The sequence below is a fragment of the Oryzias latipes genome, chromosome 3 (assembly GCF_053564925.1).
Source record: "Oryzias latipes strain Hd-rR chromosome 3, Olatipes_Hd-rR_3.1".
In the NCBI taxonomy this organism is placed as follows: domain Eukaryota; kingdom Metazoa; phylum Chordata; class Actinopteri; order Beloniformes; family Adrianichthyidae; genus Oryzias; species Oryzias latipes.
Window position 1 is genome coordinate 11,710,181 of NC_136239.1, and position 144,179 is coordinate 11,854,359.

The following is a 144,179-nucleotide window of genomic DNA, read 5'->3' on the forward strand; positions in this document are numbered from 1 at the left end:
GATTGGTTAAGATTGGTCATTGCCTATTGTTTCAAAGTAAAGGCCTAATTTGATGAAGGCATGTAAAGTGACGTAACAACCCAACGTACCTTTAACCCTTGTGCTATCCTAGGCACTTTAACGTTGGGAGTTGGGTCATCTAGACCCAATAGACAGTGCGCTGGACCTTTTTTCTTCAATGATTTGTGAACCTCACTGGTGTCCATGGGTTACATGAAATCTTTCCACCTTTATCCACCCTTTCCACCTTTATCCACCTTTGTCATGGTAGGGAGAACACGTCAACGTAAGGGTGGAATCATCTAAGATAGCACAAGGGTTAAAGGGGGCAGGTATTCCTTATTGAAATTGCGCCAAAACATCAATGGGAATATTGACTTCAAATCATAAAACTTCGATACAGACCCATCATAAAAAGTTTGTTTCATATGTGTTCACAGTATAATGTCTTTTAACCCCCAAACATTTATCATCATTCACTTTCTCCATTGTAGAGCCAGAAATTAATAGAAAGATTAGTAAACACATGAAATAAATAAAATACTAGCTACAGCTGAATACGTATCATGCAGTTTCCCTTTTCAATATGTTTACCAAAAGGTTATTCTTCTAGGAGCTTCAGTCAGATACAGAGGAACGTACCAATGGCATTATTCTTATTATTTGTTTAATTGCACCAGATGTTTTACAGCATCTCCTGTTCAGATCTGGCATGTGTGACTGTATAAAGTCTGGGATAAGCAGATTCCTGCAGGCTCCACTGATGTTGTTTAGTCTTTGAACGAAAATGGCAAAATATCCCAAATTAAGGAACAAATTCTACAAAATGTTAAAACGGGATAAAATGACTTAGACCAAGAATGCTTCTACATCAACACAAATCTGATGCAAACACTAAAACCCTGCAAACTATTTGTCATAATAACATATGCATATTACTGAAGAGTTTAATTAAAAGAAAAGAGACGTTCTTTTCGCAACATTAATTTCTCTACTGCACTTAATGTGGAATTAACAGAGACAGACGAAGAAATAGAAAAAACTGTGTGCGCCTTAAAAAGTTGCATTTTTGTCAGCACTGTAGTGCAATTCCCTTTAATGTTGGGCATTTACCCAAAAACTCTTCATCCTGAGAGACGCCTGCTGTCATCTGAGCGGCACTGAAACCAAACGATTCAGGGAAAACACTGTCAGATGAGGTGAATAAAACAGATAACCTCTTCGTTGTGACACTCGTTGGAGCAGGGGTCAGTTCCACAGAAAATGAACACTTGGTTCTCAAAGTAAGTGAGTGTGTTGTGCCTCTGTCACAACTGCTCTTAAGGGAGGATACCGGCTGTCTGCAGATGAAAAATAGGCAAGCCTGTGCAGGGACACACAAGTGGTCTGCACAAAATTCTGAGATCGTAGAGAAAAAAATTCATGCACACTTTTTCTACAGGCATGCTGCGGGCGACAGGTCGTAGCGAACACTAATGCTACGTTCACACCATTCAAGAACGTGTGTTTTAGCAAGTTTCTTGTGAATTTTGATCCAGGTTTTTTCTTTCACAGCTCTATTGTGATATATGAAAGACCTGGTGTCAAAGAAACGAACCGCAATTTTTATTTATTCTCCTCAATGATCAATTGTCAAACAGTTGGCACTTTTGTATCGGCTGCTCGGTGGCGCAGTGGTGGTTAACGCTGGCCTCGCAGCAATAAGGTCCCCGGTTCAAGTCCCGGCTGGGGGGCCTGAAACAGAACACCGATGGGGGACCTTTCAGTGTGGGGTTTGCATGTCCTCCCCATGCATTCTGGGGTTTTCTCCTGAGACTCCGGCTTCCTCCCCCCGTCCAAAAACATGCTTCATAGGTGAATTAGTCACTCTAAATTGTCCCTACGAGTGAATGTGAGTGTGCATGGGTGTGTGATTTGCGGCCCTCGAACAGACTGGCGATCTGTTCAGGATGTCCTCTGCCTTCGCCCATGAGTGACCGGGATAGGCTATGGCAGCCCTGTGACCCAGAGAGGGACAAAACAGCTTATAAGATGAATGAATGAATGGCAAGTCTGTGAGTGAAAAGGGACACCGTCCATACGTCACTACCAAATCTGAGTTCCTGATTGGTCAAAGGTCAGCCTGGTGTAATCATCAAGGTGCATTCAGTGGCTGCGGTTTTTGTACGTAGAGCCCAAAAATGAGCTTTAAAATCTGACTAGCTACGCGTAAACGTTAGCGTTTTGAATGAAGAGAGACGCACCTATACGCACATCTCAATGAAAGTGGACGCTTGATGTGTTGCAGAGGGCGGTGTGAACGTGGCTTTATACAGCGCATAAGGGTAAGTGAGGGTGAAGTAGATGAGATGAATGTGTCATTCAGATTTTTCATTTTTTCAACACCCCCAAATCTTAAGCACAGCACAAGAAGCCCGTTAGTGCTGTTCAAGTGATAAGCAGGCACTGCTTGTGCGCCAGGACTTCACTAATGATTAGGGTGCGACACAAGAGCGGCACACGACAGCATCACCTGCAGATCATAAGTGCGTGAAACTTATAATATCCCTTAAAATACTTCATGGTATATTTACTACACGCACAGCAATGGACCGTTCCATTTTTATGACGTCCCTTTCGTGTGTCCCAAAAAGAGAACGTCAAGACACAACTACTGTCCCTTTAAGATTCAGCCACTCCCGTCTACAACCCTCCACAGGCCCGGACAACCCATAAACCTGAAACCCTGCAGGGTCCACCCCCATATAAGTTCAAATGACTACTGTATTTGTAGCAGGACAGATCTTCAGAGTAATGTTCAGATGGAAAAGTTTGGGAACAATGAAGCAAACTGTGACAACGGATGACATGTTCGCAAAGATTTGCAGCCTCCTGTCAGGTGCTCAAAAGTTTAAGAAGGCTTGTTTGTGTTATTCCAAGCTAAAGACGACCATTTGTGGCTCAGAGTCAGGTCACCTGTGTTGACCTGTGTGCATGCTATTAGAGCCAACAATGTGCATCGGAGCATCAGTGATAAACCAGAAAGCACGGAAGATGGTAACCTGGTCCAATGAATCACACGGTCTTTTACATTACATGCATGGATGAGTGTGTATCTTATTTAGGGACACGAGGAAGCTCTGAATGAGTGGTCTCCAACCATGTCCTCAAGAGCTCAACATCCTGGACCTTAAATGCCCTTTCATGGAATCAGTATTCTCTGATGACTGTGAACTCTTTCAGGAGGTTGATGCTCCCTGGCACAAAGGAGAAGAAATTTGTTTTGACAGCAAAATGGCAGCAATATTTTTCATTAAATATTTATGTAAATTAGGTCTGTTGAAAAGGTCTTCCTACCCTTCTGCACAAAGACTCTCTTCATTCCAATATATCTACAGAGTATCTCTAAAATGTTGAATGGCCAGCAAGTCCTACTGAAAACTTCTCCCACAAATGCATGTTCCTCACAAATATGGAATTTAAGAAGCCTTATCACAGCAGATAATATACCAATCTGTGATGGAGTAATTGGGCCACGATTAAAATAAAACATATACATGCATTTACAAGAATAAAGTTGTAAAATTATGTTAAAAAAGTTGTTTATGAGAAAAATCCAAAATAAGTGGTAATATTAGGAGAAAATAGTCGTAGTTTTTTGAGAATAAACTTGATATAGAATTATGAGTAAAAGAGTCAATATTTCATGACATGAGTTATAATTTCATAAGTTATAAATTGAGAAGTAATGAGAAAAAAGTCTTAGATTTATAAAGCAATACTCTGTTCACTAAGAAAATCTAAACAACAACAAAAAAAGTGTTAGTTCCGTGTGTCAGAACCAGATTTTTGCATTGAAGGATTTCGTCGACATGCAGCCTAATGTGGATGAAGGCTAACACAACCAACTAGGACGTATTTTCAAAATCTTACAAAACTACTACATACATTTTGGACAGATAAATATTGGTCATACGTCAATATACATGAAAAACAGTGAGAAAAGTTGTGGTCTTCACGTGAAATTTTCAGAGATGGATCCCGAATGAACCACGTTAAAAAAACAGAAGAAGTACAAAAAATCCACACGAAGAGCACGTAAATCAATGGAGGACATGAACTGTCAGTGATTATTGCACTGTTTATAAGCCGTATACGTGATATAAAAGTCACACATCAGTGGTAGATCCGTGAAAAGTCCATTAACAAAATTGCATGGGCATCTCGCAAAAATCACATGCAATTGCATGGTGTGATTGTGTATAAACTACGTAAAATACCTGCGAACTGCACGATTCTCAACTGACCAAAAATTTTGAACAGGTCAAAACTCAATTCATGTAAAGAACCGTCAGCCTAAACCCTGGACGGACATCTGCACACATCGACAAATGACAAACGCAAGAAACACCTGTGAATGACGTATATCACACATGTATCAAAAAATACTTTTAAACAACAACTTTTTTCTCGTAAAATTACGCCTTTTTATCTAACAGTTTGTTCTTTTTTTTAACTTTTTTTTTTATGGTGGCCTTAATACTTTGTCGTACCAAACACAGTGTAAAGGGGGCTTTACTAATCATTTCTGGCTTTATTCTATTTAAAGATCTCATGCGGTTTATAACTGAAACATATTCTGTCAAAAACACCTGGCAACATGCTATTTTGGCAATGAAACAGGCCCTGCCTTTTTGCCTGGCAATCAAGATGCTAAAATCAAAATGAAGATACACTGTCAGAAAAAAGGGTACGGTTGGGGTACGTTTGTGAACACTTAGGGTACAAATGGTGAATATGTACCCTAAGTGAGTCATAATTACACCTTAGGGTACTCATATGTACCATTTAAGGATAAAAAAGGTACAAATATGTTTCCAACCATCAGAGGGCCCACATTTGGACCCTTTATTCCACAAACAAAGGTACAATCACTTGTGTGACAAAAGTAATAATTCAAAGTGTATGAAACGTCACCCAAAATCATTTAATATGTTGTTGGTTATTTATTTAAATAACCAAATATATTTAAGAGACCACACATCTTTTATGACTAGTTCTGAACAGTACACAAGCAAATTATATTTTATTGATTGTGCAGAGCATCAAGATAATACCTTTGAAACATGTATTAATGTGAGCCTGTTTTTTTAACTAATATATAAGTAAAAATATACTTATATTTAATTTAGAGCAAAAGCACAATGTAGACAAAATTATTTGATGTTTTTAACCTTATATGGTGTACTTTAACTTGGCCTAAGTTCAATTTAAATTTCTAGTCTTTGAGCTGTTAATTTAAGTTATTTTTTTTTTCTAATCATGCATTCTCATAAAAAAGTAAATTTCTCTGTTACTACGTTACATTAAGTGTACATATTAGTACCTTTTAGCTTTTGTACCTACACAGGAAAAATGAGAGAGTACTTTTTTCGGAGTTACCATCAGTAATTTTTGTTTAAGTAGGTGTAAAAACGTAGAGGAAATATGTTGGAGTAAACCAGCGAGACCACGCCCACTCTACTTTCTTAAGTTTCGTTTCTTCCGCCATTTTGTCATCCCGCAGCGGCCGGAGGAAGATAGAGGCTGTGACTGAGGTAAGTCTGCTAATTGCTCAAAAATAAGTTGGAAACTTGTTTTAAGCGGGATCGGTTATTTTATCTGTAAGGACTAACTTTTTTGTAGAGGAATGCTGCTGTTCCGCCGTGTATGTGCCTGTGAGGAGATTGAAAACTACGAGCAGGAGTTTGCTAACGGTTAGCCTCAGCCGTTTGAAGTTCAGCTAAATGCAGCCATTAAATAAATTAAGCTGTTGTTTTTATTGGTGTTGTGCCGCGTTCCGTTAAATACATTGAAATATATACATTTTTTCACTAGATAATTCTGTCGCCGTTTTACCGATGTACGCTGGCGTTGATGCACCGGTTGTTGTTGCCGCCTACCCCCCTCCCCTTTTTTTTCTTTCTGTCTTTCTTAGTAAGGAAGCCAGCTACTTTTGAAACGACCAGCTCCATAATTCCTTCTGATATTTATCAGGTCCGTCGAATTCAATGCGTTAATCATTTTCATCTGTAATTTGTAGGAGTCCAATAGCGTTTTATTTTTTTTACACCCCAGTATGGCGGTCCTTCCCATTTATACGTCAGCCTGCCTTAGCTGCTGTGCGCGCGCAGCCACCAATTCTCGAATGCAAGACAGTGACAGACTGTTTAGGTTGTCATGATCGCTCATTGTTGGTCAAGCAAAGTTTACACTGTGTTGTTGATTTTGAACATTCTCCTGCAGAGATTATTCTTTTTAAATGGAGGTCCGTGATTCCAGATACTCGTCACGATTTCCCATACCAAAAACTCATCTATAAACCAGGAAAAAATAAAAAAATTTAAATGAACTTCCAAGAAATAAATCTGTAGGCCCTTAGAAGCCAGTGCATTGTCGCCAGTGTTTTTTTTTTTTAGCAGTTCTGCAAATTCTGCAACATTGCTGTGGCAGCTAGTGTGAACTGTATATTTGCCATTACTATTTTAAAATGTATTAATTCATTTGGAACAGGGCTTAGATCTGAATAAATACTGTGTTGGTACCTTTTGGTGTTGTAATGTTTTTTCTTTTTTGTAATATATTATTTTTTTTTCCCACCAGGAAAAATGCAAGCTGTGCGTGAACATGTCGAACGCCAAAAAAAAATGTTTTGAAGTTCAGCTGACCTTCAAATCCTTTTGGGAATGCGGTGAGTGGAAACATCACAATTTCCAGCATTTTTCTTTACAGGAATCAGTCAACTTTGTGGATAAACTGTCAGCTGTGATGCAAACAGATTTTTTTTAATTGCTTTTTAATTTAAAGATAATTTCTGTGCTGTATTCTAAACATAATTTTGCTGTGTTCACAGCTGTCCAAAAGTTTAACATCCCAACCTTGGACTTGAAAGTGTTTTATGACTCAAAGACAGAAGTTGATGAGCAGGTTTTTGATCTCCTGTTGAAAAACCCAAACCTTGGTGTGTTGGAAATTTGTCTGGCCGAAGATACAAATCCAGAAGGTGAAGTTCTTCTTTTAAATTGTAATTTATCTATTTTGTTTTGAATGGTTTTGGGTAAATTCCCCTTTGATGCCTGAATTTATTTCCAAGGGAAATAATCTGAGTTTTTCCTTTTAAAGTACATGCTAAATTAAGAACATTTTTGAGTTGAAGAGTTTTGATTGTATATTTGCATCAATAGGAGTCTGAGGGTTAATGATTTATTTGACAGGATAGTGTGGGGAACAAAACACGGGCAAATAAGTGAGTTTTTTATCCTATTGCTGTCTTAGACAAGATAATAAATCTGCTAAACTGTTAAGTCGGTCAGTATTTAAAAATCTTTGTTTTTACTTTTTTTGTTTTTGCTATCATACTAATTTAAATATTACAGTAACTGAAAGCTTTAATACTTTGACAGATCAGCCGAGTTGTCCTGCAAAGAGCTGCAATACCAGTTGAAGTGGAGATACTGAAGTGGACTCAGATGACACAATAATATTACAACACAGTCCTACAACAAGACGAAGAGTTGAAGACACCTCTCTGGCCAAAGTAAGTAAATAATCTATTCACAAAGTCATTTCAAGCATTCAAAGTCAGGCTGTCTTTCCAATTCAGTTTAGTTGTCAAACAGTGCAGTAAGGCAGATCATCCAAACTAGTTTAAAGTTTTCTAGGGAAACAGCAGATTGCACCGAGTAAGTCACAACACATTGAATACATTCTGGAATACTGTCCTCATCATACAAACATATAATTCTTCTGTATTTCCTTCAACAAAGCTCTGCATAATTAACAAGATATTGACTATACGGGCGATAGTGGCTCAAGTGGTTGAGCGGGTCGTCCAATGACCGAAGGGTTGGCGGTTCGATCCCCGCTCCCACCAGCCAAAAAATGTCGTTGTGTCCTTGGGCAAGACATTTCACCCTCCTTGCCTCCAGTGTGGCTCCACTGGTGTGTGAATGTGCATGAATGATCCTGGTGATGGTCAGAGGGGCTGTAGGCCCGAACTGGCAGCCACGCCTCTGTCAGTCTGCCCCAGGGCAGCTGTGGTACATCAGTAGTTACCATCACCAAGTATGAATGAGGAGTGAATGAATAATGGACACAATGTAAGAACTTTGAGTGACTTGAAAAGCGCAGATAAATCCAATCCATTATTATTATTATTATTATTATTATTATTATTATTATTATACAAAGACAGGCATTGATTATGCAGTTTTTGAGGGGGAAAAATGTTTACTGGGACATGGTTTCTGCAGTTCAATTGGAATACACCTTCAAGTTCTTGACAGGACTGTTTTGCAGAGTTAACCGGCCTTAATTTCCCATCATGCCATTGTTTACGCTCCCGTTACCTTACAGTTCCTCACAACCCCCAAGCAACAGAATTGGCGTGCAATATTGGAGCTATCCAGCCTTATAGATGTGAGCCAGATGCCAATTCAGACGACAAGAATGAAGACAAGCGGAACAGGGAGCTTGTGGCCTGCCAAATGTAGCTTGTACGTAACAACTAAAAGCTTTCTCAAATTACCGTAAATTCCGGACTACAAAGCGCACCCGATTACAAGCCGCACCCACCCATATTCACGTGTTTGACTGCTTTTATACATACACAAGCCGCGTCAGAGTACAAGCCGCGCATGTGATAGCCGATATTGTCATCCTGACAGATCACGCCCAGCATCCCAGAGTGAGTGCAATACATTAGCACATTGTGGGTGGTGCCAATTTTGCCTCTGGGTCACGTATTTAAGTGTATCGACATCTGACAAACAGCATGGAGCTGTATTCTGTTCACAAGTCCCTCAGTTATGGTGTTTTTATTTCATTTTTTTTTTTTACTTATTGACAATCTAGGTATCTAACATAAAATTACAAACAGTAACCATATAATCAACATTACATCCCTCAGTTATAATGAGGAAATTTACATCCGCGATTCCACATTTCCCATGAGTCTTAGGGGCTAAAGGCGGGGCCAACGCCCGGCTCGCCATTTTGTTGTACGTGTTTAAGAATTAGCAGCAGTGCATGGAGGGGTGAACGGGAAAAGCTCTCCTTCCGCTTGTGTCGCAGCAGCGTTATGGGAGTAACAGGACTGGTTAGAAAACACAACGGTAAAATAAAGCAGCGGCGACTGAAAAGCGCGCGCCTCAGTGCAGCGCGTGCGTCAGAATTCGGAAGCCTCTGCACTCCGCGGACGCCTCTGCGCTCCGCTCCCGCCCCGCGCGCTCCTTGTCTCCCCTTCCTATCTACTCCGACACCTCTGGCCAGGGCAGCTTCAAGGAGGAGCACTTCGTCCCCATTGCGCCGGTGGATGGAGCAAATCGTTTCTGTGCAAAGCAATCGGACTTAATACTGTACGTTTTGTGTATGAGGGGCGGATGCGTTGTTACGTGTGGGAGCCATCAGACTGCCATCGGCCCCGCAGCTCAATCAGCAGGAGAAGATGTCTCCAGCTCACACGGAGGCTGAGTTTTTCAAAGCAAAATTCCGCTTTTACGGTTTCCTTAGAAACCGTAAATGGAGTGTAAATTCACTCCATGCGCTGTTCTCTCCGTCACGCAGCAAACCGGCTTTTCCAAACCCGTTGGTGACGGTGGACTTTTTTACGCTGCTTTTAACGATTGCTTTTAACTTGAAAGCTTCAACATAATGTAGCGGCGATCACGTGCACGTTGGGTCTAATGGCCCCAAAGGATTCTGGGATGCGGCCGGGCATGCGTGTTTCGTTTTGTTGAACCATGACTGAAGTGTCTAAGACCTGAAGTCAACTCCATGCTGTTTGTGTTGAATAAAAATGCCTCGTGCTTGGTGTTAGATAGAGAATTCAAACTATTCACTGAGTTCGAAAATACGTACATGGCGGCCGCCAATTAAATCCATAAATTAGCCGCGTCACTGAAAAAGCCGCAGGGCTGTAAGCGCAGGAAAAAAGTAGCGGCTTGTAGTCCGGAAATTACGGTACATCTTTTCATCTGCTCCGGATTCATCCCAATTTGAGAAAATAAATATTCAGAAACACAATGCTACATTTTAAAAAATAACTTTCATTGGAGTGGGTCCCCCATTTTTAACATGTCGCAGTATAAGTTTAAAAGAACACGTTTAAAACTGCACATCTTGAGTATTCACTCAAATTGGGATGAATCAGGAACAGACAAAATAAATGCAGTTTGAGGAAGGTCTCTATTGTGACGCACCACATGAAATGAGGTGGGTCAGAGTCCCTCTGCTCTGCTCTATTCTGATGCGTCCACTTGCAGACAAACAGATCCATTAACATCTTCATCATACTTGTCTGAGCTTGATCTAAACTATGGCCAGAAAGCTTCAATATTGCTCACCATTTTGGTTTCACCACTGTTAGTTTTAGGTTGGAAGGACTGTAAGCTAGAGGGAGAGGGCGTGAACAAAGGGATGATCGGACATCAGCAGAGGGTTACTACTGTGTCAATAGCCCCGCCTACAACTCGGAAGTTAATTTCTGATCAACTCCAAACCACTCTGCACAAACTGTCTTTAAACATCATCTCAAAGTGCTTTAACCCCAGTATCAGTGCTTGCAGTTGTATTTTTTATTATTAATATGGACTTTTAAATTTGATCCAATAGGTGGTTGCTGTCATTGGTGAGGATGCATCATCCGTTGACGGTCATGTGAATGTCCTGCATATCCAGTACAGCAAGGTGCGAGAGGATATACTAAAGAAGTACCCTTTCTTGAAGACAACCTCAGGGGTCAGTGACATTTTAAATCAGTTCTCAGCTTAAAATACATTTTGAATGTTAATATAAGCTGAGACATCTGCTAAAATGACCATTAACAGCTTTAACTTAATTGTAAAAACATTGTAATTTTCTAAACCCATATATAAATATATAGTCATTCAAGCTAAGTAATATTTATACAATGAGATCACTAAAGGGAAATGGCAATGAAAGAGGCAACAAAGAATATTAGAATGTTTTATGTCTTTTGTTTGTTTTAGTTAAAGTGAATGATTAATTTTCTAATTTTTTTTCAATTTTCAGTTGTTTGATGAAGTTGACCGAATGCATCCATCACCTGTCAGTTTAAGCCAGCGCTTCAAGGACGGCGTTTACCAGTATTGTGCCAAAGGTGCTTGAGCTTGTTCAAAGAAAAGCTCCATTAGCTAAAGTCTCCAAAGAAGCAAGGGAAGAGATGCTTGCAGAGGATCTACTAGGTATTGACATAAACGTAATCCTTGGTAATCTTTAGTGTGTTTTATAGTTCTTCTTTTTAGAATTCGTATCAATATTATCTTATCACATTTATGCATTTTATTTAAATTATTCATTTAAACTTGGTTATAAGTTTACTTTTTTATTATCTATTTTTAGAAAATGTAGAATGCAGTAGAAAGATGTACTTAAAATGAGGTCTAGTGCTTCTTTTGTTAATGTCACAAGTTTTATTTCATGGTTTAAAAATGGTAACTGAAGTGCTATGTGCTGTTTACAATTGATCAAATGTTAAGGTTATAGTTGCAATGAATGCAATGTGAACTGAAGGAAAAATATAGATTTTTCATTATTGTAAAATTGCTAATAATTGTAAATATATGCATCCTGTTGTGATACTGTACATACTGTGAAAAGTTGTATTGTCAGCATTGTAATTGTTTTGAATGTTTAATAAATGTGATAAACAGTATACTGGTCTTTTAATGTGCTGTATCTGGTACAAATTTGCCATCAAAGGGTACAAAAGGCTTGTCACTGGGGCAGTACCCTTAAAAGAACAAATTTGTACCTTTTTTAAAGGTACATTATGGTACCATAGCACTATAAGGTACAATTTAGTCCACAGAGGTACATATTTGCCTTTGAAAGGTACATACTGAAAGGGTACAGATATGCACCTATATGAAAGGGTACAACATTTGTACCCTTGAGGGTACTGCCCCAGTGACAAGCCATTGTACCTCTAAAGGTACAAATTTTGCACATTTTTTCTGACAGTGTAACTTTTTTACACATCGTGGTGTGTTGAGATGAATACGTTTCTGTAAAGTGACAGACCTTGTTTGAAGGATCTCAGAGGACTGTATATGGTTTTAATTCTTGTGCTATCTTAGATGACCCCACCCTTACTTTGACGTGTTATTCATACCATTACAAAGGTGGATAAAGGTGGAAAGATTTCATGTAATCCATGGACACCAGTGAAGATCACAAATCATTGAAAAAAAATGTTCAGAGCACTGTATAGTGGGTCTAGATGACCCAGCTCCCAATGGTAAAATGCCTAGGATAGCACAAGAGTTAAACGTCATGCCAGTGAAATACTGGAGGCTGCTGGGCTCTTTAAATGTGGCTGAACGTTTTTCCTTTTCTCCAGATGAGGACCTGACACATCACATAAAATGTGTTGTGACCTTTTTCAATATTAATCAGATTACAAGACATTACAAGAGAAAACAATGGGATATACTGATAGCTTTCATAAAACTACTACAGGTCTTATCTGGGATGAAACAACACAGAGAATGTGAACAACGAAGACCTGTTTTCTCCAAGGCTGAATCAATTACCTGATTACTGTACTCCCATAACAAACGCATAATTAATGAGAAACTTTAAACCTTCATGAATAACAAATTATTTGCTTGATTAATTGCTTTTTTGGAAGAGGTGTAGATGTGAAACGATTAGTATACCAGGATGTTAATCTGCTTTAAGCACTTTTTTAAGACCTGCTCAGATGAAAGTGGTCTTTTAAATTTGTTGTGGCATTTTTTCTGAATATGAGCATATATCCAAAAAAAAAGAAGGAAACGTTTGAAGAAGAGCATGTTTGTGATGTAGAAAATACACTACTGGTTATTTTAGGTTGGAATTATGAGGGATTCTTGGATAACATGTAAACAGAGAGCTCTCAGTAATGGGGAGGGGCAGGGTTACTCCACACCAATGGTCTCACCCACAACTCAGAGGTGAACTCCTGCCTCTCTGCAGAAACTATGTCACAGAAAATGTTTGTTATTGTTGGCTAAAAACGGCACAATCATAATTAAAAGACCACTGCGAACACTTGGAAAATAAATCTAAAGATAATCGGAGTAGAGCTTTAAGAGTCTTCAGATCTTGATTCTGTTTCAGTTTCCTTTAGTTTTCATGTAAATGGTCATTTTTCAAATGACTTACACTTCAAACAACCAACAAATATGACTCTTCTCCTATTTTGGGGACAACATAACCTCACACAAACCGCACTATAAATATCTACAATCTGTTTTTGAGCATAAACACAAAGCTACTCTTCACTTTGCTAAATAATTTACCGCGATCTGGTTTTGAACCACACAGGAATCGTGATCAAAGCATCTTGCGGTTTGGGATCTTACTTATTTATTCATATAGCTTCTGTTACAATTGCCATGGAATATTCCATCAGATTCCTAATAAGAAAGCTAATCATCAATTAGAGTCATTTTGTATTGTGATTGAAGCAGTGCATGTTGAAGTGAAACTATCAGGCCCAATTTCTGCGTTTCAGCTAATCTTTTGATGTGGAGACAGTGGAGGCCAACACACACAGTTCACTTCATTTTCATCCACATCAAACCGCTAACCTGACACCCCCTGCCCTCTATAAAACGGTCTACTTTCATGTTTATTTAACAATTTATTCCCCCTTTACCTAGCTATCTCCCTGGGGATTTGCATTTACTTTGGGTATGTCCACACAGCAGTCATTTGAATTTTTAGCTGATCAAAACAACATTAAGACTGATTTATATTCATCATTGTTCCCTCTGACTGTGCCTTTGTCTCACCTCATAAAAACCTCATGGCCCAAGCGACCAGGAGCCGCTCTGTCACATGACAGACTTGTGCCTCATTGTGTCACTTAATGAGACAGGCTGTTCTTCTTGGCTCAAATGAAACAAGACTATCCTCTTTCCATCTTCAAGTCATTAAATCCCAATTTCTAGGCAACCTGACTGCCGCACTGTCGGCTCCAGTGGATGAGGCATAAGACTCCAAGCAACTTTCTACCACAGTGCCAATTAAACAAATGCTTCAATGGGCACTCATAGGTAATATTCTGATGTTCCAACGGTTGGTTTTGTAGGTTTTCTGAGAATCCCTAGGAGGTGGAGGACCTACAAGACCCAAATGTGTTAAGTGTGAATTTATTTGCAGATGCTGCTGCGGAAATGATCCGCTTTGGATGGCTGGGTGGAGAATAACGCCTGTAGGTGGCAACCATACTTCATCAACAACGGAATCCCACAACATGCACGGAAAACACGCGCGCAGCCAAATCAGATCCGGCCTTTATGCGTTAATGCTATTGATCCCTGATAATGAATGAGCGCTGGGTGATTTAAACGGCTTGATGGACGCGCAGGCAAAGTGGTCAAAGTTAAAGTGGTCTCCGGGCGATCCTGGAACACTCTCACGCCCACACATGCGCGGATCCACTTAAGCACACACACGCGCGCTTGTGAGTCACACGCGCATGGCGGCGGGTGGTGGTGGTGGAGGTGGGGGGTTGCGCCTGGAGATCTGAGCGCGCTCGCTATTCCAGTCATGGACTGCAGCGAGCGGGGGGACCATTAGGAGCCGGTGGCAAGAACCCGCTTTGCGTGCAACACACGGATGCTGATGCTGCTGCCGCGCCACGCGGTCCAGACCACGCGCGCCGACAGGCGGAAGGATCGCTTATGCAATCAGAACCCTAAATTGCTTTGGCGGGGAAAACGGCGCTCGTGGAACCTTCCTGTAGGACTTGACAGGGGGAAGCTGTGAGCCACATGTCCTGTGACTGTCAGGGCAAGCCGTGGGTTCTAGACAGACGTGCGTAACGGTTGAGGCGGGATGGATGTGGTTAATTTGATCTAAAAAAACGGAAGAGAGGGCTTTTTCTTTTATTTTCTTTGGAAAGGATTTCTGCATCCCTTCCTGCACTTTTTTTTAACCAAAACTACTAGATTTCTTTATTTTTTATTTATTTTTTACTAAATCAAGAACATGTGCGATATTTCCTGTATCTATTTCTAAACAAAAGTGGATTTAAGAAGCCTTATGTCTAAAATGATCATCTTTGGACTTAATCTCCTTTTTGATGGAGTGAAACGGCCTAAACGGACTTAATTCAAAAAGGGCGAGAAAAAAACTGCAGGATTTCCTCCTCCTCCTCAGTCCAGAGGAATACCATCAAGTCCAGGAGGCTAACCACTCGTCTTGTGTTTTTTTTCTCCTTTTTTTTTCTTTTGCTTCTGTGGGAATGGTGGCCGCGGCGCAGATTCACGCAACTCTTCCAGAGTGTTTGGCGTTTTTTCGCAGGCAAGCATCTTGACTTGTGATCGAGAGAGACGCGGACTGCAGCAGCCTCCAGCCTCCTTTCACATGGAGATTTGTGTCTCGCACATACTGCAAATCTTGGAAACGTGGACGGGGGGGCCCTGCTGCATTTCCCTACGCTGTTCTCCTCGAATTTATTCATTTGGGAAACAAACGTGAGTATTCCATGAAACTGTGCGCCGTTAGGGCATTCATTTTTTTTTAAATCTGTATCCGCGCGCGTAGACGCATCCAACCCCCGTTATTTAAGCCGTGATTTACGCGCGGATGAAAGACTTACATGTAAAGAAGGAGACTTTTTTTCTACCTCCGCATCTAATCTCTGTAGGTAGGTTATGAGATCTGTCGCATTCTCTTTCGGGGGTGCGCGTTTCTGAAGGTGTGTGTGATATAAATAAAGATGGATAAAGATAGGAACAGAGAGGGGGGGTCGAGGGAATGTGGGACTAACTGGTGGAAAGAGGGGGTGGGGGGTGGGGTGAATGTACGTTTGAACGTTTGGTGTGGAGTGTGTGGTAGCCCCTGTTGCCAGTAGGACATTATGATAAAAAAAAGGCCTACGTCATATGGTAATTCAAATTCAGTTCAGGTATTCTCAGCATACACGTTTGCCGCAAAAGGGCGCCGGATTGGTCAGGTGGGCTGGATGGTCCACGTGAAGGGCGCCTTGAGTTTGGATGTGGGGAGGCAAAAGCTTCACTTCCAGTTTATGTGCTGCAGAACTACTCCTTTTAGCCACATTTGCCCTCTTTTAGTGATCAGTCGGAATCGAACCCACAGTCAAGGCAGTGTGGGTCAGAGATGTCCTGCATTCTCCTATTAAACCACAAAAATAAGTCCGGTTCTAAAACCTGGGGGCTTGTTGCACTGCCAGCCTTGAGAATGTAAGTGGGAGCTGTCCATCAGTGTGTGGTGCTGAAAATTGCGTTTGCTTAAACATGGACAGAGGCTGCATTTAGAGCACTGACATCACAACTGCAATTGTCACCAAAAAAATAAATAAAAAGGAAAAAGCATTCCTCTTAAAACTGAATGACCCGTCCTCAAATGTACCCTACTATAGTCGCATCTGGCGTTTTACAGCCAGCCTGTCGCACCAGGGACACACTGAGTGTAAAGTGTTGCTTACAACAATCTTTGCATGCATGTTTGAGCACTGCCTTATCCAATTTGCACAAATGCCTATGAAGCCTTTTTGATTGGCTTGGACCTGGACATATAGAAATTAAAATCTTTGGCTTGCTTAAAAAAAAAGTCAAATACGTGAAAGTTTTTATATCAAAAAGGGCTGCATTGGTTCAACAACATGAATTCTGCATAGCCAAATGCAGCCCCTCAGCGATTGCTATCCAGTTTTTGCCCTGATGCTGTAAGACGTAACAAGCTATTTCTTTCTGCATTTAATCAGAAATCTGCTGATGCGTCGTTATTTCAGTAATATCCCTGTAAGTGCTAAAATTAGAGCCTTGCACATGTAAGTGTCTCAATAGGGCAATAGGCCACCTGAGCTGTCAGACTGAGCTCCCAGATAAAAAAAAAAAAAAGTAGATCTGCGGCATCTCTGCTCTGGAACAAGTGTAGTGTTCTGCTCGGATGAGAATTTGTGGTCATGGAGGTTGGTAAACCTGACATAGGTGCTTAAAAACAACTGCAGGGCTTGGCTTGTGAGTTGGGATTTATAAACTTGTTAAACTTCTGGGTCATAGGGAGAGAACCATCAAGGCATAAGAAATGTCCACACTCTGACGTGCATTATAGATTTTGGTATTTACCTGCCTGCTCAGAAAAAAAAAAAAAAAAAAAAAAAGTAAACCATACCGGGTCTGTTCTCTGCAACAGCCCTGACAGAAGTCTTCACTGTGGGAAATAAGCACTTGGGTGAATGGATTTCTCTTCATGCGTGACATACACGTAGTCAACCACTGGTACACAACAGGGTGAGCGGTGACTCATCTAACTATGTGAGCCTTTTTTCTCCTCACTGAAGAGCAGCTTTTGTTCTTGTGCAACCTGTTCTGTAAAAGAGGTAATTTATGTTCAAAGCGATAATATTCCTCTATAAATTTCTCATGACAAGCTGCCTTCTAACTGCTCTCTACCGTAAGGGTGATTCATTTTGCTTCGTCTCCTTCTTGCTTTTGGAACAAACAACCCAGACTGGTTTTGTGTTCTGCTTCTTTGATTGTAATTTGTAATTTTCTGTGTATTTGCCAAATGGGTGTTATATCACTGTCTCTAATTGTTTTTACTTTTCAACTAACGTGATCTCTCCAGCTCCAGCTGACAGGGCACAGTCATCCTGACAAACTACCATATTTTCCACGCTATATTGCCAGATTATAAGGCACTCCATCAATGGATGATCTATTTTCAAACTTATGTCATAGGTAAGGTGCACCGAACGATAAAGTGTATCAAGTGAGACAAAGGAGTCAGAGATAAGTCTATCAGTCAGACTTCATTTAATTCTAGAAGTTGTTTGTGACATGCTGCACGTTAGCCTGATAGCCCTAAAACAACGTTTTCTGAGACCACGCTAACTCCCAAACTTGTCAGTAACATGTTAAAGAAAAAACACAGTCGACACCGCTACACGATAGTCACATTTGCGTATTCATAATACTTAATTCCAAATCTTGCTTGTAACATGTAAAAAAAAAAAAAAAACCTAACTGATACCGGTAAAACAAATGTTACAGTGACTACGCTAACCCCCAACCTAGTTAGTAAGACATAAAAAAAAACATTCTGACACCATTAAACGTTAAGCGTGTCTCTAGACATTGGATTTTGGGGTAGGTCTACACCTACCGGCAGTTTTTTAGGGTAAGCCATTTTTGCAGAGTGTGTGCATCTCCCAAAATCTCATCTACATCATAAAGAACTACCAGAATCAGCCATTTTAACTGGCTCTATTTGTAAGTCAAGCAAACATCAAACAATTCAGCAAAATGCCCTTTACTAGTGAGCTATCTTATGAAACACTAGCTTTTTTCTTTTTTTTTCTTTGAGCCATAGGAGCCAAAATAATTGGCAACTGGGTCTTCCCGGGATTTTTACACACAACACTAAGCATGGTGTGATGCTAATCACTGAGCAATTTTAGGAGCTATTCACACACGTGTGATGCTTCCTTAATTTAGTTGCTAAATTATGAGTCATCCAAACTCAAATTTGTAATTATTTTTGTTCCCACCACCCTCAGGTTACTGGCCACTTAGAATGTGCACAAGAGTTCAGTGATGCTGCAGCCAAATCCCATTTGGGAGTGACATTTTTGAACAAAAGTACTTTTGTGTAGGACTTGTAAGGCATCTGGCTGTGATAATTCCGTTAAAGGCCAAAGATTTGTTTTGTCTAAGAAATGAGTCCATTAACAGACAAAGAATGGCTGATGGGGGATAGGCACACAGAACAGCTGGAGCTTTTGTGTTTGAAGTTCTCGTCATGGTTGTAAGACTTTGCTGCTGTACAAAGAACGTATGTGAGGAATTTTGTCCTGCGGTGGATTGCTCATTTGCCTCCTGAAGCAGCGTGGGTTAGGCTTCCATCCCTGTCTGACTGTAAACAGCAGAATGGACAGAGGAGCAGCGAGCTATTATTCTTTTCAAGCGTTATGAACAATAAAGGTTTTGGACTACACTGTTGTCACCTCACAGGAATCACGCTTGACCTTTCTGTGTGTGTTTACTCTGTTTACAGATTTTCAAAGGCATTCACTTTTGTTTAATAGATGTGAGTAGGAATTTGCTTGAATTTTACAGGAATAGAAATCTCTCAAGTGATTTTTTTCTTATCGAGTTTTTAAACTCCGGAAAATATTCGGTACAAGCCCTCCTCTTATTTTGCAAATAACTCCCCTGTCATCCATCAAGTCTATGATAGCGGTTTTGCTTGAATCATAACCGGGTCTTTCCATGCTGAACTGTGCAGACTCAGAGGGTAGAATATATATATGTATATATATATATATATATTTTTGGAAAGATGCTGGTTTCAGCGTGTCAACAGCAAAACTGCTGATTCATTTTCAAATTACTATCCTCTGCATTGCACTTATGTTTTTGGTGACTGATGGAGGCTGTCAAGAGTATTTGAAGAATATGTTTTACTAAACATGGGTGCTGCTTTGTTGTTTCATCAATTTAAATGGTGGCACTGTTGCTCTCCATACTTCTCTGCGATATGAGGATTTGTGATGAGAGCTGGGCTAATCTATGTCTAACACTCAGTCTTGGATAAGCTTTTAAAAGAAGACAGATCATCCATTCCTGCATACTCAGTATTTACTTATATAAAAGGAAAGATTGAAAAATACATTAGGATGTCCATTAATTCCAATATAGTACATTCTAATATTGTACAATTCTTATTTAGTACATTCTAATATTGTACATTTGAAATTTTTTAATTAAAACAATATAATATTAGCTCCTTGAATATAACAGAAACAAAAGCATAATAACCTTCCTAAAAATCTTTACATTTTATTGAACAGTATTTAAAGGGCTGATATGCATTTTTTAAGCCTTTTATAGTAACCTATATACACATTTTGGTATTACCCTTTGGGTAAGGGTTAGCCATATAGGAGCTGTCTTGTTCAATACTGAATTTCATATTTCATATTAAAATCGTTGCCAGTGATCTTTTAATCATGATTATGCAGTTTTTAGCCAAAATACAAAGCCTGTCATTTTCAATAACATAGTTTCTGCACAGCGGCAGAAAATTATTAGAAATTCACATTTGAGTGTTTTTTTTTGTTCGAAATTTACAAGGATTCAAATAAAGATATTGTCATAAATGCATTTTAAAGCTTAATTTTCTGTGTATATGTACTCCGCCATCAGAAAAATGCCATGAGAACATTTTATGAACAAATAGAACATTAATAAAAGAAAACCTTTGCAGGGATGTTCTTTGGATAGATAAACCAAAATACATCAAATTCTTCTTGTCACTTTGTGGTAGAGACCAACAGCATGTAACTATAACAGCTGGTATGAGGTGAGTGAAGATTGCTTAATTTGCAGCCACACGATCTGGGCACTGTACTGTTGCAGAGTTAATTGTAAATTCATGGCATTTCATTGTTTTCTTGGTTCAAATATGCAGCCATCTGTCTGACAGCAAAAGCTTAAAGTGAACTGGGTCATACAACAGGGCAATGATTGCAAGCACAGCAAAGAAAACCAGCAAGAACCAATAGAAACTTTGGAAATGCAGGAAATAATTTTGTTTAGGAAAGTGGGTTAAAGCTATCTAACAACTCTAAAAGACTGTTGACTTCTTATCAAATACAGTGGTTTTCAATTCCTCAACGTTACGGATTAACATTTGAAGACCCTCTGTGGTTAAAATAGTGTTTTTGGTATTTTGAAACATGTTCTTGTGCATTTTACTGATGATGGAGGACGTATAGAAAGAAAGTTAAGCTTGAAATTGCATTTCTGATTATGTCTTTATTCAAACCTTTTAAATCAGGAGCAAAAAAAATAAATAAATAAAAATCTGAAAAAAATTTCTTTTGTGATGTAGAAAATACGTCTTGATTTTATTTCGTCTGAACTAACATCTGACTCAAAACTGTACAGTTGGATAGCTCCAATATTCATTCATTCATTTTCTGTACCGCTTTGTCCCTTTCGGGGTCACGGGGCTGCCGGAGCCTATCCTGGCTACTTGGGCGTAGGCAGGGGATACCCTGGACAGGTCGCCAGTCTGTCGCAGGGTAGAACATCCACAATCACACACCCATGCACTCTCACACTCACACCTAGGGACAATTTAGAGTTGCCAATTAACCTATGAAGCATGTTTTTGGACAGTGGGAGGAAGCCGGAGATCCCGGAGAAAACCCACGCATACACGGGGAGAACATGCAAACTCCACACAGAAAGGTCCCCCATTGATGTATTTTTCATGTCCCCCAGCCGGGACTTGAACCAGGGGCCTTCTTGCTGTGAGGCAAGAGCGCTAACCACTGCGCCACCGTGCAGCCCTAGCTCCAATATTGTTTGCCATTTTTGTTGCATCGGTAATGTCAGGTTGGGGGTAGGCAGCGGGGGAACACATAAACAGAGAGCTCTCAGCAACAGGGTGGGGGAGGTGTGGTGGTGTTGCACCAAGGAAAAGATCCCACCCACAACTCAGAGCCGAATTTCTATCAATCTCCTGCCGCTCTGCAGAAACTATGTCCTAGAAAACGACACAGGTTTTTAGATTTTGGGCTAAAAATCCTATTTGGCATAAGAATAATTAAAATGATCAAAATTGAAAGACTACTTTTAAGGGACTTTAAAGCCTTGTTTATACTGAGCAGTACGGTATGGTTTAGTTGGTCTAAGCAATTCAGACAAGCGTTTCCACTCAAACTGCAGAGTATAGACCGATTGTGTGGCTTTGCATTATAGTAGTGCGATTACAGCAAAAGCAAAGCAACAACAGCAACAACAATGGACGTCATCCAGCAGCTTTTTTTTCCTTTAGGAAAAAAACTTCTATTTACTTTGTAGACTGTGGGCATCGAAGAGGAATACGCTGGTGCTGGTTTGGCGCTTTTTTCTTTTTTAATGACCTTCCACCAATTAACGGGTTTCATCATGTGATGACAATAGCTCCGCCCTAACTTGTCCGTTGAACTTTTCCTACAACCAACAGAAGCCCAAAAATGGTTCAGTTCAATCAGGGTTAATGGGACCATTTTATAATGGAAACACTCATAATACCGGACTGGGCCGGACTGCTCAATGGAAACGAGGCTTAAGATATGGGATCTACTTTCATCAAACTTTTGCATCGATATGACCCCTATTAGGTCTTAGTCTAAATGTGAAAACATCAGCATCTTTACATAAAGTGAGCTTTTCTATTGACATGGGAGTGCACTAATAGTATGTGTTGTTGTGCGATTACCAAGTGAGCAGGATGAATCCCTAGATTAGAAGGTGTTCCAAACAGCTCCCTTTTGATAGATAACTCTCCGTATCTCCCTGGTACTACCTCTAGAAAACACGTGTTTGTGTCAAGTCAAGAGACAAGCTGATCTTAGTTGGACCGCTCGGGTGTGAAGGAGTCCAATGGATGCCAGGCTGGAAACTGACTTAATATTCACTGTAGCAGCTTAAGTGATGCTTTTGTGCACCAGAAAGGTGGATTATTCAGCAAATCCTGCTCTGTGTCTTTTACAATTTTGCATTTCTAAATCAACAAATATCAGAGTAGTGATGTGTGAAGGCACGGCAGGGACGTACATGCCTGCTCATTACAATTAAGTGTGACTCATGAGGAGTGACAGTGTTGATGGCTGCAAAAAATCATAACTTATGGCATAAATGTCATAATCGTTTTGACTGCGACTGTTGCTGCCTTACTTCACCATCTGTGTTATGTACCATGTGTCTGCAATCGCCTGCAGCAAGAGCCAGCAATCAGCTCCAGTGACCAGCTTTGATAGAAAGAGTGTGTTCTGTCCATGTGCACCATGTTTCTGCCTCTTCAGCAACACGCCGCTTTCTCCAAATGCTATAATGGCCTTTTATAGATTTCTCTACAGATTCCAAACAACCTGCACATTTACAGTTAGCAATAATGCCCAATTCACTTTTTTTTTTCTTCCTTTTTTCCATGATTATACATCCAGTATGGCAACGTTGTGATGTGAAGCAAAGTTGAGTTCCGCCTCCTCTTCTGAAGAAAGCATAATCACAGTAAACAATGTCCTGAGGGCAATTACTTCCTTTTTTCTTTGCAATAATCTCACTGCTTTTTGAACCAAGTTTAAAAGTTTTCTCCAAGTAAGGAAAAACACAAAACACAGCAGGGGCAAACAGGGAGACGGTACAGTGAAGGCTGTTTATTTTGGCTCTTGTTCCTTGGAATGTGTAGAAATCTTTCGATCAGATCCAAAATCATTAGATGTAGGCTCCTAATAATAAATTCCACAATCAAAGAAATGTCTCATTGAATACCATGTTTGACCTGAAGATGCATACCAAGAAGCTTGGTGCATCTTCAGGTCAAAACATTTTGTCAGGAGCCTTTTATTCATGGATTCACTTCTTTTAAATGCAGTTTGTTATTGGTTCAACTATACTTATAACAACTGCACTTGAACATTTTATAGTCCAATTCCCACTGATTAACCATTAAAATGAATTTTAGAAAAACTCTGAATTGTTGCGTAAGCCCACAGCTCTGCATGCATTCATATCACACAGCTGACCGTGGATGCAGAAACATTTCATGGAGTTTTTTGTGTTTATTTCATTGACTCTATTTTAGGGGTGTAAGACTTAGTCGGCTTAATCGATTAATTTATTTTCTGACATTCCAACTAGATTGATTTTTCTGAATCAGTTGGTAATCAAATCGACCAATACCATTATAAAATCGATTATAATTAATTAGGGGTGTGACGATAACCACATCACCGCAATTGTTTTTTTTTGAAAGATTTTTTTTATGTTGAAAGTTCTGCATATGGTGCGTGATAGGAACTATAATAAACACATTAAACACATTCATCTTTGCTGATAATTTACTTTTTCTGCCTGTGTTGAGACTTCAAGGGTTTCTGGAGAAAACCTTTTATTACTGTTCTCCTTCACTTCCTGCACTGCGCCTCTCACCTCTTGCGCTGCGCGCGGCTCTCACTTGAGCCGCGCAAACTTGTGCGGTTTCAGAAGCACACACATCCTCATTGGTTCTACGACAGAAATTTCCGTCTCGTGAGGAAATTAGACAAATTTACTGCGTTCTAATTATTAATTTCCATTATTAATTTCCATTACAAATTGCGTGCGTTCTTGAGTACGCGACTTGGCCGCCCGCCGAAAAAATATTGTGTTGAACGCGCACTGTTAGATTTCGATGAATATCACTACATGTTTTGTTTAGGAACTATTTTGTGCAGCGCAACGTCACGTGTCTGTATAAACAAAGGCGGAGCCTCCTGCTCCGCGTTCTTCATGGGTGTCAGGCTTCATGGCTTCCGGAAAAGTGACAAAGTGTCTGCAGTCTGTTTATTACTGGGCAATAATATATAATATTCTGAGACTCTGTACCAGAGAGCACAGGTAAAGCCTGTTTTAATTTTGAGTCAAAAAATGCAGCTTCATTTTGAAAATGAAAAAGCATTTCTGGTTTTGACTTTTATTTTGAATTATGCAACAGAAATGCTTCCATACTGGCGTCCGAATCATGAAAAAAATGGCGACATAATTAATTTAACTTCTTTGGAACTTGACGTAAGCCATTTTCTATGAATGATGTCACACTCACTCAGTCCAGTTTTCTTACACGGTCAATGATTTATTTCTGAATACAGACCCCTTCATTACAAACAGTCACAGTTGTTTTGAGTTTTTTCGAACTGTGCATTGGTTGACTATTTGGCAGTGTTGGAGTTTTCATTAATCATTTGCTTAGCATGAAAATACTCACCTGCTGGCGCCCTCAATGCAGCAACAGCACCAGCTACATTAGCTGTTTGTTTGTCTTTGTTTCTCAGCAAGATAATGCTTCTACCCTCACTCTATGCCTTTGCAGAAGCTTTTCAATCAAACAAGTAATTGCAGTTTGAGTTTTATGGCAATTAAATTTTGTATAATATCAGAAATATAGGCAACTTCCAGCCACGTCGGAATAATATAGAGCCTGTGTTTTCCATTCCAGTGGAAGGGCAACAGAGGCAAAGAGGGCAAATGGGCTGTTGTCCAGGCAACAACAGCCAGTGCCTATGCATGTCCTTGCAGTTGACTGATTGATATAAGGATGTCATATGAAATCATAGTTTTTATGAGTAAGACAAATAAGAGGTCCACTCTACACCTCAGGATCACTAACAAGAAGACAATCCAAGTCATGGGCTGCATCACTGGTACTGTCAAAACGGTTGATGGGTGATAAGCTATGTGCCACTGCAGGAGATATGAGAATATTTCAATTGTCAGCTGCAGCTTTTTTGGCAACACAGACTCAAAGAAACAGAGAGAACCTTGTAGGAACAAGATGAGCTCATTAAATTGTTTTACCCAGGAAATACCGGTACCACCACCCATCTGTTTTCTTAGAATAAGAATGTGTAATGGCATTTTAGTGTATTGGCTGGTTTGTTTAAAACAAAAAATACTTAAAAAGGAAGCGGGTAGAGGGAATATCCCACTCTGACATGCCTTCAGGCGGAATCTCTGAACAGTGTGACCTGCAAACATTCCCATTAATAAAGGTCTCATTTTAGAAATAGACTTGAGCCTCAGTCATGTGCACCCGTATTGCGTTTCGGGGGTGCACGGACCAAATAGAGGGCGGCCGAATCTTAGAGGGAGTGCAGGTGTGTCTTGCAGTTCCCTTTAGGCTTGTTGGACCGCCTTAAGGGACGTCATAAAAATGGAACGTACCATTGTTTTGCATGTGGTAAATGTATTGTAAAGTAGTTGTTGGGATAATGTAAGCTGAATGCACTCACAGTACACACCAAAAGTCTGGACACACCTTCCCATTCAATAGAATGGGAAGATGTGTCCAAACTTTTGGTCAGTACTGTATGTAGTATGGACGATGCTGTCGTACAGTGCCCTTGCACTATACTATTGTCCAGGGGTCCCTGGCCAATCTGCCATTGAAGCTCCTTATTGGCTAATCTGATCCAGGTAATCAGCAGCAGATAAGGCAGAGTTTCTGGAAAACCAGCAGGAAGCAGACCCTCAAGGCCTGGATGTGGGCACCCCTGTGTCTAGTCGATAGTAAGGCGCACATACTGGCTGTTACTGAACGTGAACAAATGCTGCACGCATGGAGTGTGCAGGTGAAACAGCATGTAAGTCTCCATAGGATGCCCACAAGATGTCCACACAAATTACACTCTTACTGTCTAGTTTCTTAATTTCTAACAACCAGGCGCAAGGAGTACAAGGGGCACACATTTGTCACTTGAACAGCACTTACAGGTCCCTCACGCAGTATGGAGAATTCGGGGAGGTTGGGAAAAAAAAAACGAAAAATCCGTACCACGAGCCTGCGTCTCACCTACTTCTACTTTACAGCATGCTTGTAAAATAAAATGTGCATGAACATTCTTACTCTACGGGCTCATCGGGTGGTTTACCACCTTAAAATTCATAAACAAACTGATCAGAAAGAAGCAATCTAACATATTTTGCAAACATCTCAACACCTTTAGACACCTCATTTAGTGCTCGATATCTAGTAGTCCTGTGCTACAAAATCTCTAAAGCCTACACAGTATGAATTAGCTATACTTGATAGAGGAGGCAGGTGACGCCTAAAAGATTTGTAATAGATGTTTTTTGCAAAAAAAAACCTAATAAATATTGCAAAATTTCCCATGTGATATAGATCTATGTATTACAGAAAATAAAAATATAAGAAATAGTTTGCATAAAATGTTTACTTTCTAAGTCTTATGCAGCTCCTGTGATCAATGGGAGATATAAAGTGAACACTGTACATGTATTTTCTGAATTTGACTTCATCTCAAAGATCAAGTTGGATGAGAAGCAAAATCCTGTAATAGATTAACAACTTAGTTCTATTTAATATTCTCACAATAAACAGCAGTATAAAGGATTTATAAATGGTTTGTGTGAATGTGAGAATCTCTCTGGGTTAGTGCTAAAAAAAAGGGTCTTTCAGCAAAGGACTGCAGCTTCAATTTTAAACAGCCGAGCTCTAGACAGACTTGAAAGGAAGAGAAGTGAAGAGATTGTCTATGAATGCATTTTTTCACAGCTCTCCTCCGTCCATCTGTATGGCCAGTATGTTCACAGTCAAGTTTCAGGAATGTAAGAATATGTGTGGAGAGTCAACACTAAAAAAGAACTTCCTGTGGTCAGTTTTGCAAACCTTAAACAAAGGCTGGGTTCAAAAAATTGTTTAATCGATAATGAGTTGATCGTCATTTTGAAAATATATATTAATTGATCAAATTCATGAAAAAGCAAAGTATTGAAGTAATTCTTTTATCTTTTCAGATGAAAACGAAAACTGCTATTTGTTGTTTTTAAATGTAGGAATTCATAATGCCCTGCAACAGACTGGTGACATGCACAGGATGGACGCTTAACAAGATAGACTCCAAAAACCTTTGGAGATTTGGAGTATTGATGGATGGATATGCATTAGACGCCTCTGCATTGTCCATTAATTTATAATAATGGACACCTCATCGGACATTATCCCATTATTAATGTCAAAGGTCACTCGTAGGATTCATCATCATTTTCTATACTGTTTTATCCCTTTCGGGGTCACGGGGCTGCTGGAGCCTATCCCGGCCACGAAGGCAGGGGGGACACCATGAACAAGTCGCCAGTTTGTCGCAGGGTAGAATGTCCTCAATCACACACCCATTCACTGCCGCACTAACACCTATGGTCAATTTAGAGTTGCCAATTAACCTATGAAGCATGTTTTTGGGTGGTGGGAGAAAGCCGGAGACCCTGGAGAGAACCCACGCATGCATGGGGAGAACATGCAAACTCCACACAGAAAGGTCCCCCATTGATGTTGTTTCTCATGTCCCCCAGCTGGGACTTGAACCGGGGGCCTTCTTGCTGTGAGGCAAGAGCGCTAACCACTGCACCACCGTGCAGCCCCCATAGGATTCTGAAAGGCAAAAACCCTGTAGTGGGAGGGTCATGTCAACTGGATACTCATTCCTGCCTATGTGCAGATTTAGACATCAGTACAATAGAAACAAAAAAAACACTCTTTCACCACTGTATAAAGTAGAAGATGAAGCAGTATGCTTTGACATTTGGCAACATTTATGTTTATTTTTATGTTTATAATCTGACTTCCCAACATAGGAACCAACAGGACTTTACTTCCTTCGGAAATTTGCCTCCAGTGGTCATTTGAAGAATGGCAATATGTGATTCTAAAGTCCCATGTTAAATGAAGAAAACACTGTACTATTAATTGAATCCTTATGAGTGTGTTCAAAAATGTCTATTTTCTAGTAAATGAGTGAAATAGTTGTTGAAATATTTTTGTTTTGGCCAAATTGGAGAGCCTTGTGACTTACATCAAGTACACTGACGCCATATGGCTGCAAAAGTGCTGCTTCAGTAGTGTTTTATCACTCTGCCTCTTTTTATGTAAAACTAAATTCTTTACTACCTTGCCTTCCCTCGCAGCCCACAGGCTAAGACTCTGAGACATTTTCTGGGCGATGTGCAGCTGTAATGTGCCTTCGATTCTCCCCTGAACATTTTGTGGTTTCGCTCAGAGTGATAATTAGACTGAGACTGACTGAAGGCAAGGAGGAGAGAATCAAATCCACATAAAACAGTTGCATATGGCAACAACGCCTGAAAACACAACTACAAAGCAGAGCCCAACTAACTCCGACAAAGCCATGTGAGTCCTCTGTCATTTGATGCATGAAGCTCCAGCCCAGCATAGGTAAAATGAAGTCCTTGGAAGAGCTTTGCCTCATGATGGGGGCAAATCTCATTGTATGCTTATCAGTGCCAAATTTATTCCGCCTTACTGAGATATTCCCCTTGAGAATTAGGGATAATAACCAAAGTGATGACTGTCATGATGAGTTTCTATCGCTCACATGTTTGATACCCCCTTCTCTATCTCTTCCCTCCCTCTCAAACTTCCTAGGGTTTATCTAAATCCTTGCTCATTAATATGCATTTTATCTACTTCTAGGGCTCGTCTTTTGAAACATTTGTTGGAGAATTTCCTGCTCAAGCTATTGTGCTAAAACTCTCTTAGAATGGAAAGAAATTCATAGTACAACGAGGGGATTTACTATCGAGCATCTACTTGCTTTGACCTGATACTGTCAAATATGTGGTCAAAGCAAGGATTGACAAGACAGTTACTGTATTTTCGACACTATAATGTACCGGATTATAAGGTATGCCGCCAATAAATGGACAGTTTTTGTATTTATGTCATACATATGTGAGACGCATCGAACTATCACTAGGCACAGTAAGGGACACAAAAGAGCCAGATTAGTTCATCAGTCAGACTGCATTCACCGTAACTCTACAACTTGTTTGTAACTCGCTATACGTTAGTAGCATTCATAATAGCTGTAACGTCTAACCTTGTTTGCAACATGTAAAAAAAAAAATGATATAGCTAAAACATTGTGACTATGCTAACTCCCAAACTTTTTAATAACGTAAAGAAAAACAGTCTGACACCGCTATACGTTAGCAAATTCACAAGACATGTAAAAAAAATAGACTGATATAGCTGAAACGAATGTTAATGTGACCATGGCTGTGTCCAAATTCCCACCCTAACTACTAAAAAACTATATAGTGCAGCACTATGTAGTGCCCTGAATTTTAAAAGTAATTCAGACACCATGCTAACTACTTTTTACTACTACTACTGATGATGACATTGATCTCACAATGTTAAAATCCAATTAATATGAGCATTTTGCGACGATTGTTTATAAGTCGACTGTCTTCTTAAGATAAAAACGATGATGGTTTAGTAAAAAAAAGACATTTAAATACATTTCTTGGCAAAAATTCTTCTGACGCAATGCATTGTGGTCTATATTTGCAGACCTAGTGAGCATCGATGCACACTGGTTTTTCGCAGAGACCTCTGGGAAATTTCCAAAAATGGCGAACGATATATAGTGCGCTATGTAGTGAGTAGTGAAGGAATTCGGACACAACCGAATAACTTCTAGCCTTGGTAGTAACACGTGAAAAAAAGCCACAATCCAACAGCGCTACACGTTAGCCACAATAGCGTATTCATAATATTTCCCAATCTTTGTATTTCCCAAATTTGTTTGCAACACAAACAGACTGATACTGCTAAAGGAAACCCCTACTGTGACTATAATAAATTCCAACCTTGTTGCCAACACGTAAAAAATACAACAACACATAGTCAAACACTGCTACACGTTAGCCGCAGTAGCATATTTTCAATTACATCCAACCTTGTTTTTAACTTGTTGAAAAAAGAAAAAAAAACAGACTGACATTTTAACTGAGCACCATGTTCCTCTCAAAATCACCACACCAGAAAACACAACCAGAAATTGTCCATAGGCCATATAAGGCACACTGCTGTTTTTTGAAAAAACAACTAAGGCTTTTAAGTGCAAAAGACACAGTAAATCAAAAGCTTTTTTATGCTCCCTTGTGGAAGATCTTTTAGGAAAGTTAAGGCAGTTTTTTAGGTTACCTCTTCATCAATTCCCTTCACTTGTACTGTCTTCTGGGAGCAAGCTAAGCAAAGTGATCATCCATTTTCCCTTAGTTAACACCAGTATTTTTGGGAAAAATCACAGTTAAATTGACATGAATCTCATCCTTTTGCTTTGAGGAAGGGAAATAACACATTTATTTTATATCTTCAATCTTAGGTGCAGTTACATGCATTTCCTGAAGCATTTGGTGGCATTTATGTAAAACAATGTAGGATAAAGAACATTTGCAACAGCAGGTATCATCTGCTCATTTCCTGCATTTTGTAATTAGGGCAGGAGAGACATATGCCCCACTTTCTTCTTTATTTTTTATTTTTTGTTGTTGTTTCTTTTGCAGCAGGTGCACGCAATAGTTTACTGTTAAAAGGTTGAGATTTATGTATAAATGAAGATAGGTCATAGAATTATTACCTTAAAAAAAACAATTAATAGATTTTGTAAAGTAAGTTTAAAGGTGATGAAAGAAGCAAAGATTTTTTGTTTTGAGTAGCGCTTGTTGGAGCACTAATGACAAAAATGCTTTCAGAACAATTCAGAATGAGGTAAATTGAATTGCTCCTCTACGTTTATTTTTTTTTTACGATGGCCTTGAAGTGCAAATTAAGAAAAGATTTTAGAAATCAAAACAAAATTCAAGCAAGAAAAAAAATAATTATAATAATTTCAAAAAAAGAAACAAAATAATAAGGAAACGTTTCAGAAAATAAAAGTAGTTTCCAGAAATAAAAATTAAATTTGAAGAATGTAAAGGTAGACATCAATAGACATCACTGAATGATGACGTTTGTTCACCTTTTCAAGCAAAAGTGAATCCTCTGACAGATGGTGACTCTTAATCTTTCTTCAGCTTCTGGCCATAGCCACTATGAAAGTTTGGGGATTGTTCATACAACTTCTTACCATAGTTTGGACAAACATCCTTCTGCTTTCCCTGTCCTTCATAATTCAAACGTTATCATTTAATCACTGACGTCTCATAATTTACATCTTTTCATGCACATGCTCACTGGTATTTTTATTCCCTGTAGATTCCGACTGCATCTGTTGCTATTGTCCTAACTCCCAGTCAGGACAGTCAGTTGCTAAGAACAAAGCTCTTTAGAGACCAAACTGACTAATGAGACACTCTGCTGTTTTTAGCTATTTTATTTTTTGATTTCAATCGTTGCTGAATATTCAGTTCTACCATGTTGAACTATGAATGTGAGACCTAATACACGCCACTGAGCTACTCTATTTAGCCATAAAATCCTTGACTCTTTGACTGTGGTAGTGAAGAAGTTAACGTGTAATGAGTAAAAACTACAAGCATGCAGTAATGCAGTTTTATGGGTTTTTTCTGTAAATCTGTAAATAGTTAGGATATTAAGGCTGGGTATCACCAATTATTTCCAGAATCGATTTGACTCTTACAAGCCACTGGATTCGATTCAATTGAATTGTGAATTTACATGGTTTAGACACATTTAGACATATTTTTATAGAAATACATTAATAATCTAAAGCAAAAAACATGTCATTAGAAGATTTTTTGATAAGACTGGCAATTATTGAGAAATTGCCTTGATCACAAGGATTGTAGTTCAGTTTCTGGCCTTAATAGTAGATCTGTCAATGATCCTGCAGTAAAATGATGCTGTTCTAATACTGTCTTTACTGGTGTATTGAAAGCAAAGCCAGATTTATCCTAATAATAGAGATTATGTTTATAATCTTTGATTGGGAAGGAACAACAAACAACATCCACATATTTATTTAATGAAAGTGATTATCAGGTGCAGAAATTGAGTTCTGTAAAAGGTGGGGCTGAGGCCAGCTTTGCTCGCTCATCTTAGCAGCACCTGCTGGGTTGGCTTTTAATGATAATAGGGCAAAGTTGTCATAATCTCATCCAAGGTGTTGAGGCTGCTTGACCTGTCTGTTCAGGTTTTGCTGGAGTTGCAGGTCACGTTTTTTTTTAACAGTGCATTAATATGCTGCATGCAGAGGATTGCCAAATCTGTATCATAACATTAATTAACACATAAAAAAGGTTAATTCATATAAGTGACTATATATAGATACTGGACTGAGTGACCTCTTCCCCCTAAAGTTCCAAACAGGAAGTACCTGATGGCTCCAAAAAGCCAAAATCCCAAAGACTTTTATAGAGAAATTAGTAATTCTATTTGTCAGAATAACCATTCTTGATCTAATACCCTTTTTTTAACATGTTATAGCTAATTAATTTTAATTAATTTTTTTTTCATTATACAAATCTGACCAATCAGATGCCTCGATCAGAGTATGTTCGGCCTGCTGTCCCCCACAATGAATGTTCGAAACATTCAAAACGTTTAAAATGTTTGTCAAATTCTTCCTCAGTGGTACGAGTGTGGACTTTCAACAAGCTCACTCCTGATGGTGAGAGTGGCTCAGACCAATCACAGTTTACTGACACCTGGCTGCAACATTTGAACAGCAAAAAATGGTGACTGACTGGTTTTATTTGAATGAAGCCAAATAAAATGCAAGTAACCCATTTTCTATGGGGGATATATATATATATCCTTATATATATATATATATATATATATATATATATATATATAAATGCATGGAACTACTAGGCGCATTTAGCAAAGGCAGAGATTATTCAGTCAGTCAGACTTTAATAACTACATTCACAGTCATTCTAGAACATGTTTCTAACATGATGGATAATTAGTCACATTAGAAATTTTAACTAAAACATGAATCCGTCTTTCAGGTGCTCCAGGTTATAAGGCGCACTGATGTTTTTGACATAACTTAAGGATCTTAAGTGCCCCTTATAGTGCAGAAAAATACGTAAACTGTTGCTGAAATAAAAACATGTATGGATCTTTAATAAAATGACCCAAAAAAAATTACTCCATTATCATTCACTACACAACAGTTTAACAATAAAACAGCATCTCTTCTTAGCTGATAGCTTATCAGTGTCCCCCAGTCGTGCTTTGTCATTCTTGGGTGGTGATAATATGTTGATTATGTATCGTGAGTCATTTACTATAGCATGTAGCAGATCGGCTATGGGGCATATGGCCCTGCTGGAGGAGTGCCATGCGGCTTAAGGCAGGGTAAATGGATGGGCAGAGATGCTGGTGCATTCCCTCTTCACAGCTCTACATCATGTTTTGCCATTGTTTTTTCACCGGGACCTTGTGGTTTAGTAAATAAACTGAAATCACAAATTTGGTCTGATAAGGTTCAGGGTCGTCACACGGCAAGTGCCAATTGTCTTCTCATCAACATCAGACACACAAACGGTTCAGAGGGAAAAAAGGAGTGTGTTTGGGATCCACTAAAATATCCTTGGCAACCAACGGCTGTACTCACATGTTCTTCAACAGGCAGCACGTCCCAGCACCAACACTGCGCTCAGGCTATGATCGCCTGTGATTGGCTAAATGCACAAGAGGAAAAGCTGCCGCAGAGCTACAGAGCTGACGACAAACTGTGTGTCGATTATTAATTATGGGGAGAGCCTGTGGTTCCATCCATTTCATATTCATGAGCCAAATGGCACACGTTGTAATATTGATGCACAAATTAGACGTTCAAAACACCAGAGTGACTGAGGCTGTATGCAAACTGCATTAGACCTCACTTTCACTTTAAACTCCACCGCCTCCTTCCCGGCCCACTGGACGGATTTGAATTTTGCTTTTTGCCTTTGCTTAATCCCAGCGCTGGGGCCCCTGCTAGAACGAGCAGCTGATGCTGTACATAACCTAAAGATTTTTATTTTTCTGCTAAAAAATGCAAGGCTGTTAGTGTTACAACAATTTCCATCATCTACTTGCTGCAATGTGAAAAAAGCTGTTTTTTTTTTCAATCCCCTGCAAAGATATATTCCGTGTACTACCGGAGAGGTTAAGAGCGGACTGGTTTGTAAGAGATCGGCTTTGTTCTGCCTCTCTGATCAGCTGGCTTGCTAGCAGTCGAGGGGGAGCGAGAGAAGTGTGTCCAATCAAGCTGAGTCCTGTTTTAAAAGGCCTGCAGTCCTTGGGTAGAGGCTGCATTTATGACCCAAAATCGAGGAGACGAGCTTGGCTCTGTTCCAAGCCCTCAAGCCTGTATATTCTGTTTGAGCATATCGAGAAGAATGCGGCACAGCAAGGAGGCCCCATGAGACACCTGTACATGTGTAAATGAGTGTGGGTCTGTGTGTGTGTGTGTGTGTGTGTGTGTGTGTGTGTGGGTGTGTGTGTGTGTGTGTGTGTGTGTAAACAGTGTGCAGGTGGAGAAAAAAACATACAAAAAAAAGCAGTTAAAAGTCACTTTTATTTTCCTGGGGAAAATGAACAGTAGGGGAATGTAGCAAATACAGATTTGCATAAGGAAATTAGTTCATCAAATGAAATTATATTAAAAAAAACAGTCTTACTGCAACACTTAAGCCATCTTAGAAGCGTTAGCTGTGTTAGCATATTTATGTCTCGTTTGCGACACAAAAAAACGAAGCCTGACACCGCTAAAACAAATGTTACTGTAACCAGGCTAACTTCCAACCTTGAAAGTAACATGTAAAAAAAGCAGTCTGACACATTAGCCGCTTAAATGTGTATTTACAGTAACACTCCTTGTTTGTAACTAGACAGATTTTTTTTTATCAAGATTATCGTATTTTCTGCACGATAAGGGATACCGGATTATAAGGCACACCATCAATGAATGGTCTATTTTCAAACGTATGTCATATATATAACACATCAAACTATAAGGCTCTTTAGAGAGACAAAAGAGTTAGGGCTAAATCCCTCAGTCAGTTAAACCTCATCAATTATAGAACTTGTTTGAAACATGCTACACGTTAGCCACATTAGAATCATTCGTCGCATAGAGTATTAACAGTACCTGTAACTCCCATCCTGGTTTTTATTTAAGTCTACAGTCCACATTCATGCACATTATTTTGCATTCTATATTTAATTCTACAATACACATTCTTTTCTTATTTCATCTTTACATAGTTTCACTTATGTATATTATGTATATTTTACAGAAATATATTATGTACATTTCCTGTACTGTTTTCCTTAATTATTGCACTGTCCATGGGTTACATTTCACTACTGGTTGTATTTGCTAAATATAACTTTGTATGTGACAAATAAAAGAATCTTGAATCTCTTGAATCTTGAATCTTGAACATGTAAAAAAACAGACTAATAATCCCACTAAAACAAACATTACTTTGACCTTGTTAGTAACGCATTAAAGAACACAGTCTGACACCGCTACACGTTAGCCGCATTAGTGTATTTATAATACCTTTAACTCCCGATCTTATTCAATATGTACAACCAGACTGACACTACTAAAACAAATATGACTGTGACTTTGCTAACCTCCAACCTCGTTAGTGACACATTAAAAAAAACAGTACGACAATGCTAAATGTTAGCTGCATTAGCATATTCACAATAACACCCAACACTGTTTAACACTAAAAACCTGACATTTTCACAGAGCACCTGAAGTGCGCCTTATCGTGTGGACAATATGGTAATCAATAAATGAAAAGCTAACCGATTTAAATTGGTTTCATGGAAATCGGCAGTACTTTCAGTGATTGCAGGACTCTGTTATTGTATTGGTGTGGATTTATAGTACATTTAAGCCATTAGGTTATCAGAATGCTTCACACAACAGTGGTTTCTATCTGCTCAAATGATGATTCCCATACAGAGGTCACAGTTGCTCCCGGGTGTCCTTGTGTCTCTGAAAACCTTCCAAGCAGACTTTTTATGTGAAATTTAATTTAATTCAAAGACACGGCACAGATTACTGATCAAATATTGGACCATGCTGATAGGCATATTCCTTCAAAAAAACTGTTTATACTAAAAATATGCATAGCTGAATAATTTGCTTCCTTTTCAAACAAGCGTAGAGCTTGTGGAGATCAAAACAGTGCAATCCTACAACAGCACAGGCTGAATGCAGACTCAAAGTCAGTTAGTTTGAGGGTTTTTTGTGTGTTGTTGGGCTAAAACGGTTTGTTTTCCTTCAAGTGGATAGATGCCAGTGTGGCTTACTGTTTTGCCTGCCTTGTGGTGATCAATAGGCATTAACTTGAAACAAATGTTTTGTCAAGTAGGTTGTTCAGAGAATGACTGACAGGTCTCTGCCTCATTTAGACATTAAAGCTAACCCTTGCTTCATCTTAACGTCATGTTCATTGGGTGGCAGCCACAGCACTTACCCATCACTCAAATGGCTGAAGCCTTAAAAAATACTTAACTTGTAGCTTCAAAAATAATCTAAAGCGCTTTTTTTTTTTTTTTGCAAAAGCAAAAGAAATCCTTTTCAGCACAGCTGCTACAAATGAGAGGTTCTATGAGTTTTTGGGTTGTCCGGGCCCACGGAGTGCCGTTGACCGGAATGGCTGCATCTTACAGGGTGTGTCATTTAGTTCCCTTCAGGCTCATACACCACCTAAAAAGGCATCATAATGATGGCATGTACCACTCTTTTGCGTGTGGCAAATATATCATGAAGTACTTGTAAAGATAACAAAAATTGCACGCACCTATGAAGTACGGGTGATGCTGTCACACTCTAGTCCAGTCAATGTCCCTGGACAAGCATTCAACTTACCTGGTCAAAATCTGCTTTTATCATTTAAGAAGCTTCACTAAACTGAGAGGAATGATTTTTAAAACTGACATGGAGATTGTCATCCATGCTTGTATTCCATCTTGTTTAGATTATTGCAATTCTCTTTTACTTGTTTTAATCACTCTACAGTAAATCGCCTACAGTCGGTTCAGAATGCCGCTGCAAGGCTTTTAACAGGAACCACCAAAAGAGCCCATATTTCACCTGTTCTGTCATTCTTACACTGGCCCCCTGTTAATTTTAGAATTGATTATAAAATTTTAGTTTTGACTTTTCAAATTTTTAATGGACAGGCTCCTGATTACATTTCTCCACTGTTGGTTCCCCTAACCGCCCCTTCGTTCCTCGAATCGGAACCAACTTAAGGTCCCCAAAACCCGTGAGAAAACTTGGGGGGGACAATGCTTTTCAGGCAGTAGCCCCGAGACTCTGGAATGCCCCTCCCCTCTCTCTCAGTGGGGGGCCAATTCAATTGAATCTTTTAAGAAACAGTTGCAGACTTAAAAAAAGAAGCTTTTAACTAAATTGTGTTTTTACTCTGTTTTATTTATTTGTCTATTTGTATTGTATTGTTCTTGTTTCACTCTGTGAAGCACTTTGTGACGCTGTCTGTAAAAGTTGCTATGCAAATAAAACTTACTCACTGAATTCCTTACTAGTCATTGGTAAGGTGCCAGTACTGCCTCCTATTGCACGCACAGGGTGTGCAGGTGATGTGTAGGCGTGTGTAGGATGCCCGTAGGGTACCAACCAAAACTACACTCTGATTGTCTAAGTTTACTCATTTCTAGCAGAATCCAAAATTGAATGTTGGTTTTCATGTATTGAAATAATATAATGTTGGAAACTCAAGTTGTCAAGTGTTGAGTGGATTCACTCAACATGCCTTGCAAAGGTCTTCTAATCCTTTAAGTGGTCTCTCAGTCTGGGTCAGTCAGCTACACAATGATGAAAGCTAACTTGACAGATGTCCAGAAGACAGTCACTGACAGCTAATTGATCACAAAGTGCTGTATTCCAACAACTTAAAGTCCCACTCCAATCATCTTGTGATCTTTTGTAAAGGCGTTCCCAGTGGTCGTTTAATTATGATTATGCCATTTTAGCCAAAGTAAAAAAAAAAAAAATAGATCTGTTGGATCCATATGTCTGTAAGTGGATGTGTCTGAGTGGAGTGCAGCTTGTGGCCTGCCGATTGCAGCTATAAGGTTTTTCCAATGCCATTGTTTTGTTTGCTCCTGATTCCCACCGATTTAAATAAAGAAAAACTCAGATTTGCAATTTTGAGCTTGCTTTCTTTAAATATGTCCTCCATCATCAGAAAAAATGCCATATAATAAAAACACCCAAAAAGATTTATTGGAGTGGATCTTTAACAGAAAATTGGAATAGAAAGAAAATGTGTGCTAGGAAGAGATGCACCAGCAACAAGGATAACTGCAGTCAGGAGAATATTCAAGAATTTAGAGGAGCATTACAGGGACACAGAATGAGGCTGGAGGAGTCAGTGCATCAAGAGCCCCACACACAGATGTATACTAGACATGAACTTCAAATGTCACATCCCTTGAGTCAAGCCACTCCTTAACCAGAGACAACAACAAAAAAAGAAATTGATTGTTGTGTAATGGTTCAAAGTCCTCTTAAATCAAAGTAAATTTAAAGTTTAGAGGATTACGAAGTGCCACAGGCTGATCACCTCCATGCCACAGGGCATAAAGTTTTCAGTGGTTTCACATTTGTGCTTAAAGCATTTTTTAATGGTCTGATGTGTTTTTCTGACTTTCCGAAAGCCCCAATTTTAAGTTTTTTATTTCTTAAGCCTTGTCATGACAAGAAACAAAAGATGAATTTATTTCTATTCATGGTTCAAGATTTTATTTTAAAAAAAAGAGTTGATCACGTGATTTTCTGTGATTAATCTCAATTACAGCAACATTTTCAAATGTATTTGATTGCGAAAGTAAAAATTGAAAAATAGTTCACAGCAAAAAAAAGAACACAATGTCTGAGCAGCAGGATTGTAACAGTCATCAATCATTTCTGTTATTAGAGACAACAAATATTTATTTTATGTTAGAGAAAATCACAAACAACCTGAGCTAAGCGATTTGAGTCCCTGATAGAGATAAAGGTAAAACTAATTTCAAAAATAACATTAAAAATAAAATAAAATAAAACCAGAGCTAAGATTGTCTTTACATGAAAGATTTTTTTAGTAATTTGTTTTATTAAATTGAAAGTTTAAATTATTAAATTGATGTTTGATAAGTGTAAGAATATGAGTCTACATATTAGAAATAAAAGTGAAGCATCTGCTACCACACTGGAATTTACCATTTGATTTTAAAGCCATCTTTATTAACAGCAAAAAGAAAGTATAGACTCCTATCGTGATGAAAACATTGGAATCATTCTACTATAAAAACAACATTAGAGCTGACATAGGTTGACTCGATAAAAAATAAATATGTATTCCATTTGTCTCTTGTGTGATGAATTGAATGACAAAAAAAGTATGTCAAAACATTTTTTAATAAAAACGTAAATTATTGAGATATACCTAACCAGCTGTGAAGCAAAACAAGATTAGTAAAGCTAAAAAACTAAACAGGAAGTAACTTTCAGGCAACCAAAAATACAGAACTAGCAAATCAATCAGCATGGTTTTATATTCATATCAAAATCTGACAAACACCAAGTAACCGAAAAAAAAAAAAGAGTAGGCAAAAACCAAGAAGACCACAGCTGTTATATCTGCACTTTAACAGAGCGCCATCCCCCAAATAAGTACTGTATTGTAGGACAGTTTTTCTAATTCCTGATCAAATATTAAAAAGGACAACATTTTAATGTTTAAATTGGACTGTCTCCTGGAATTATCTTGACACAGTCAGTTCATTTCTCTGGAGAAATGTCATCACTCCGTTGTGTTCTTTGAGCTAAAAAAAGTAATCTACCAGCGGTAAGACAATGCAGAACACTGAACACAAACCTCCTGAAACACATTAGCCAGGCAACAATCAAAGAGTTACTTATTAATACCCAAGAAAGTATTAATGGTAGGTTTTCAAAGAAGAACCTTTGAAGAGCTTCACCTCATGGAGAGAACCCTGAATGCAGAATAATGGAAACACCTAGGCTGTCATCAAAAACCTTAAATTGGTCCAGAGTTCTGTGTTTAGTCTTTAACAGCCAAAAGCTTGACAACAAAAAAATTCCCCAGGATTCTGAGCTGAAGAAAATATGGCTCTAAAGTTTGCAAACCAAATGATGTAGAAACAACTTCAGAAACTGAACACAGCTCTGTTGTCACCAATGTCATCCATAAACTCCAGTCCTAGCCACGTTATATTGGTCGGGTTGAATTTTTTACACTCCGATCTTTCAGCACAAACTGCAGAATAAATGCCTTTGTGCAGCTGGTTCTGCTACTCTTAATAACAAAGCTGTTGATATTTTTCACTCCCATTACTGCATTGTATATGATGCAAATGCAGCTCAGCTCCGGCAGAATTGATTTCCTTTTGTGTCTCTATTGCAGTTTCCATCTGTCTTTGCAAAGGCTCGTAATAAGTCCCAAACCAATTTGCACCGGTCTTTTATCCTGACTTTCAAGCTGTGCACATGCGTGATAAGGGAAACATGTAGACTGGTTTTGCTTTTTCTTTCATTGGATTTTAGGATAGAATGGAACACCTAGTTTAGAATGTCAAAGTTATTAAACTATATGGTGACGAGGCAGCTCCCTTTAGAGAAACGGCATTGTGAGATGGAGTGATTCAGTGATTTGGATTCTGGCACAAAGACATGATCTGCAAAAGTGAGAATAAAGAGGGGAATATAAAATGTGTAATAGGAAGGATAGTTTGATTATTAAAGTTCTCATTGCAAAGCATTCTCTGCTTTCAAGAATGAATTTATGTTTAATTGTCATTTACACTCACCAGCCAGTTTATTAAGGACACCTTGCTAGAACCAGGTTGGACCCCCTGTTGCTTTCAGAACTGCCTTAATCCTTGGTGGTGTAGATTCAACAAGGTACTGGAAACATTCCTCAGAGAGTTTGATTCATATTGACATGATAGCATCACACAGTTGCTGCAGATTTTTTGAATGCACATCTATGATGCCAATCTTCTGTTCCACCAGATCCCAAAGGTGTTCTATTGGGTGGAGATCTGGTCACCATGGAGGCCATTTGAGTCCAGTGAACTTATTGTCATGTTCAAGAAACCAGTCTGAGATGATTCCAGCTCTATGGCAGGGTGCCTTATCCGGCTGGAAGTAGTCATCAGAAGATGATACACTGTGGTCAGAAAGGGATGGACATGGTCAGCAACAATACTCAGGTAGACTGTGGATTTGGAACCATGCTCAATTAGTACTAAGGGGCCTAAGTTTGGTAAGAAAATATCGCCCATACCATGACACCACCACCAGCCTAAACTGTTGATACAAGGCAGGATGTATCCACACTTTCGTGTTGTTGATGCCAAATTCTGGCCCTACCATCCGAATGTCTCAGCAGAAATGGTGGCTCATTAGACCAGACAATGTTTTTCTACTCTTTCACTGTCCAGTTGCGAGCCTGTGTGAATTGTGGCCTCAGTTTCTTGCTCTTAGCTGACAGGAGTGACACCCGGTGAGGTCTCCTCTCTTGCTGTAGCCCATCTGCCTCAAGATTGGCGGTGTTGTGTGATCAGAGATGCTCTTCTGCAGACCTCGGCTGTAACCAGTGGTTCTTTGAGTTCCTGTTGTCTTTCTATCAGCTAGAACCTGTCCGGTCATTCTCCTCTGACCTCTGGCATCAACCAGGGATTTTTGCCCATAGAACTGCTGCTCACTGGATAGATGGTTGTGGGTGAAAATCCCAGTAGATGAGCAGTTTCTGAAATACTCAGACCAGCCAGTGTGACACCAACAACCATGCCACGTTCAAAGTCACTTTAATCACCCTTCTTTCCAATTCTGATGATCAGTTTGAACTGCAGCAGATTATCTTGACCATGTCTACATGCCTCTATGCATTCCGGCCATGTTATTGGCTGGTTAGAGATTTGCATTAACTAACAGTTGGACAGCTGTGCCTAATAAAGTGACCAGTAAGTGTAGGTTTAGGGGAATCCCACCTGCTAAGCAAAAGGGAGTTGCCCCAAGACACCTCACCTCTGTCTACCAATATTCTATTCACTTTTGTTTAAATAAAAAAAATCACTGACTTACAGTTTGGAAAAATTGCTTCTTCTGGCAGTGACATGAACATTTGGCATTGCTAAAACACAGTAGATAGAAGGCAGCCATTCCAAACAGCAGCATGTTAGGTTGTCTCGGTCTTTTAGAGGAATGCTTGTGGGATGCAATCTGTATTCAAGGGATGAACCGGTTTAAAAGAGAAGAGCAACAGTGACTTCAGCCAACATCTTTGGCTCTCCCAGTCACCAAAGCGTTTTGTGGCCTTTTTTGTCACAAGCGAGACATGAGGCAGGACAGGCTAATTGAAGAAACAATTAACATACGAGGGAACACCGCACGTGAACTGCTATAAAACAACATAATGATGTGCTGCTGGCACTAAATGCTTAATAATTTGTCCTTCCACAGCTCTGGAGTAATTTGTGCCATCAGCAGCACTAATACAGGTGCATCACGTTAAGACATTCACACTCTCCTATGACATGTTACATTTCCATTTGTTCCTTATTACAGCCACTAAACTGTGGCTATTTATTTACATTTTATGAAAATAGAGAATTGTGTAAGTCTCCATTGTGAGCAAGACTTAAAAAAGATGAATGAATTACATTGATTATAGCAACAAGTGAGATATCATATATATATATTTTTTTTTTCTTCCCTATTTTCCTATATTCCTACAGTATATGATGGGGGCAGTAAATACATAAAGAAATGTTTTGTTTTCAAAGTTGTACTATTTCTAAAAATCACGTATGAGCCAAGCTAAAATACAAAGAATTGTTGGTCACTTTGGAGCACAGAAGCTGCCAATGCCTTAGTCAGACGCACTTTTAGGGTGCTAAGGATTTATGGGTCTTGTGGGCCTGTGGAGGTTTTCAACAGGTGTAGCCGCATCTTAAAGGGAAGTGTGTCTTGAAGTTCCCTCGAGGCTTATGCGGCCACCTTTAGGGGCGTCATGAAAATGGAATGTACCATTGTCGTGCATGTGGTAAATGTATTTGTAAGGATAATGTAGGTTACACACACTTATGTCATAGTCGTGATGTTGACATACGGCGCCCTAACGCCACACTTTACTCAGCATGGATGTAGAAAAAAATATGCGTTACCATTATCACACTACAGTCTCACAAATCAGTCTATGATCTTAAAATCTTGTGTAAAAATTTTGTGTCAGACCCTTGCATGCCCCGAACAGGTTTGTCCACTTTTCACCCTGTTCCATCCATAACGGGCAGTTGTGACTAAGGCATAACTGAGTGAACTTCCATTTTAAAAGAATAAGACCATTTTTTGATAATGTCATTTCCCCCTCAACATTAAAACTGTATCCAGCATGATACTGGACAACATTTTAATCAATAAGATAAATTGAAACTTTTAATTCTTACCGTTATGCCATGTTCGTTAATGTAAGTAGGATTATCTGTGATTTAAATTGGGTTTGATATGTTAATTTTCTTACACCCCTCTTATAGCATGGTACAGTTGTGCAGTATTGCTAAAGGAAAAACTACGGCAATTTTTTGCCCAAAACGTTTGTAGCTGCATCCTCTTTTAGATGAAAAAATAAGCCAGAATCTGTACTTTGGAAGAATATAGCTATAAAATCAGTGTTGCAGTCCATAAAGTTTATGCTCAGAACCCTAATGCATCTTATGTCCTTGGGACATGTTGCATAGAAAAACGGACAGGTGAGTGGGTACAAGTCTACAAATGTGCCCTATAGTAATATGCTCTATTTTTGTGCAGTGGGTACTTGGAACATAGTTTTTTATGTTGGTTTTTAGCAACTTTGGAGGAAAATCTTTTATGTACAATGTTGTTTTTTTTCTTTTAGTAAGCTGAGAATGACATAAATAAACTCCAATGATTTTTTTCTACAGTAACTTTTCTGAAGCTTATTGGAAATGAATAGGCACTAAAAGGCTCCGGCCGTTAGAAGGGTAAAAGCATCCCATCACAGACTGCTCTTTAGTGTTATTTCTTTCTTGACCTTCTCTGTTATCATGCCATCAGATACTAGATGAAAATGTGTGACGGTCCACGATCTTCACTCCAAAGCAATTTCTAAAGAGCAGACTTGACCATTTTGGGCAGGTGCACACAAACACAGCTCACCCTCCAGAACCGGCTAATAGGTGTTGTTTTTGGATTTTTTCAGAGGGATGTGACACATGTCTTTGCTTTTAGTGGTCAAATATTGTGCTTCATGATATAAATGTTTAAACCGCTCCCATTCCCACAGTGCTGATGTGGATGCTAAATTGTTTTTGAAACACTTAGTTTCTTGAAATGTATTATAGCCTCCCCTTCCCCAACCCCATCCAATTTCATTTCGCCGGCAGCTTTGGTGAAGATCATTACTGCAAAAATGGAGCAGTCTGTTGAGCTCTTCTATGTTCTGCTTCATTCTCTAGTGCTTTTTATCATTTAAACCAAACATGGCTCCCCCTATTTTTAGGCTTTTTCTGTGACAGCCTAATGGTACTATAAGCTTTTTGTTATGCTACCAACAAATATAGAACAAATATGTTCAAATTGTGTCATAATTTGTTTGCTTTTTTTTCCGTCTTATCCCTTGTGCTATCCTAGGCACCTTAACATTGGGAGTTGGGTCATCTAGACCCACTAGACAGTGCACTGAACCTTTTTTCTTCAATGATTTGTCATCTTCACTGGTGTCCATGGATTACATGAAATCCTCTTCACCTTTATCCACCTTTGTCATGGTAGGGAGAACACATCAATGTAAGGGTGGTGTCATAGGATAGCACAAGGGTTATACCACAAAGCTACAATGCCTTTGCTAACTTAAAGGGGACAACCCTTTATTTGCTGATCTCTTTGATTTTTTCTAAAAGACATTTGAAGCTAGATTCACATTGCCCTTGGCAACACGCTTTCAAATGACCACTTTTATTGAACAAGCACAGTCATTTCAATGCACAAGCGTATACGTCTGTTTCAGCCTTCTTCAATCAAAACGTTTGCGTTCATGCGTCGCCACGCCACCATTTAGGGGCTCTACAAACGAGGCACGCGGCTGTTGACCAAACTTTGACAGATCGTGAAGTTGATTTTTTTGTGACGTTTTAGTGACTTATTCATGGTGGTGACAACCATTTGGAAATTGATCATGAAGGAGAAATTAATAAATACGGGTTGTGCCCAACCGGAAGTATATGACACTAAGTCTTTCATATATCAGAATAGAGCTGTAAAAAAAAAAAAAAAAAAACTTGAGTAAGATTTGGACCAATTTGACATTTCGCACCGGGCCTGTACCAACTGTAAGTGGCGCTAATAAACAGTAGCAAAAGAAAATGAAGCTACTGCTTACTGGTGCAGTGTGAACACTGTGGGCTAGCTAGACGTGGTTTCAAGAATCTGTGTTACTGTGTTAAAAAATGCGTTTAGCACCTTCGCTGCGGCAGAGGCGCGTTACAAGTCCCTTTTTGAGCAAGTGACCTTACTATTACGTTGCTGATGTTAGTAAATATGCAGCCCTGCTTTTTCAGGATCCTTTGTGTTTGTAGCCCCAAGCTTACTGCTAGCGTATGTCTTTTTGACCCGTGTAATTTACTCTTTTGCCATGTAGACCTTGTTATGAGCTGGTTATAAGACAAACTACTCAACTGCGGGAACTGACACATGAAAATAAATGTCAAATGAAGTTATAAGACATTTGCATCTGATTTGCAACAGAAAGCAATTGAGTGCACACACCTGCTGCACATGCAATTCCTTTTGCAGCTGGTGCATTGTTGTGTTCAGCAACACATCGGCCTGTGTCCTTACATCTTGGAAAGTCACTGCTGTTGCTTCGACACCGTCGCTCTGTTAATTTGAGAAAAGCTGGGACCTAATTTTCTGATCTGAATAGCAGCTAGTTGTTATGCAAACCAAAAAAAGAAAAAAGGTAGTAGAGGTTACCATGACTTGGATGTGTTTTATTATATATTCCTCATATTCTTTTGAATATTTAATATTCAGCCATGTTTATACTAGCACTACATTATTTTTGTTCCTTTTGGGTTTAGCATTTTACCCAGATTTCTCATCTTTTTCTGTGAAAACTGTACTTTGGTTTAAACCAAGATTTATTAGCTTACAGTACTGAGAGGCTCAACCTTAGGTTCACCTCATAAAAATAAGAATGATGACTCCTTTGACAGAAACAGAGCAGATCAATACAATTTTGCCAACTACAGAGATAGAATTAGGACAGAGCCTTAGAGTTATTGTGAACACAGTTTTTTTAAGTGTTACAGAGTTGGGAGTTACAGGTGTTGTGAATACGCTAACTGTGAGGTAGCCCATGCTAACCTCTGCATGTCTGTTAGACAAAGAAAGTAAGTTAAAAAAATTGGAATTTCGGTCTTTTAGCCCTTGTGCTATCCTATGACCCCGCCCTTACATTGATATGTTATCCCTACCATGACAAAGGTGGATAAAGGTGAAGAGGATTTCATGTAATCCATGGACACCAGTGAAGATGACAAATCATTGAAGAAAAAATGTTTAGCGCACTGTATGGTGGGGTCTAGATGACCCAACTCCCAATGGTATAGTGCCTAGGGTAGCACAAGAGTTAATGAAAAGTTGGATCAAAGTTGTACAGATTTCTTTGGTACATCATCATGACAGACCCACAGATAGAAAATGCAACCGCAAAATCTATGTCTTGAGTGGTCAGTCGCCCTGTCCCCATACTCCTGCCAGCAAGAAAATTTATAGCTTTGTTTTTTCAGTGGAAAAGTACTGATTAGGGTTCTTGTTTTAGTATATTAATAATAATTAGGCAGAGAGTTTTTCACCACTAACTAAGTTATTTGCTTGTTGCCTCCACATGTGTGCAGTAGGCCTGCACAATATACCGCAAATTTATCGTTATCGCAATATCCAGCTCTGCAATATGCATATCGCAAAAGACGGCGAATATCGCAATAAATCGCAAACCCAAAATGTGTTAAAACAATCTTCTAGCAGCTTGAAGCATTTAACGAATCAAATAAATCCCTTTATGCTTTGACCAATCAGATGGACGCCTTCCCATTGTTGACCAATCAGATGGAGGCCTATTATGTTAACCCTGGTCCTGAAGAGCCTCAACCCTACCTGTTTTCCAGCTCTCCTTAACCAGCTTGCTGTTGATTGGCTGACTCAAGTGATTTCACATCCTGATTGACTGAACACACCTGATTTTGGTTATCATTATCGAGCAGTCTAGGGAGAATTGGAAAACAGACAGGGTTGAGGCTCTTGAGGACCAGGGTTAGCCACCCTGACGTTTGTCCCCCATGTCGATGAGGGTCATTTGGAGTATAAGTTTTAAACTGTTGCAATGAAATGGGAATGATGTTTTTGTTTATTTTTCTATTTGTTTATTTACCGCAAATTTATCGTTATCGCAATATTGATCACTAATATCGCATATCGCAAGTTTTCCTCATATCGTGCAGCCCTAGTGTGCAGAAAGCTGTCCGGCAACTTTGCGGTTGGACCAGCCATTTTAGAGTCCTGATGTTAAAGTGGAGAAATTGTCTGACCAAGTATATCCCAAACCTTAATCAAATTGAATTTAATGTTATATATATATATATATAAACTCAAACTCAAACTTTATTTATTTATATAGCGCCTTTCATTTTGGTTAAAAACACAAAGCGCTTAACATAAAAAATGATAAAACAGTCATAAAAAATGAAAGTTGTTCAAAACAGAAAACAGAGGACAATCCCACAAAGAATGTACCCCTCCCTAGCCACCCCCCACCCCCATCCCCACCCACCCAGTTACCCCAGTAGAACAGTGAACAGAAACAAATAACTGCAGTTGAAGAAGGTCTGGCTTGGTACTGCTGTGAGGAAACGATATCATGGGGATCCATTCATTCCAAGGCCCAGCCGGACCACAGGGGCCACTACCGCAGCGCCCGCCCAACACAGGGCAGCCCAGGGCCCCATCCATGGCTATTAGACCACAGAGTGGTCCCCACCCCAAGCTGGTGGTGCCCAAGAACGATGGATCCCCCAGAGGAAACACTGGAGTAAAAAACATCAGAATAAAAAATAAAAATGATCATGAAATAACAACAATAAAAAATTAGAAAAAGATAAAAAATAAAATAAGATATAAGAATGTTAGTAATTAAAAAATAAAACGTCAGTGATTAAAACATAACCTAAGTCTCATTGGTAAAATAACAATAAAAAGATTTGCATATTAGAAACAAAGATAATAATAGTCCTTACAAGAAAATAAATAAATAAATAGATAAATAAATAAATAAACAAATAAATATGTAAATAAATACCTCAATTAATAAATAGATGAATAATAAAAGACATAAGGAATGATCAAAGTCATATAAAAGCCAGACTAAAAAGGTGGGTCTTGAGCCTCTTCTTAAAAACCTCTACAGTCTCTGCGGCCCTGAGGTTCTCCGGCAGGCTGTTCCACAGGCGAGGACCATAATGGCAGAATGAAGCCTCACCATGTGTCTTGGTCCTTACCTTAGGGACAACTAAGAGGCCAGTGCCAGAGGACCTCAGGGTCCGCGAGGGTTCATATTTTAAAATAATATCATTTAAATAAGAGGGCCCAAGACCATAAAAACATTTATAAACCATTAAAAGAACTTTAAAATCAATCCTGAAATGCACAGGGAGCCAATGCAGCGATTTTAAAACCGGTGTAATGTGTTCCCGCCCTCTGGTTCTCGTCAGAACTCGTGCCGCTGAGGTCTGTAGAAGTTGTAGATTTGAGATAGACTTTTTGGGTAAACCAGAGAGCAGGGCATTACAGTAATCTAAACGACTAAAAATAAAAGCATGCATTAGTACCTCTGTGCTGGCAAGAGAGAGGAACGGGCGGACTCTGGCAATATTTTTAAGATGATAAAATCCTGTCTTAACGACATTTTTAATGTGTGGGATAAAATTTAGCTCAGAGTCAAAAAGTACGCCCAGGTTTCTCACACATTGAGAAGGTTTAAAATTATGAAGATGTGGTAAAATCATCTCTCTGTTGTCTTCAGAACCGATGATTAAAACTTCAGTTTTGTCCTGGTTGAGCTGTAAGAAATTTTCTGCCATCCACAACTTTATATCTAAAATGCAGTTTAAAAGAGTGTTAACCGGTTCAAGGTCATCAGGAGACACGGCGATGTAAAGCTGTGTATCATCAGCATAGCTGTGAAAGTCAACGCCGTGTCTCCTGATGACATCCCCAAGAGGCAACATATACAAGTTAAAAAGTAAAAAAAAAAATATATGAACGTGGAACGAGGAAGTTTGAACACGAGAGAAAAGGTTGAACTTTTTAATATCTGTCTGAGAAAATTGTACAAAGTGTGTAGTGAAGAGTTTCACAGAAATAATTATGATCCTTCTTCGTGAATTTCACATTGCGAGTTATTTTTAGAGCATAACCCCTGCGATAAACAAGGGATAACTTTACACTTAACAAGATCTGAATGTATTGTTAAGGGCTCATTTTGTGTGTACTGTAGGTACAGTGCTTTCTCTGTGCTCAGAGAAAACCGTTTTCAGATCCAAATTACAGTTGCTGCATTTTTTTTTCAACCTTTTAACTCTGGAACTTTATCTCCAGTGTTGACATTCTTTCAAGTCCAGCAGATTCTGAAGTGGAGAAAAGCGGCTTTGTGTCGTTAGGCAACATTTTACTCTTGTCATTTGTTGCATATTGGTGAAAAGTCCATTTTCTTTGCTTGAGAATGTGGTTATTCATGTTGATCGCGTGAATAATCTGTTTTGTTTTTGTTTTTTGCGTGAGAATCAGGTTATTCTTATTGATCGCTTAAGCGGTCGAAAAGTTACAATACATCAAAGAGTGTGTGCTACATAGATGTCACCGCCAACCTTTCTGGTGTTTAAAGGGTTAAACTGGTTGCCGGTAACCTGTTGTCTGTTGGTAAACTGTTGTGTGACATTAAAAAAAGGAACAAAATGAAGTATCTGAAATAACAGTTTCTTTCCATAAACTTCCTTTACCAAAATCTATCAGCATGCAGGTCATACTTGAGAGCCATTTGGACATTTGAGAGCTTGGTGTGGTCAGAGGATGAAACCCCAATTCATTAGAACCGAAAAAGATGCTGGTGGTGGTTATTATATTTGATCTGTTAAGGTGGTTGAAACACACAGTGATATTACAAAAACACAAATATTGTGGGGTGCTGTTGACTGCAACCTTTCGTTTTGCTTTCAGAACAAGTGACTATGTTCAAATATAGTTCAAACAAGCAGCCCAACCCCCCTTCCCAGACTGAACAGGCAGCAATGAGCGTGCCCTACTTCAGCTTGCTAGTAATTGACAAAACCATCTCTGGTCTTGCAGTTTTGTCAAAGTGAAACAAAAATGTCAGGTTTTTCTTTTAAAATTTCATTAAATACATTTCTTTTTTGTTAGGTCTTTGGGCACAATGGAATCAAATGTGGAACTTTATTTTGAAAGATTTGTCAACTTGTCACACCGTTTCTGATTAGTAAATGAGACATTTGGCACTGACAATGCAAAATTTTCTTTTTAGTTAGAGATTTCCTTGCATCTACTGCATATCGAAGAAGCAACAGTTTGTCTTTTGTAGGTCTTATAGCACATTTACATATTTCTATTTTAGATTCATTATCACGTGAGAAAATGCCACGCTGTGCACTTAGTGCTCTGGAGGAGTTGCAGCTTTGAAAAAGCACCAGCAGGATTTCCAAAACCTTGAAGCATGAGTTAAAAAAAAAAAAAAATATATATATATATATATATATATATATATATATATATATAAATATATATATATATATATATATATATATAAGAAACAGGCCCTTTAAATATTGTACATACAAAATCAGTGTATCATAGCTCATTCCATTTTAGAGCAGGCCCTCATTTTAATTACTATACATGGTGAATTAGCTAATGAATAATGAATGGATTCCTCACACTAAGTGCTCTGACTGCTAATGCACTTGCAAGTCTGTCACTCCACATCCCCCCCACACTGCCAACGCTGCTTTCAGATTCTGCCATCTTTACCCCCTTCTCTCAAAGTCTGATTCACACACAATTTTTTCCATCTCTGCTTTTCTCACTCTTACTGAGATTTGATTAGATTTTCCTCTGTAAGAAATTATTTAGTGATGAGAGCAGAGAATGAGAGGCAGAAAGAGAAAGGCTCCAGGATAGAAGGAGGCAGATCGTGGTTCTCAAGGGAGCAGGGGGGGAAAGGAGAAAGGTTCTTCTAGGAAAAAGAGGGAAAAAAGCTTCAAGGATTAAGGTGCAGTGAGGCTGCAGAGAGAGGCTCATAAAGGCAATGTTCAGTTTGTGTTCAGAATACTTAACCTGTTGAAATTCCTTTGGGGGGGAAAAAAAAGAGTATATATTCAACAATACACAACCATGCGGTTGCATGCATGGTTGTGTATTGTTGAATATATACTTTTTTTTTTTTTTTTGGTTTTTTACTCAAGGCTTCCATGTCAAAGTACATCAACATTCCTGCTTGGAGATAGTTGCACAACGATAATGTAAAAAAAAGGAAAAATATATATTTTATACACAAGGAAAAAGTTTTTTTTTTCATTCATTCATCTTCTTTTTCCGTTTTATCCCTTTCGGGGTCACGGGGCTGCTGGATCTTATCCCGGCCACTTATGGGCGAAGGCAGTCTGTCGCAGGGTCACACATGTCACACACCCATGCACTCTCACATTCACACCTATGGATAATTTGGGGTGACCAATTAACCTCTGAAGCATGTTTTTGGATGATGGGAGGAAGCCGGAGTCCCCGGAGAGAACCCACACATGTACGGGGAAAACATGCAAACTCCACACAGAAAGGCCCCCATTATTGTTCTGCTTCAAGTCCCCCAGCTGGGACTTGAACCAGGGCTTCTTGCTGTGAGGCAAGAGCGCTAACCACTGCGCCACCGTGCAGCCTAAAAGGAAAAAGGTGTTGTAAATAAGAAAATCCATTAAAATGTAATTCTTAATTTTTTTGTTTCTTTTATTTGGTTAACTAAAGCAGAAAAAGAATCATTAAAGAAACAAAACATTACAATGTTTTTAAGTGAATACAATTTTTTGAAAGAAAGGGAGTGGAAGTAATTAATTTGTCAGTCACCTATTGCAATCGTTTCAGCACAATTTGACTCTGTTTAATTAGGAATCACAAAAATCTTTAAATCTGTTTTTTTTTTGCAAAAACTTTGCTCAGTGTGATTTCTCTCTATGACAAACTTCTTTAGTAAATCAGCAGTTACAGCAATTTCATCTTCACCTATTTAGTTCAAAATACATATATACTTACCCACTAAAAGCTGTACTAAAAAGCCTCTACGTTTTCTTAAAAAAGTGACAGTGCGCTTTATAATCCAGAGCATTTTATATACAGATTAGATCTGGTTTGAAAGGCACAAAAAAGGTTGCGTGTTATTGTAAACACGCAAACATGGCTAACATGTAGCGGTGTCGGACTGTGTTTCTTACATGTCATGAAAAAGGCAGGGGCTTAGTCACGGTAGTTGTTTGTTTAAGAGGTATCATTCTGTTTTTTGATGTGTTGCAAACAAGTTTGGGAGCTACGCAGCTAAACCATGTTCTAGAATTACCGTGAACGCCGTTAATAAAGTCTGACTGACTGACTGACTCTTTTGTCTCTCTTAATGCACTTTATAGTTTGATGCTCCTTATATATTAAATAAGTTTAAAAACACAGCATTCACCGACGACACGCCTTGTAATTTGGTGCGTCCTATAGTGCGGAAAATCCTATAAGCAGTTACATTATAAGTAAAGCACTTTAACCTATGCTAATAATGGGAATCAACAGATAGATGACAGTTTGTGTGACAGTGCAGGTTGCAGTGAGACGTGTATTATAGCCATGTGTTAAGCGCAGAAACAAATGCATTATAGTCTGACGCTGCAAAATGGCATGAAGCAAAACAAAGAATTGGATTTCAAAATGAAAATGGCAAGAGTCAAAAGTACATGAAAAAACCATAATGAAAGTGGGGAGGGGTTAACTTGTTTGGGGAGCAAACCTTCCAGTGGTGACTTGGTGAAGTGACATGGCCCCAACTACTTTTCTTTGTGAACATTCTTCTCACATACTTCACACCTCACTGTCCTCCAAGTGTAGACAAGGTTAGGCAATCAGAAATGTCAGTTAAAAAGTAGGTCTACACATAAGTAGCATTTCTGGGCTTTTGTGCATGCAAACGTTTCCACTAACACTTTTTATCTTCTGGTACAGTTATAATTGTTGTGCATTTGAAGTTGTACAAAGCTAGTTTTACTATTTTAAATTTTATTCTTTATTTTATATGACCAAAGGATGGCATTTCAGTTTAACATGGGAGGCATGAGAGTGTGAAATGCCATGCACTTAGATCAATTCCCCATCTTCAGTCCAAAGTCATTGAGGGTTAGTGACCTGGAGACTCCAAAGTGCCTGTAGGTGTAAATATGTTTCCCTGTCTATATGTGTCAGCACCGTGATAGACTAGCAATGTGTTCAATGCGGTTCTCACCCAATAAATCACGCGATAGACCCCAGCTCCCAAGGGCACCAACGTAACAAGTGTTGTAAAAAATGATAGCTTTTTTTTTTTGCTAATAGAATCACAGAAGCTGGCGTTTCCTCCAAAATTTTGAGATTTAAAAGTGCTTATAAGTCTAAACTAGCATTCAACCCACTGTAGTTTGAGTGATGCCAACATAAGAAAAAGAGGAAGTTTAGTAGATAAAGTTTTATAACCTTGAAGTGTAGAGTGAATCACACAAACAATATAGTGTATATAATATAGTATGTGTGACATCACGGATGAAGAATAAAACAGTTAGCAAGTCAAGTCCAGCTGTCCAGTTATTCTTTAATTTTGTTTAGCATCATTTTCTAAATGGAAGATTTTGTGTCTAAACTCAGGAATTTGTGGAGACACGTCACTGGCAGTGATCTCCATGGAGACAGAGAGACCTGGAAAACTGAAGAAAGAAACAGGTTATCCATTTGTGAGTTTTTTGGGGGGTTTTCCTTACAGAGAAGGAGAGTCTAAGGGCAGGAATGCCCAGATGAGTTTAGTTTAGCAATTACTGAATTTTACAACTGATTTTATGTTCCTATACAATTACCGGTATGAAGCCCATTGAGACGACCATTGTTGTAATATTAGGCTACATAAATAAAATAAAATTGGATTGACTTTCTTTAGAAGGAGCGGCACACAGACTTCATTTATGAGTAAAAGTAAGTCAGTTATAAGAATTTTGAAGTTTTTTTTCTATGCTACAGTTTGTAAATGCAGTCCAGTGTGAATGCAGCAAAAAAAAATGCTCACTTCATGTCCATACATTACATGTTAAAAGACTCCTGCATGGAAAAAATCAAGCTTACTTTAAACTTAGGGCCTTTTCAGGAATTTTTTTTACAGTATTTGAATAGTGGAAGCCCTACTATGCTCTATTAAATGGTAAATGGCGTGTACTTGAATAGCACATTCTACCTTCCTCGAATGCCCAAAGCGCTTAACCCTTGTGCTATCTTAGATGACCCCACCCTTACATTGACGTGTTCTCCCTACCATGACAAAGGTGGATAAAGGTGGAAAGATTTCATGTAATCCATGGACACCAGTGAGGTTCACAAATTATTGAAGGAAAAAGGTTCAGCGCACTGTCTTGTGGGTCTAGATGACCCAACTCCCAATATTAAAGTGCCTAGGATAGCACAAGGGTTAACAGTCACATTCCCTTTCATACACTGGCGTCTCCGCTGCCGAACACTTCCACCAGAGGCAAGGTGGGGTTCAGTGTCTTGCCCAAGGACACTTCGACACATGGGCGGGCAAGCCGGGAATCAAACCTGCATTCTTCTGATCAGAGGTCAGCCGCCCTACCGCTGCATAGTTGTAAATTAAAAAGAAATAATGAAAATAAAAAATAATTGTAGATGAGCTCAAAGTCCCGCCCCCATTTAAAAATATTATTAACTCAGCAGTGAAAACTTGAAAACTGAATTGAAACTGAATGCTAAAAAAAAAAGTACAAATAAACATTCTTTAAGTGTGGTAACAGTTTTAGGTTGAAATTTGTATTTTTATTCAACTTTTAGGTTTAAATAGACATACAGATGTACAAAAAATGCTTTGTATACAAAACCTATGTAAAGCAGTTGCAATTTTTGGCTTTTAAAATTTTAAGAGGCCTGTTATTGAACTATGTCACTTTCACAACAGGCTAAAAATATGCTATGACTACTTTTTCAGCACAAAACGAGGCCTGTATATTTTAGTGCTATGTGCAATGGTTGTAAAATACAGTGCACAACTACTGTATAACGTATTTGGAAAGAGTGGGTGTTTGTGTAACTGTCACACCAGAGAATCTTGTCAAAGTGCTGTTTGGCACAGTGTTGCTCCTCGTCGTGCTTTACTGTCACTCCTAGTTGGTATCTGCAAGGTGAGATAATAATCTAAACTGGTATCACATGCTTCCACCAAACAATTGGCAAAGTGAAATTTTCCACCCAAGGGTGGGTCAGTGGGATATTTTGCCAGTATGGTAACCTTGTGCCATGGTGTTATAAGATGGATTGGAATATAATTTAAAGTCCCCCCTCTAATTACATTTTGTTTTTGAGTTTTTGACATGTACGTGTGGCCTTTTTCTTATGAACAAGAACAAATGAAATAAAAATAATTTCATTTTTGCATTTCTGAATATTTCTCCTTTTAATTCCCTGTCAATCAAACTGTCACAAAGACGCTCGGTTTGAATTAAGGAGCCATTGTGATGCCACAACGGCCCTGGAGCACTGCACAAGCTTCCTGATCCTTCCAGCGTGCACATCAGCTCAGGTGTGGGAGAAGAGAAGACGGCATATTGCTGCGTTGCCCGCACACATTTTAGGTGCATCCAAGGCTGGATTTTGTTATTGTTAAACCTAAAGTTAAAGTCACAAATGTGTTCTCCGCATTTGTGTTCTCGCTCTGACCGAGTTTGAAGGCTTGCTGTCCCGCATTATAACCAAAGAGGATAAAAATAAAAACAAGAATAAAATCAAGGGACCTTTTTTTTTATTATTATTCCTCATCCCGCAGCAGATCTCTGACTGGCTACCAGCTCGCCTCCCGGGAGCCGGCATAGTGATTAGTATCGCTCCAGCTCCATTGGACTGTCCAAGGTGTACACACCTTCGAGCAACAGTAGCCGGGATGGGTATTGTTGGACAATGTGGTTCAGAAAGTTACCACATTTCGCCTCGCCACTGAAATCACGCTGCTGCTAGACCTTCGCGCTGCTGCCTGCCAGCCCAATCATGCCGCAGGAACCTCAGATCGCGTCTAAACCATTGACTTAACATTGAAACTGGCTGCCTCTACCGAATGAATCGTGTTCAGTGAGAACGCAGCTTAAACGTAATGCGTAATCCTAAATGTAACCCTTCCTCTGGGTCCGTGCAGCCGAGTAACAAGGCCGCACATATTTGGAAAATGAAGTGCAAATAGTCACTTTCTTTCTGGCATTTCATTTTATTTGCTGTGGAAGTGAATTTAACAATCTGGTGTTTGGTATTTCGCAGCGGGGGGGAGGGGCTTTTTTTACGTGGGTGTGTTCTGAAGCACAGAAGTTCTCCAGTGTTAAAGGGTTAACCTATAAGGAATCTATCCCCCTCCATTATTTTCATGAACAATAATCAATACTCCATGTAGACAGAATGAGTAATGATTCCTTAACACGAACAATCTGATCTTTCTACACCGATTTCCATTAATACAAAGTTAGTGAATGTTTTGCATAATTGTGTCTAATTATTTGAATAGATTTCATTCAGATTTTTAAAAAAATGGTATCAACAGATCATTTTTATGATTCTATTGCCTTTAACAAAGCCAAACGAATAGAAAAATGAGAAGTCTCGCAGAAGAACAATCAGTGTTACTGTGGTTGGACAGCCCTGCCTCAGGCCAGCCAGGGATTATGAAAAATGTTTATTTGCTTTTAAAACAACCCAGGGCCACTTCTAGTCCCTGCCGAGGCTTAAGGTCAACAGGGTTCGAGTGTGAAAATACACGTCCGCTTCTAGCGCAAACCGTTTCAGTCACCCCAATTACCAGAAGCTTTAATTAAAATGACTGTCCTAGTTAAAAAAATTGTCTTTATTTATACATAAAGCAAACATAAAGCAGCTTCATTTTACATCAAAGGCACTTATACTTTAACGCAAAGCTATCGTGAAGGCAACGTTACTTAAAGCATCTAAGCTCAGGCTTCACACTATCAGCAAATAATGATAGAAGAAAGTGGACTTCCCACTGGGCGCTGTCAGCGCTGGCTACACATAATCAATCAGCTATTAGCAACGACAAAACTAACTGGATCCCTTATGCTGCACCGCAAGTGTTGGTCTGTTAAGGAACTGGCATGATAGATGATGAAATGTGTTTACACTTACACTTCCAAAATAAGACTAATGATCGCCAGGGTCATGCTTGTGCTGCAACAACGGAACAAACGCCAGGCCTACCCAATGACCTTGTACTTGCAGAACAATTACATGGCTCACAGTGATTATTTCTCATCTACCTTTTTCGAGCTGGACCTTCATCACATGCTTTAGCACAGATGGAGCTTTTGACAATTCGTGGACTGCCATTCAAATAATTGCATTTTCCTGTTCAGGTTTATTCCTGGCTTTAAAACGATCTCCCACCAAGCATCCCAGATTTCACCACTGATTAGTCAGTGCACATTATCAGAGGACATGACAAAGAAGGGAGTTTGGGAAACAAACAAATAAAATCCTAATCAGTCCACGGGGAGAACTTGTGCTCTACAGCATTCATTAGTTGAGCCCAAACATTTTTTGGTGGGGACTATTTTTAAACATACCCTAATTCTTCATTCACCCCTCATAATGAGGATGACAATTATATTCATCTGGTCAGAGGGAATGTAATTTCAAGCTCCATCTGGTTAAAGCAGGCTAGAGTGATGACTTGATGAAATTTCATCCCAAAAAATTAATAGATATATGAAAGGCAGCTTCAATGTCACAAATGAAGAATCCTCACATATAAATATCACCCCATGTATTGTGGAATTTTGCAGATTTTGCTGGAAGATATGTTTTGAACACAGGAGGATTTAGGCAGGCTGTTCTGTTGTACCCGCAAAGTTAAGCACTTGTAACAAATGTGTCTTTCTTGTCCTGCCCTTGAGCAAGTCAGCAATTCCCTGAAGACCTGCTGCCTGCTCCAGGCGTGCTTCTCTGTGAGCGTGACCCGACACTGTGACCTCTACGGAAGAGTGAAAAGAGAGTTTCACTCCAGGGATCAATGGAAACATCACACTATTACAGTGCCATTTCTTTCAGTTAAGCACCTCAAACTAAAAGAGGTTAGGGTTGACTGGGATTGGCTAAGATGGTTCAGTATTTGGGAAAATCTACCATGTGTCTACCGTTTTCATGTGTCCATCTGCTGTAAATATGGTCATAACTAAACAAAATTAAGTAAGTCTGATATTGCCAGCGTGTTCTTTAAAAAGATTTCCTTTAAAACATTACACAGATAACACATTTTTGAAACACTCAACTACAGGATGGATGCTACAAAAAAAGGGATGTAGCGATTCATTGTAGCAACGATTCGACTCATATTATAATTTGTTCTTGCTGATCCGAAACAGAGCCGATATTGGTTCCGTTTGAACGATCCAATTCACTGACATAAGATCGATTTGGGCCATCTTTAGCCAAAACTTTAACCAATGTGGCTAAGAGATAAAAACCTGGATCCTGAACAATGCAGGTGAAGTTTTCCTGATTCCTTTTATTCCTTGCAGCCTAATCAAGTGTAAATTGTGTCCAAACAAACAAGTAAACAAGAATTAATGGCAAATCCATTCATATTTTAGTTATTCATAAAGTTCAGCCTCCTGTTGTTTTCCAAGTAAAAATAATACAAATGGAGCATAATTAGAACATTCTACCACACTGCATTGTTCTACGTTTTAAAATAGTTTTTTATTATATTTATAATTTTGAGCTTTTAAGTGTACTATAATGCTAATTTTTAACGAAAAAACAACCCTAAAGCAGTTTTTTGATCTCTGAGCGTTCCTCTAAAAACCTGATCTCTGAGCACCAGCTCCTCCCAATCCACAAAAACAAGAATGTTCATACATTGTGACATCACAAAGTGTGGAACAGCCCCTTCCGGGAAGAGTCTGAAAAAAGCTACTACTGCAAATGTTCAACCATTTTACGTGATTCCAGTGCATTCTGAAGTGAAGAAAAGAAGCACTGCGTTGACAAAAATGTTCAAAGATGTCACCGGTGACAACAAAATAACACACACTCCTCAACCTTCTGTAACTCTCGGACTTTTAACAATTCCAATGGATTGTTATGCAAAATTAGGTGATTGTTTAAACTAAACTACTGTAAAGTATTTCAAAGAAAACTGAAACAGGAATTATTTGAATCGGATAAACTATTGAAGGGTTACGATAATACTTGAGCTAAAGCTCTGATTTCACAGAGTAAAAGAATGTTTTGTCTTTGTCAACCAAAAGACATCTGTCAATAGTAAATCAGTAATCATTTCGATGTGGTGGTAGGGTAATGATATGGTCATAGTTTGCTTAATTATTGATGGAATAATGAACTCTGGACTAGATACTACTAGTTTGTATAAAAGCTTTCCCCTAAAAAAACTGCATAATAATGTAGAACACTTTTATTTATTGATAGTTTAGCCTGATTCTCTTGAATATTTTCTGACATTAAAAGATAATTTTATTAAAATGTACTGGTTCATAAAAAAAATCAACTGTTGCCAGTTTTAAAAGTTACTCAAAACTATTTTTTCTTACACTTTCGTCCTAATAAACATATTTTTTATCTCTTCTTCTGAATACTATACCCTGTAATTTTGCAGAAACTGCTTGCATGAAGTCTCCTAGGTGCAAACGGTGCTTTTTTTCAAGGAGGCATAGATGATTACATGCAATGTGCTTTGTAGACTTTACTGTCGAGGCCAATTCATTTTGTGAAACCCATTAACCATACAAGAGCTGTGTTCCCTCGCAGCTTTCATCTTGGGTGTTTTCTAAGACTCCAAACATGATTATGATTACTGCAATCTGGCCTCAGAGTGCATAGAGATCTTAGTCCAACTAGAAGTCTCAACACTAAACTGATTTGTTGCTCTTGCATCAGAACGGCAACCTCTTCATTTAAATTTCGTAAGAAATTCTGATCAACTTCTCCTATTTGTGTGTGGTCTGTCTTATCAGGCACCTCTGGGGAGCTTTAGATACATATTTCACTTTGAAAGTTAACTTTTCTTCTAAGAATAAGACGTGTTAGTTCAATTGAAATGTTGCTAAATCAAAATCAGATCATCAGAAAGAGTTATCCAGATTCTCTTATGAGTTTCTTTAAAGCCAAATTGTAGATGAGGTTTCAAATGTGTACATAACACAAGTGCCTTAAAGTATAGACAGTTTTAGAAGCCTTTTTTAAAAATGTTTTGTGGATATGTAAATATTTTGATGTGTATGGATAGCATCCAACAAAATTAGATTTTTACAAACCTGCAGTTTCAGAGCCTTTAAAATGACTTTGAATAGACAGCAGGAAGGAAAGAGTCCCAGCAGACGCGCAGTGGGACGCTGTGTCTCTACAATCTTTAACAAAAGAACAGATGACGACACCATATACGCTGTCATTTGTTGTCAAGATTCTGTCACCCCGAGTGTGAACACAAAAAGAACTCCCTGTAACTTCTGCTATTCAAACAATTTGCAAACTACAATGAACAGAATTCATTGGCAAATAACTGTGACTGAACAGAGGACACTTGAGTGAACTAATCCCTTCAAACACTCTGCATTCTGAAGGAAAAGGCAAAGTGCCAGGTCTGGCCATTGAATATGCCTGGGTATTGTGTCTTTTTTTCTGTTTTTATTTTATTTTCAATACTAACAATGGACATTAACATTCATAGCCCACTAAGGCATTACAATGGAACACCATTAAACTGGAGATTAAAAAATCCTAGTCATTCTTACAAAGACATTTTTTATTGCTTCCTATATATATATATATATATATATATATATATATATATATATATATATATATATATATATATATATATATATTTTTTTTTTTTTTTTTTTTTTTTTTGGGGGGTTGTTTTATTCATAAAACATAATTCAAACCCATTGACTGTATATGAGAAGTGGACTGATGAGTGTGATGTTAACTATAGAAAATGGTTTACAATGTAGAATCAATTCAGTTGCCATTTTTCGTGATACGGACATCTTCAAGTCGGAACCAGAAATCGTCAGTAGGTTTGAGTCCCTGTTTCTATGGCAACCCCTCTTGTCAATCAGGAATGAGCTTGTTGGAAAGCCACATCTTTATCACTTAAAAGTGGAATCAGGAGAATCTGGCAATCAAATTTTTCGAACGTTTAAAGTGAGACCACATCCTCTTCTTATCAAGTCATCTGATTGGCCAGTTTATAGAAGTTTAACGTTTAATTGATCTATGGATTCATATTCCTGCAATCCAACCACATGTATCTGTCTGAGGCAAGTTATTTATCTAATTGAACTGTTCCAATATAAAATTTTGTCAAAATGATATAAATCAATGGTCAATATTGGAAAATACCATTCGGATGAAGGAATGGTTGGTTTATTTTACTCTAACGGCCAAGTGCCATCACAGCAGAACTCACACATGTGATGGCTAAAGATGTCCTGGATTCATTTTAGGTCAGTAAATTGGATTAAATCGGACTATTATAATTAAGCAATATTGAATATGAATTTCAACCACAAATTTATATGAATTCAGTCATTGTTAAAATGAGGGTTTATACCCCTACCAGTTTATAACTTGATGTCATGTAAAACAAAAAAGAGGATTAGAAAGAACATGTTTTAAGGGGCCTATACCATGCAAAATCAACTTTGTTTGAGCTCTTAACCATATTATAATGTTATTTCCTCACAAAAACAACCCAAAGCGGTATTTTGACTGTGTTGCAGCGTTAGGGCAGTCGACTTCTGATTGGAGTATTGTAGGTTTGATTCACTGAACCCCCACCCTTGCCTGTGGTGCAAGGTTGGCGCCAGTGTTTGGCAGCAGAGCGGACGCCATCAGTGTGCGTGAATGGGTGAATGGTAGAAAAACACTATATAAGTATACGCCACTTCCCTTGATTCGCACATCTATGAGCATTCCTCTCCAACCCTGCTCTCCGTGCACCAGCCCGTTCCCCCATGTTCATACATACGAACGTGGGGGAACGGCTAACACACACACACCCACGTTCTCCACTGAGCTAGCGGTGATCTGCTGGCTCCACAACACGCACATCCACCTTTGCAAAAGTTCGGATGTTGTTTGTTTTCACGGGTGAAATGCAGACATGCTGTCGAGGCCGACTCTAGGTTGATGTCATTAAATGGGCGGCGCCCACAGGGAGTGAAAGGCGGGGCCTCAGAGATTGAGGCGTCTTCCTTTCAAGTATAAGTAAGTGTGCAGAAGGTAATATATCATCGTATATATAGATATAGTAACTCTGAAAAGCTTAGAATAGCATGGTATTGGCCCTTTACCCTTGTGTTATCCATGGCACTTTAACGTTGGGAGTGGGGTCATCTAGACCAGGGTTCACCAACCTTTTTGAGACCGAGGGCTATTTCATGGGCACCAAGTGGTATGAAGGGCGCCACTAAACCCCCCCCCCCCCCCCCCCCCCCCCCCCCAAAAAAAAAAAAAAAAAAAAAAAACACAATTTGAGGACTTCCTTTTGTGCCCTATTTTTATTTGCTCATTTTACACACAAAAACATGCATGAATTTTCTAGACTCGTATTACAGGGGGGGGGGGTCAAACTCAGTTGCAGAGGGAGCCTAATTTCAAAACAGACTTTAGGTTGCAGCCGAACAAGATAAATATTTATTGAACACACTAAAGCTAAACTTTTAAACCTTTGTAACTTTAACTTAATTTTAACTTTTTAAACATAAATGTAAATAAAAACAGACAGGAATATTAATCCTCACATTAATGGATTACTCAACCACCTCAACCTATTCTCAAAATCTTTACATTACATGAATCATAAGAATGTCCAGAAATTGTGTAATTTATTTGATCTATTTAAACTTTTGTAATAGACCCTTACTTTTAGTGATTATTTTTTAAGTTATATTTGTTTAAATATTTGGGTTTTCTTTGTCTACCTTTATCTCAGAATTGATATTGTTGTCATTGACAGACATGCCGTGGTTGTTTGTTGAATATTTGCTTCAATAAAAAAAAAAAAAAAAGATTTTTTTTGGGTGCATTCCCTGCGGGCGCCACAAGGGGTGCTCGCGGGCGCACTGGCGCCCGCGGGCACAGGGTTGGTGACCCCTGATCTAGACCGACAAGACAGTGCACTGAGCCTTTTTTCTTCAATGATTTGTGATCTTCACTGGTGTCCATGGATTACATGAAATCTTTCCACCTTTATCCACCTTTGTCATGGTAGGAATAACACGTAATGTAAGGGTGGGGTCATTTTGACCCCACAAGATAGCACAAGGGTTAAAAAGGTATCAGATTAAGAATTTTTATTATGACAAAAAGAATGACAGAGTAATAGCTGTTTATTTCTTTATAGAAGTGTATGGGATTTTGTCTTCTTGGAACCAGTAGATACATCCAATTTATAATGTGGGGGGAGAGGTTGCTCAGTCCAGCTCTCATTTACAATCTTATGTTCCCACCCTCTGCCCCTCGTTAACCTTAAATAAATAATTGTTATCATGTTCTTAACACTTTTGCTAAGATCCAGTTGCAAATGTAGGACGGTCATCTATGAGACGTGGAAAATTCATATATATTTAATAATTTATCCTTCCAAGTTAATTGACATAGCAGGTATTTGAAGTTGGCAAATCTAAAGTGCTGATGCCAGCTAGTGTAAAAAGGCGGCTTATGGGATCGGTGTAAGTCATTATTCAAGAGCTGCCGCTGCTGACTGTGAGTGCACACCTGGCTTTTTCTCACAGCCTATCCAAGGCAACACTGTTGTGTTTTCACCGTCGACTGATGTACCACCAGGCCGGCTGCCCACCCAGGCTGCCGCAGAGTCAAATTAAAGTGTGTAAAAGGGGAAGCCAGCAGAACAACATGTCACTCCACACACTGATACCGCAGTTACTATGATTCTGCTAAAAAAAAAAAAAAAAAAAAAAGAAGACGAAGCAACAATCGGATACAACAGTGGGGCCCTTTTTGCCCCAGTCAGTCAGGACTAAAACCAGGCATCAATGAAATGAGCAGAGCTGTTTGTTTGTGAAATTACAATGCCGCCTCTCCGTGATCCGACTTCAAGACTCCTAACTACTTGGCACACCTTTTGAGGTGGGAATGTGTTTCTGCAGCTTTCTTATTACCCAAACCCAGCTGCTTTACAGTGAGACTCTTGTTCTAGGGAGGACGTGTGCAGCCAATTACCGGGATTGTCACTACTGGCTGAGTCATACAAGCAAACAACACTGTGCCATGTTTTCATTTAGTTCAATCAGCTTTATCACGGCTGCGATGCCCTTCCACTTGGAGTTGGCCAATTCTGCAGATCTCTTTTTAGAATCGCAGTCATGGGAGCAGATTGGTGGGCAAAGCAAGTGACAGGCATACTAAGAGCCCCCTTGCATTCAGTCAGTCGGCCACCCAGGGCATCCTGTCTTAATCCCTTTGTATAAAGCAGACAGAGCCTTGCCAGAGTGCATTTGAACATGGAGTTCCCTGCAGATTATTTAGCCCATGCAATTATCATAATGGATGCAGCATAAGGTAACATGTGAAAAGCAATCGAATTATCACCTAAATTGTATCTCTTTAGCCTCACATTTACCTGTGCTTGGAGAATACAATGTCCTATGCTCCATTTTAGGATATTTCTGTTTTATACTTTTAGTCTTTTATTTTTTAGTTGTTTTTTTTCTGTGGATGGTTGATTTTTTTTAAGTACCACAGATAAATATGCAATTATCACACCAGATATTTGATATTTAGTTCTAAATCTGCATTTCTGTGTAAGGTGAGTTTGTGGGAGAACATACAGGAAAGTATAAAAATAAGCACAACTGTTACATAAAAAATTAATAAAGACAAACTATTTTTTTTTAATTAAATTGAAAAATGAGTAGCCTGATGGGACAATGTACCAACAATCATGAATTCCTTACATTATTTTGGTACCTCGCTGCTTTTTTCATGAATTATTTAATGTTTATTAATACATATTGTGTTAATAAAATATGTTTAATGTAAAAATGTATATAATATAAGATTAGGACTAGAAATTAATACATTTTTCTTCTACCTTGTTCTTGTTTGAGGACTGTATCTATCTATAATTTTTAACTATTTTTTGAAAATTAAAGGAGGCTGCACGGTGGTGCAGCTTTAGCGCTCTTGCCTCACACCAAGAAGGCCCCTGGTTCAAGTCCTGGCTGGGGGACCTAAAACAGAACATCAATGGGGACCTTTCTGTGTGGAGTTTGCATGTTCTCCCTGTGTATGTGTGGGTTTTCTCCGGCTTCCTCCCACCGTCCAAAAACAGGCTTCATAGGTCAATTGGTCACTCCAGAGTGTGCATGGGTGTGAATGTGAGTGTGCATGGCTGTGTGATATGTGTGACCCTGTGACAGACTGGTGACCTGTCCAGGATCTCCCCCTGCCTTCGCCCATAAGAAGCCGGGATAGGCTCCAGCAGCCCTGTGACCCTGAAAGGGATAAACGGAAGAAGATGAATACATGAATGAAAATTAAAGGAACTCAAATCAAAATACCCTGCATTATATTGTATAATTTTGACAACTTTATTTTAATATGTAGAATTCTAAGTTTATTTTTCTTTTAGTCTAGAAAAAGGGAACAGTGAGAGTGCTGTAGAACTTAAAACTGGAATAGTAAATAGGAAACTGTTAACACATACAGTACGTCTATAAATGTTCCTAAAGATACATTAATGAATTGTTTCTCTTTCGGCTTTTCCCATCAGGGGTCACCACAGCGAACGAGTCGCATGGTAAACTTGGCAATGTTTTACGCCGGATGCCCTTCCTGACGCAACCTTCTCAAAGCAACGGGGCTTGGGACCGGCACAGAAGTAGAGAAGGGAGCAGCCAGGATTTGAACCTGGATTTCACGGACGGAAGGTGCCGCAAACCAGCACGAGCTAAACCGGCTCCCAAAAGATACATTAATGAATAAATATTAATAATATAGAACTTTTTTTCAAAACAAAGAAGCACATTTTACGACAGACTATTTCCAATTATCAGAGCAATAGACCTAAATATGAGCGTGGATAGGTAATTTTAAGATTAAATGTTGTCTTAACCCTGTGCTATCCTAGGCACTTTAATGTTGGGAATGGGGTCATCTAAACCCCACTAGACAGTGCACTGAACCTTTTTCTTCAATGATTTGTGATCTTCACTGGTGTCCATGGATTACATGAAATATTTCCACCTTTATTCACCTTTGTCAAAGTAGGGATAGGATGTCAATGTAAGGATCGGGTCATCTGGACCCCAAAAGATAGCATAAGGGTTAAAAAAGAAGGACATTGCTACATGTTTTGACCAAGGCCAATTCTACTAGATCTACTGGCAGACTATTTCACTTTTAACAAGGTAAAAAACATTGAGTGTTCTATATTTTCAAATTTGTTTAGGGAAAGATATTTTTTCCAGTGTAGCTTTATCAATGCAATACACACACAGATACACACACACACACTCACAGTGTACTTTTTTCCATTTAAAATTGATTTTAAATTAAGCTGAATGTTACAATTAAATTAATTTATGATGATCATTTTTAGGTTACTTGTAGTCCAAATTTTACATCATAATATCATATAATATAATATAACACAGCACAACACTACACAACATATAATACAAAATAATATAACATAATACAAAAGAAGATCTTGTTTAGGATATTTTTTGTGTGTTTGTTTTGTTAATCCCAGTGTCCCTGTTTTTTGTTGGTTTTTTTTGTTTTCTTTGTAGATTTGACCATAGGACAGCTTTTGTAGGTAACAAGCTCTTAAGATGGATGTCATTGTGAAGCATCTCTAGTTCTTTGATGTAGGATCAAGGCGTCTTGTGATTGGGTACCAAGGCGTGAGTCTTTGATTTGAGGCAGCCAATCACTTTCTGTATCTCGAGTGCTTCTCCACAGGAAGCCCTCCCACCTCAGTATTGGTATGTCCCGTTCTGGCATCCAATTTTACCCATCATGGTGACTTTGTCTCCATACTTAACAACCTTTCAGACCATTTTTTGTATTCTTTGTCAAAAATGTGACTAAAGTATGGAATTCAGCTACTCTCTTTGATGTTATTGGAGGCTTTTTGAGATAGAAATGAGAGGATGTTGGAAATGCAGCTTCCACTGTTTCTCAACCCTCCTATGACAGATACAGCCGACAGAAACCCAGCCCTCCTTTGGACTAGCGCAAAAATGTTACTTCTTCCTTGAGGCTGGGTTGAAACCTAAAGGTTTACATAAAAATGCACTAGGTAGCTTACGTCAATACCAAACGTTAGGTCTTACGGCAGCTTTCCACTGTTAAGTCTGTAAAACGTTTACATGCCCTCCATCATGTCTGCATCACTCCACACCGCAACGCAGACATGATGGAGTTCTATTTCCAGCCCATTGAAGCCAGGGAACTGGAAACAAGTCCGGGTTTCCAAATAAAATCCACCGTTGTACTTTCAAAATAAAACTTTATTAGACTGTATTTCATATTTAAGGTGACGTCTTTACACAATAACACACGTTTAAACCTCGGATGTCATCACCACGGATGACGAAAGTTTAATTGTGAAGGTTCAAAAACATTATTTCACATGACACAAATGCATTTTACAAGGACTAAGTGAGAAAGGAGAAAGAATGGGGTTTGATTGTTCAACCCTTGTGCTATCTTAGATGACCCCACCCTTACTTTGACATGTTCTCCCTACCATGACAAAGGTGGATAAAGGTGGAAAGATTTCATGTAATCCATGGACACCAGTGAAGATCACAAATCATTGAAGAAAAAAGGTTCAGCGCACTGTCTAGTGGGTCTAGATGACCCAACTCCCACGTTAAAATGCCTATGATAGCACAAGGGTTAAGTGTTGGATGAGCAAAGAGAGCAGGACAAATACTTGACACTAGGTTGTCGAGTTTTGTTCGCAATCAGTAGGGTCAGTGCATTCACCTAACCAGTCTGGCGTAAGGGCACCACAGACAGAATCACCCGTACGTCACCCAATTTACATAAGTTCTACAAATAGTTCACGATAAAATTACCACGTGCATTACAATGTTACATTCTATTTTCATGGCGTCCCTGTAGGTGCCCATACAAGCTTAACAATTGACATGTTCTCCCTACCATGACAAAGGTGGATAAAGGTGAAGAGGATTTCATGTAATCCATGGACACCAATGAAGATCACAAATCATTGAAGAAAAAAGGTTCAGCGCACTGTCTAGTGGGTCTAGATGACCCAACTCCCAACATTAAAGTGCCTTGGATAGCACAAGAGGTATGTGAACTCCAAGACAGATCTGCAACTATGTGGTTGTTCGTGTTTTAAAACTGGGTCATTCCCCTATATGGGTGCACAGGACTAAGACTTTAGTCAATTCCCTAGAATGTAAAACTTCCCAACGTTAGAGCATTAACTATGTCTCACTGCTTCTTTGAGCTGGGTTGATAACATTGATTAATTGATCTGAATTGATCCAAGCTTAATAGATCATATTCAATCCATAAATATAGAGATAGATCTTTTGTGCCTGTCCGTTTCCGGTGACCTAACGCATAACAGCAGCAAAGGCCATAGTCTGTTAGCCCGATGCTAACGTATAATATAATTTCCCATTGGACAGCTAATGCTAACGCTCAGTCGACCTTAACACATATTGCTGACCAAATGAACAGCTTTATATAGTCACAGGCATGAATTTTCCAAACTCTTTAAAGGAAACATTTGTGGTCTAAAGTGCCATTTTTTACTAATGTTGTCTGGCATAAAGGGTAAATCTATAAGGCAAGCTCTGCCTAGTGGCCAAACTGAAACGACCTCCAGGAGAGGCAGAACATTTACTTTGTAATGTGAGCTAGTTTAGAGCTTTTAGAATGTTAATAATCAGCATATTTTTTGTTGAAGCTTCTCTGTTGACAAATCATGTAGTATTGTATTGTTTTAACAATCTCATTGGTTTCTTATTTTACTAATAACTTTTACAGTATGTGAACAGCATTAAATTAATATGAATATCTTCAAAACATACATAGATTATTAATGTATTTCTATACAAATACAACTAAATGTGTAAACCGTTTAAATTCTAAGTAGAATCATAATCCAATTGAATTGAATGAATCAAAAGTATAGTGAATCGAATTAAATCGATTCTGGAAATTATTGGCGATATCCCAGCCCTACTCCTTTGTTTCCTCTTCTGAAGAGTTAGTAAAAGTAGCCAAAGCAAGGAAAATGTCAGCTTACATTGAACACACACCAAAGTGAATTGGTGTTTGAAACAGTCTCAGTCTGGTCTGACATGTTGGGATTCCAGTCACACAGAGTGATAAAAGCGATGGTTCATCAGTGGAAACTGATGCACCACTGCCTTTACCATTATAATCAGTCAGAGCTGTCCCACCGAGCACTCTGCAGTGCAGTCCAGAATCAGCCGGCACACATTTTGGTCCTTTTTTTTATCTGTGAAACTTAGCCCATAGGAGTCAGTTTACCAATGATTACAACCACAAGCACAGACAGGCAGAACCTGTTTTTGTCTCAGTTGATCCAAATATTATACGATTTTCTAAAAAAGAAGCGATTGTATGATATATTAAAGCTTGTTTAGTGACAAAATTTAAGTGATTTTGTGGTATAAATGAATTGCTTGTCATCTGAATAGTTGCCTTTAATTGTTGCAGTGGTTTTCAGAGGAAGCAGATGGTGTCTTGTGCGTTGGTTATCCTGGACAAAAATCACACACTTTCTGAGTGTTTGATGAAATGTTTTAGAGGCAAATTGTTTTGTAAATTGGGGTTTATTATGGGATTTAAAAAAAAAAAATAGGTCAAACGGCGCTAAACACAGGCTTGCTAAGCTTTTACTTGGCACGTAAGCGTGGATGGTGTTTTATTGGGACCAGGGCTTAAGATCCAAAATGAAAAAAATCCTACTGTGTTAAGAAACTTATATCAAGTGTGTTCAGGTTCAGTTAGTTTGGAGAAAAACTTACCGCTGGATTCAACGCAACGTTGGACTTTTCCGTTCAGTCAAATTTAAGAGTAACATGATCAACAAAACAAACAAAAAATAGCAAATGCTGTCCACGTTAAGTATGTATTACAGTTCTTTTTGCCTTTATATTACCTATTAATTTACTTCAACCAACTTTATGTACAGAGAGTCAAAGAAAAAACTTTTTACTGGTGTGCTATTTCAAAATTATGAAATCTTTTGTTGCCGAACAACTATTTAATATGTTAAAAGTCCAAAAAGTGGGCAACATTTGCTAAAATTGAGCACAATTGTGCCTAATTGGTTTGGAACTTGAATACAGACTGCTGCTGACACAACAGGCAGAGGAGGAAGATTGCAACACAGGACGTCCATCTAACTGCAATTAAAAACACTTTTTTTATATAAAACAAAAAAAAAACATTGTGTTAATCTAACCATGCTATCATTGGATCACCTGAGTATTAAGAGAACAGCCAGGAGCCAAAACTGACCATGTCATGATTTTCACATAATTGTACCACTGCTGTGCTTTTGAGCTTTTTCAAAGCCCCTTCAGTGTCTGACTGCGTTGCTGCCACTTCAAAGTAATATTTCTACATTAGACCAAAAATCTGAGTGCATTTCTATTGGGTTTGCTTTGTTATTGAAAAGCTCAAATCAAAGTGAGCACACAAAGGCGAGGTGCAGTCATATTCAATTAGTAAGAATGTTTAGTTTGTTCCTACGCTCCCCTCGTTTTTCGTTCATTTTTATTATTGTTGCCAGTTCGTCTCCTTTGCGATGAAGCTGTTGCTGTTTGGCTTCTCCTACGGTCAACTCAACCTTTCTCTAAAATTAGCATTCGATGGACGAGAGGCATCGTCTTTTGTAATAATGATTATGGTGTTTTTAGACAAAATCAAAAACCCTTTGTCGTTTTCTGGAACATTGTTTCTGCAGAGCAGCAGAAATTCACCCACAGAGTTGAACCCCACCCCCCTACCTAGCTTGCCCTACCCACTGTATTCACGACAATTTAAAGAAAGACAAAACCACAAAGGGGAATTTTCACATTTAATTTTTTTAATACATGTCCTCCATCATCAGAAAAATGGCAGAAAAGCATGTAAAAAAAACACCAAAAACTTGACTTTTATTGGAGTAGGTATTTAAGGAGAACCACATGAAATCATTCACCTCCATCAGACTCTATCTTCTGTCTTCTCCTCATCCACACCAACCGACTTCATGTCGTCCTTCACTAAAACAACAAACCTCCTCTTTGGTTAAAAGCAAATGCAGCTGTTTTTGTGAATCAAAATAGTTTATATGGCCTTTATCATGCAAAATGATTTTTTTGAACTTTTAAGTGTATGATCCTGTTAATTCCTCAAGAAAAACATCCCCAAAGCGTTTTTTTTATCCATTCACGCATTTCTGAGTAGTCCTCCAAAGAATCTGCTTTCTGAGCACCAGCCCTTCCCAATCCTCACATTGTGACATCATAAAGTGGGATCAGCCCCTTCCAGGAAGAGTCTGTGCTGCCAGCACCGCCCCCAAGTTAACACACACGCCCACTTTCTCCATGGAATTAGCAGTGAATAGCTAAACGCTTTTATTTTTAAATGCACAGAATACACTTCCATCTTTGCAAAAGTCTGGATGTTGTTTGTTTTTGTGGGTGAAACTCAGACACGCTGCCAAGGTCAACTCTAGGTTGACGTTGTGAAATGGGCGGCACCCACATGGAGCGATGGCTCGGGTTGGAAAGGAACTCAGGAAAATAACTCGGATTTATTTTGTTTCGCTTGTGTACCATAGGTTATATATTATCATACACGTTTCACACGATTTTGTTTCAGTCACATGACTCCTCCGGTTCATCACAAAAACTGTCTCGTCGTCCTCCTTGCCGGTTATGCTAAGGAATATTTCACAGATAAGAGAGAGTACTTTTCAGAATGAATGCATTTTTCATTTTTGAAAACCAAGAATTTCAAAAATCAATAATAAAAGTAAAAAAAATGTAATCTAAACCTTAAACCATTGTACATAATTAGCAAGTCATTGTAGATTTAGTAAAGTGATTATTGTATTTGATTAAAGTACTGCCTCTTATGGTCCACTCTTATTTTTGTGGCCTGCATATTCCAAACAGGACTAGCATTGTATACTTTGTCTGACCTTTAAAAGCCAAAACAAATCAAAAAAGCCTAAAGATAAAAATAGATCAATCGGTCTTATTTGAAACTGTTCTGCCTCAATAGGTCCAAATTTTCCCTTAGTTGTCAGTAGATCCTATAACATAAGTTGATTCAACGCCTTCACACTTCTTAGCAAAAGGATTAGACAAAACGCAGTGTGTAAACCTACTTAATTAACCTTTTTTTTTTTCATTTTCAAAGCTGCAGCACGTAACAGAGCAAACATTTAAAGAGGTGTCATAGATTGTATCTCAGTGCAATCAGGATGATTAACCTTTTATCTGCTACAAATTCAATTATTTTGTTCCTAACAGTTAGAACCTGCAGTTTTGTTCGGATGCTTATCTGCCTTCCATTTACATTCAGTCATTTAGAATATGTCCTTATCCGAAGCGACTAACAAATGAGGTACACAACAAACAAACCTGACTCACAGCCAACACATTTTCAGTTAGATGCTGCATAAAAGACGTCTCCACTGATGAAAACACTGAAATGTCAATACATTTTTTATCCTTTTTTTATTAAGTTCAAAGGACGCTACAGAAGTGGCCAGTTTTGGAATGGTTTAAATATTGTGAACGAGGTAACTTTGCATGTAGATTTGGAAAGGTCATTCCATGTTTGTGCATCACAGAGCTGAAGGGCCAGTGGGTTTTTGCTTTGTGGTGCAGATATATGCCAGTGGCTGTTTGTTGTCTGAACCCTTGACTGTGTAAAAAAAAACTGGGCTGACCCCTCCCCCTCCTCGCGTTTTTAACATCTTCTTGCTATTCCTAATTTTTTTAACAATATTCTTTCTGCAGTGCAGGTTATTCATGTGAGTCTCCTGGTCCCACTTTAAAGTGGTAGGGGTGTGGCCTTCCAACAGGCTCACTTCTGATTGGTCGGAGGGGTTGCCATAGAAATGTTCACTCAGACCGACCGAACCAATCACTGCTTACTGACAATTTCTGGTTCCAGCATGGCGACATCCATATCGTGAAAAAAATGGCGACTGAATTGACTCCATTTTGTCAAAGCCAGAAATGAGGCTACATACACACCGCCCTTGGCGACATGCAGCCATTTACAATGAAAGATCTATGTACATGCACATATATGAGCATTTCAGGCTTCTGTGTTCAAAGGTCTCGTCATCATGGAGAGCTACGCAAGTTTCTATGATTGTTTTTGGACTCTACGTAGAGAACACGTGACCATTGGGTGCACAATGAGAGTTAAACCAGGGCAAACTTTGACCAATCAGGGACTTGGCTTTGGTAGTTTTGAGTGAGTGAGTGAGTGAGTGAGTGAGTGAGTGAGTGAGTGAGTGAGTGAGTGAGTGAGTGAGTGAGTGAGTGAGTGAGTGAGTGAGTGAGTGAGTGAGTGAGTGAGTGAGTGAGTGAGTGAGTGAGTGAGTGAGTGAGTGAGTGAGTGAGTGAGTGAGTGATTTTAAGCATTGTAATCAAAGCAATAAAGAATTCAAGTTACAAAATCAAGTGCATATTAATAATTGATTATCTGCAGAAAATATTCATTCATGATGTCATTAAACAGCAACGGTAACCAATATGAAATAATCATTGATTATTATTATTAGAACACATTATTGCATTAAACCAGTAATTATTGCTACACATTGCAGATCAAGTAAAGAAAATCAATGGTTTATTGATTGTAATTAAAAACATTTCAGTAAACATTATTGCACATTACACAATGTTGTACACATTGGCTGTAATTAAAAGAGCTTTGATTATTTCACCACAATCAAGTTCACACGTGTATTTGGAATTATTCAAACACCTGTTGATCCTTAACTCCCCTTATCTTCATATCGTATCAGTAGTGATGTGTGAACGCTGTTCCTTTTCATTCACAGAAGTGCCAACTACTTGACATATGATCATGGAGAAGAACATTAATAATTGCGGTTTGTGGCTGGAAAGAATTCTATGACACCCATCGGAACAGAGCAGTGAAGGAAAATCCTGAAACAAGATTTGCAAGAGTTGCACCGCTTTGACATTTCATTTTTAGCCTTTTTTTCAACTGTAGATGGCAGAAGTGCGCCAGTAAACAGTAGAACAATAAAATTTGAATTACTCAGTCCAGTTCTCATATACAGTTAATGCGCCACACATAAATACAGAAGGAAGTTCAGTTAGCCATTGTGTTATCTGAGGGATGTTAACATTTGGAGTGGAGTCATCTGGAACAGCAAACTTAACTTTTTTCCCCCAATTATTTATGATTTTTACTGCCGTCCATGGCAGACATGAAATCCTGTCCACCTTTGTCATGGGAGGAATAACACGTGAGGGTGGGATCAACTGGACCCCACAAGATAGCACAAGGGCTAGGAAAGTGCTGTTGAGTTGATCACCTTGTAGCCAAGCATAAAGGCGGATGCAGGCAGCCACAGGGAGCCAGTGTAGAGATCTGAACATCACTGTGTCCTTTGTTACTGATTGAAAATGAGAGGGGAAGCAGCCATTTGGATCATCTGTGGAAGTCTGATTTTGCAGGCTGGTGTCCTTGTTAGAAGTGCTTTTCAGTAATCAAGCCGACACAAGGACAAAACCCTCAAAGAGTTGGGTTGTGTTATCTGGGAGGCAGGATCTGTTCATCATCATGCAGCAGAGAGAGAAATCGGAATTCATAGGACATGGACATGATGTTTTTGTGAAGTTCAGTCAATATTGATCTTCTCATTTCAAGAATTTCTGTTTGGTTTTGTTTTTTTTTCAAATATGCTTATTCAGCGAAGGCACATGCTGTACTAAACATAAATCCTGAAAGAGGTTTACTCAGCAGGAGATAAAAATACAAAAGGTGTGCTAATACTTCAATCATAGCTGAACATTCAGCTCAGCTTTACTTTACCCTGGTTTTAGGTCTTAAACACATCTGGAGCATGAAAAGATCATTGTAGTGAAAAAAAAAAACAGTCAACATCTCAAACCAGAGAAAACACACACAACATACCGTCCATATCCTTTCTGACAGAGTGGTCATAATTTACACTCCTGTTAAGAGAGTATTGCTGATAAGTCAGCAGCATCCAGCAGTCTCATACAACAGATTTATATTTGCAGCAGTCACAGTACGGAGACTAAGATAGAGAGGAGAAATGAGCTTGTTTTTCAGGAGAGAAATGAAACATTTCCATTCTCCAGGTTATCATTATCATCAATGCATCATTTTAAACCAGCAGACTTGCAAATATGCATTCTATAATCTTCATACTCTGCTCCATGACCTATAGGGTAACTCTTCTGTCCCTCAAAACTGGCAGTTTTTGAATAGAACATGCATATGATTCTGAAAAGGATATTAAAAGTAATATTGGTCTTGTGGTGAAGAGATTCAGGACGCATTGATAGTAGTTTCCTGAATCATAATCGAATAGAATCACGAGGTGCCTTAAGATTCCCACTCCTACTAAAGCCCCTTCTACATTTTAGGCTGCTGTTGATTTTAAAACAAAAATTTTAATTTTTACATTACTTAATTGTAATTTTGTCAACCATCTGACCGGGATCCCGGTGGCTTGAGCCAGTCACTGCTGTCTTTGATGATGGCAGGGTCCACCCTGGACGGGTCCATTACAGGACCACAGACAGACGGCCTCACACTCACTCCTGAGGGGCAAATTAGAGTCACCAATTAACCTATGATATATGTTTTTGGACAAAAAGAGGTAGCTAGAATGCCCGGAGAAAGCCCAGACACGCTCATGGAGAATAAAGTCCACACAGAAAAGACCCAGACGGGAGTCCAACCAGGATCTTCCTGCTTTGAGGCAACAATTCTAATTACTGCATCACCACGCTGCCCCTGTTTTCTAATTCTAGTTACTAATTTAATCAGTTGATAATCCTCTCAATTATTTTTAATAGAGAAAAATATACAGATGCTGAAACAAGTTTATTTTTCAGTTTACTACAGAACAGAATCAGAAGAATCAGAATCAGAACTAAAGACTGATCATCTTTTGATCTATTGTAAAAGCCTTCCGAGTTGTCTTTTAATTAGGATAATGCTCATTTTAACCCAAATTTTTGATTTGATTTGAAATGATTTGATTTGAAATGGTTTATTTCAAGCAATTAAGTAGAAATAATACACAACAGCAATATAAACATCAGTTATACATTCATATAGTAACTAATCATACTTAGGATAATTAGACATTAATAAATATTGCTTGGAAGGAAGCGAACTTATATAATCCCACCCCATTATACTATAACCATTTTATTACATGATTTATCAATATCCGGTTCCCGGTTTTTATCAGACAGAATTAAAAATCATAAGATATCGATAAAGCGCATGACAAAGATGAATTACTTAAGTATTACGTCAAAAATAACTATTTTAGAAATCAACATGGCAAATGCAGATCAGTCATCTGAAATATATGCAGATTATGTTACTTATAAAAGCCATTCATATGAATAAAACATAATACTATATCAGTAAAGTAGACACAACACTGTTTCAGGAATTTTCATAGCAAAATTTCATCAAGTATCAAAAGATAAAAACATGTGCAAAATTATGCTACATTAGGAAAAATTTTTGAATCAATTTATCAATTTTTGGAGAAAGTGAAGTTATATCATTAAAAGTCAATCAAATTAACAATTTTTAATAAGTGATTAATCATTTGTTTTACTTTTTTTAATTTTTTTTTTTTTTTTTTTTTTTTTTATAATAAAGTAATGCTGTAGGGGAAAAGTAAAAAAGGGTCCATAACTGTCGATTGTCCAAGGTTGGTATTTCTTCTTTTACTGATAACAGCCGTTCTTCTGGGTTCAAAACAGTTAATAGTTCTCTTCGATGTTATGTCTGCAGACATTAGATTCAGGTCCATATCCTTCTTCAGCTGATAACAGCGACGGTGAAAGTTGAGGTCAAGTTGTCTGCAGGTCAGAACTCTGCTGTTATTCAGGTTACGTCAGACATACAGAGAAAGTGAGGAATCCAGGCGTCATATTTCTTGAAATTATTTGGCTCTTTGGTTTATTACTCCATGTTGTTTCAGACGACCGATATTAAACACTTTTCAAAGTCTTTCATGGTGTTCATAACCAGAACCTTGGACCGGTCCGGTGGACCGAGCGGTTTGACGTAAATCCTGCAGCCTTTAACCCAAGTGTTCTCAATCAGCTTACGCTTCCTGAGAAGCCGTGCATGTTTTGAGATTTCAGCATTCCTTCTGGTCAGATGGTCGTTCAGATAAGCAGCCGAACCTTTCAGTTGTTTCCTTTGGGTCATCAAAGCTAGCTTGTGTTTGTGATTAACAAACCTGATGAGGATCGCTGGTTTATCCGTCTCTTTTCTCCTGGGGAGCAGGTGGCAGGTCTCGATGGTATTGAGATCCAGGGAAATCCCTTTAGATGTGAGAAATGAATGTATTTGCTGCTCCAAAGACACTGTAACGATCTCCGTATTAGCTGCCAGCTGCCAGCTACGCTAGCGCTAGCATTAGCAGTGCTTGCTCCTGCTGCATTCAGCTTCGCTTGAGGCTTGATCGGTAATCCAGTGAGAATGACATTATTCATCCTTACTTGCTGATCCACATCGTCCAGTCTTTTCTCCAGAATCCCGACCCGGTTTTCTCGCTGCTCGTTTTGAGCCCGAAATCTTCGGAACTCTTCCATCATTTCCCAAAGTGGCGTTAGCTTAGCCGACACTTGTTCCAGAAAACTTTTCAGCGTTTCTTGAATAATGTCAAGAGTCTTTTTGAGGTCTTCGTATTCCTGGGGTTTCTTCGAGGGCATGGTCAGCTCTCTTTTTTGGGGACCTTTTAAGTAATTTGAAGATAGTTGTATTCGCAGAGAGGCACGCCACGCGTCCTGCTGTGTAATCCCAACAACACGTGTCGTTTTTAAGGATATCGTTTTTGTAGAGCTGCAGTAGTTCATTAGAAATTTGCCCCCACTTTCTGTGGAGTTGCCTCGGAGTTGAGGGCTAGACAGTTGTATGGAGCAACCCCGCCCCTGTTCCTTTCACACATAACAGAGTTGTTTTCATGCCCTTACGCTATAGCTTACAGCCCCTCACACCCCCAACCTAAAATTACCGGTGCAACAAAAACTGCGAGCAATATTGGAGCTATCAAGGCCTACAGTTTGATCCAGGTTCCAGCTCAGACGAGGAAAACAAAGACGTACATGGATCTATTTGTCTGAAAGTGAATGCGGGACAGGGAGCGACACCTGCCAAGTGTACTTTTTACGTTAAAAATAAGCTGTTTTTCAAACAAAGTTTTTTTCATCTGTTCCTGATTCATAACGATTTGAAAAAGAAAAAAACGTAACAGAAATGCAATTTTTATCTTAAGGTTCTTTAAAAATGTTCTCCATCATCAGAAAATGCTACAAGAACTCGTAAAAAACACCAAGAACATGATTTTCATTGGAGTGGTTCTTTAAAAACTTTGAAAAAAGTTAAAAATGTTTTCCTTTACTGAGGTAAGGGTTGGAGTTGAATGAAAAGTCACATAAATAAAATCTTAAATACAAGTTTTTTTAGAACCACATAGATATCATACTATTAAAAAATATCCCAGTCTAGGAAATACAATATATTTAACTTTAACACGCATGATAATATTGTTTACCTATTTGTGTGTACAATAATGTCTTTTTACTGCCTGTCACTACTATTTTTCACATTTGTCCTTATATCTTATCTTACAATTTTTAACACACAAAACATACACACAAAAACCCTCATAATTCAAAATAAGAATGAAAGAATTCTTATTATCAGATTAAAATATTTGAATTCTAGAACAATTAAATCTCTATATTCTGAACTATTAAAAAATATCACAAGGCATGTTTATCATGATGTTATAGAAGCCATATTTTAATAAATTGACTTCAACAGGCAAATGATTGTCCAGTGTGTTTAAGGATTCTTTTAATCTTTGTGGATGACTATATTATAAAAAAACACTGTTACTGAAAAATCCCAGTGAGGTTACAACATCAGCACAAATGAAGCGCAAAAGAAGACATGCAACAATCGTATTCAAATCTAATGAATCGGTAATGTGCTGAATAACTGAGCAAGATGATATTCAGCTCATCAGACAGCCCCTCTCTGTGGCCAAAGGCCCAGCTCTGCAGCAGGATGAGAGACCCCTCAAGCTTCACATCCCTTCATACTTCAGCCACTCTATCATTTTCAAATATGTACAATTAACTGTAAATGACCAGTGACTATATTTAAGAACATGAGCTCATTTACTTTGCTTACATTTGGGCACTTTTCACTTTTAGAAATGGAGCTGAAAGGGACTTTTGCTATTTCTTTTATTTTTGTAACTGATCAATATGTGTGTGGTTGTGCAAAAATCTTGTGGAAAAATATCAGGGGGCCTTGAGGATTTTTTGTGAGATTGGGAAAATGGTAATTTAGGGGTTCATTTTTGGGTTGGAACAATCCTTTTGAGTATGAAAGACTCTAAATTCCCCAAATGCACCATTGGAACCTGAAGGGAAAAAATGCTGGAAATACCAACAAGCTCACACTCATCTCAAATTCAAATGCAACTACAGAGAAAGTTACTCCATAATTTAACACTTTCTGCTCATTGTTTTATCCTACAAGATTTATTATCTTTGCAAGTTTGATTTGTGTTGCAATCTTAGGATATTTGTTCTCATGTTTATACAATGAGACAACAAAGCCAGTAAGCTTTCCTCAAAGAGTTCAAGGAGTGAAAAACTCCTTTCACGAATGCGAGAAAATCTCCAAATGAAAAAGTCTTCTGTATTCTCTGCACTATAGGGCGTACCAGATTATAAGGCACACCATCAAAGAATGTTATATTTTCATAATTATGCCAAATATAAGGCACTTTAAGTAGACAAAAGAGTCAGAGATAAGTCAGTCAGACTTTAGTAACTGTGTTAACAGTTACTCTAGAACTTGTTTGTAACACGCTACACCAGGGGTTCTCCGGTTTTTGTAGTGGAGAAAAATTAAGAACTCAACATTACTGGGGGCCAATTTTGGTGGGAAAAAAAACAGATAAACAAAAAATGTTGTTTTTAATAACTTTATTTTTACAGTTAACCAGGCCCTCCAGATGTTTTCCCATTTGTGGTCAGAGGTTGCTGCCTAGATCTTTTACTTGTCTAGTAATTGTATTGTAGTGATCCTGTCGGTGTGGCTATCCTACCCATGGCAGCAGTGCATTGTGGGGGGTTTTCTGTTTGCTTTGTTGAAACCATGAGTGATTTGGGTATTGTAATGTTCTTTCTTAAAGAACTTTGATTTAAACTGAATGAATCACAAACCAGGCCGGGAAACTGTCTCATTCACTGTTTTACTTCCACCATCTTGAATCTCACACCTATTTCACAAATCCCGCAAGACTTCACAGCAGAACAGGTAGGTATCTTAGCTCAGGGGTCACCAACCCTGTGCCCGCGGGCGCCAGTGCGCCCGCGAGCACCCCTTGTGGCGCCCGCAGGGAATGCACCCAAAAAAAATCTTTTTTTTTTTTTTTTATTGAAGCAAATATTCAACAAACAACCACGGCATGTCTGTCAATGACAACAATATCAATTCTGAGATAAAGGTAGACAAAGAAAACCCAAATATTTAAACAAATATAACTTAAAAAATAATCACTAAAAGTAAGGGTCTATTACAAAAGTTTAAATAGATCAAATAAATTACACAATTTCTGGACATTCTTATGATTCATGTAATGTAAAGATTTTGAGAATAGGTTGAGGTGGTTGAGTAATCCATTAATGTGAGGATTAATATTCCTGTCTGTTTTTATTTACATTTATGTTTAAAAAGTTAAAATTAAGTTAAAGTTACAAAGGTTTAAAAGTTTAGCTTTAGTGTGTTCAATAAATATTTATCTTGTTCGGCTGCAACCTAAAGTCTGTTTTGAAATTAGGCTCCCTCTGCAACTGAGTTTGACCCCCCCCCCCCTGTAATACGAGTCTAGAAAATTCATGCATGTTTTTGTGTGTAAAATGAGCAAATAAAAATAGGGCACAAAAGGAAGTCCTCAAATTGTGTTGTTTTTTTTTTTTTTTTTTTTTGGGGGGGGGGGGGTAGGAGGTTTTTAGTGGCGCCCTTCATACCACTTGGTGCCCATGAAATAGCCCTCGGTCTCAAAAAGGTTGGTGAACCCTGTCTTAGCTAATCACAGTGACACCTAGTGGTCGGAATATTACAGGTATCTCAAGTAAAGACATTTACAATGTTGGTATGTTCTATTCAGCTCTAAAACCGCCTAAAAAAAATCTGAGGACATTGGACTCTGCCATTTTATTGTGCCTCCTGAAACACCAGCTGCCTGGGGTCGTGCGGTGTATGGGGCACGGGTCAGCTCACTTTTTAGCCTGCTAAAACAGTTTAGGCGACAGGCATTAGCACCTCACTACTTGGCAAAGCTGAGTTCTGCTCCACCATGACTTACGTGAGAGAGCAGCCGTTACAGTATCATTTGACAGACTTATTTCTTCAAACTTTTTCTTTTGCTCTGGACAAACAATGTCAGCTACTTTCTTCATGCATTTTTTTTTACAAATTCTCCGTCACTTAAGGCTTGCTACGCCGGGCCATTTCCAAAGCCACAACGTAGCTAGCTTCTGTAACAGCTTCACTGGATTTAGCCATTTTTGTAAACTTTGTCTGCTGTGCAGCATAGCCTCGTCATTGTTGTTAAAGCTTATTGTTGCGCCCCTCGCGGTAAATTTGTCATCGTTTTTGTAATTTGTAACATAGTGACGAATTTTATTGAATTCTTTGAGAATTGCATTCACCTGCTTTTAAATAAGGCACATGACTTTAGCCAGCCCTTGAGGTACGACAAAGTAAGTATTTTTTCTTAGCTTGAAAGCGCCTTTTCTCCTCGCCAACACAACATTTTTCCTCAAAGACATTTTCTGGCTCTCTTATTGAGGGCCACAAAAAACTTTCCTGCGGGCCCCCATTGGCAGTTTGAGAACCCCTGCGCTACACGTGAACTATGTTAGAAGCATTGGCCGCGTCTGTGTATTCACAGCAACCTGCAACTCCCAACCTTGATTGTAACACGTAAACAAAAAACAGTCTGACACCGCTACCTATTAACCCAGTTAGCGTGTTTACAAAACCCAGAGCAACCAATCTTGTTGGCAACACGTTAAAACACAGACTGAACACTCTAAACGAACGCTTGTGTGACAACACTAACTCCCAATCTTGATTGTAACATGTAAAAGAACACAGTTTGACACCGCTACATGTTAGCCACATAAGCATATTCACAATAACACCCAAGTGTTTTTGCAACACGTAAATAAGCAGATTGATGCAGCTAAAACAACGTTTCTGTGACTACCCTAGCTCCCAACCTTGTTACTAACACCTATACAAACCATAGCTTAACATCGCTACACGTTAGCCACAATAGCGTATTTACAATACCTGAAACTCCCAAGATTGTTTCCAACACATAAAAAAGGAGGCTGATACCACTAAAACAAAATATTACTGTGACAACACTAACTCCCCACCTTGATTATAGCATGTAAAAAAAAAAACGTTTCTACACCGCTACATGTTAGCTGCATTAGCATACTCACAATAACATCCAACTTTGCTTGCAACAGGCCGAACAAAAAACTGATATCGCTAAAATAAACGCTACTGTGCCTATCCTTACTCCCAACCTTGTTAGTATTAAGTAAAAAAAAAAAGTCTGACATTGTGACACAGCAGCGTTAGCGTATTCACAATAAAACTGTACGTCACCAAATTCAGTAAACACAACCAGAAAACAATCCATTTAAAAGGAGCAACAGATTATAAGGCACACTGTTTTTGTCTCAAGTGCGCCTTATGGTGCAGAAAATAGTCAAAAGGTACATTTTGTGATGCACAACAACATTGTGATTAAAATGCCCTAATTTTGTACGACTGATATTTCACTCACACGTCATCAAAAATAAGCTTCTTGTGCAATTCTGTCCTCACAAAACTAATTCGAACAAAAGAATTTAGCAGATCGCACTGCTGTCAGCAGCTGAAAAGCAAAGGAGGGTATGATTTAATGTTACTGGCAGGATTTCAGATGTAAGCAGCTACTGCTTTTAGTGTCTCTGAACACATGTTGAGCCTAGCAAGATGACATTAATCCATGCTGTGTTGTGCCAACAAAAGAAGGATGCCTTTTTTATACTGCAATATATATGCCGTTCTTATGTGAAACAAGGAATGGGGTACCGTAAAAGTACATTTAGTCGAAATGCATTATGAAGGAGGCATGTGACCAAAGTTTAAATAATTGATAAATCAACATCCTAGTCTCTTTAAAGATTTGAGAGGATCGAGCATCTTTCTGAGATATAAATATGCCTAAGTGTTTTTGCTGTATCTGACACCTTTTAGATGGCTGTTGTAGGTTTGCTGCAATGCCAGCCAGCAGAAATGAGCCCCAGTCAGTGGGAGGCCTCATTCGATCTGATTCCAGTGCAGAGGCAGCCTCTCCCTCCATCATGGCTATCATGGCAGCCTTGCTGCTACAAACCGGAGCCTCGTACACTCATTTCTTTTGATTAAGTCAGCCTCTCATCCTCACTAGAGAGCATTTCCACATCAGTTAACAAACTCTACAGTTCAGAAAACACCTGTCATAATAAACTTGTTCCTGCCGTCTTGAGGGTTGACAGAATGCGATGATTAACAGTTAAGGTGAACTGTTAAAGCTAAAAAGAGACAAGGGAAGTGTTTAAATCTTCAAGCCCAGAAGGTTAGGTTTGTGTTTCGCTGCGATATTCTGCATTGCTTTTGGCAAAGGCATTAGCTGCACGGAGAAGTGGCGTTTGAATCACTTAACAGCACAGCTTGACACAATGCTGTCAGATTTCACAACATTTTAGAAAACTGCACATATTGATTTGATTTGTAGGTTGTCACCGGAAAAAAATTTAAATAGAGGGACAATTGCAACATAATGCTGCGAAGTGGGAGGTGCAGGTTGTACAGGAGGAGTTTTTTGCCTACTTTTGTTCAGAGCACGTGATTGCAGAGAAGCAAACCACAACCAAATGGACTACTGTATTTCCCGCATTATGAGCCTTGATTTTATACAGTGCACCTTTTTCCAGGTTGCCTTATATATATATATGGATTAATACTGAATGTGCTTAATGGTGTCGAAGAGGTATACAGTGTTATTTTTTAAAAATTTTTTTTACTTGTCCTGTCCAACAGGTGGGCAGGCAGATGAGAACTGAGGGCCTCTTGTGTTGGACATATTTTGCTTTAACAATAGGGGTTATTAATCTTCAGACAAACCAAAGGTATGTCTGAATAAACCCCTTTTGTAATTGAGGCCAAACTTTATCAATTTCAACCATGTTTGAAAATCTTTGGTGTTTGACCGGACGGAAAAGGAAAGATGGGAAGAAGAGAGAGGGATGTTAGAGGGGGGTTGGGGGGGGTAGGAGGGTGATGATAGGAGGGGAGGGGGGATAAGACAATGAAGCAGCATAGAGCAGACAAGTTTACTGGTTGTTTATCGTTACGGTAAGGTTCAAATGTAGTACAAAAATGGCGGGGCCTTATATACAGTGTTATGTCAAAATGTTCAGTTAGGTGTTATTGAAAATTTGATAGCATAATTAAAATCCTTTTTTTCACCAAAACTGTTAAAACGCAATGCGTGGCGGCAGTGAGTCAGGCGGTAGAGCAGGTTGTCCAATGACCGAAGGGTCGGCGGCTCAATCCACGCTCCCCCCAGTCAACTGACGTGTGTCCTTGGGCAAGACACTTCACCCTCCCTGTCTCCAGTGCAGCTCCACTGGTGTGTGAATGTGTATGAATGTTGAAACCGGCAGCCACACCTCTGTCAGTCTGCTCCAGGGCAGCTGAAGCTACCTTAGTAGTTACCAACAACAAGTATGAATGAGGAGTGAATGAATAACGGACAAATTGTAAGAGGATAATCTCAAACTTTGAGCACCAAGAAAAAGCGCAGATAAATCTAATCTATTATTATTATCCTTGTGATCTATATTCACCAATTCAAAGAGCATCAATGCGCACTAGTTTTTCGCAGAGACTTCTAGGACATTTCTAGGGCACTCAATTTTGGAATTGTAAATTCAGCCATCATACCCTCTTTTTCCTTTTCTAAAAATGGTGAACACACTATGTAGTGAACTATGCAGTGAGTAGTAAAGGAATTCAGTCACACCCTACTTTTGTTTTCCTTAATCCACATTATAGTTTGGTGCACCTTGTATATGATTTAATTTCAAAAGTAGACCATTCATTGATGGTGTCCCTTAAAATCTGATTTAATTTATAGAGTAGAAAATACAGTAATCTGATTAAAGCAAACAAAAGAAGGAAAAAAACTGGAAAAACAGCACTGTTGTAATGCATTTGCCATATAAGATATAACAATCTCCAGTTCTAAAAGTGGACCAGTTAAAAGTCATGACCTGAAGTGGTAGATGGTTACATTGATTCACAACAGAAATCAATTAACTAAAACAGTATAACTGTAGTAATTTAACATTTTAACAACTCTCAAATGTTTGATTACACCGGCTGAATGCCAAACACTCTCTTTTTTGTTTTTATAAAGAGAAGCAGATGGTCACTTTCTGGACAAACATTTTCTCTGTGTGTTGATCCATTCTGCTTTAGGAGAATGCTTGAGATTGATGATGGCTGGGTCATCCCGGCAGGACCTTTGTGCTTCGGCGCTCAGACATGGGGTTAAAAATAATAATAAAATGCTCAGACTTAGCTTTGCTTTCCTCCATACTGTCCATTCATCCATCAGTCTGTCATCTTTTTTAGGGTTGGTGAAGGGTGGGAGCCTACGTTGCAGCTGTCATTGAGATGGATCAACGTTTGGACAGGTCATTGGTACATTGTAGGGCCAGAAGACACAATCAAAACATGTACCCACACCAGTGACAGTGATATTATTTTCAGTGGTATACACGCAGCATGTTGCTTTTCATTTTGGCTTTTAAAATGAATGTTTTGATAATGTCTACACTGCAAACGGGGTCATGTCTTTGACAAAATTCCGTCTTCCAGTGATAAATTCACAACGGTTCTGTCTCAAAAATGTTGAAATTGTGTTTTTCATGGAACTTGAAAATGGCAATGCAAAGTTTAGGTGTTGTCAGAAGTGTGTTTAATTGTTGCTTTTTAAAGTTTTTTTTTTACATAGATGTAACATTTCATTATAAAATTCATATTTTTTATACTAAATTATGTTTTGGTTGTAACAGCGGTAGGGCAGTCGACCTTTGATTGGAAGATGATGGCAGCGGAGCTGGCATCAGTTTGTTAATGTGTCTGTCTGTGTATGGCTGAATGGAACTGTGACTGTAAAGCACTTTGGGCCTTTGAGTTCTACAAGTATTTACCATGTACCATTTTAACACATCAAAGTTCCAATTATTCAATCTCAAGACTCTTAAAAGATCCACTCCGATGAAACTGGTGTTTTTGGTGTGTTTATCATGTCCTCCTGGCACTTTTCTGGTGATGGAGGACATTTATAATGTGCTTAAAATTGTGTTTCTGAATATTTCTTTATTCAAATCATTGGGATTCAGGAGCAGACAAAAGAAAAATGCTGTGTGACATTGAAGCTAGAATTGGCGGACCACAATCTCTCCGCTCCGCTCCATTCTGATGCATCTAGACGACATCAAGATCCATGTACATCTTTGTCCCGACAGTCCCGCCCACAACTCATAAGTGAATTTCTAATGAAGTACTGTCACTCTGCACAAACTAAGTCCAAAAAACCCTTTTTTCACTGTGTTTGGCAAAAAATGTCATATTAAAAGACCCCTGGGGAAGATTTTGAAATAGCTCAGAAGATGATTGGAGTGAAGCTTTCATGTAAAAAATTCAGATTTAAGACTTTAATTCTATTAAACAGCTCTATATGTGACTTTATTGTGACCAATAATTGTTTCTCTGTCTTCTTTTTTTCTTTTTACAGAGAACACAGACACCAGATGAACTATGAATGCCGAACACAATGATTTCCTCCCTCCAGCATCAGACAATGAGAGGTCATAGACTGAAGGGGGCATTGTCGAACCCCCTTTTCGTGCTGCTTTTGGCCCTTCACATCCTGGTGGTGGCTGGGTTAGTCCGCGCTCAGACTTGCCCTTCAGTCTGTTCATGCAGCAACCAATTTAGTAAAGTCATATGTACTCGCCGGAGTCTACGGGATGTCCCAGATGGCATTTCTACCAACACCCGCTACCTGAACCTTCAGGATAATCTCATTCAGGTCATCAAGGTAGACAGTTTCAAGCATCTACGTCATCTGGAAATTCTGCAGCTCAGTAAGAATCACATTCGCAGCATTGAAATTGGCGCCTTCAATGGCCTCGCCAGTCTCAACACTTTGGAACTTTTTGACAACCGGCTAACGACAATCCCTAATGGAGCATTTGAGTACTTGTCTAAGCTGAAGGAATTGTGGCTACGAAACAACCCCATTGAAAGTATACCATCTTATGCCTTCAATCGAGTTCCATCGCTTCGGAGGTTAGATCTTGGTGAGCTCAAACGTCTGTCCTACATTTCTGAGTTGGCTTTTAAGGACTTGAGCAACCTGCGCTACCTAAACCTGGGAATGTGCAACCTTAAGGAAATACCTAACATCATACCTTTAGTTAAGCTGGAAGAGCTGGAAATGTCCGGAAACCAACTCACTGTAATAAAGCCCAGTTCGTTCACAGGGCTAGCCAATCTCCAGAAGCTGTGGATGATGCACTCCCAGGTCCAAACCATTGAGAGGAATTCCTTTGATGATCTTCAATCACTGGTGGAGCTCAACCTGGCTCACAACAACCTCACCTTTCTACCACATGACCTCTTCACACCATTGCACCACCTGGAGAGAGTCCATCTCCATCACAACCCTTGGAACTGCAACTGTGATATTCTGTGGCTCAGCTGGTGGCTCAAGGAAACTGTACCTGCCAATACCAGCTGCTGTGCACGCTGCCACACTCCTTCGGTCTTTAAAGGTCGCTACATCGGGGAGCTGGACCATAGCTACTTTCAGTGTGATGTTCCTGTTATTGTGGAGCCACCCAGCGACTTGAATGTGACAGAAGGCATGGGAGCCGAGCTAAAATGCCGTACAAACTCCATGACCTCCATCAGCTGGCTCACACCAAATGGCTCTATGGTGACACACGGAGCCTATAAAGTACGTTTGTCTGTACTCAATGATGGGACGCTGAACTTCACCAGCGTCACAATGCAGGACACTGGGACCTACACCTGCATGGTTAGCAACACAGCGGGCAACATTTCTGCTTCTGCTGTGCTTAATGTCACTTCTGTGGAAAACAACGGGGTGACCTATTTCACCACAGTCACCGTGGAGACCATTGAAACTCCTGGGGAGGATAGCCAAACACCACTTCCCCCATTTGGATGGGTGTCATCCTCCACTACAAAGGGTCCTCCTGTTTCAACAAGGACCACAGAGTGGACTTACATCATTCCGGTTACTTCTACGGACGGAGAGGGAGCCCTGAACGGCCTGGATGAGGTCATGAAAACGACCAAGATCATCATCGGCTGTTTTGTGGCCATCACACTGATGGCCGCAGTTCTGCTGGTTATTTTCTACAAGATGAGGAAGCAGCATAACCAGCAGGACCCGGATGGTCCCGCCTCCTCCATGGAGGTCATTACTGTTGAAGAAGAGCTTGCAGGTGTTGCTGCAATGGAGAGACACCTATCGCTGCCCCCTTTGGAGCACTACAACCACTACAATACATACAAGAGCACTTATCACCACGCTCCTATGCTCAGTACCATACACAGCTCAGCCACACAGGAACCGTTACTGATTCAAGCCTGCTCGAAAGACAATGTGCAAGAGACCCAAATCTGATTTCAGCTTGACTGCATATCCTGTATCACCAGTTTATAACATGGAATGAAACGGACCAAAAAAATGAGGATGAATAGATTTAAATGCTGTTGACTCAACATTTTATGTTAATAGCGGCACTTAATCAGCATTTAACAAAAGGATGACACATAATACTTTGAAAAAGTATTTTCACCAACACAAAGATTATTTATTCAAGATATGTCTAGTTGCTAAATGAAAAAAAAACTATTTGTGATAGCTTTTCTGCTCATTTCTTTTCTCTATATGTGTAAAACTGCACAAGGGAAAGAATGGTTTACTAATGGTGATAATAATGGCATGTGATGCAGCTTTGGAGCCCACCGGTTTACTTTTTGAGTTTAATTTTTCTCCATTGATTAATATGCATCATTGAAGTCTTTTTTTTTTATCCGATATGAGTTAAATTTACATGACATCAAACAAAAAGGGGGATTATTTCATCACCATATTCAAGCTGTCTGTCAACGTGAGATTAGATCTTCTAATGTCTGAGCTCTGGATGATATCACAGTGAAACCAGCATGCCTGCAGAGCAAAGCTGCCAAATGAGTAAATATGCATTTCCCCCGTGGCTCCTAAACATCCGCCATACATCCTTCACTTTAATTAAGATTAAGGTCTTGCTCCCACTTCCCCTCCACACACTTCTCTGCACTGTTTACTCTCAATCTTTTCTCCTTCGAGCCCTGCTTTATCTTAGAATTCTTCATTTTCCCATTCAACGCTCGATCTTCCTTCTCTCTTTTTTTTTCCTTCCTTGTTCTTTTGCTTCCTTGATTGTCTCTCTGTCATTGAGCACAGGCGTGGTCCTCACCCTTCACCATATCTCATTTGTCAAGCTTTATCCACGAGCGGGAGCCTCAACTATTGCTTAGGAAAATGAAGGGTAGCATAAGGCTTTGGTTTGTCACCCCCACCCCCCACCCCCCGTTAACCTGGTAATGATTTACATAAACTCTGAGTCACAGTACGTTGCTATCACTCTGGGGTCACATGCGCTCAGGCGCTGAAAGTCCATCTGTTAGTACCGATAAAAAGGCAAATGAGGCTGCTTCGTAATGTACTGTGACCCCGTCAGACAAAAATGCAGGCAGGGATAACACAGTCACCGAAGCAGCTAGAAATGTGACAAAATAAGAGAAGATGATGATTAATCTGTATCAGCAGTCGAAACAAGCTGATGAAAAAAACTGCAGGAGATGTTGTGCCTAATATGTAACAGGAGGAAAGGCCTTTGATATTGAAGAGACCCCTGCTCAGTCTAATTTTTGGCAGAGGAAAAAAACACACAGACTCTTTGATGTTGCATCATTTATAAACCACAGAAACCTTGTTTGTCCTGCAGTCTGTTTGCAAGCGGCTTTTCTCCTTTAGTCTGTCAGAGGGGAAGGCTTAGGCATGTGGAAAATAATGATTTTATATATATATATATATATATATATATATATATATATATATATATATATATATATATATTATAAGGCTAAATGGTGTTTGAATTGGCTGGGATGGAGGGACAAACCTAAAACAGTCAGGTGGGGGCTCCTCAAACAGAGATATTACAGATATAAGAAGAAAGAAGTGGAAAAATAGATAAGAAGAACTAAGGAGAAGAACTAGCCATCAGGCAGTCGCCATGGAAACAGTGACCTTGTGCAGAAAGTAAAAAGAGGTAGACAAGCAATTCACTTTGGTCTCTGTGCAACAAGCATATTTTAATTTCCCACTTGTAATTTCACAAATGGGCCTGATAATCAGGGGGAAAAAATGGAATCTGATTTTACAGATGGGATTTGACTCACACATGACATCATGGTGACAGGCAACAGTGAGTTTGAATGTTTAAACATGAATCTCCTCGTGATAGGAACAACTGGAAAACACGACAGTCGGTTCAGGCAGCCGTCACTGGCTCCCATCTACCAACTCAAAGCCTTCTGTGTATCTTTCTGCTAAAAGAAGCTGGGAGCAAAGATGGGGAGGCCAAATGTGTCCCACAGCAAACATCTTCTGATGAAATATATTTTGGTTGGCTAGAGCCAGGGTGCTAACAGCCCAAATGGGCCAGCAAACACAATACAGGGCTGAAGCACATATTTTGAGGGTCTCAAGATTCCATTACAAATGTTTATTTCTTGCAGTACTAAAAAAAGTTTGTTTTGACGATTTCTTTATTTTGTCAATAATTATACTAATATTGACTCGTAGCTCCGCCCCTGTTTGAGTTGGTCCGTGTGCAATGGAGCAGCTGAAAGAGAAACGTACTTATCACCAGCCCTGCAAAAAGACATTCTCAATGACAATACAAGCATGTCAATACTTCAATTATTCAGTAAACCATTCTTTCCCTTTTCACTATTTTGTTTTTCAATGCTCAATTCCTTTTCGGTGCTTTAGGTGGCTTAATGATTCAATGTTGATGCTGGCTACAGTGGAAAAAAAAAAAGATTCCGATTTTTTTATAGACATTCGGGGGTTGTGATTTATTCAAAATGAATAGAGTCATTGTGCATTGGTATGTGCTTTAGCAGGTTGGTTTACATGGGGCGGATTTTTGAGCCTAAGGATGAAAGCGAATGGCGACTAACGTGCAGAATGTTGGACTTGACATACCAGCAGACTGAGCTTGATTTTTGTGCAAACCCCTTAGCCAAGGTGATCAAATTCTTTCGTGATTTTCTGCCAACTGTCCATTTGTGGGGAGGGTTACTGTTTGTGGGAACAGTCTCTCATTTTTTGGAGAGAATAATCATCACATGATTACATTTTTATAAAACAAGCAAAAAAGTAAAAAAACATGATTAAAAAAAATGAACTTAAAGATCATAATTTTACATGTGCTTCAATTGTTAAAAAAACAAAAAGAAACCCAAAAACAAGAAGAAAGAAAAAGACTGTGCTTGTATGGAGTCAAATTTTCCTGAGGATGATGTTCATTATTGATAAATGAGATTGTAGTTCATACTGTACATGAATACAAATAAAATTGCAATTCTCTTTTTTTCAGTAGACTTCATGGAGTGCATCATTTGCTGGAGATGTTCTTGTCACCTTTGTTTGATTTGTACATGAAGAGATGCACATTGATTTGGGGGGAAAAACAGACGGCTAAGAAGCTATCAGAGTGCTGAAACCAAAGCTGTGGATTATTTTCAGATCTCAGAGCACTGGATCTTTTCAGGAGAAAAGGAAAGTGCTCCCTCTGTGTTACACATAGAAAGTTGCATTCTTTTATCTAACATGAATTACCCCATCTGTTTGACAGAATCAGTTTATTCATACTGCCAACTCAATATGTCCTTGAAAGAATGTGTGGAGAACATAGTTATGGTCGCAAAAAATGTCAGCTTTTTTTCTGACACTTTGAGATTTTTTTCTCTCTGAATCCACTGGTCTCAATATCTGCTGAAGGAAATATTCTATGCTAAAGAAGAAAGACAGAAAGAGAATTGTGAATTTGTTCGTCATAATGACGTCCCCACCATGCAAAAGGCACAAAATCACAACTGCCTTTCAAACTCCTCCATTGCAGCCACAAAGTACTTGGAAAGGGTTCCCCAGCAATGTGAACCAAAGCGTCATTCACCCTGTATTCACCAAGGAGTCTGTTTTGCATTTATTTAAAATTATTATTTAGCTGCAACTGTCAAATTCCACCACATCTACAGAGCAAATCAAAAATGTTCCTTCTAAGTGCAAAAACTTCATGTTTGACCCATGTGTGCTGTGTTCACGACAAACCCCATCTGTGCGGCAAATTTGCTGCTGGATGCTTATCCAAAAATATGTTCATAAACTAGATGCTCCCACCGTGTGTGGGAGGAGCCACTGTCCTAAGGTTTTCAGCCATGTCACTACATGGAAGCAGTGTCTGATTTCCTGGTGTATACATTAACCCTTTAACTGCCTGCTCAACCAAACGGTTGAGCAAACTTTGAGTCACCATATTTTTATTAGAGAAGTTTCTAACTTAACTCAAACTGATTTAGCCATCTCAACCAATTGGTAGAAGCATGCAAAGCTAAAGAAAACCAACAGATGGCACTGTGTCAGTCAGTGGTTGCTTGCCCAACGTCTTTGACTGACAAGCAAGTCACAACTTGAAAATGATCATACACATTTTCTTCCTTTTTATGAAAATTTGAAAGGTAGGAATATTTTTCTTACTTGGAATTATTAGTAAAGGCGTTAATCAACAGAAATATGTTCTTAGATAAACAAAAATAAACAAATTTCTGTTTGTAATAATTTTTTTAAAACATGCTCTACCAAACGGTTGATTTGTCACTTTATGGTATAAGTAACAAAATCAAGCCAATGTTAAATAAAGGGACTGTTTGTCATAAAATCAGTTAAAACAACCTTCTAAATCATCCATTACTAAAGAAATATTCATTAACACATCATAAATAATAATTTAAAATACATAATACTGTATAGTTTTGTTTATTTATGAGTTTATATCAGCTGGTGTGTAAATAAATAAAAAATCAAGATTACTACAACCAATTCATTTAAAACTAAACAAAAAAAGCTGCAATAATAATATTAACAACATTTACAAAAGTTTTTTATCATTTTCTTTTGTTTTACAACTAGTAGACAGTAAAACATTCTACAGTGCAAGACCATGACAAAGTCCACATGAATCAGATGCAGATCTGTATGACAGTGATGATGACCCAACGGAGGATCCTGATTATCAATCCACTCATGCAAAGGGCATTGGTGACAGTTCTTTTGAATCCATGGATGAAGAAGAATCTCTTTCAACAAGCAGATCATCTACACTGCCACCTCATAAGAAGAACTGAAAAAGCCAACACACGCCATTCTACCCCACCAAGAATAGCCTGTCTCCTCCAATTTTGTTGGAGGAGACAGGCTATTCTCCTGACTCAATATCCCCCTCTAACCCAAGCAAAACCATAAGAAGAATATGGAAGCATGAGGACATTGAGGAATTCAAGGTTCCAGAATCAAGATTTGAGCCTCCTGAGGATGTACACACACCCTTCCAATACTTCAAAATGCTTCTCACTGATGAAATGATTGAGCATATTGCTTATAGTACAAATCTACAAAGCTAAAGAGATCTCTTTGATATGCTGGTGCACCTGTACAAGACCTGTACAATTAAATCTAGGTGACGGTACACTCCCCTGTTTGGATACATCATCGATTTGTGTGTCACTTATTCATGGCTGGTCTACAAGAGGGACCTACTGAAGCAAAAACCAGTGTTACTCAAAAGGTTCTGCCTGGCTGTTGCACACAGTTTAAATAAGATCAACAAGCAAGCAATCAAAGTTGGCTGACCATCATTGAGCTCTCTGCCACAGATGTGGAAAGGCCACACACGAAGACCATCACGACCAAAACAACAGTGTGCACTACGACAACATGGTGCAGCGCCTCTTCATTCTGACAAGCTGGGACGATGAAACTACGGCCCAAATAGGTCAAGATGTCAGAAATACGTTTTCTGTGTTTCATTCCAAACCAAGAATCTTTTTATGAAATACCATCAAAAGTGAGTCAATATCCAAAATCGTTGTAGTGTCAAACAACTTCTAGGAAATATAGGTCAAAATTTGCTTTGTTTTAAAAAAGTTCAATGTTTGAGGCATGATAAAAAGAATGGACACAAATGCCCTTAATATTGAGTGTTAATAATGTCTAAATAAATTGGTTTACATGATTTTTTCAAATATTTGTTGTATCTGTATGAAATTTTGCACTTTTACCATTAAAGGACATCTCAACCGTTTGGTAGAGGTCATTATTTAAGAAACTAAAAGGTCAATTAAAAAAAACTAAACAGATTGTGGTCATTACTTACCTAAAGCAATAAGAAATGCAAACAAATAATTTTTTGATAGCTTTTTTCTTGGTGGGGTAGTTAAAGGGTTAAGACACTAATGACTTTGAGAGATCAGGTTTGTTTATTTTTAAAGAGCTCTGCAAAAGCATCGGTAATCAAGTCTCCGTGTCTGGGTTCATGAGATCTTTCGGAGATTCTCCCATTATGGTGAGCTTTAACATCTGCTGAGGGAGCTGCGTCTGAATGGAGGCCACTTTCAGCGGTCCTTCTGTCTCTTTAGCCTTGTTTCCACTGCGCGGCCTGGTCCAGTTTAGAACGGCCCAGGCAAATCAGGTGAGCCTTTCTACTCAAAGTTGAACTGTCATGGCGCGTGCAGGATGAAGTTAATAACATCAATGGAGGTCATCCAGTTTTCCGCTTGACTTTTGGTACTTTGTATATACAAAGCATTTAACGTTGTATGTGAGAAGATTGCAGGCGGCGAAGAGGGATACAGTCACTTTCTTGGGGACAGTAGCTCCACCCTATCCGGTCCATTTTTCTATGAACCAACAACCACCGGGCTTTGATGTATTGAAGGTGGTTAAACAAAAAAAAACAAAAAAACATCTAAATCAGGCCTTTTTGAGTGGGATCTTCTGTTCCTGGGTGCTTTTTTTTTTCTTAGCACTGCAGCTTCCTCCCACAGACCAAAGTCTTGCACAGGTTGATAGGAGACACCAGCTTTCCTTGATGGAATGTCCGCTGTAAGTCTTAAGTAAAAGAAATGTATAAATGAGAGGGATGGATGACTAATTGAAACTGTGGCCTCCAAACACCCACATGTTATTGTGTGTGTGTTGCTTTAACAATATTACTTAAAGTAATATTAGTACTATTATTTTAACTTATCCTGTGCAAAAGCTGAGCAAACTGATCAGAGCTGAAGGTCTCTTGTATTAGACATCATTTATTTTTACAACAAGGGATATGAATCTTCTGACACACTAGGTTTATCATTGAATAAACCCCTTTTGTAATTTATACTAAATTTTATTCATATTAGTTATATTTATACCATGGTCCGGTTGAATACTCGATTTTGATTGGCTGCTGGGTGTGCATTAAAACCTGATAACCGCACGGTGAAAAAAGAAGTTCCGGTCACCTAGCTTAAATGTTTTGTATCACTGCGCCGGCTTCTTTAAAACAACCTTTTGCTTCATCATTTGGACAAAAACAAGCGGTAAGAGGTGAACTTTTTTACTGAACTGATGCTTTATTCAACCCATCGGGACGATCAGCAAATATATATTGCCGAATCTTGACTGCAGCGGTGGTGCTGCTGACGCGGACTATATGTTACGATGCGCCGCATCACGTAACATATAGTCCGCTTTTTGGGAGAGAAGGGATCCCAATCGGAAAAAAAAAACAAGAATTAAGGACTAAAAACTGGTTAATATGTATTTGTTTTGTAAGTGACCATGGTATAAGCGGGTTAATGGCCTTCGAAGTATGCGTTATTACTTTCGCCGTCGGACGGTTCAGGCTTCTACGGCGTGCGTTAAAAAGTAATAACGCACACTTCATCGGCCACTAACCCTTACTTCTAACGGTTTTTTGAAAAGAAGAGGAGGGAAGGAGAGAGAGAGAGATGTTAGAGGGGGGGTGTAAAACAAACTACAAACTAACCTTTTGGCTCCAATAATGTTCATATACAGATAGGTAAACATGGACATGAAACAACTAACGTTCACACACGCATACCTATGTATTCAGACTAACAGGTGAAATTTTTATTTTAGTCATGCAAACTATTTGTGCAATGGTGAGCTAACACCTGTGCTCGAGTGAGTGTTTGTGTTCTTCTAAGGTGAACGATAGAATGTAAAAAAAAGAGGGAGGGTGCCCAGTCATCCCCACACCAAGACACCTGCCGCAGCGGCAGCCAGGAACCCCCCAAGACCCTGAATGGTAGCAAATAGAGATCAACGCCTGCCGGGCAACCACAACCGCCACCCAGGCAGGGCCAGCAGGACTGCCACAGGGGCCCCCAATGCCAGAGAGCAGGGGGGCATGGGGGGACAGAGAGCTCCAGCCCAACAAGGGGAGCAGCCCCCCCTCCACGCCCGGAGGTCCCAACGTCAGACCCCGCCCCAGGAGAGCACCCCAGCCCCAGATGAGCAGCCCACCACCATTTAGGAGTTCTGAGAACCCCTACCCCCCCACCCCAACCCCAGACACGAGCCAGGGCCCCCCAAGGGAGACACGCTCCAGGCAGCCACCCACCCAGGTTGGTCCAGGAGAGAGCGAGACTGGGCCCGGCCACCCCTGCCCAGGAGGAAGATGCCCAAGAGTGGTGGGGGTCCACAAGGATTGTTGTTAATATGGCCCGACTGGGCTCACCCACAGTTGGAATTTTTAAAGTTTTCATTATTTTATTTTTTATTCTCTTTTTTCAAGTCTTGCAACAGGCAGAAAAAATGATGTTTTAATTTTATGAGTTAAAAACACAAGGATTACATGTCGAGGTCACATCTTTATTTTAGTCTTCATTTCATTTTAAAAAATGTAAATAATGGAAAAAAGGAGAGATATTCTTTATGTAATGATTTACTTGGTTTGTTTATGTGTTGCTTTTTTCAGTTCTCTGTTATTTCAACATCATGCTTAAGTTGATGAAAGTGTCTGCTTTTCACAAGACTGGTCTACTACACTTTTGGGTCCTACAGTTCCTGACAGTGTATGTTGACTAGGGGTGCGTCGATTCTGTGATATATCACAATATTTTATTTGGCAATATGTATGTCCATTTAAAATGCCGTCAAGACAATATCTATTCAATTATATATGAGCATCTTTCAGCATCTGACTCTTGTTGTCCACTTAAACCCCCGTATTAGGCAGCCTACTGAGCCTCTTTGAGCAGCTTTACACCACAGCAAAACAACAAGATCTTGCAAGAATCTTCTTGTGTTAAAAGCTACATGTTTATTCAGTCTTGCAGTTTTTGTTGTTATGAGACATATGCTACTAAGTTCTTGCTTGGGATTGGTGCAGAACCGAAACTCTTAGCAACGTTGCTGCCAATACAAAAACACGGAATGTGGCGCTTTGTAGTGGGCTCTGGAGGAGAACAAGTGACACTGGAGATGTATCACGATACATATCGTATGATTAGACTCTTGCCAATACACCCTAATGTGTACATTTAGGCTTGTGCCTCAGTCACAACTGCCCTTATAAGTGGATACGGGCGAAAAATGAGCAAACCTGTACAGAGCACCAAGGTGGCCTTAGAAATATCAACGTAGTAGAACGCTTAGTAAGCCCTTAGAGCAGGGGTGTCAAACTCCAGGCCTCAAGGGCCCACCTACTGCTGGTTTTTCAGAAATCCTGCTTCATCTGCCGCTGATTACCTGGATCAGGTGAGTTTAGCCAATAAGGAGCTTCAATGGCAGGCTGGTTAGAAAGCATGCAGGACACCGGCCCTTGAGACCTGGAGTTTGACACCTGTGCCTTAGAGGCAAAATGTTCATGCACATTCTTTCAACACTCATGATCCGGACAACAGGTCATAGCAAACACTTAAAACGCAAGGGCGAGTAAAGGTGAAGTAGGTGAGACGCACCGATTTTTTATTTTTTTACCACAGAAAGCGATAAGTCCACACTCCGTGCATGCAGCCTGACTTTAGAAATTAGACAATCTGAGCGTAGTTTGTGTGCTTTACGCACCTGGGGAGTGACAAAAATGAGAAATACTTACAAGGTCTCCCCTATTTCCCACTTACTCACCCTTGTGCTGTTCAACACTTGTGCTATCCTAGGCACTTTATCATTGGGAGTTGGGTCATCTAGACCCACTAGACAGTGCGCTAAACCATGTTTGTTCAATGATTTGTGAACCTCACTGGTGTCCAAGGATTACATGAAATCTTTCCACCTTTGTCCACCTTTTTCATGGTAGGGAGAACACGTCAATGTAATGGTTGGGTCATCTAAGATAGCACAAGGGTTATGTGTTCAGTCACCCACAGCATGCTTGTAAAAAACAGTGGCCATGCACAGTTTTGTCCTACTCGCTCACCGAGCGGTCTAGTGACCTTAGTATTTCCTGTGGGTCACCTGGGTGCCCTTAAGGTTTACCCGTTTTTCGTCCACAGACAGCCCACATCCACCTGTGACGGTAGTTCTGACTAAGCCATTACTAACCACTCAAGTGTGGCATGAGTCCATGGTACAACAGCATCACCTGCACATCAGAGGTACATTAGCCTTCCGAATACTTCACAATGCACAACATCCTTATGTCCCATTTTCATGAGGTCCCTTAAAGTGACCGTATGAGCCTCAAGAGGACTAGAAGAGACACCTGTGCTCACCTGAAAATGGTGCCTATCTTTTTTTACAAACCTCCACGACCCAGAACAGTCCAAAACACTGCAGCACCTCCTTGGGACGATAGCCTTTGGTTTCAGGAGTACGTGTGGGTGTTTGTTCCTGAGTTGCAAAAAATAAATGTATTACCGTTTTAAACAGCAAAGGCTGTGTTATAATTGCAATTTGTTTTGATATTTTGTCAACACAAAAAAACCTGTCAAACCACTTTTTTCTGTATAATATTTTTATCTTGTTGCTTTTTCTTTTCTTTTTTAACCTGAACTTGTTACTACTGTGTTTAGCCACCAAAAGTGTTTGTCTTTTGAGCTTTGTTTTATATGCTAAAATTATTTCAGGTGTATTCATAAAACTGTCTGTAAATCCTGCAATTTCTTTGGAGGCAGAGCATATCAAAGTTTTGCTTTGCCTCTTTGCAACTCCTATAAATGTATTTATTCATGTTTGGTATTTTTTTTTCTTTTGAGAAATATTATCTGAGAAGTATAAGAATGACCAAAAATACGCTGTTCAGCATTCTGGCAGTCCATCAACCTGCACATGAATGGACATGGGGTCTTACCATAGACATCAAGACAACTCTAATGGTTGCATAAATGCAACCATGAATGCCACCACTTAAAAAAGAAGCTATTAACAGGAGACACTACGTCCATACAGTCAATATATCCTCTCTTTTCATCTTGTTTGGAGTTGGAGGAGGCTGCAGTCTAATCAAACTGTCATTGGTGATAGGCAGAGTACATGCTGCCGGCTTTTGGGTGGTGGGGGAAGGGAGTGCTGCAGAACGGAGGAGGAGGAGGACACAGAAAGGACCACAGCTACAATTTAAATTGTGACCTTCGTGTTGTCAACCCATAGAATTAAACACCACACTGCCATGCAGCTCAAAAATGCTTCCAGTTAGAGTCTGGATCCTGGAGTATCATTCACCCTGTCTGGAAAATGCCCATTAAGACCGCAACTAATATATTTGACATATGCAAAATTCAACAGGCTGCACATGCTGTGTTAATCATAACTAGATTTATGATTAATAGTCATTAAAAGCAACCAGTTACGTCATCTTGAAGACTGACTCTGATCTATTGCAAAGCGTTCACAGTGGTCTTTTATTATGATTTTGCCATTTTTAGCCAAAAGCAAAAAAACCTGTCTGGTTTTCTAAAAGATAGTTTGTGCAGAGTGGCAGGAATTCATCAAAAATTCACTTCTGAGTTGCGGGTGGAGCAACCCCATCCGTTTTCCCCTTCCCATTGCTGAGAGCTATGTTTACACTCTGTTCCATTAGCTTGCAACCTCCAACACCCCCAGATATAACATGGGGTTATATATGTGCGGCTTATATTTGATTTTTTTTGGCTGCTTCAATTTACACTCTGGAGTGACTTATAATCCAAAAAATATGGCATGCCATGTTTAAGGAGCGCTAAACTGTAAGGCACAATAAGCGACACAAAAAAGACAGATAAGTTAGTCAGTCAGACTTTATTAACTGAGTTTAACTTTAGAACTTGTTTGGAAATGCGTCATGTTAGCCACATGTAGCGTGGCTATCAAAAACCCTCTTGGCATCTTCGCAATACCTGTGACTTCCAACCTTGTTTGCAGCACATACAAAAAAAGACTGATACTGCTAAAACAAACGTTATTGTGACTCTGCGAACTTTTAACATTAATAGTAACACGTCGAAAATAAAAAAAAAGTCCCACATTAGCCATGTTAGAAGCATTAGCCGTGTTAGCATATTTGCTATACCTTTAACTCCCAAGTTTGTTTGTAAAGTGTAAAAAAAAAAAAAATTTCCAACACGTTACATGTTATAATAGTAATAATAATAAACTTTATTTGCATAGCACCCTCCGAGATAAAAATCTCAAAGTGCTTCACAGTAAAACACGAAAAAACACAGTAAAACATGATAAAACACACTTAAACACAGGATATAAACAAGAGTTAAGAAAAAGGAATTTTAAAAAGATAGGTTTTTAGCTGCTTTTTAAAAGAAAACACTGCGTCTGCAGATCTGCTGCAAAGGCTCTGTCACCTTTAATCTTTAACCGGGTTCTCTTAACAACCAGCAGATCCTGGTCACATGACCTCAGGGACCTGCTGGGAGTGTGCGGCTGCAAAAGGTCTTTTATGTAGACCGGTGCTTGGCTATTAGGAGCTGTGTATGTTAAAACCAGGATTTTAAAATGCTCTCGGTAACGAATGGGGAGCCACTGCAGCTGGATTAGAAACGGGGTGACGTGTGAAGACTTGGATGAATCAGTTAAAAGCCTTGCAGCAGCAGTCTGGACAACCTGGAGCCGTTCTAGAGATTTTTTACTCAAACATGAGAAGATGGAGTTACAATAATCAAGACGTGAAGATATAAAAGCATGGATTAGCATCTCCTTCTCAGAACGAGACGCAATTGGATTCAGTTTTGCAAAGATTTTAAGATGTTAAAAACAGGAGCGAACAAGTGACCCGACATAAGAGTCAAGGGATAAAACCGGGTCGAGAGTCACCCCAAGGTTCCTGACAGAGGGCTTGATGGTGGACGCAAGCACAGACTAGAATCTCAGTTTTGGCTTCATTTAGTTGGAGAAATTATCATTCATCCGACATTTGACTGAATCCAAACACCTGCGTAAAATCTGTATTTCAAAAATGTTAACCTTGTTAGCATGTACTATACCACCTTGTTTGCAACAAGTAAAAACAGAGTCTGATACCGCTACATGTTGGCCGTTGTTATTTAAAATAACACCCAACCTTGTTTGCAAGCTGTAAAAAAATATACAGACTGACATTTTGACAGAGCGCTGTGTTCCACTCATTATTACTTTGACATCAGTAAACAGATCCTGAACTAATATACAAGGCGCTCTGGATTATAAAACATACTGTCGTTTTTCTTTTTGTTTTTGTATTTTTAACATACAACATTTAACATTTAAGTTCAATTTATAGTGCGGAAAATAAGGTAAGCTCTTTTTCAAACGCCATTCTTTTGTCTGCACCTGGTTCACAACGATTTAAACAAAGAAAATTCAGGATTACAATTTTGAGCATAATTTTCTGTGTACTCCATCATCAGAAAAATGCCACAAGAAGGTGTTACATACAGCAAAATTTTAATTTTCTTTGCAAAGGGTCATTAACTTTAAAAATTGAATAACTGCAAAACTTTCCTTTTTTTCTGGGAAGATTGTGTTGATGTCCCCCTTTGTGGAATTCTGTGGAAGCAGAAACAGGTATGTTGCTCGCCATAATTACCAGCATGCTTTGCAGTCTTCTATAAAGAGCTAAAAGAGCGTGATTATATGTTAAAAAAATGTTTTTCTTTTTGCTAAAAAGGTCAAATGTTTTGAGAAACTGTGTTTCTCATTTGTTTTCCTGACCAAAAGAAGTTTGAAACCCACGTGAAGACCCAAAACCAGTAAAAAAAATAAGGATAAATTTACAAAAAAAAGGTGGCTGTTGAAGGTTTAAATCCCCCCTGTGTTGTTTCTGCATATGCCTGCAGGGGTTATTCTTCCAGGACATTCGGCCTGCTGGCAGAGTCCAAAGATGTGCAAATCCCTGGCGCTAAAATGTCCACTGGACCTTGATTTTTCAATCTGAAACTTGAACGGTTCCTCACGTCCTGTACACAACAAATCCCGCTGTAACCTGTGCTGTCCTAAAAGCATCTCCATTTGTCATCCTGACAGCTCACCTTGTTAACTGGTACTTTTAACTGTATTTTTAAAGTGTAAAGAGAATGAGCCTTTGGGTGGAAACATGGCACAAATCATTTTATTTGCTTTTTAACATATAAATGTGGAGCAATTCATTCTTGAATAGGAATGCATTTTTTGCATAATTACTTGGCCGTGTCATTTTTAATGAGCTTCTCTCATTTTTGTTCAAAAGCCTAAAGTTTCACCTCCGTTCAAGCTCCATTCTTCTATTAAAAGCTGTTTTTTGTAAGTAAATGGTAAACTATTTCCTTCTTTGTTGCCAGAGGGGACACATTTTCTTCACTTCAGAGTCGTAAAGCTCCGCAACAACATGAATGCACAAAGCTATTAGAAATTTCTAAACTGGTATTGTTTAACTACTTCACATTATTACCAGGCAACACCAATAAAATTGATGGGCTTTTTCCCCCCCTAACTGTCTGCATCAGGCAGCAACTTGCTTCACAATATTTTCTAATACTTTGTGAAGGAAAACAGATATTGTATTTGAAGAAAAACTTTGTTGTTTTTTAATTAGAAAGAAAATGCACTTCAAAAAAATGTCTTAAAACAAAATAATGTTTAAAATGATAAAATAACATAGTATATCAAAGTTGTTGTTTCTCTTTTGGCTTTTCCCATCAGGGGTTGCCACAGTGAATGAATTGCATGGTAAACTTGGCAATGTTTTACACCGGATGCCCTTCCTGATGCAACCCTCTCAAAGCAACTGGGCTTGGGACCAGCACAGAAGGGAACAGGGAGCAGCCCGGATTTGAACCTGGGTTTCATGGACGGAAGGCGCCGCAAACCAGCACGAGCTAAACCGGCTCCCTCGCATAATATATCAAAGTAATATTTAAAAAAAAAGAAAGATAAAAGAAAATTCATTCTTTCAAATTGTTGGTATAGAAACAGAAGGTTGGACAGAATGGATAAATGTACTAAGAACAAACACTGACCTTCACAGTATGGAGCTTATAATAAAAGTATGTACGTACGTACATGGAAATGTTGGCTTGGCATTTAAAGGAACAACAAAGGCTGTGATCATGTTGCCTCATACGAAAAAAGGGAACATGTTTCTTCTGAATGCTCCCTGTCCTCACTAAAGTATAATCAAGTCTTGTATTGAACCTATCCATTTGTAGAAACTATTCACAGTGTGCACATTTGATTTCATTTTCTTAATTAAATAATATTAATTAAAGGTATTAGTCTGACTTTCAAGCATGTTCAGTTGCAGGGTCAGGTGTCTCCTCAAGGAAATGTTTTGCTAAGGGAGCTGACGACTACCAGCAAGGTGTAAAACATGGATTCCCCTCTTGACGACTGCTGGTCGTAATCCAACTGTAAACAGCACATATTTATGCATAAATGGTGGGTGGAGGTGCTCATCACTGACATGCACATCAGATTGAGGGGAAAATGCTCTGCTTTAACTCTATTCTATCACAATAGAATAATAAAAACTGTCCTTAAAAACCCATTGTATATAACTTGGTATCTGTTTTCAGCCCTGCAGTTCATTGTCATTCCTCTAGGGGCAAAAGAAGGGCTTTCCTGCTCTTTCAAAATGGCTGCCTCCGTGAAATCTCAAAAACAGTTTTGACGGGAAAGGTTTTGCTGATTTTTCTCAAACTGTATGGTGAGAATAACTCGTCAATTGTTATTCAGTTGTATTACTGACTAATTGCTGCATTAAAGAATGCAAAAATGGCTCATTATTTATTTTAATACAGTTACACCATGTTACAAATGTGTAAATCAAATTTGAGAGCGTGGATAAGTAAGGTGTTTTTTTTTTCACGAACTCTTATATTTGTGCATTATACTAACATTTTTGTGTCCAAAAACTTACCAAATCGTAATTGTTACTTTATCTGTATCTTATAAAAAATATATTGCACAAAATATTTTGTAGATTTTATCTATGGGTTTTAAAGATGTTTAATTCCATATCATTTGAATTTTCTATTAACTCTGATGTTTTGGGACTACAACTTAAAGCTCCAATACAGTGACCTCTTATAATCAGAGCTAGAGTATACATGAGTGAATCCAGATTTTAAGAATTATGTTTGGTAATACTTTTTTTTTAAATAAATCAGCATTTGTAAACTCAAATTGAATTGAATTGTATCCAATATCTCCCAAATGAAAGCAAATAAACTCCAATAAAGGTAATACGCTTTTCTGCACTGGCACTGAAAGAGGGAACTGTTAACTTCTAGTAGATAGACAGTGACCCGAGTCAGAATTTGGCAGGTTTGGAGATGGTGTGAGCCAAGCAGGTCTCTGTGCAAACATCTGCTGGCTGAAGGTCTGATGGCCAGCTGCAGTTAAAGCAAAGGTGGCACAGCTGCAGGTCTGTCACCGCCTTGTTTCACAGCTGGGTCAATCTGCTTTTTACGCATCAAGACTCTGCCTCTTACTGTGCTTTAAAATTCTTTGAGGAATAATCATATTTTTTGCACAGTCCATCTCAACAAGAAAGTTATTTTTACAATACATTTTTACGTTAAAGTTTGACTAAAAATTTGAGCTTTTGCTGTTTTTACATGTTCTTGTGCCATATTTCTTTTGATGGAGGACATAATAGGAAAGTTAAGCTTAAAATTGCATTTCTGAGGATCTCTCTTTTTTTTTTTTTACAATTCGTTGTGAATCAGGAGCAGCCCCAAAAATGCAGTTTGAAATAATTTTGATTAGTGACAATGAGTGGGCCACAATGTCCCTACTCCGCTCAATTCTGATGCACCCACCTGTTAATGACTACATCCATGTACGTCTTTGTTTTCCTCGCCGGAGCTGGTATCTGGCTCAAAACTGTACAACTGGATAGCTCTAATATTGCTAACCATTTTTGTTGCACATGTAATGTTGGATTGGAGGTGTGAGGGTCTGTAGAGAGAGCCTCTAAACACAAAACTCTCAAAAATGGGGAGTAGAAGGACCAATGATCACGCCCACAACTCAGAGGCAAATTTTGAATGAGCTACCGCCACTCTACAAAAACTATGTCCTAGAAAACCACACAAGTTTTTTTGTTTGTTTTTTTGGCTAAAAACGGCAGAATCACAATTAAAAATAGCTCATCCCTCTCTCTTCTTCCCTTCTTTCCTTTTCCGTCCGGTCCAACACAAAAGATTTTCAAATATGACTAAAATGGGTTTATACCTCTGGTTTGTCTGAAGATTAATAACCCCTGTTGTTAAAGTAAAACATGTCCAACACAAGAGGCCTTCAGGCCTTCATCCGTTTGCCCAGCTGTTGGACGGGACAAGTTAAAAAAAAAAATGAATAAATAAAATAGCTCAAAAGATAATGGGAGTAGGTCTTTAACCCCTTCATCCTGTATGTCAATAATTTGCCATGTACCAAATAATCCAGGATTCCACTTAATTAAGCATTACCTTGATTGCAAGAATGTTGAAGAATACATTTTTTATGTAATTTACAGTCATAAAAGGGTAAAGACTCACTTTATTTCAGAAATTTGCATGAAGGAATTTTTCTGAATTCTTCTCAAGAATGTAATTTAGACAAGAAAATGCTTTCTCGTAGCTACCAAAAGGTGAACGACAATCCCGTTTTAATTAATTTACCTAAAAAGTAGATTTATACTGAGTTCATCATTGAACAACAAAGAAAAGGTCATATTTTGCTTGCATTTTACTTTCTATAGCAGCAACAGTGTGGTGTTGCTTCTACACATCAGGAAACCAGGTTAATAAAACTTGTTCTATCCTTAGTCTGCTGCTCCAATCAGATGTAGAGGATTGGAAATTGGATGTGAGTTTTTCATTTCTTTTTTTCCCCTTAGCAAATTAACCATTAAATTAAAAATGTTCAACAAGTATTGTTTGCAATGAATTACATGAAACAGGGGTTAATGCAAGTGACATCAGTAGGAGTTCATTTGAAAGTGCTGTCGGCCACGTTCTAAAACGCAGTTTCCAGGCTCTGCTGGTTGCCTCTTGCTACAGTTTGGCATCTCTCACCGTTCTGGCAGCGCGTGTGCTCCAAGTAGCTGCAGACATTTGCCTGCACAGACTGGATGAGAGACGCGGCCAAATATCTTGTGAATTTTGCGGCGAACAGAAGCGGAAAATAGTCATATGGCCTCGACGCACACGCTGCATGTGCCTTATTCATTATGTGTGTGAAGTATCAGATGCTTTTTCATTTGGTTTGATTAATTTGATTCTTATTGGATAATGCATTGCTATATCTGACAGAGACGCGGCAGAGCAGCAACTTGACAAGAATCACACAGACAGGTAACAACATCCCAGCTGATGCCACTGCAGAGATGAAATGATGCTGAGCTGGATCATATTTATGAGGTTTGATGAATAGACTCTGTCCTGATGGTGTATAGTAAAGGTCCCCAACCTTTTCAAGCCATGGACCGGTTGAATTTTAGATAGTGATTTGACAGAAAGGTATGTAAAAGGCAAAAGTGGGTGTCCACTTTTTATTTATTTTTTTTTAGTTTATTTTAGCTTCCAGTTTCCCTTAACTTTTGAGGGTAGAATTTATCTTTATCTCCTGTAAAATATCTGCAGCTGGTTTGAACTTTATTCCTACTCTAGATTTCATGTAGCAACCATTCAAATATGATAAAGATTTTCTCCCTTACTATCAAAGTGGAAATCTTCAGCTGATATGGACTATTATGGTGAGAATAATAAATACAAAAATATTTTTTTTAAATTGTGTTTTCTAAATGTGATATTTAACATGAATCCAATGTTTGAGCAACTTTATTAGCAGCATCCTTATAACATCAGACAGCTGGTTGCTGAATGTTGTGCATTATTGTTATGGTGTGTGAGAACAACTGTAGCAATAAATCCATATTTGGAGTTTAACAGACAAAAACCAGAAGTTGTCTTTTCTTTTTTTTTTTTTTTTCAGCTTTCTTTTATCTCGAAGTTAAAGGCTCTTCTTCTGTTTCCTCTCTGGCTCTTGATTATATTATTATAGTCAATTATTATTTATCTATTAATCTTTTTTAATTTACTTGTGAAAAGTCACATCCTTACAGCTCTTTGTGTTTCCAGCTCTTCTTAATTGTAGCATAGCAGTCAGAGGACTGGCTCTAACCAATATGGCATCCAACTTTGCGTACATGCAACAAGCTAGCATAGCAACTCCAGCCTATATAATTCATTGCTGGTAACTACCAACCTGGTTGAAACTTGTAAAAAAACAGACTGATATTGCAAGCAAATGTTATTGCGACTACACTAACTCCCAATCTTGTTGTAACAGGTAAAGAAGCACAGTCTGACACCACTACATGTCACCTGTGTTAACATATTTGTATCCAACCTAACATTTTGACAAAGCCCTGTGTACCTCTCAAAATCACTTCAACGTCAGTAAACACCACCAGAAATGATCCATGTATAAGGTTTTTCCGCAATTTGAGGCGCACTGTTGTTTTTCGTAAAAATAAAAAAAAGGCTTTAAAATCTGCTTTATGGCATGGAAAACACAGTAATATGTTATGTTTTAAGCCAGAAGTAAAGAATTGTGTGACCAGATATTGCATTTTTCTAAGCTTGGATCAAAATGGGTCCTGCATGGCAGCAGAAGGAATGTGGCTCAGCTAACTGATGCTGACAAATTAGAAGTGAGTGACACAGTTATGAGACTGACACATTCTGTGAAGGACAACCTGCCACAAGATGTGACAAATAGTGCAGACAAATCCGGCTGTCATGCAGCAGATTAAATGTGTATAAACACGAGAAGTTGCCTATCTATTCAAGTCAGAGCTATGCTTTTATTGCGCTTGTGCTGCAGCTTTGGCACCGTTGTAGTAAAAATACAAGCAAATTCCATCTGCAGGTGTTTAAATAATTGTTAAAAAAGGGTTTTTATGTCTTTGTGATAATACTTTGCTGGGATTTGTCAGTCAAAAAGGAGATTTTATGACTTTGTCTACTGAATTTAAATGCACATGAATGACTGAATGTGACATTTCAGTGAGTCATTAAAGGCTGTTCTGAAGGCCTGGGTGTGTACATGGGTGGATGGTACCGCTCGGCTGCTGTCGCAGTGCCGGCTGCTGGGAGCTAAACAGGTGGTTACCTGTGTTGGCAGAGATGTCTGGCAGCCACAGCGATATTCTCTGCCCTTTCCCGTTCTTGATGATATGGCAGCAGACTGCCTGAGTGCTCAGCTGTTCAAGGTGTTGCTGCACTCTGTTGCTTATAAGCAGGTTCATTTGGCAAAGCGGGCCCGATTGTCAAGATTTATGATAGCCAGGTCAAAAAAAATAATTTCTCAACGGTGGTTTCTTTACATACTTGTGGATAACAACATGAGACATTCATAGTAAGCAACAATGAGGTGACCCCTCAGGACTGCACAACAGATTCCGTCTTTGACCTACAAGTCAATTTGTTGCCAGGGTTATAGGCAGCCTGATGCTTTTTTTGATTTTTTTTTTCTTTTCTCACAGCTTCTAACAAGTCAAAGCTGACTAGCTGGTGCGGTCTCTTCCTATTAAAGAGGAAATCTTGCTTGCAATTGCCACCCACCTTGTGAATTTTTATGACGGAAACAATCAAGGCAAATAAAAGACTTTATTTCATCCATTGGTTTCTTTTGGCTGTGGGGTATTTTTTCATGATCTACAGCAGGAATAAAATGATGTAATTTATTTGAGGTCAATCTTGGTCAAATCAACACTGCTGCTTTCAAAGGCAGATGAAACACGATCAACAATTTATTTTAAAACATAATAAACTGGAGCTCTGGTGGACCAGATCTGTTTTCATGGTCTGCATGACATTTTGATAGCTGTGTTAGAATATTGTACGCACATAAAAGCATCTGGTGAGATGCAGTATTGTTGTCTGCTTGCCCTTAAATGGAAATTAACATTTTAGTCCTGAAGCGTAAAGTAACATTCCCACAACCCGCCAGCATCAAAGTCACAGCAGACTTTGCCTGGTAAGTAATCAGAGCTAGCGAAGCTTTGAATGTTGCATTGTGATTTCTGGATTCTGAGAACAAACTTTATGCCGTATAGCAACATGCACCTGTACAGGGGGTCGACCCGTATGGGTCCTGCGGGTTTTTGGGTTGTCCCGTGGAGACTCAGACAGGGGCAACCGCATCTTAAGGGGAGCGTAGGTGTGTCTTGCATTTACCTTGATACTTGTGTGGCCACCTTAAGGGATGTCATGAAAACGGATTGTACCATTGTCATGTGTGTCATAAATGTATCATAAGAATTTGCAGGGAGGATATAAGTTACTCGGACTTAAGGGTGATGCTGTCACACATTAGTCACGAGTAAGGTGCGAACACTGGTTCCTGACTGAGCATCTGTAAATGCTATGGGGGTGTGTAGGTGATACTTACGTGCTGTAGGATTCCCACATAACCATACTCCAAATGTCTGATTATGTCAATTCTAAGTCAGGCTGCAAGCTTGGAGCGCTTGAGCAGCGCTAACAGGCTCCTTGTGCACAGGGTTTTTTTGTGGTGGGGTTGAAAAATATTTTAACAATGTGGCTGCTTTCCGTGTTCTTACATGTTTTTTTAAGTGTTCCCTATGACCAGTCACCCACAGCATGCCCGTAGAAAGATGTGCACAAACATTTTCCCGCTACGGGGTCACCCAGTGGTCAACAATCATAAAATTTCACTACTAGCGTGTCCCATACAGTTTACAAATTTTTCGCCCACAGACAGCCTGTAGTTGTGACTAAAGGCCGTGTGACGCAGCCACTACGTACATTTTGCGCGTTTTCCACATGTGAAATTTCTGTCTTTCTTGATACATGCGTGATACACTTAATTCACAAGTGTTGGTCATTCGTCCATGTGCGCAGCTGTCAAGGGTTTCAGCTGACGGATCTTTACGTAAATGTAGTTTTGAGCTGTTCAAAAGTTTTGGTCGGTTGAGAATTACGCAGTGTATGCATATTTAACGTAGTTTGTACGTAATTAAAACGGAAAACAAACACAATTGTGCGTGATTTTTGTGAGATGCATAGGCAAATTTGTGGCTTTCCATATTCAATGGCTGTTTCATGTATGCCTAACTGACTTTTCACGCTTTTTCACTGACACACTAATTGCATATAAACAGCACAATAATCATGCACGGATCATGTTAGTCCTACTTCTTCCGTGGTTTTAGCATGGTAAATTTGTGATACATCTGTGAAACTGTCACTTAAAAACCGAAAGTTTTCTCACTTTTTCCATGTATATTAGCGTTTGAACAATTCTAATCTGCGCAAATATGCCCAAAAAGTACGTAGTGGCTGTGAACACGGCCTTAAGGCCTTCCTCAAGGAATCCCCAAAGGTAAGAGCTCAAGTAAAGCTGCCTTCATCAAAGTGTAATGGCACTCACAGATCACTCTTGTCGTCAGTGATGTGGGTGTGTATATGTATATGTATATGTGTGTGTGTGTGGGGGGGGGGGGGGGGGGCACGGACCGTCAACAACCAAACAACAGTTGATTTTCAGAGTCAATCCATTTCTAGAAAAATAGGATCTTCAGTTACCCACAAGTTTTATTTTGACAAGATGATTGCCATTTATTTCCTTCCTAAAAATGGTAATGACAAGAAAATAGAAAAAGTAATTAGTTTTGGTAATGTCTTTTTCAATGAATTCAGCAAAAAATTAAAGACTCTGCATGAAACTGATGTTGTATGAGTAACTGAAATGAATGGAATCTCTTAAACTACCAGAAAATAAAATAGAGTTGGTTTTGAAGTCTTTCTTTTTGACATTTGATGAGCTGCTGCAGACTAATTTGGCTCAAGTGGCAATAGACCAACCACCTTTAAGGTTTAAACTCTCCCTGCCAGAAATGTAAATTGCCTGAGAAGACCCAGACTGAGTCTCTCCAAACGCTCAATTTGAATGGAATTAAAACACCTGAGAAATGGTTCCGCTGATGTCAAGGAATATTCCAAATGTCAAGAACCTATTAAAACCATGGCAGGCAGTAGTGTCCTGTGGTGTACACACTTACCTATCTGCAGGATTGAAGACAAAAAAGGATGGTAAAAAGCCTGGATGACTGTTATATTACAGGTGCCTGTGGTGCAGAGGTAAGCAGTCAACCTCTGATCAGAAGATCGCAGGTTTGGCTTCTGCCTTCCCTGCCCATGTGTCAAAGTGTCCCCCACATTGCTCCTGGTGGTTATAAGATGGTGCCAGTGTTACGCGATGTTCACACCACACTCAGCAACGCACATTCAAAAGTCTATATGAAGACACGTAAATGCACATTTCAAGTTTCTGCGTTCAAAAGTCCGAGCTACGCACATTTTAAAGACTATTTACAGGCTCTACGTATAAAGCGTGTGGTCATTGAACATGTGTTGAAAGTTAAACCAATTGACCAGTCAGGTCAATTGGTACTGAAGTCTTTCTTTGTGGTTCAGGTCGATTTGGTACTGACATATGAATGGCATCCATTTTAATAAACAAAAGTACCAACCGTTTGGAAATTCATCGAAATGAATGATCGGCTTTGTGCCCAGCTGCAATTATATGACAAGTATTTGATATATTCGAATAGAGCTGTGAAAGAAGCCTGTTTTTTTTTCAACATCAAAATTTGTAGTAATCTTCTAAAATACACGTCACCAAGATCCAATTACAGAAGTGGTTAAACCTTTTTCTAATGCAATAAATAATAAAATAATAATGATAAATAAATGCCTACTTCCTCATGTATGTTTGTTCTATTGTTTCATTATTTTATCTTAATTTATTATCTCTGGTCAGCTGACTGATATGACCCCATTCCTCCCTCACTCATACTCCATACGATCACTAGTTAACGTTATCCTTGTTTCATCTATCAACACAGTCCTTCTTTAAATTGATTCTCAGTTTATTCGCTGTCATTATTTTTGGTTTTCCTTTTTCCTCTTCCATGGCTGATTAGAAATGCGAATTTGAGGCTAAAACTACGTTCACATGGATCTTGACAACGCGGGTTCAAGTAAAGGTTCAAATAGCGCAGTAAAGCCCTAAATAAATGTACGCCATTTACCAAGTAAATATAAACATAAAAATCCTTTTTTTTTTACATTTATTTATTGTCCTTCAGTGCTGAAGTCATGAATATTTTGCTTACCTGACCTGCATAAATGCTCTATCATAGTTTTTACAATGATTTGTTTATAAACCAAAATGTAGGGAGCTAGCACTAGTTCTAATAAAGTTTATTTGGAAAAGCAAAAAAAAATGTGATGATTTGACACATTTCTACACATAAAAAGACCGAATAAGGTTGGCTTATGTCTTAAAAACAAATGATCAAACGTGCTACAACCACAAAAAAAAAACCAACAGGTTTGAAAAGATTTCAATGAAAGTTGCAGGAATCTCTGAATAAGCTAGTGAAAATCTGTTAGTGGGGGGTGCTTTCAGACTCCACTCAATCACTGCATGAGCTAACTAACATCTAATAGTCTATTTATCGAGGGGCGAGTATTGTTTTAATGTAAGTAATAGTGTTCCAACGCAGTTAGGAGCCGTTGCTTAGGAACAGCTGCTGTAAAAGAGGAAAAAGAGACAAGTGGAGAGGGGACGGGGGGGTTGTTACACAGTCGTTGGACAGAATCTTTAAAAAGTAGAGGAATACATAGAATATTAAACAAAGCGTGCTGTTTTTCCAGAGTTTTCTTTCTTGTAAACTAATTAAAGACATTGAAAGAATCCCAAAGTGCAGGCAGGAAAATATCTTTTTTACTATAAATTATTAACAGTACTCACTGTAATAAAACACTTATTCATTCCAATGCAACGCGCACTGATGACATGGGTGATCGCAGCACTCCATTCATTAGTAAGGTTTATACACAGACTCTATACTGACCTTGCATAATGCTGCACCCACGGGGTGTGGAGGTGAATTTCTCATTTCTAACAGCCAGGCTGTTAGACGTTCAAAGAGCGTGCTCCTTGAACAGTGCACTGGGTTGGTGGGGGTGGGCGAAAGTAGTTTTTTTTTTTTTTTTTACAGCTACTTAGATTCAAAATTCATCTTAACCCTTGTTCTATCCTAGGCCGTTTGACATTGGGAGTTGGGTCATCTAGACCAGTGTTTTTCAACCAGTGTGCCGCGGCACACTAGTGTGCCGTGGGAGATGGTCAAGTGTGCCGTGAGAAATTGCCCTCATTAACTGATCTAAAAGCAATTATTACCATCTCCAGGAAATCAGCTCTTTGTTCATCCAAACAGGCCCTGATAAAACACTGAGAAGTTAAGAATATGAAATATCATAAAATTATTTTTTCTTTGTGTTTATATGATTCTATTGAAGACATTTTGATAAGAATAACGGGATACCGCGATTTAGCTGCAGCTATAACTGTGTAAGGAAAAGTCCCGCCCCTTTAACTGTCTCCACCAATCATTCTTGAAGGCTTAATCACATGTCATCAGTCTGACCAATCAGAAGTGGTTAAAGTATTCACTTCCTTGTTTCGATTTAGCGCAAAAAAGTCTCTGTTCTAACAAAAATACCAGCTAAAGCTCGTCTTTAGCGGTGTAGCTTTCCACATAATCTGGTATCAGACTGGAACAAGTGAACAAAACCATGAAGCTCAAAGACGCTGGTCTTTCTGCGGTCGGCGGATTACGGGCACTACATCTCCCATGATGCAGTAAAGTGACTGTCTTAGCGCACTATGAGTCTCTCCTCTTAACGTCTTAAAACAACGAACACACATCAAACAGTTTTTGAATCTTTTGACTTAATTTTTAATACATCTTTTAGAAAAAACAGCTGCAGCTTCCAGCGTTTTCTGCAACAATTATCACAAAAATGCATGTGAGATTGCAGGGCGGCTGTAGATCAATACAGACTGAGCTTTTTCTTTTTTTTTTATTTATCTATTTTTTTGGATGCTGGTGTGCCGCGGGATTTTTGTCAAGGTTAAAGTGTGCCGTGGCTCAAAAAAGGTTGAAAAACACTGATCTAGACCCACTAGACAGTGCTCTGAACCTTTTTTCATCAATGATTTGTGATCTTCACTGGTGTCCATGGATTACATGAAATCTTTCCAACTTTATCCACCTTTGTCATGGTAGGGAGAACATGTCAATGTAAGGGGGGGGGGGGGGGGGGGGTAATCTAAGATGGCACAAGGGTTAATTTGCTCCATCTAAACCTTGGTACACAGATAGGTTCATATCTGAATCTGTTATCTGGTTTTTGCTAACCTAGTACCAATCATTGATTTTAATGTATTTTATTTTTTTTATGTTTTGCCAAACTTTCATTTTGAAAGGTCAAATTGCATATTGATCTGTAAATTGAAAAATGGATTGTCATTTGAATTATTACATTTTACAAAAAAGTGCAAATGATTTCATTTTTTATTTAATCTTTTAAAATTTTTCTTCTTCTCACTCCCTTTTGGACTGGTGTTTATATCATTTTGTTTTGTTTTGTTTTGTATAATTTACTTGTCTTTTTCTTGTTTTTGTAAGTTTTGTCTCGTTCTTGTCTTATTCTGTTATTTTACATTTGTTTCACTAGTCCAAAATAAAAGACTACTACTACTAAAATTGTTATAAAATTGTAAATGTTAATTTTGAACTTCAAATTGCAAAATGTATTTTCTTATTCCAAACCTGGATTGCAAATTGAATTGTCAATTGAAAATTGTATATTACTTAGAATAGTATGGAAGTTTTTTTGTCTCATAATTCAAAAAACTTGGGAATGCTTCATTTTAGCTTTGCAAACCTTAGCAATTATAGTCTTTTTTATTTAACAAACAAATGAAATCTCCTGGCTGTCCTGTCTTTTTCATTTATTATCTTCAGCTTTTCGTTTTTTTTGGGGGGGTGATTTCTCTAGACACTGCACTGCCTGGCCTTGGGTTAAACTTTCTTGAAACACTGACAGCTGTCTAGACTGTTTTTCTGCTATAATGAATCAATCCTGATATAGAAAAATGGACAGCCTATATTGTCTTACAGTGCCTCCAAACTCATATTCCACATCATTTGCTTCTTTAAAACCATTACTTCTGTCTGTCCTTGTTGTCCCGTTGTTCTCCTGAATGTTCCTGTCATGTCTCGTCAAGTTCCTGTCAGTCTCTGTTGTCTCGTGTTTAACTTCCTGTTTTATTTTGTAGGTTTACCTCTCGTTTCAGTCCTTCCTCTCCCTTCCCTTGTCTGTTTCCCCACAGCTGAGCCTGCCTCATCATCCCTGATCGTTTCCACCTGTGCTTCCCCTCCTCATGTATTTATAGCCAGAGTTTCCCTGTGTCCTGTGCCTGATTGTCTTGTTTTCTCCTTGACAAAGCCAAGCCAAGTTTATCAAGGTTTAAGAAATTAAAACAATCTAAAACTCGGCATCTGAGTCCAGCCCTGTGTCCTGCCTTGTGTCAGTACAATCAGGCCAGAATGGACTCAGCAGAGCGCAGCGATTTAGCTTCAGTTCTGCAACGCCTGGAGGCCCGCCTTTCTCAGCAGGAGGACTTCCAGAAGGCCCTGGCATCTCACATGGTGCAGGTCTCCACCCATGTTCAGGATCTCCGCCAGGGTCCGCCCTGGATCACCACACCTCCGGGTGCTTCTGCATCCATCCCTGTTCCTCCCTCTCCCACCATGCCTGCCAGGACTCAGGAAATCAAGATAGCCCCCCCCGATCGTTACTCGGGGGAGCAGGGACTATGTAAGCTCTTTCTGACAGACTGTTCCATTCATTTTGAACATTCCCCCCATGCCTTTGTGTCAGACAGAGCTCGGATCGCCTTCATGATCTCCCATTTATCGGGGAGGGCTCGTGCTTGGGCCATGGCCGAATGGGCTCGCGACTCTCCACTCTGTTCGTCTCTCATTGCATTCCAGGAGGCTCTACAGATCACGTTCGATCCGGTGTCTACCAGCCGGGACAAAGCGCGGGAGCTGACCAGCATACGCCAAGGTGGGGACTCCGTCTGTGATTACGCCATTCGATTTCGCACCTTAGCGGCTGAGAGCGGGTGGAACTTGGTGGCGCTGTATGACGTATTCCTCAAGGGTTTGGCTCCGCGCATCCAGGAGCCTCCGGGTCTGGACTCCCTGATCGGTCTGGCCATCCGAACAGACAACCGGATCCGTGAGCTGGCTTCCCGACGCAGCAGCGGACCCTCAGGGGGCGGGTCTTCTCACGGGGCTGAGTTCACGGACAGGAGGGATTTCCCTCGTTTCACGGCTGATCCGCCACGCTCCTCAGCGGACTGCAGTGACGAACCCATGCAGGTGGGACGTGCGCGACTTACGGCGGAGGAACGACGGCGCCGCCAGCGGGAGGGTTTGTGCTTTTACTGCGGAGAGCACGGTCATTCGGTTTTCTCCTGCCCCATGAAGAACCCTGCGACGGTGAGTCACATCACCGCTGCAGACAGACGCACACGGAGCTTCACGCCCCTAGTGGTGACCCACCACGGCGTCACCACAGCTCTCAAAGCACTCATAGACTCAGGGGCTGACGTCAGCTTAATGGACTGGAAGCTGGCAGTCGGTTTAGGACTAAAACCTCGTCTCCTAGACAGACCTATCAAGGCCCGTGGTCTTCACGGAAGAGGTCTTTTTAACATCACTCACGTCTCTGAACCTCTCCGACTGTCCATAAATAACCATACTGAATTCATGTCATTTCACCTATTCGAGTGCTCCTCAAGGCAGCTGGTCCTGGGGTATCCTTGGTTGTGTGAGCACAGTCCCCGAGTGGACTGGTCGACGGGGAAAATTCTGGAATGGGGGCCAGACTGTGACAAATACCAAAGTTCAAGACCCCCAGGTAAACGAAATAACATGAACTATAAACCTGTTCCTGTTCATCCTGCTTCAGGTCCAGAGACCCCGGACCTGAAGAAGGTACCTGCGTGTTACCATCATCTCGCGGAGGTCTTCAGTAATTCCCGGGCTCTGAGTCTTCCACCTCATCGCCCCTACGATTGTGCCATTAACCTGGTTCCAGGTTCCACTATTCCAAAAGGCCGTCTGTATCCAGTCTCAGCTTCCGAACGTCAGGCTCTGGATAAGTACATCGATGACTCTCTGGCAGCAGGCCTCATCCGTCCTTCCTCATCCGCAGCTGCAGCAGGCTTCTTCTTCGTCGGGAAGAAGGATGGGACCCTCAGACCCTGCATAGACTACAGCGCTCTCAATAATATAACAATTAAAAACAGATATCCATTGCCACTTATGTCCTCTGTTTTTGACCAGCTCCAGCAGGCCAAAGTGTTTACCAAACTAGATCTCCGTAATGCCTATCATCTGGTCAGGATCAGGGAAGGAGACGAGTGGAAGACCGGTTTCAATACACCCAAAGGACATTATGAATACCGGGTCATGCCTTTTGGGCTCACCAATGCTCCCGCCGTGTTCCAGGCCATGATAAATGACGTACTCAGAGACTTCTTGGACCGATTCGTGTACGTCTATTTAGACGACATCCTTATTTACTCCCCCGACCAAGACTCTCACGTCTCCCATGTCTCTGCGGTTCTTCAGCGGCTACTGGAGAACCATCTCTATGTTAAGGCAGAGAAGAGTGAGTTCCATGTCTCCACCGTTGCCTTTCTAGGGTTCATAGTGTCTGCAGGAACAGTGGAGATGGATCCAGCCAAGGTCAGCGCAGTGATGGACTGGCCGTCTCCTGACAGCCGTAAGAAACTCCAGCAGTTTCTGGGGTTTGCGAACTTTTATCGACGCTTTATCCGGGGCTTCAGCTCCATTGCTGCACCCCTCCATGCCCTCACGTCTCCACGTATGCAGTTCCAATGGACGCCGACGGCCGAGGCCGCCTTCAGAGCTCTGAAACGCCGCTTCACATCTGCTCCGCTGCTTACCCTGCCTGACCCACACCGGCAGTTCGTGGTGGAGGTGGATGCGTCCAATGAGGGGATCGGAGCCGTCCTGTCCCAACGGTCTGAACAGGATGGGAAGATGCACCCCTGTGCGTTCTTGTCTCGGCGTCTCTCATCAGCGGAACGCAATTATGATATCGGCAACCGGGAGTTGCTGGCGGTCAAGGTGGCTCTGGAGGAGTGGCGGCATTGGTTGGAGGGGGCCGAGCACCCCTTCATCGTCTGGACGGACCATAAAAATCTTGAGTATATCCGGAACGCGAAGAGACTTAACGCTCGCCAAGCCCGTTGGCGACTGTTCTTTGACCGCTTTTCTTTTACCCTCTCTTACAGGCCGGGGTCCAAGAACGTCAAGCCGGATGCCCTGTCTCACCGATTCGACCCCGCGCCTGTTGCCAAAGAACCGGAACCTCTCCTTCCGCTGACTTGTGTGGTTGGAGCAGTGTCTTGGCAGATAGAATCAGAGGTAAGGCAGGCTAACGGTGGGGTGCTGACGCCCAGTGGGTGCCCGAGGAATCGCCTGTTCGTTCCCCCGAACCTACGCTCAAGGGTGATTCACTGGGCCCACGCCTCACTGCTTTCCTGTCATCCGGGAGTGCGGCGGACTATGCACGCCATCTCCCGGAGGTTCTGGTGGCCATGCATGGAGCAGGAGGTCCGGCAGTACGTTTCCGCTTGTTCAGTCTGTGCCCGGAATAAGTCATCCACCGGACGACGCATGGGACTCCTACAGCCTCTTCCCATCCCTTCCAGACCGTGGGCGGAGGTTTCCATGGACTTTGTCACAGGCCTTCCCCTCTCACGTGGTCACAACACTGTTTTGACAGTTGTGGACCGGTTCTCTAAAATGGTCAGGTTCATCGCCCTGCCTAGACTGCCTTCGGCCAGGGCCACAGCTGACATTTTCCTGAACCAGATCGTGAGGTACCATGGTTTCCCCAAGGACATTGTATCGGACCGGGGTCCGCAGTTTGTGTCCCGGTTCTGGAGGGAGTTCTGTCGGCTCATCGGCGCTAAGGCCAGCCTGACCTCAGGTTACCATCCGGAGTCCAACGGCCAGACTGAACGTCTCAACCAACAGCTGGAAACCGGTCTCCGGTGCTTGGTCTCCCAGAATCCCTCGACATGGAGCAGGCATCTGGTCTGGGTGGAGTACGCTCACAACACCTTACCCACCTCGGCTACAGGCTTCTCGCCCTTCAAGTGTGTCTTCGGCTACGAACCTCCTCTGTTTGCGGCGCTGGAGTCTGAGGTTTCGGTTCCATCGGTCCACGCCCTGGTCCACCGCTGCCGTCGCATCTGGGCTGCCGCTCGACAGGTCCTGGAACGACAACGGGACAGGGTCAAGACGGCTGCTGACCGGCGCAGGCGTCCTGCTCCAGATTATCGTCCCGGACAGAAGGTCTGGCTCTCGGCCAAGAATCTAAATCTACACGTTCCGAGTAGGAAACTGGCCCCGCGGTTTGTGGGACCATTTCCCATCACCAAGGTCATCAATCCTGCTGCGGTTCGTCTTCGTCTGCCCCGGTCCCTCAGAGTCCATCCCACGTTCCACGTTAGCAACATCAAGCCGGTGGTGGACAGTTCCCTGGTGCCTCCCGCGGAGCCTCCTCCTCCGCCCAGAATGGTGGGAGGTGGTCCGGTGTACACAGTCCGGAAAATACTGGCCGTCAGGAAGAGGGGCCGGGGTCGCCAGTTTCTGGTGGACTGGGAGGGTTACGGTCCGGAGGAGCGGCAGTGGATCCCGGAACGCTTCATTGTGGACAGGTCTCTCCTGACGGACTTCTTCAGGTCCGGGGCTCCTGGACCGTCAGGAGTCGGTCCTTAAAGGGGGGGTTCTGTCATGTCTCGTCAAGTTCCTGTCAGTCTCTGTTGTCTCGTGTTTAACTTCCTGTTTTATTTTGTAGGTTTACCTCTCGTTTCAGTCCTTCCTCTCCCTTCCCTTGTCTGTTTCCCCACAGCTGAGCCTGCCTCATCATCCCTGATCGTTTCCACCTGTGCTTCCCCTCCTCATGTATTTATAGCCAGAGTTTCCCTGTGTCCTGTGCCTGATTGTCTTGTTTTCTCCTTGACAAAGCCAAGCCAAGTTTATCAAGGTTTAAGAAATTAAAACAATCTAAAACTCGGCATCTGAGTCCAGCCCTGTGTCCTGCCTTGTGTCAGTTCCAGATGAGCAAACAGCCAAAAATGTCCATTTTTAAAGAGGCGCTCACACTTGATGAGAATCAATTAGTTTCACTGTACAATGGTGCTGCATTTGATTAGCAGCTCCAGATTGCTACTTACTTTCTTAATTTCAATGGCAGCAGTCAGACTGTAATCAGATTTTCCCCAAGTGCATTTAATCCTACTAAATAAATGATGACACGTTGCATTATATCACTGCTTGCTCTTCATCAAAGGCCATATTTTCCCTAATTCCAAGGCCAAAAAGGATTTTATTTTATGTCTCCATTGAATCTGAAACATGATTAACTGATAAGTAAATTTGTACAACCTCCTAATTTCTATTTGGCTATGAAAACATAGTAAACTTAAAAATTAAGTTGACGATAAATAAGAACCATGTTTCTTTGCTAAATGTATTTATTGCACATTACTGCCTAAAATCCATATGCAAAAATACACTAATCTTTCTATGCCAGAGTGGGAAAAGGCAAGTGAGGCATTTACACATCTCTTTGTGTAAGTACATTTTGTTCTGGTATGGACCTCTCCACCTTTTGACATTAGAAAGCATACTGCTTTTCTTTTCTCTTAATAATTTTTCTTTCGTGGAAGGATTTTGACTATTGTCCCACAGTGGGCACTGGAATGCAGCGTCAGCAGGTTATTGTTGCTTTTCATATGAGTAAAAAGCAGTTAGTTCAATCAAAATTAAAGCATTCCACCATTTAACTAAATATCAAATACTGTTATCATTTACTGTATTTTGGCACATCTTGTAAACTATAAACAGCTCAAAGCTTCAATATAATTTATATAAATTTTTTTTTTGCCAAAATACATTACAAAAATGCATGGGTAATGACTTTTTAGTTTAAGTTAACCCTACATACAACACTGACAAATTGAGTCAAGTTTATATCCAAAAAGAAATATATATATATACTGTATATATAAAATAAAAAGATATTTTCCAAATGTGAAATATTTGGCAATAATGTACTAATCCACTGTCAACCAAATATAATTGTGTTGGTGTAGATGAAATTCAGGAAAACTTTAAATGTATCGAAACTTGACCTCAGTGAAATGTTCAGTGAAAGTACAGCAAACTCTGACTGCATTTCCATGAATGTGGCATTTTCAATTCATGTTTACATGATTAACACAAAGCTCAGATCAAGTAGAACCTTTCTATGGAACGCCCTTTCTGATTCTTTTCTGAGTCATAATTAGTGCAAAACATTTAGATATAACCATTATATTGTAAAGATTTGTGAACACATTTTTCATGTAAAACCTTTGACTGTATGTGAGAACTGGACTGAGTGACTCCTACCCTACATTCCAAACAGGAAGTACCCGCTGGCTCCAAGAAGCCAAAATCCCTCTATTGAGAAATAAACAGCCTCTGTGATTCAGTTCATCAGAATAACCATTCTTGCTCCGACTGCTTACTGACATCGTCTGGTTCCAATGCAGCAATGTTTGTATCGTGTGAAAATTACGCCTGAATTGAAGTCATTTCATTGGAACCGGAAGTAAGCTGTTTTCCATGGGTAACATTACACTCACTCTGTCCAGTTTTCATATGCAGCCAATAGGTCCGATAGATAATTGTGGAAATTGTAACAGCGCACATGATATCTACAGAGCAATCAGTTTTTCCAGAAAATTCAATTACAGCTTTTCTTTAGTTTAGTTTGACTGTTACTCTACCTGTTTTCTAAATACTCACCCCAGCATTTATTCCACTCAGAACTCCCATTTTTCTAGTTTAAAACTCTTAATTATGGATTCAGCTGAAAAACAAAGTCAATAGCTGTCTTCATGTGACATGTCCGTCCTCAGGTTTTTTGGGTTGTAATTGCTACAAAAAAATGTAGTGATTTGAAGAATATTGGAACTTAAAAATACACTTTTAGAAAAACTCCAAAGTTGCTGCAGATCCACATTCTTAGTTATAGCAAATAAAATATGGATTATGCTGCATGCTTTGTCTTATTGGTGTTTTGGGAATCTTTCAGCTAAACACCTGCAGTTTGCAGATTATGTTTTTCTTGGTTGGAAACAAAAATCCCTCAGAAGAGAAGTCAGCTTGATAAAGGGGGTGTTACAAACAACCTCTGCAGTGTCCTGCAGTCCTCCATCCTTGACTTTAACTTCCTGTTCCGTAGGTCTACAGATCCCGCGCTATATACTGTGTGTACATTCCATCACCGGGAGCTGAGGTCCACTCTCCTCAGGGATATTACAGTAATCTAATTCCATACAGCCAATATAACACAATCGATCATCACCTCCTAACTGTCCGGTTGCTGCATGGCTTATACCAAATTCACAACCAAACTGCGGTGCAACGGTGTGAGAAGAACACCGTCTCCTTCTGTGACAGTAAATTTGTAACACTTTTAATCGTGCATGAAAGACGCTTGTAATAACAGCTTTTAGAAACATCACACAGGAAAAAAAAAGCAGGAGAACAGGACCTTTTTGCATTCGAACATGTATTTAAATACATTTTGATTTTGAACTCAACATTAGCATTTTAGATAAGATCCTTAAAAACTCAGATTACCTGTGCAGAAGTTTGATTTATGGTTCTCTGCATTTCTGTAAATCTGAGCTGAGACCAAGAAAGTTTATCATGAGAGAATAACCCTATTTGTAGGAGCGCAAACATCAATTATTATTGTAAGATTGCAAAATATGCTATGAGAATTATGAAAGTCTCAAAATAAAAATTAAAAACATGCAGCTTCTTATTTTGTGCACAGCTACATCCCTCACTATGAGCAAACACTGCCTGTTATGTTGTAATCTTGAAGGTAAAAACCAGGGAATGGCTTGTCTATGTAATGGATGAAGCGAAAGCATCTGCCATATTTCTTTTTGATTCAGTTTCCCTTATGAAAGAGTTTTAAAGCACGCTGTAGATGACCGTGCACCAAGCAGGGTGACCTCCTGCCTTTGAAGAAGTCTCAAAGGGCTTTTTGATGCCTCTTTTTAATCCCATATTATTTAGGATTTGCTTTCATGTTGCGGGCAACATTGTGAACAAACGAGCTTCAAATTCAACATTGCGTTCAGTCTTTTCACCTTGATGCAGCAACAGAACGTTTTCAGATTTGCCCTTCTGTTGGTGCTATTCCAGATACCCCAAAATGTCCATCACAAGAAGCAGGGCAACATTGTGCGAGTAGAAAAATACGTAAAAGTGGCAATTTATAGATAAATTAATGCACAAAAATGCAATCTTTCTCCAATTTTTCACAAGAAAATTAAATTACAAAATGTATTTCACATGCTTGATTGAAACAAAACCTGTGTCCTTGTTGGTCCTCCTCTGTTTATGATAAAAAACAAACCATACGCAAACTTGCGGCTGACTAAAATTCTAACAAATGGGATTTTTACCGATACTTCTGTTCTTTTTACAATATTTCCAATATATAGTGTGTAGGTTATGCAGAAATAACAGTCACTTTTTAAAATGAGAGTTAACTAGTAATGAGAATACGTAATTGCAGAAAATGTGAATTTACTGTTGTCCTGACTAAACCGCCATCTTGATATTGAGTCCTGGAGTTAATGTTTTCGTGGAGCAGCATTTCCACATTTAAAAGCGGACGCACTGTCCCGTAGCCCAAAGCCGCCCTTTTGGAGCGCACTCCATAACCAAGCAGCCTCCCCTACTCGCAGACACGGAGCTCCAGATACCAGCTACTCAGATGGAGCAGCTGGACCACGTTCCAAATCCCCCTCCACAGCATACACTGTCTATGCAAGACGTAAAGGCCAGCGCAGTAATGACCCACACCCAGAATAAGTGTTTACATGCACCGCAATCAAATCACGTCAGAGTATTCCGTTTTTACTTGAAGCCTTTTTTATTCTGATCAGACTTTTATTCTAATTATTTGTGTCCATGTAACCGTGACTACTAACTGTTTTGGCACTAAACAGTGGATGCAAGCCAATGAGCATGTAGTAATTTTTTTTTTGTTTTGTTCCAAATGTATTGGTAGTTGGCTATTAAGATCAAAATGTTAAAAGTCCAAAAGGAAAAACCATTTCAAGAGAGCAATTTTGTGCGATGCCAAAATAAGGTAGGATTTGTTTTTATGGTTTGGGTTTTAAAATGATGAAGTCAGTGATTTATAGTGGGGGAGTATAAGCCCTATCAGTACTTCCTATCTAATCAGACAGCAAAAGGCTGGACTCTAGTCCTAAGACTGTCAAAAGCAGCAGCAAAAGACACTAAAAGTGTAGCCTTTCTCCTTCTTTTTCTAACTGTTTTACAGGGAACCCATGCCTTAGTCATCTATTTTATACATTTGTTATATATTCTATATCATATTGAAACTGGGCTATGTAATTTAGTTTCAAAAAGGAAGTGGCTAATCACAATGCTGATGCTCCCGTAGTGAGCTAGCTTAGTTAGTAGCAAGTATGGTTCGTAGTTAGCACTCTGAAAATTTTTTTTTTCCCTTTTGACTGTGAAATATCTGCTGTCGACTCTCATTGCTGTTCTGAATTCAAGTCCAAGCTACAACTTGCTGGCTAACTTTGTTTATTCACGGAGCTTACCATTTTAAGCTAAGGGTGAATTCAGACCAGAAAGTCCTGTGTTCCTGATTGGGTACGCTTAATGTGTTTCTGATTGAGTCCCGAACCTTGCGTTTGGTCTATATTCAGACAACAGGACTTGTAAAAGAAACCATGTGACTAAAATCTCTTCTGTCATTGGCCAGGAACTACAAGGCCGGGTCAAAAAAACAAAAGGCGGACATGCTGAGCTATACAGTACAATCATTTTGTGGACAGTTAACTTATTCAAACTCTATATTTCCATTGCCAGTTTTGAACTAACAATGGAAGTAACAACACTTTTTACTTGTTACTTTGGTACGGCAGAGGCATGCGGTTATTGTCAGGGAGACATGCCGTTTGCTTTAACTCAGAGGATGCTAGCAACTGCAGTGCTGAGGAGACGTCTGGTATGAAGGTAGGCTAATAAGTGTTTATGACGTATAGAGATAGAACAGTGTGAGAAGTTACGTGTGTAATGTTAAAAATGGTTTTAATGAGCCGGCATTCATCTGATCACATTTCAATAAGTTGCTATGTCTCAACGTTGTGGTTCTGTTAAGAAACTGCAAGGTAGCTTTTAGGATGATGTCACAGCAGCACCTGTTCAGGCACATGCTCTGTAACGAGACACAGAAAAGAATGTAAGAAGCATTTTTAGCTGTGTTAAAAAACAAAAAACGTTCGAACAAGTAAAGAGTTGGACCCTTTTTTCCATATGACACGACAAGCATTGCTTTATATTTGTCCACGGCTCATTTGTTGCTTCATTCCTACTGTGTTTAAGAGATAAGATAAAACTTTATTCATCCCACAATGGGGAAATTCTTTTATCTCCAGCAGAAAAAAAAGACATTCAGAAGTACAAACAGCAAACAGGAAATAACTAAGTAAAATACACAGCAGAAGCAACCGTAGAACAATAAAAAAAAAAAAAACTGAAAAACAACGACAACAACAGTTTACAAAATAAGTACATTGTGGTTTACATAATGTAATAGTTTACATAATGTGGCAGTTTGGTTCAGTTGTTCTACTCCAAGGACAGATTGTATTCTGACTGAGGAATGTCAGAGCAAACAGAAGTTCAGTCCGATTGGAAAATAACCTAGACAACGTCCAAAGATCGGTCTTAGAGCGGTCCCTGCTCCTGGACCAGGGTCCACTTGGGTGCATTCAGACTGAAAATGTGTTCTGAATTATCGGGGCAAACGAACTGTGGTTCACCTAAAGCAGACCAAATGTGTCCAGTCTGAGTACACCCTAAAATAATAGGAAGCATTGACCTCTACAAAGAAGTTGTAAGAATAGAAGAATAGAAAAAACAATGTTGTGAACAAAACTTTTTTTGTTTTATGCGGAAAGTGGAAAAATTGAGATGAAGTATAACCACATACCGTATTTTCCACGCTATAGGACACACTGGATTTTAAGGCGCACCGTCAGTGAATTTTTCACCAATGCCATTGGCTTTAGGCCTACAAGGCGCAATGACTTTAAGAGTCAACAAGGGGAGAGAAAAAACGTCAAAGATGAGTTTGTTAGTCAGTCAGACCTTGATTAACTGTCCATCCATCTTCCTCCGCTTATCCGGGACCGGGTCACGGGGGCAGCAGTCTAAGCAATGGTGCCCAGACTTCCCTCACCCTCCGCGGGTGACCGAGCTTCTCACCCCATCTCTAAGGGAGCGCCGAGCCACCAAACGGAGGAAGCTCATATCAGCCGCTTGTATTCGGGCCATCGTTCTTTCGGTCATGACCCATAGCTCATGACCATAGGTGAGTGTTGGAATGAAGATCGACTGGTAAATTGAGAGCTTTGCTTTTTTGCTCAGCTCTCTCTTGACCACAACGGTCATGCTCCGGTCTTCCCTCACTCGTGAACAAGACCCCAAGGTATTTAAACTCCTCCACCTGGGGCAGGGACACTCCACCCACCAAGAGATGGCACACTATCTTTTTCCAGTCGAGAACCATGACTTCAGATTTAGCGGTGCTGACCTTCATCCCAGCCGCTTCACACTCGGCCGCAAACCGCCCCAATGCACACTGGAGGTTCCGGCCAGATGAAGCGAACAGGACAAAATCATCTGCAAAGAGCAGAAAGGAAATCCTGTGGGCCCCAAACCAGACCCCCTCCGGCCCCTGGCTGCGCCTAGAAATTCTGTCCATAAGAACTATGAACAGAACAGGTGATAATTGATTAACTGTGTTTACAGTAACTCTACAACTTGTTTGTAACATGCTCCACATTAGCATAGTCACACTACCTGTAACTTCCAAGCTTGTTTGCAACATATAAAAAAAGAAAATAAATAGACTGATATTGCTAAAACTAACATTACTGGGACAACGCTAACTCCCAACCTTGGCAACAAGACGTGAAACAAAAAAAACAACAAAAAAAAAAAGTTCTACACCTGTTAGCTGTATTAGCGTATTCACAATAACGCCGATCAAACACTCAGGTGGGGCCAGTTTCATTCTTTATTTAACTGCTTTATGATTCATTATTCAGTCTGGCTATGGGCACCAACATGGCCCTAGAACATGAGCCCAGGTCCAGGAAGCTTCCGAATGCAAACACGATCTTTGGACTGGCTGTCAGGTTGGGGGGATTGTTGAAGGACCCAAAATGCAGGGGCGAGGAGGCAGGTGGTTTCAAGGCAAGGTGTTTAATTTCAGAACAGAAAGCGCTGCCAAGCAAGGGTAACCAAACAAAAGCTAACTGCAGGCTAACCAGGTAAAACAGGCAAAACGCCGGTCAGGCAAGAAGACGCTCAGAGAAATGATGATATGGACCAGCACAAGAGGAAGGCAGAGACAAGACATATACACAAACAGGACTGACAAGACACAGGTGAAATTAATCAGGAGATTGGGATCAGGGAAGTAAGACTCAAAACCATGACATACAGAAAACCTTCAAAATAAAACAGGAAGCAGAACTCAAATAATTCACTTTTCTTTACACCTACGCAGTCTTTCAAACTGTAATTTGAACTATTTGGTGAGTTTTTTATGATGAACAGCTATAGAAGTACTGCCCAGGAAACACAAGCCTGTTTTCTTTTGCTGCTCACTGCAGCGTGAGGATGCTTCCGCTGATGAAGGCTGCAGTGGGTAGCATTGAATAAGCTGAGTGTACACACAGTTTTGTCCTTGCAGGCTGTTAAGGAAGGGGTGGCGTAGAAATCTGTTTAATATGCCAACCCTGCTGTTGTTGGTGATTTTGTTGCTTCTCTAAAGCTTTGTGCAGATTTCCTAGAAAATGAAAATGGTGAAAAAGGAATTTAAAAAATTACAGCTGTATAACAAGTATTTTATTCTAGAGTAATGGTGTCAAGAAGTTTTTAGTGTCTGGGTCAGATGATTATAAAAAGACATACATAACCAGAGTGATTTCTAAAATTGGAAATAATTTGGATGCTTTAACATACTGAAGCACTTGAAAGCAAGCAGGTTCATACCAGATCAATTTGTCTGAGGCAGAATTTAATCGAATCAACCCCCCCTCCCCCCACAAAAATGGTTTCAAAATGAAAAAATCACTAATCGAATCTATATTAGAAAATACCAAATGGATTGAGACACGGTAGGTTTATTTTACTGTAACATAAAAACGACCAAGTACCATCACAATGGACAACACACATATGACAGCAAAAAATGATCATGCCATATTTACAGTCCGATGTGTGGAAACACACTGACCATACAGTGTGGTAGAATGTTCTGACTCTGTTCCCATTGGATTATTTGGTTGTGGAAAAACAACAGTGGTCTAATGAATTTGCCATTAATTCTTGCCTACTTGTTTGTTTGTACACATATTTAATTTACACTTGATTATCGTACAAGAAATACAAGGAATCTGGAACATTTCACCTGCACTGTTCAGTACCAGATATTTATCTCTTTTGTTTTGACTAAATACATTAAAAAGGGAACTACAATTTATTAAATCATGTTAAACATCTCAAATAAACTCAAACTTAAATTCACCTTTTACATATGTCTAAACAAAAATGCATTTGTCATGAGTCAAGTTTGAGTTTTTCCTGAGTCCATACCAGTGGTGCCTTTTGGAGTTACCTTGTTGAGCTGCAGTGCGTCTCTGAGGTATGGATCAATCAGAGGTTCAGGTGGGTGCCATTCTTTTTAAATGACACTATGTCCGAATTCTCACCCTAACCCCATATAGTGCACTATGTAGTTCGTTCATCATTTTGTAGTGCTGTCCAAATCTACAATTCCCTAATCGAATGCTCTAGAAATTTGCCAGAAGTCTTTGCGAAAAACCAGTGTGCATCGATGCTCACTAGATCGGCGAATATACTGTAGATCACAATGCATTGTGTCGGAACAATTTTTGCCAAAAACTGTATCTAAATGTATTTTTTTAATAAATCATCAACGTTTTTATCTTCAGAAGACAGTGGACAAATAATTGTAGCAAAACTCTCATTTCAATTAGATTTGAACTTTGTGAAATCAATTACGTCACATATATATATATATATATATACCATATATATGTTTGAATTCCTTTTCAAATTTAGGTCACTATATAGTGCCGCACTATATCGTTTTTTAGTAGTTAGGGGTTGGGGTGAGAATTCAGACACAGCCTGAGAGAATTTAGTGGAGGGGTGTGTTGATTTTGCAGATAGGGTCAGTTGGCTTGGGCAGTGACAACTAACTTTCATTTTGAATGTAAACACTATTAATTTTTCAAAGGAAATTCTAAGTATTTTTTAACAATTACTGGATTTTTTACTATTTTAAATTACTTGAATTGTTTTAATTATCATTATATTTATCCTTATTGAGTTTAATGGCAATCTAAAAAATCCTTTTCTCTAGGTTATTCTGTTATGATCCATTCCAATCATCTTTTGATTTTCATTTAAACCATTTAATCTTTTAATTATAATATAATAGAAATTGAATTATGATTTTCCCTTTTTTGTGCCAAAATAGTTTTTGAATAGCGGCAGCAGTTCACTAGAAACTAGCCTATGAGTTGTGGGCGGGACTGTTGGTGCGGGTTGGGCCTGTAGCCCTTATTCTCACTGTTACTGATTCTCTGCTAGCTTCCATCCCCTCACAGCACCAACCAAACATTAGGGGTGCAATAAAAATGGCGAGCAATATTGGAGCTATCCAGCTGTACAGTTCTGATCCAGATTCCAGCTCAGACGAGGAAAACAAAGACGTACATGGATCTATTTGTCTGCAAGTGGATGACTCAAAATGAAATGGATCAGGGACCACTATTTTCTACATAACAAATACGATCTTTTTCAAACTGGACTTTTCGTCTGCTCCTGATTCACAAACACCTGAACAAAGTACCGTAAATTCCGGACTACAAAGCGCACCCGATTACAAGCCGCACCCACCCATATTCACGTGTTTGACTGCTTTTATAAATATACAAGCCGCGTCAGAGTACAAGCCGCACATGTGATAGCCGATATTGTCATCCTGACAGATCACGCCCAGCATCCCAGAGTGAGTGCAATACATTAGCACATTGTGGGTGGTGCCAATTATGCCTCTGAGTCACGTATTTGAGTGTATCGACATCTGACAAACAGCATGGACCTATATTCTGTTCACAAGTCCCTCAGTTATGGTGTTTTTATTTCATTTTTTTTTTTTACTTATTGACAATCTAGGTATCTAACATAAAATTACAAACAGTAACCATATAATCAACATTACATCCCTCAGTTATAATGAGGAAATTTACATCCGCGATTCCACATTTCCCATGAGTCTTAGGGGCTAAAGGCGGGGCCAACGCCCGGCTCGCCATTCTGTTGTACGTGTTTAAGAATGAGCAAGTAGCAGCAGTGCATGGAGGGGTGAACGGGAAAAGCTCTCCTTCCGCTTGTGTCGCAGCAGCGTTATGGGAGTAACAGGACTGGTTAGAAAACACAACGGTAAAATAAAGCAGCGGCGACTGAAAAGCGCGCGCCTCAGCGCGATACGCGCGCCTCAGTGCGGCGCGTGCGTCAGAATTCAGAAGCCTCTGCACTCCGCCGACGCCTCTGCGCTCCGCTCCCGCCCCGCGCGCTCCTTGTCTCCCCTTCCTATCTACTCCGACACCTCTGGCCAGCGCGGCTTCAAGGAGTCCCCGTTGCGCCGGTGGACGGAGCGAATCGTGTCTGTGCAAAGCAATCGGACTTAATACTGTACGTTTTGTGTATGAGGGGCGGGTGCGTTGTTACGTGTGGGAGCCATCAGACTGCCATCGGCCCCGCAGCTCAATCAGCAGGAGAAGATGTCTCCAGCTCACACGGAGGCTGTGAGTTTTTCAAAGCAAAATTCCGCTTTTACGGTTTCCTTAGAAACCGTAAACTGAGTGTACATTCACTCCATGCGCTGTTCTCTCCGTCACGCAGCAAACCGGCTTTTCCAAACCCGTTGGTGACGGTGGACTTTTTTACGCTGCTTTTAACGATTGCTTTTAACTTGAAAGCTTCATCATAATGTAGCGGCGATCACGTGCACGTTGGGTCTAATGGCCCCAAAGGATTCTGGGATGCGGCCGGGCATGCGTGTTTCGTTTTGTTGAACCATGACTGAAGTGTCTAAGACCTGAAGTCAAGTCCATGCTGTTTGGCTGCTAAGAGGTGTGTTGAATAAAAATGCCTCGTGCTTGGTGTTAGATAAAGAATTCAAACTATTCACTGACTTCGAAAATACGTGCATGGCGGCCGCTAATTAAATCCATAAATTAGCCGCGTCACTTAAAAAGCCGCAGGGCTGTAAGCGCAGGAAAAAAGTAGCGGCTTGTAGTCCGGAAATTACGGTAATACTAAGAAATGCCATTTTAAGCCTAAATTTCTTATTGTTTGTCCTCCATAATCAGAAAAATGCCACAAGAACAGGTTAAAAACACCAAAACACAACTTTCATCATAGTGGCTCTTCAAAATATACAGTTTATATATTTGCATGTACTGTTTCATAACTGTAAAGAGCACATGAGATGAAATCATGTTTTTTGTATTTCTTTACTGTATCCAGAAGAAACAAAGGCTCCAAATGAAACAAAATATGTAGTTTACCTAAAATTACAAAATAAAAAAATTAAAAACTGAGCTTAAACTAATCTTTTTTTTGGAAACGACAACCTTCTCTGGGCTCTGTGATTTCAATCCAGCTGCAGAGTCTCAGTTGCCTAAAACACCAAGTCAGAGCTTTTTCTGGTTGGCACCACTAACTGAGATAAGGATATAATGTTGAAAGTGGCTGACTTCCAAGAGATGACTGGAGTGAGCTCCAAGCCAGAGAATGCGATTTAATGGGTTAGTGTGAAACTCGGGGAGTCACCCGCTCACAAGGCTGACTGTTCTTCTAGAGCGAAGAGAACAGGAGAAGAAACTGGACATAATGCTTTCTGTCACGCGATAAACTGTGGACATGCTTTGAGGATTTGCATGTTATTAAAACTGGAGTTAAAAACCAATTTGATTTTTGAGTGGGTAAAACACAACCCTTATTGTGTGTGTTTTCACATCTTACCATTAATACAATTTCTGGTCTCGAATATTTACAAGAAAATATCATTGTACGTTTTTTATTAGGATTTACCTCCCAGGCAGAATATAGAAAACAAATTGTGGACATATAAACCCAAGAAAGTACAAATTTGGATAAATTAACCGCCAGTTGAGTCTTTAGTTTAAATGTCTTTTTTTTTTTCTTAAATAAAATAATTAGTTAAAGAAAAAGCCCCATTTTGTGTTACAGTCTTGCTCTTAACTGCCTTAACACAGTCATTTTTTTAAAGGCCTAAATGAAATAAAATGTTACGTTTCTGATATTTGTTTAGTTCATGGCTTATGTTTCCTTTTGCCATAGTCTCATGCAACGTATGGGGGTTGACCCGTACAGGTGCAGCGAGTTTTTGGGTTGGCCTGTGGAGGGTCCTAAACAAGAGCAGCTGCATCTTAGTGTGGGCGGCAGTGGCTCAGGCGGTAGGGCAGGTTGTCCAAAGACCGAAGAATCGGCAGTTTGATCTCCGCTCCCCCCCAGCCAGCTGTCGCTATGTCCTTGGGCAAGACACTTCACCCTCCCTGCCTGTGTGAATGAATGTCCTGATGACGGCCAGTCTCCCCCATGGCAGCTGAGGCTACATTAGTAGTTACCATCACCAAGTATGGGTGGTCCTTTAAAGTGGAAATTGGAAATTCTAAGCTCCAACCCATGAAGTTGGTTGGATTAGCTGAGAAAACTCTCCTTGTGAATTTTTGTCTCAATTGGACAATATTTACCCCTCCCTCAGTGACCTTAAAGTTTTCCCCTTCCCCCTATGGGTGCGCATTGTCAAGGAATAAAAACAACATCATTAAAATTAGAATTAGAATGAAAGTTTTAACATCAGAACTGATCTCAAACAATTTAATATACAATTCTACATGTATGAAAAAGAACAAATATCAATGATGATGAAAATTGTAAACATTCAAAGCATCCAACATTCAAAGGATCAAGATGGCGCCGGTGAGGTCGGCAGCCGTTGCAACTGCTCCGACCTATTTTACCTCGTTTTTGTTTTTTAAGTTAATTTTTAACAACTCTAAACCGGCTAATACATCACCATTCGGTGCATTAGGTACAATCGAAATGCTCTCATTTCTCTTGCTTTACAACGTACTCACGTTTCGACGTTTCTAACCTGGATCCGAGTTGGCCGAGAGAGATCCTGAGAGAGAACAAAGGACGCGACCCGAAGCGGCGGCCCCGAGGGAAACGAGCCGGCGTCAGGAAGAGCCCGTGCACACCGCACACCTCTGCCTAGCATCTTGCTCACCAACGTCCAGTCACCGGAGAACAAGCTTGACGACCTCAGGGCCAGGGTAAAGTTCTAGAGAGACATTCGGGACTGCAATCTCCTCTGCTTCACCGAGACATGGCTGAATCCAGCGGTGCCGGACTACGGCATACAGCCAGCCGAGTTTTTCTCGGTTCACCGCCTGGACAGGTCACGGGACTCGGGGAAGACAAGGGGAGGTAGAGTGTGTCTAATGATGAGCAGCACATCACCTGCCCGACCAGGGGCAAAAGGACACTGGACCACTGTTACACAACAGTTAAGGACGGCTACAAGGCACAATCTCATCCACCGTTTGGGAAATCTGACCATGCCGCCATCTTCCTCATGCCAAAATATAAACAAAGGCTCAAACAGGAAGTTCCGGTTCAGAGAGAGGTCGCGCGCTGGACAGGCCAATCGGTGGCTGCCTTACAGGACGCACTCGAGGACGCTGATTGGGACATGTTCCGAAACAGCTCCGATGACATCAACGTGTTTACGGAAGCGGTTGTGGGATTTGTTGGGAAACTAGCGGATGACACCGTACAGAAAACGAAGATCAGAACGTTTCCCAATCAGAAGCCATGGGTGGATAAAACCATCCGGGACGCTCTGAGATCTCGCACCGCTGCCTATAACGCGGGACTCGCGTCCAGGGACATGGACCTGTATAAGGCTGAGTCATACAACGTCCGGAAGGCGGTGAAAGAGGCGAAGAAGCGCTACGGGAGGAAACTAGAGTCACAACTCCAACAGAGTGACTCCAGGAGCCTGTGGCAGGGTCTAAGAGCAATAACGGACTATAGAGCACCGACATCCGGTGTGACGAACGCGGACAGGACTCTGGCAGACGAACTGAACATCTTCCATGCTCGTTTCAAGGCTACAGCTAAGGACGCTAGCGTTGTTAATGCTAGCGGAACTAACGGCTGCAGACAGGAAGTCACTACCGGTACCAGTAACGCGTTTATCATCTCCGAGCATGACGTGAGGAGAGCCTTCAGGAGAGTAAACACCAAGAAAGCAGCAGGTCCAGATGGCATCTCAGGTAGAGTCCTCAGAGCCTGCGCAGACCAGCTAGCACCTGTGTTCACAGAGATATTCAACATCTCTTTATCTCAGTCGGTGATCCTTACATGCTTTAAGGAGTCTGTTATTGTTCTGGTTCCAAAGAAACCCCATCCTACTTCCCTCAACGACTATCGACCTGTAGCCCTCACCTCAGTAGTGATGAAGTGCTTTGAGCGACTGATCAAAGACCTCATTATCTCCTCACTACCTGACACACTGGGTCCACTACAGTTTGCTTACCGTTCGAACCGCTCAACGGATGACGCTATCTCTCATCTACTTCATACTTCTCTCACTCATCTGGACACTAGAAGAGGAAATTATGTTAAAATTCTGTTTGTCGATTACAGCTCAGCATTTAACACCATAATTCCCTCCACACTCACCACCAAATTGGAGCACCTGGGACTCAGCCCATCTCTGTGTCAGTGGATCTCCAATTTCCTAACTGGCAGACCACAGGCAGTAAGGATGGGTGGATATGTCTCAGCTTTCATCACTCTCAGCACTGGAGCCCCCCAGGGTTGTGTTCTGAGCCCTCTACTGTACTCACTGTTCACATATGACTGCGTGGCCTCCACCAACTCCACCACCATCATCAAATTTGCTGACGACACTGTTGTGGTGAGCCTGATCACTGATAATGATGAGTCGGCCTACTTGAAGGAGATTGGACATCTGGAAAACTGGTGTGAGAGGAACAATCTCCTACTAAACATCAGCAAGACAAAGGAGTTGATAGTGGACTTCGCCACAAAGCAGAAGAGGATCTACCAGATCCCTGTCATCGACAAGACCTCAGTGGAGAGAGTGAACAGCTTCCGATACCTCGGTGTCCACATCACGCAGGACCTGTCATGGTCCTGTCACATCAACACCGTAGTGAAAAAGGCCCGGCAGCATCTCTACCACCTTAGACGCCTGAGAGACTTTAGACTGCCCTCTGTGGTGCTTAGGAACTTTTACTCTTGCACCATAGAGAGCATCCTGACGGGAAACATCACAACCTGGTTCGGGAACAGCACCATGCGGGACAGACGAGCTCTCCAAAGGGTGGTGCGTTCAGCTGAGCGCATCATTCATGCCGAGCTCCCTGACCTACACCCAATCTACAGCAGGCGGTGCTGGACCAAGGCCAGGAAGATAACGAAGGACCTCAGCCACCCCGACAACGGTCTGTTCTCTCTGCTGAGGTCAGGAAAGCGATTCCGCTCTCTGAAGGCCAACACAGAGAGACTGAGGAGGAGCTTCTTCCCGCAGGCGATACGGTCTCTTAATCAGTAATCAGTACACCACACAGTACTGACCCGTTTTTCTTTTGCACATCCATACTCATGGACATTATACACACAAGCCACTTTCACATATGTCACTTTAGAGCATATTTGCACTCATTCGGACATTCTGTTTTTATGTTTTTATATTTATATCTATTTTCATATTGATATTCTTTCTTTGTTTGAGGTCACGGGCGGTCGCCTAAGCATTTCACTGCACATTGTACGGTGTATGATTGTGTGTGTGACAAATAAAATTTGAATTTGAATTGAATTTTGAACTGAGTATGCTTGTATTCCTGTTTTTTCTAAATTTGAAAAAAATATCTTAAAAAGGCGATATTCATATTCCTTATCCAATCTACAGTCTCTGTCCCAAATATTTGTTAGTGTTCACTTTGAGACTGCTAAGCCCATCTATTGGCGGCCAGCTTAGTTCTCCTTAGTCTTCTGCTGAGGCACCATACCAGTCTCATTGAGGGAGGGGTAAATGTTGTTGGAATTGGAAAAAAAATTACAAGGAGAGTTTTTTCAGCTATTCCAACAAATTTTAGGGGTTGGAGTGGAAAAAAATTTAGTTTGAAAATTTAGCCCCTGGAAAGACCACACTAATAAGGAGTGAATGAATAATGGATACATTGTAAGCGCTTTGCGCACCAAGAAAAAGCACAGATGAATCTAATCCATTATTATTGTATAGTCACAACTTCCCTCAAGGGGGGATTATGGGCTCTCTTGGGCAAAAAACTGGGGAACTCTGTGCAGGTGGCCCGCACACAATTTTAAGATTGTAGCCGACTCTGTGAACCCATAAGGCGAAAATGTTCAGGCTCTTTTTCCTATGGCTATGCTGTGGAGGTCAGGTTATAGGGTAAGGAAGGGTGAAATAGATGAGGCCCATGGATGTCGTACGGATTTTAAATGTTTTCAACCCTCCCATAGACCTTCGAATTTGCTCAAGAGGCCCATTAGTGCTTTTCAGGTAAAAGGTGCACGCTCCCTGCGTGAAAGGTGCAGCCTGTTTTTGTACGGTGACCTTAAGGGATGTTGTGAAAATGGAATGTACCATTGTTGTGTATGTGGCCAGTGTATTGTGACGTATTTGTAAGGATAATAGTTACACGCAATGACGCACAGGTGATGGTGTCACACGGTGCCCTTTCGCAGCACTCCAGTTGGTACTAAGGTGCTCCTTAGTGACCACACACGTGCTTTATGCATGGGGTGTGCAGGTAATAACTCCCTGTAGGAAGCCCACACAGACTACACTCTCATTGTCTAATTCCCTCCTTTTGAAAGTTAAGCTGCAATCACAGAACGCCCAACGGGCGTGCCCTTACCACATGAACAACACTAAGGGACCTCCTGCGCAGTACGCAGGTTCCAGCGTGGGCTGGAAAATGAAAAATCTGTACGGCACACCTGTGCCTCACCCACTTCACCCTTACTTACCCTTATGTGTTAAATGTCACCTGTAGCATCCCCATAGAAAATAATGTGCACGAACATCTTTGCCCCAACGGGTAGTCTGAGATCGTACCTGTACAGCTGCTCATTACGTCCATCGCGATTGTCCGGTCGATCGTCAAGGACGTGAGGGTGAATCGCAGGCCAGCAAAGATAAATAACTAAAAAAATAAAAAAGCACTTCTAAAAACTCTGTCAGCTAATTAAAATCCTCACTGAGAAGTACGGGACTTGATTGACATGCAGAACAGTCAATTGGACATCACCTGATACATACATCACTGTTTAAATATCTATATCTATATCTATATATCTATAGATATAGATATATAGATACATATGAACTGGAAACCCCAAGGTCAAAATGGGAAACACCTCCGAAGGTGGTAATTAATGAGAGGGCAAAAATCCTGTGGAACTTCCAGATCCAGACTGATAGAATGGTAATGGCGAACCAACCAGACATTGTAATGGTAGATAAAGAACAGAGCAAAGCCGTTGTAGTGGATGTGGCAGTGCCAAGCGATGGGAACATCAGGAAGAAGGAACATGAGAAACTGGAGAAATACTAGGGACTCAGAGAAGAACTGGAGAAAGCCTGGAAAGTGAAGGTGACAGTGGTGCCTGTGGTAATTGGAGCACTCGGGGCAGTAACCCCCAAGCTGGAGGAGTGGCTACAACAGATACCTGGAAAGACTTCAGACCTCTCAGTCCAGAAAAGCGCAGTGCTAGGAACAGCTAAGATACTGCGCAGGACCCTCAAGCTCCCAGGCCTCTGTTTGAGGACCAGAGCTTGGGTGAGAAACCACCCGCGAAAGGGTGAGAGGGGCGTTTTTTTAATTTATATATTAATATATAAATTGTGTGTATATATATATATATATATATATATATATATATATATATATATATATATATATATATATATATATATATATATACACACACACACACACATATACATATCGTATTCGTAGATCTTTAAGACATTGTCGTCTCAAGAGTAGCTCACGTGTCAAAAAAGTGTGAACATCCCTGTTGTGCAGGTTTGCCCATTTTTCGCCCACAGACAGCACGTATCCATCGAAAAGGGCAGTTATTACTTAGGTAGAAGCTTAAATCTTTTGCTTCTGTTTTTCTCAGGACAAAGGATTCCATGGAGATTCCAGACATCACACGATGCAGCTTTGAAGGTCATTGGGGCCCGGGGAGATATAGGGAGACGTGTATGAGGGGCAAACCTTGTGTGGTCAGCAGTAGCAAAAGTGTGCAGCTTTCTGAGACTGCACTGTCAATCACTGTAAGGCGCAGCTGACAGGATCATCTGATCTGTTATGCGCTACGTGCACTTTTAAGGTGGACTCATGGGGTGCGCCAAGGGTAGCTAAAGAACAGTGTGGCAGTTTTCAAGACTACCAATATGCTCCAAATCTCATTCAGTTTTCCTGCAGGATTCCATCCAATCACACACACACACACACAGTCACAGAACGGTGGGTATTTTTAGCTTTACCTTGAAGTCAGCAGAACTCAGTAAGTGGCTCTGAAGTAAATAAAAATGACATTACCCTCTCACAGGCCATATGCTGCACATTTCTACTTTTTTTGCCTAAATAAATAGTTTAGATTTGCAGATTGTGGTAGAATTTCAACATTTTTTCATGTCGATCAGCTCGTTCATCGCCAAATGTTTACCTACAATGCACCCCCCCCTTCCCTCAGCTCTACTGTCTACTGTACAACCCGCTGCATTGGGTTTACAGTAGCGTTTAAGTGGGTCAACCAAAAATAAATGAGTGAAAAGTTTGAAAACTGAACTTATTGAAGGCTTAAAGCGACACACAGGCAGAAGAGGAATGCAAACAGCTTATTCCCCTATCTTTTTCCCCTCTCTCCCACACTGTATTAAAGGCAGATATGGAAGTTGGGCATGGAAATAGAATGATTTATTTAAGACAGGTCGCTGCACCAGGAGTAAGCACTGTCCCCGGGGATACCTGCTTTTCTGTGCACTGCAGCGGCTTTCCTTAACTCCCTGTGTTCCTGTGCACACATATTAACATGTGCGTTTTAACTGCAAAAAAAGTTGCAGTAAAAGGTAAAATATGACACAAGCTGTTTGAAATGTCTGCAGGGTTGTTGGTTTATTCCGACATTTTTACTGTCATTGGGATATTATTTCTTTTTTTTGTCTACTGTTCCTGTTTTAAACATGTGTGATTCATTACAAATTAAAGGAAAAAAAATCAAATAAGACACAAACATCTCATTTGCACAGTGGTGTCTTACTCGAACAGTTTATAAAGCTTAAATTAGCTGGAAAAATTTAGAAGAAGTTGTGATTTTTTGCTGACAAAAAGTAATTAAATCGGCGAATCATATGATTTATTTCTGAACAGAGTTAGATGTTTTGACCAAGAAAATGTTGAACTGTTATGTAACTGTAACTGTGATTATCAATACAATTTATTCCAGTTTGGTGGACCAGATTAAAAAGTTTAATGGGCCACATATGACCCCCGGGCCATTGATTGCCCACCCCTGAAATAAAACAATAATCTATTTCTGTTTTGAAGATATTCATATTACTCTGATACAGTTCACAAGCTGTAAAATTAAAAAAGGAGAGGCTCCAACAAAAATGTGCAGATCATTATGTTCTGCCTCTCCTGGAGGGTGTTTTAGTTTGGCCACTAGGCGGAGCTCGTGCTATAATATTACACTTTATTTCAGTAGATTTAACCCTTGGGCTATCTTAGATGACCCCACCCTTACATTAACGTGTTCTCCCTACCATGACACAGGTGAATAAAGGTGGAAAGATTTCATGTAATCCATGGACACCAGTGAAGATCACAAATCATTGAAGAAAAAAGGTTCAGAGCACTGTCTAGTGGGTCTAGATGACCCAAGGTTAAAGTGCCTAGGATAGCAAAAAGGGTTACGCAAAAAAATGTGATCCAGAGCACAAATAGTAACTTTTACAAAATGTTGCATTAAAGGAGATTGGAAAATTCCTGCCTATGAGTATATAAAAATGTTCATTTTAGTCCATTTCCATAATACGTTAGCACAAAGCCAGTTAACTTTGTTGCTGTTTTGCGTTAGATCACTGGAAATCCACTTTTATCTACTTTTATGGATCGATTTATTAATCTATTAAGCTTGCCTCGATTCAAATCGATTGATCGATTTCATCAACTCAGTCCTAGTTGGAACTGGGAACTTTTTCTCATGGTTTTGCATTTCCTCTTTTTAAAATATACTTTTTTTAGATGTCAGGAAATAAAGGATATGAAGAAGATGCACCAAATGTCTTTGATAGGTGACATTACTGCACCATTGACTGTAAGTGACAACTGGACTAACTAGCCCCACTCAATAAGTATAATTTTTTAATGATATCTTCTTTTCTAGTGCAGGTTATTGTAGGTGGGCACCTCCAATTTAAAGTCAATGTACATGCACATGAATGGCTCACCTTTGCACTAACAGTTTGCATGATTGAATGACTGAAATATTTCACACTAGTTTGTTTAAAGGCATAAGTATGCGTGTGTGAACACTATCTGTTTTGTGTACATGTTGACATGTGGACATTTTTTAGAGCCATCAGGTGTGTTGGTAACATTTGGGTGTGTGTGTGGACAGGCCCCGCCCTTTTTGTACTACATTTGAACCTTACCGTAATGATAAACAACCAGTAAACTTGTTGCTTTATGCTGCTTCATGGTCTTACCCCCCCCCCCCTCCTATTATCACCCTCTCCCCCCCCCCCCCCCCCTCTCTAACTGTCATGATGTTCGAGGCTTTGAGACAGACCCAGATGCTGGAACCCGGAAGGAACACAGGGGAGTTATAAGGTAAGTAATTTGATTTATTTTGTTCTTGTAGGTGATCTCCCAGAGCTGATGTCTTCGGCTCGAGACTGCAGGTAGGACGCAGGAAGGCGAGGCGTGGCTGGAGGGCTTCTGCGGAGGCTGAGAGGGCATGAACGGCAGGTGAGGAGAGCGTGGATAGAACAGGTGGTTCCGGAGGAAATCCCAGGTAGCACTAGTGATGATTGAGTCCTGAAAGCGAGGCGTAGACAAATTACTAAACAGGATTAAATTTCTTGGCATAAACATGAGAGACTAGGCAAGCACCATGGAGGAGCAACGAACTGGCGACGAATACTGGCTGTGGATCTCCTTAAGAAGGCAGCAGGGCTAATGAGGTGAGTGGCAGCAGCTGGGAATCCTCCAGAGCAGAGCAGAGTGGCTGACGAGGTGAGTGGCAGCAGCTGGGAATCCTCCAGAGCAGAGCAGAGAGGGGTGGGGCTGACAGAGGCACCATGACAGTACCCCCCCCTCAACGACCGCCACCGGGTGGTCCAGGACGCCGGTCCGGGTGGGCACGATAGAAATCCGAGATGAGGGAATGGTCCAGAATCATGGAACGGGGGATCCACGAACTGGACCATATCCCTCCCAATCCACCAAGAACTGGTAGCCACGACCACGGCGCCGGACGTCCAAAATACGACTGACCGTGAATGCCGGAGCGCCATCAACGACCCGGGCGGGCGGTGGGGAAGTGGATGGCGGGCACAGAGGGCTCTCGTGAACGGGCTTGATCTGTGAAATGCTAAACGTGGGATGTACCTTGAGAGCCGAGGGCAACTTGAGGCGGACACAGGTGGGGTTGATTATCCGGCCAATGGCGTAGGGTCCGATAAATCGGGGAGCCAGTTTGCGGGAGGTAGCCTGAATGGGAATGTTCCTCGACGAGAGCCAGACCCTTTGACCAGGATGGTAGGTGGGTCCCACCACCCTGCGGCGATTTGCGATCTGGCATTTGCTCTCCTTGGTGCGGAGGAGAGCCGCCCTGGTCTGGTGCCAAATCTGCTGGCACCGCTGGAGATGGAGCTGGACCGAGGGCACTGCCAGATCGAGTTCCTGTGACGGAAACAGAGGTGGTGAGTACCCAAGGGAGGCCTCGAAGGGAGACATACCTGTAGCAGAGAAGGGATGATTGTTGTGAGCATACTC

General features: G+C 40.0%; 1 protein-coding gene and 1 long non-coding RNA gene across 10 annotated transcripts; both read left to right on the forward strand.

Annotated features, from left to right (window-relative positions):
- Positions 1–5,174: 5,174 nt before the first annotated feature.
- Positions 5,175–11,692, forward strand: LOC110014339 (uncharacterized). Of its 6 annotated transcripts, none has more exons than XR_013655138.1 (7): positions 5,175–5,576; positions 6,622–6,709; positions 6,872–7,021; positions 7,422–7,555; positions 8,374–8,513; positions 10,630–10,755; positions 11,050–11,692. It is a non-coding gene; the product is annotated as an uncharacterized LOC110014339 (long non-coding RNA). The 6 variants fall into 6 exon arrangements; XR_013655137.1 differs by lacking the exon at positions 8,374–8,513 and adding an exon at positions 7,233–7,264 and having other exon boundaries at positions 5,177–5,576; XR_002872776.2 differs by lacking the exon at positions 8,374–8,513 and having other exon boundaries at positions 7,233–7,555.
- Positions 11,693–13,552: 1,860 nt separating this feature from the next.
- On the forward strand, positions 13,553–95,721 carry lrrc4cb (leucine rich repeat containing 4C, genome duplicate b). 4 transcript variants are annotated; one of them, XM_078945016.1, is made up of 4 exons: positions 13,553–15,506; positions 66,546–66,702; positions 68,958–69,101; positions 88,005–95,721. In XM_078945016.1, exon 4 carries the CDS (start codon positions 88,032–88,034, stop codon positions 89,925–89,927), a length of 1,896 nt encoding a protein of 631 aa, XP_078801142.1. In that variant the 5' UTR covers positions 13,553–15,506; positions 66,546–66,702; positions 68,958–69,101; positions 88,005–88,031; the 3' UTR covers positions 89,928–95,721. The 4 variants fall into 4 exon arrangements, with proteins under 4 accessions (XP_078801142.1, XP_078801143.1, XP_004066895.1 ...); XM_078945017.1 differs by lacking the exon at positions 68,958–69,101; XM_004066847.5 differs by lacking the exons at positions 66,546–66,702; positions 68,958–69,101.
- Positions 95,722–144,179: the final 48,458 nt, after the last annotated feature.

Coding starts and splice junctions, on each gene's coding strand:
- lrrc4cb (XM_078945016.1), top strand. CDS start 88,032: ATGCCGAACACAATGATTTCCTCCCTCCAGCATCAGACAATGAGAGGT.